The sequence below is a fragment of the Anas acuta genome, chromosome 2, assembly GCF_963932015.1.
Source record: "Anas acuta chromosome 2, bAnaAcu1.1, whole genome shotgun sequence".
In the NCBI taxonomy this organism is placed as follows: Eukaryota; Metazoa; Chordata; class Aves; order Anseriformes; family Anatidae; genus Anas; species Anas acuta.
In genome coordinates, this window is record NC_088980.1 from 43,521,003 (window position 1) to 43,642,499 (window position 121,497).

The 121,497-nt window shown below is 43.6% G+C and overlaps 2 protein-coding genes and 1 long non-coding RNA gene across 10 annotated transcripts; 1 reads left to right on the forward strand and 2 right to left on the reverse strand.

Annotated features, from left to right (window-relative positions):
• Positions 1-1,612: 1,612 nt before the first annotated feature.
• TRIM71 (tripartite motif containing 71) lies at positions 1,613-62,048 on the reverse strand. 3 transcript variants are annotated; one of them, XM_068674469.1, is made up of 5 exons: positions 61,753-62,048; positions 59,251-60,960; positions 20,753-20,920; positions 10,941-11,075; positions 1,613-8,203 (listed from the first exon to the last, which is right to left on the reverse strand). In XM_068674469.1, the coding sequence occupies exons 2-5, from the start codon at positions 60,223-60,225 to the stop codon at positions 6,752-6,754; spliced, it is 2,730 nt and encodes a 909-aa protein (XP_068530570.1). In that variant the 5' UTR covers positions 60,226-60,960; positions 61,753-62,048; the 3' UTR covers positions 1,613-6,751. The 3 variants fall into 3 exon arrangements, with proteins under 3 accessions (XP_068530570.1, XP_068530571.1, XP_068530569.1); XM_068674470.1 differs by having other exon boundaries at positions 59,251-60,965; XM_068674468.1 differs by having other exon boundaries at positions 59,251-61,031.
• Positions 62,049-62,391: 343 nt separating this feature from the next.
• LOC137852594 (uncharacterized) lies at positions 62,392-63,101 on the forward strand. The gene is made up of 2 exons (XR_011093949.1): positions 62,392-62,557; positions 62,793-63,101. It is a non-coding gene; the product is annotated as an uncharacterized lncRNA (long non-coding RNA).
• Positions 63,102-93,824: 30,723 nt separating this feature from the next.
• On the reverse strand, positions 93,825-117,112 carry TCAIM (T cell activation inhibitor, mitochondrial). 6 transcript variants are annotated; one of them, XM_068674475.1, is made up of 13 exons: positions 116,929-117,112; positions 116,504-116,634; positions 115,449-115,527; positions 114,727-114,938; positions 112,144-112,279; positions 111,439-111,592; positions 110,062-110,308; positions 108,753-108,875; positions 107,136-107,233; positions 104,958-105,049; positions 103,302-103,534; positions 100,215-100,346; positions 93,825-97,364 (listed from the first exon to the last, which is right to left on the reverse strand). In XM_068674475.1, the coding sequence occupies exons 4-13, from the start codon at positions 114,753-114,755 to the stop codon at positions 97,139-97,141; spliced, it is 1,470 nt and encodes a 489-aa protein (XP_068530576.1). In that variant the 5' UTR covers positions 114,756-114,938; positions 115,449-115,527; positions 116,504-116,634; positions 116,929-117,112; the 3' UTR covers positions 93,825-97,138. The 6 variants fall into 6 exon arrangements, with proteins under 6 accessions (XP_068530576.1, XP_068530574.1, XP_068530575.1 ...); XM_068674473.1 differs by lacking the exon at positions 114,727-114,938 and having other exon boundaries at positions 115,456-115,527; XM_068674474.1 differs by lacking the exons at positions 114,727-114,938; positions 116,504-116,634 and having other exon boundaries at positions 115,456-115,527.
• Positions 117,113-121,497: the final 4,385 nt, after the last annotated feature.

The window sequence follows — 121,497 nt, forward strand, 5'->3', positions numbered from 1 at the left end:
TTTCTCTGCCACTGGTCATTTTCAAACTCTCAAACTCACCTGTCAGCCTTTTCCTCCTCTGCCAGCTTGCTGTGATCTTTGTGCCCATCATGGTGCCAGCTGCAGAGGGAGGGCCTGGTCAGAGCAAGAGGCTGGAGCCCAAGGCACTGCTGAGCAGTCCTAGAGATGTATGCAGCTCTGAGCAGAAAGCATTTCAGCTCGAAGGTATTTTCAAGTCAGTACTTTAGGAGACTAGGATCTACCTCCGCTTCTTTCCACACTGGGAAGTCAGGCAGTGACCTTAATTCTGGAACCTTTCCTTCTGTCGAGACTGGTCTTTAATAGACCAGACAAATAAGAAGCTGGCAACACATCAGAACCTTTCAGGAACACAAACAAAAAGCCCACCCTGTCCCCTTAGCACCTAATTTCTCCTCCCCTTTCCACTCAGGCACCTGTAAGTTTAAGTAAGTTTCCAGAATTTGAACCTGGCTGTCTCCAGTTGATAGCAGCACTTTTTACAGCCTGGGAGAAGAGAAGACTGTGGTTGATTAATGCAGAATAAAACACAGACAAGTTTGCCATGAAAAAACTCATCACATTTATTTGATTAAACAAAAATAAAATAAACTGCATAGGAACATTTTAAAGTCCAGAGAGACACTGACTTTGTTTTAAGGCTGCCAGTAGCTGATACATCATCTCCTTGCTACATCCTTCAGCCTTCCCTATGGACCACAGAGATACATTCAGAAGCCTCCATTAACACAAAAAGAGTTCTAACATTTTGCTCGCTTACTCTACATAGAAGTTTGCACATAACCTGTCGTGCTTGCCTCGCCGCAGTACTCAACATCCCCCAGCCAGGAATGTTGCTTTTTGTCCAAGTAGAAATGTGATGCCCTTCCCGGAGCATGGCAGCTCTTGTCACAGCCTGTTTCATTATCAATTAGATACAGAAGCTCTGAGCAGCTCATTAAAAGCAAAGCACTGTCTGTCCTGCTGAGACATTTTTATTATTATTAGGAGAGCAGCATGATTAATCGCTTAAGAGAAACAACTGCAGCAGAACGGGAAACCACAAACCCAATTGTCTCAGGATGCCCAACATCCACGGGCTGACAAAATCATTCTGGATCCTGATGTGAGCCTGCATCGAGGCAATACCAGTTATACACTAGTAATGAATTAAATGAGGGCAGAAAATGCAAGTTTGTCGCACCGGTTTCAAGTGCACGACCTCCATTTTGTCACAGGCTTCCAATTTCTACTTGAGCAAGGCCAGAGCTCCTCACACTGCAGGCACGCGTTTGACACCCTCGCTGCGCCAACCCAGCAGCACTTGACAGGTAATGCACAGCACGAACAAGAGTCACGTACAGTAAGATACCCCCACCAACTTCGGTGACTAACCACACCTTACAACCTAGTTAAAAGCTTCAGTCGTTTTAGAAAAGAAACTAAAAACAAAACCCAGAAACAGACATCTCTCCCTCTGAAGGAAAAAACTACTACATCGTCTGAAAAGTTCTCTACAAACCTATAAAAGGACTTTTTTTTTTTTTAAACTAGTCTGGTAGCTCAAAAGGAAGTTACTTAACTACGTCACTACACAGACACTTAACATTCAGTCAGTAAGGCTCCATGAAAAGAGCTTAAAAAATTATCTACCTGAGTTTGTAAGTTGATACAATCATTTAATAGAAGGTCTAAGACCATGCAGGTACACAAAGCATTTTTAGAACCATTATTGGTTAAACAATGATGGAAAAAAGATGCCACTCTGGCTTGTTAACCCGTAAGATCACTTAGAGACATCAATGTACATTTTCCACCATAACATTTACCAAACCCAACACAGCCTATCGTTATTAGGGAGTCTCTGTACCCGCTTCTGTCACCCCCGAACGTGAGCAGGGGAGGAACAAAGATCTTTCAATACAGTGATCTGAAAATGTGCTTCTGCAACTTTACTCCACAGGTAAAACAAGGGGCACGTTGTGTGTCGCCATTAGAGTTGTGTAAAAACCCAACACACTGGTTTTAAATTGCCTCTCCTGAGAATATCTGAACTTAAACCGCCCTCCAGGAATAGGAACTTGGTTGCTTTGTCATGGTGGAAAAAATCCCATTGTGTCAAGAAAGCTACTAATACAATCACCAAGTCAAGAAAATCAGTATCTTATTCCCTTCAAGCATTTGGTACAGCATTGTGTTTACAGCAATCATAACGTTAGTCTTTCCACACAGGAACAGGACATACTCGTAGGCATGCATAAAAGTTTCTCTTGTAGAGAGAAGACCTTTAGGTCTCATCGACATAAGAACACTGCAAATAAATGAAGTATGTCGCCTAGTAGTGTCATAATACTGAAAGGAGGTTACATTTCCATACTTCGTAGTGAAAACGGATCAAACTCAAGTGTTTCAGGTATCTCAGTCCTGTTTGCCAAAGTATACGAACATTTGGTTTTATTTACAGATTCTCTAGCAAGGGCAGCTTAGTATTTCCATGGGCAGGCAGAAAAAAAAAACAAAAACAAAAAACAAAAGCAAGCCACCGTATTGTACACATTTAATATCTGTTTCAGTTAAATGCTTGTCCAAAAAGCAGGATGAATCCTTCCCCCAGGCAGATTCTCAATTATTTCTCAAACCTGTCTGATGCTAAATTGAGGTAGATGATTAACTTCTGCAAAGTGAGGTAGAACTTTGAGAAAAGATAGATAGTGGCATCTTTAGTTGTGCATTTTGTACCACAAACTGGGTTTCAAACTCCCAAGGACAAAAGACCAAAGGTACAATATTTGTCTAACGCAAGTACCAGTGTTCATTTTTTATACAGCTCCAAACTGTGTCTAAATATCTCTATTTTTAAATACCCTCTTACCTTTTGGCACCATTTGGCTTACACTCCTTTAAAAAAAATAAACAAAACACTTTGGCACAATTTCTTTTAAACCAGAACTGAACAGAAATCTTATGATCAAAGACATGGCCAGATAAGCCGATAAACCTGCTCTCTTCCAAAATTAATTTTGGTGTAACTGTAACAAAACAGACCGGGCCCATTTTCCTGCAATTACAAGGGAAGGCCACATCCAAGTACCTTGCTCTTCTTTCTCCCAACTTGGTTATGTCTGGCCCCAATACGCATTAGTTTTCAGGTGTTGTCATCATTCACTAAATCTTTGTAGTTTGGGTTTATGGGCTTCAAGTTATTTAAAGGTACTAAATAAAAGGAGTGAGTTATCTGAAGGACCTGCATTATCAAGTACTGTGTCTGCTGTGGTTTGGGGCTGAAGTTCCTGCTTAACTGAGAAGGGACAAGATTGTTTCATAGGCTAAGCCTGGAACAGCCAAACTGACCGCTGATAACATTGTCAAGCAAAAAGTTTGCCGGAGAGCCACTGTTTTAACCTGGCGTGGTGAGATTCCTTTGGGATTTCTAGCAGACAGGTCTGTTACCCACATCTCATCTGCCAACGCTAGAGCTAAGAGAAAGAGGCACAAGCTCACCTTACCCTTCTCCAGGCCATCATCTCCACCGGTTCAGAAGATTACTCCGAACACTTAGGCTTGTTTGGTTTGCAATCAAGCTTCAAAGCCTTGCTTTTTTTCCCTTTGTACACTTTTACCACATATTATACCAGGCCATTAACCTTAGAAAGTTCATAGCATGAGAACATGTATGGAAAAAACAGGACAAGGTTTGAATCTTGTTCATTAGCTACATCTTACCCTATGAGGAACTTTTAGAAAGTGTCTGATGTTGGCATTGAACTTGTATATTATCGATACTCATCTTCATTGCATATAAAACTCCATTTTATAAGCTACACTACTGCTTTTTCACTGAGACCAAGTGTGCTTAGCACTACCTGTGACAAAGTTAAGGAATTAGTTTGGGTAGCTAAATAGTAGTGTTTTTAAAACAAAAAAGCTCCCCAACACATGAGGTGAAACGCTTGAGGCCTAATGGTTTGTGAGCAAGTCCACTGAATTAGGCGGACAGCAAGTTAAAAGTTAGTTATTCTCCCTGACAGAGCTGGACTGGCGGTTTGTGCAATGGCTCCACACCAAACAGCAGAGGGCAACTTGTCTGTCACCTTCTACACAGTGCGGGCTGGAAAAAGGCAAGAATATTTCTGTTCAATAATGCTGAACACATGCTTAGCCTTTTCTTTTTCAAAGGCCTGGATAACAACTCCCTTCTCCCAGCCCCAGAGAAGGAACCCAGTAAGCATCAAAGCGAAAGAGCGTTTCTAGCACACTAACATCGACAGCCACTCAGGTCAAGATATTGATAGACCTGGCATTTTCATTAAGACATGATAGGTTAAATGCAAGGACACAGCAAACTAAATATTAAAGCTTTTAAAACCAATTTTCTTTGGTATCTAGATCCTGCAGGTATTACTTTTCACAGCCCAAAATTGCAATTAATTCTTGGGCTGAATAATACAAAGCAAACACGGATATCTGCCATAAATGTTGGCCACCCCCAAGATGGGAGGCATGCACACAAGTAGAACTTGAAGCTGAAGGTAAACTAGGTTTCTCTCATACCCACGTGTTGAGTGGCCACACAAGTTTAATGACAGACATCTGTATAAAAGATTATCCTTTTGAAGACTGTTTTTAAAACATGCTATCCTAAGATTAAGCCCAGCTGAAACATACTGCCTTGAAGAGTTTGCTTCCTTGAGGCTTTGGCTGAAAGGCAGCACAGTTATTTAATTTAGGTGGTTTTCCTCACCCTTCTTTTAAAAGGTTTTGCCATCTCATTGAATTTGTCTGTTTCTTTCTGGTCCTTTAAGTTTAAGCCTCCTCTAAGTGGAGGAAGTCTATATGCAACACATCAGGATTTCTACAAAACCCAGAAAGTTAACACTCCTTGGAGGGGAAAAGCAGCAAGAAGGAAAGTGCACCTTGTGATTTCTCACAAATTTATGAAGAGCCTTTCAATCTCAGGTTACTTTTGTGCATGATAGTTGGCAAAGGGATGAACCCTTTCCGCAGAGGATGGTAAAGGCCCTTCAGACATTGACCATGTTTATGTTTCAGAGATCTTCTCTTGCAAACAGTAATATAAATCCCATAGCATTTCCAAGGCAAAGACTACTGATACACGAATCCTTCCGTCACTGAGTGACAGAAAAGCCCTCTGCTCCCTAATTTTAACCATTGCCACTAAGTGCCTCATCCAGAGGATAAAGCAACAACTCCAGAGACCATACCTGCACTAACAGCTAAATGTGAATTGAAAATTTTGAATAGAACTAGAACTTCCAGGGCCTCAAAGTCCCTCGTTTATTAGAAAGATATCTATTGTCCCAGAAAGTTTCTGCTTCTCAAAAGAGCATTTTTTTATATCCCTGAAAGGGCTAATTTCGCCCTGCCTCCAAGCTTTTAAGGATCATTAGTTTATTTTTTACACAGAATTCTTTGGTACTGCCCTGGAAAAAAAAAAAGTTTCATCTTGATATAATTTGCCTTAGGCTGGAACTAGTAACTTTTCATTTGGATCTGTAGCAAGAGCTACATGGAGCCACAGGCTCACCCCACCTGAAATACTGAATTAGAGCTTCTGGACTACTCCAGTCCAGCTCCCTGGGAAAGCCAGAGGATGAAAAAAAAGTTTCACCACTGATAGTTATTGCAATCCTCTAAACACAAGAGACTTGATTTTTCCAAAACTCACCCTGAATCTCCAAAGCTGTGCTTATTTCTTACTTTTGGAAATAGGTACCACTTCTAACAAATCCATTGAACTTTTTTTCCCCCTTAAAGTCTCCCTATGGGGAGGGCCAAAAAAAAAAAAAAAAGAAAAAGCTAGTCATTTCACAAAAAAAAAATTAAATCAAGGGCTTGATTTTCCCTGTTTCAATGCTCCTCATAACTTCTTATCCAGATTAGGCATACATACTGATAACAGAAAAGACTTTAATACTAAACTTTCAGATGAAAAGATATAAAAAGAAATAACTCAAGGACAGGTTACACTACAGGAAGCCTTGCTTTGTCTAAGCTTTTTGACAACTGAACTAAGCCACTAGAAGGAACAATTTGGTTTCAACTCAAAAGAATTTTTGTGCATTTTCATCAGCTTCTCTTTGTGCTGTTGGATTACTGTGTTTCAGAAAAAGTACACAGAAATGCCAAAAAGATGCAAACTTGCTCTTCCTGGCAAGTAAATCCCACTCACTTCCACAAAACGTTCAAAGTCTCTGGGAACAAGACACTGTGCTCACCAGTAAATCAAACACACTGAGGTATAAAAAGGAGAACAGGAAAAAGTTCTCTGCTGCAGCAGCAATTCAAAAAAAAAAATCCCCCTCCCGTGTCCCCACCCACAGAACTGCAGTATGGTCAAGAACACAAATTCTCTACGAATACCTACTACCATTTTCTCCATTAAAAAAACAAAAACTTATAGCGCCTTTTTGGCTTAAGCCTACAGAATATACCACACAAACCACCTAATGTGCACAGCAACACATGTTTGTGCATGAAACCCCATGGGGGGAGAGGTAAAAATTTTCTGAACTGTGAGTGTGTTGGGGCGGGGAGGAGGAGAGAAACTGGGGATGGAAGGGAGGACAATGAGGTAGATAGAATTTAACTTTACAGGCTCACTCCCTGCAGAAAAGATAAGTACATTCATCTGTAAAAAAATTAAAGATGAGGTAGGTTTGAATCAACGTTGTATTTTTTCATTTTCTCTTAGAAGAATTTCCCTGAGACAGTTTCTTCCTAATTCAAACACAGATTAGAAGACGAGAATTCGATTGTTTCCAAAGTCGACCACAACAATCATGCCATCAGGGGTGACGGCTATACCTGAAGGACGGTCCATCTGACCAAAGCCGCTTCCCTGAGTGCCAAACTTGCATAAAAAGCTACCATTGGACTCAAATATCTGCACCCGGTGGTTCCTGGAATCGGCCACAATGATGCGCCCCTCTTGATCCACCGCCACTCCCTGCGGGCGCAGGAACTGCCCGTTGCCGCTGCCCTCCGAGCCCAGGAAGCGTGCTGACTGGCAATCGGCGTGGATGACCAGCAGGCGATGGTTGTTGAAGTCTGTCACGACCAAGTGGCCCTCGTGATTGAAAGTCACACCTCTGGGGGAATCAAAGTGCTTCCAGAGTGCCCCTTCAAAGCCATACTTGTTAAGAAACGCACCATCGGGCCCGAACAGCTGAACGCGGTGGTTCCTCGTGTCAGAGACCAGGATTTTGCCCTCTGCGTTGACGGCCACATCCCACGGGTAATTGAATTGCCCATTCTTCGTTCCTTTCTCCCCAAACTTCAGGATGAACTGCCCTTCGAAGGTGAAGATCTGGATGCGATGATTGTCCTTGTCAGCCACGACGATCCTACGTGAGATGTCACAGGCCACACCAGCGGGACGATCGAACTGGCCGGGCCGGGAGCCCAGCGTGCCGAACTTGTGGTGGAAAGTCCCGCATGGCTTGAACACCTGGATGCGGTTATTGCTGCGGTCAGCCACAATGATGTAGCCTTCTTTGTCTACGCTAACCCCCCAGGGGCGGCAGAGCTTGCCGTCGCTATCTCCCTCGCTGCCAAACGAGAGCCCAGGCAGCCCGATACCGATGTAGCTGCGCCCAGATTTCACCATGACCTTGAAGGGACTGTTCTCAATGTGTTGGTTGCACATCATCACGGACACCAGGTGCTCTCCCTCTAGCTGTGGACGGTAGCTGACCAGGTAGGTCCCGTTCTGTTGATCGCTGACGTCTGCCCCAAAAAGGTTTCCATCTGGACCCATCACCACTGCAGAGATCATGTCGCCTCCTGAAAGGCGAGGCTCACCATCGTGGTCATAGCCTATCACTGTGAAAGAGGCCACCTTGCCCTGCAGCGCGCGCTTGAGGCCTTCCCCAGTGGCTTTGGTCAGAGGAGCAAAAGCCCCACTGCTAACAAAACCCATTGATTTAATGGCCATATACAAGGCCTGGTCAGGGGGCGTGAACATGATCCTGTCATCCTCCTGGGGCTGGAGAAGGCCCCTCACATTCTTCAGCTCCTGCACCTGAGCCAGCATACGGTCCCGGGCCAGAAGAATATCCATGGTACGACCTTCCTCCAGGACCTGCTGAACAGCACTAATGGTGTTGTCCAGCTTATTTAGGTTCTGACGTAACTTTTCAACTTGCAGGTAGAGTGACTTAGCCTTGACTTGACGAATCTTTTCCACCTTGGGGGAGAGGAAGGGGGAAGAAAAGCACACTTATCAGGGAAAGACAACCCGTGACACCCAAACACTTCCTAATGTTCCTTCTACATAAACAGTTACGTAGTTATTGCAGGATGCTGACACAGGACGTGATAAGATAAACTGTAAAACAAGCCTTTAGAAACTATGGCATAGAGAACACAAGTGAGGAAAAGCAACTATTTATCCAAATTCAGATTTTCTCCAGTCCTCCAGTTAAAACAAAAAAATCACACATTCTTGCTCTGTGGAACTGCCGCATCAGTATTTTATTTGTTCTACTTGAAAGATTCACTTGTTTAGTAGCTAATAATGACTTGCTTCCTTAAAAGCTACTCTACCCCCTACCTGCAAGGTACTTGACAGATCATCAGAAGGCACATCTTATTTAGACTCTAAAGACTAAAGTTACTGCAGCTCTCAAAGAGCAGAGTCCAAAGCATCTCTAAGAGGAGAATAGAGAAGAATTTCAGAGGGTGGGCTGTTAGCACACAAGGCTGATGCTGAGTTGGCATCAGCCAATGGATATGGGCTCTCCTCGTTCCCTTGCCTGCCCAAACTGTTTTCGTGGGACTGGATACTACCAGACACCTATCTCCAGGACCTTTTAGGATCCAGTTATTTTGATATTTTCTTACAAATACTGGCAGTCATGCTGAGCTACTATTTTACAACAGGATGCCATAATGTCACTTCAAAGGACAGACAGTTGCTGCCAGCCCCTTCTAGGGCTGGAAGCTCAACCAACAATAGTTCTGTTTTGTTTTTAAAAATATACCCATGTTTGTCTTTACTTGTCAAAATCACTTTTGACAACTGGAAAAATACACCTGCTTTGTAAATTTAATTAATCGCTTTGTTGTTGTTAAAATGCATTTCTTTATGCCTGATACTTGTGTGGCTGCAGAACAATACCGATGTATTTTGGTGAGGGACAAGTCACAGTTTATAACCGAGTCTTCAGACTTCACAAAGTGAGCAGTTAACAGATGTACAAACACGCCATTTCATTTAAAATTAAGGGATATTTTTACACAACTGCTTCCAAACAAGTATCAAACATGCTTCCTCCAATATCTCATTGAAGTCACCAGTTTCCAAAAGATTACCAGTCATGAGTACTTTGACCTCAGCTTTAGTACCCAAAATTATTCACTAGCACTCCTCACATCAGGCCTAAACATGCATTCTGCTTTTTCTTTTATGCTAGAATCATTTCTCACACCAGTATGCAATCAAGACCCATTTTTTCCTTCATGAAAATGAAACAGTTTTATAACTTGAAGAAAACTTGTTCTCAGTATGGGCTTTTTTTTTTTTTAAATGCACCTATGCTGGGATACAAATTCTTGCTTCTGTACTAGTAATACCTCAGAAGAAAAGGCTGCCAAAGTTTCTTGGGCAAGGCCAACGGTGGAAAGTGAACTTCTCCCTCATTCCAAGTACCTCAAGAAAGCAGCCTTCAAACAGTAACTATCAAGTTTGTTCTTATAAGAATGTCTAAAACCAAGAGAACTATAAAAACACAAACCTCTACTTTAAGAGATTACTCACTGTATCTACAGCAACAGATTAAACCAGAAAATTACTGTTCCATTCCATTTCATGAGAAGAGGCAGGGCAGGAATAATTTAGCAGAATGGTACTGCCTCTTGACATCCAGTGCCTCAACCATGTGTACAGGCCATCCTGGCCTTTAATAAGGGTAGTGGGCACACAACCTTTTTTTTCCCCTCTATACTTCATCCAGTGCACCTGCAGGTTTACAGGAGCACTTGAAATTTACTTGTAAGCTTTCTCACCTTTACCATGCATTTTTGCTCCTTCCCCTATACCAATTTCAGCAATCTTGTGGTCACAGAAGAGTCCATTTGACTGGTTGATCTAAAAGAGCTAAGCCAACAGCAAAAAGAGTGCATTTCTGCTCAGTTCTGCATTAGGTCTCAAAAGACCACTGCTAGACACTAAAAAAACGTGACCATTAAATTACCTTTCTGGATACTTCCCCCATTGTGTTTCCCCACCCTGCACATTTATCACAGCTGAAGCAAATGCAGGAGTTTGAGATTACTGAAAGTACTTGAGTGCAGATACTGCTGCTGGGAAATATTTTCATTCTGCTAGTAAAAACCCAAAACCCTGCCATATTACTTCATTTCACTAATCAGAAAAGGCAACTACACTTTTTATAGAATAAAGCAAGTTCCTGGGTGTGTCGAGAAAGCTAGTCTTGCCAGATTTATACTGATTTGTTTCTAAGGACACAGCATATACAGCTTTACTCCTTTCCTTTGTGTATGAGAAGTGGATCCTTCTATAAGAACACCCGTATACTACATACATAGTTATACGGGAACATTTTAGGTTTTAAAGAGATATTCATTAAACAAAACGTGGACATTCTCTTCATCATTCAGCACTGGAGATGTGATGTATTGCTGCTGAGCCAGCAGGGGGAGCGCCCACCTTACTTGTGATGCTGAGCTTGCCTCAGGATATAGTAGTCCCTACCAAAAACTAGTTTGTGATGCAAAGATACTTCCAAAACAAAATCAACCAGGGCCAGAATCCAGCATCCTGCTTCCTAGAAAACAGTATTTCAATTGAAGTGGTATTTCAATTCAGTGTTCCGAGGAAAGACATTTGAATCTAGCCCTGTGCTGTTAAAGAACACATTTTCAATTTCAAGTGTACGAAGCACGAATGTTTAAGTACTTACCTTCCAGAGCAGCTCGCACTCTCGCTCTTCCAAGGCCTTCTTGTGTCTAGTTGTCACTGCTTTGACTTCAGACTGTACCACCTTAGCTTTCATCTCAACTTGCTCTGCCACCGCCTGGGCCTGTTCAATACTCAACTGGAAAGAAAAAGACACATTTCGGGATCAACCAAACCTGTAAAAACAGACATTTAACTACACCTTCAAGAGAAGGCACGAAGTGACATTTCTAAGGTTTTACCAGGCCTTCACCCATTTTGTACTTCAAAGCCTGAAAACAGACATGATTTTATTCTTTTAATAAGTTTATTAGCCTCCATGTCCTTCTTGTGCTGGGGGCCCCAGAGCTGAACACGGGGCTCCAGGTGGGGTCTCACAGGAACAGAGTGGAGGGGGAGAATCCCCTCCCTTGACCTGCTGGCCATGCTTCTTTTGGTGCAGCCCAGGATATGGTTGGCTTTCCGGGCTGCAAGTACACGTTGCTGGCTCATGTTGAGCTTCTCATCAACCGACACCCCCAAATCCACTCTCCACCCAGCCTGTATTTGTACTTGGGATTGCCCTGACCCTGGTGCGGGACCTTGCACTTGGCCTTGTTGAACCTTATGAAGCTCACACAGGGCCACCCTCTCAAGCCTGTCCAGGTCCTTCTGGATGGGATCCCTTCCCTCCAGGGTGTCAACTGCACCTCAAAGCTTGGTGTCAAAGATGCTGAGGTAGCACTCAACCCCACCATCCATGTTACTGATAAAGATGTTAACATTGACATACACAAAAAATCCAACATCCTACCAACAATACACACCACTGACAGCTTCACAAGGAAAAATTTTACTTGTTGGCAGATGAGAAAATTCAACTTCATTTTCCACACTGCATACTGAAAGCCATGGAAACATCCATGAATATTTGTTTTTGAATACAGAATTTTTCTGGTAGATTTTGATTCCTTTTCCTCACTTTGGTTTGAAAGACTGGTACATCTCAGAACTTCCCTAAGCTATTTCAGACTAGGTGGCAAGGGAAAGCTCTGGAAGAAAAATTTTTAAGTTGAACTTTGTGTGTAGTGTTGCTCAAGATACCTTCTGAAATGCAGTCTTGATGGTTGATAAAGAACAAATGTAATTTAAGGGCTTCACTTCTAGGGTCTTACAGAAAATATCTTCAGTTTGATCAGTCCACAGGCACTTTCAGAATTAAGCAGATATGATAATCCATGAACTACCTGGTTCCAGCTTTGCCTATAAAGTTAGGCAGGGCTTTTTGCTATCCTTTATGTACAGCAGAGTTACTGGTATTTTCAGAGTCTGAACTGGCAAATTAACAGCATCTAATTTACACCAACAATAGGAGTATTACCTGTCAAACAAAAATAAGTGTTTCCTCATTCCAGGTAGTTACTCTAGAGCAAGTTTGAGTTACAGAATTAAGTGTATGTTTCCAGGTCATGTAGGAATACAGAACTGCAAGGAAAATGAAGACTAACTTTATCAAGTCATTAGCCCTTAGAGAAAAGATGAAATAGACAAGCGTAAGAAAAGCAAGAAGACAACGGTTCTGATCTTTAATGAGGAGTCTCTTGCAATCTGGTAGAGGAAGATGTGAATGCTACTCTACAGCTCCTCTGCAGGACAGGGCTCAGGAAGAGAAGCATGCCTCAGCTGTTCTGCCTTCATGCAGCTAGCTCCAGGTTAGAATCCCCAACTTTTTTTTTCCTCCAAATTAGAAGGGACAGCCTGAACATCCCACTCCACCCAGACCCGACATGCCTTCACACAAAGCTAGCAGACAAATTCAATTCACCACTTCAAGTCCACAGAAAGGACGAAAATCTTGTTACAACAATTGCAAAGCAGACATTTCACAACTGCCCCCAGACTAGGACTTCATAAAGAGCCAGTAAGTCTCAGTCCTAGCTGAGAAAGTCCACGTGCAAGAATTACAGTGCCTCCATATCACCTCTGCTTTACCATTTAAATACAGAACCAGCTTTTACTGTCAGGAAACTTATTTCTTCCAAAGCAGACTTAGTCCTGTCAAGAACAGCAGATACCCTCCTCTTGCTAAGAGATGGGGATATATCTTTAAGAATGTAAGCAATAGGAAAATGTTATCCATTCATATTCTAATTCTAGTAAGTATTTCTGATAGCAGATAAGTCTTAGTTGAATTTGAGCTTTTTGTACAGCAGTACCCATTAGGACTGAGCTGTGTGCACATTGCAATTAGCTATAAGGCATGAAGAATCTCAACTATTCTCAGTTCTTTACCAAAACCACTCATGAACTCCATCACAATAGGAGATGCTTATTTTTCATCCATAGGAACCAGTTACAGTTTGGCAAAGCATCCTCACAATGCCTTCTGCAAGAACTGCACTCTATAGCTTTAAATTGTCTACCAACAACTCATGGCACGTGGATTTGTTATTAGCCTGAGCCTAAACAGTTCAAAGCAGCTAAGGATGGCAAAGATGCTACAATGCTACAGCTTTAGCATTGACCGGAACATTAACAAAGCTTTAGAAAATTCACATGATCCCATAACACTCTACCCAAACAGGCTGCAACAGCCTGGGAAGGCTAACCAGCAAGCAGGGCAGCAGGCAGCAGTATGTGGGAGAACAGCAATGGGCAAATTACCTGCCTGAAGCAGGAACTGGAAGCTTTAAGGATAACTTTTGAGAGCCTTCACTACATGGAAATCCCTCACACTAATTACTGTAAGGTATCACAACTCTTCCACAATGAACCTCTTTTGTTTAGCAGGTATTTTTATGCAGAACTCGTCCTTGGACAGGTCAACTTGTTGGGAACAACGTTGAGAAGCAGCATTTCTCGTTCTGGTCAGGCACATGATCTTTTTACAACAAATCCTTTTAAAGAGCACCCTGTATGCCACGCTTCCTAGCATAATTATTCCAGTGCTTGTGAACACAATAGTTAACAAGTTCATGTGCTTCAGAAACTGGAGACAAGGACTGTGTTTAGGAGACCATCCAGTTCAGTTATCCATCACAAATTCTGGAACAACTACTGTGGCTCCTGCTGTTGGTAGATACAGTAAATTGCCTAATTGCAGCTTGCACTTACGTGAGTGCCCAGGGGCCAGAAAATGACCAAGATGTTCCCCATTCTATTATGGATGTCACCAGTGTCTTGTGTTGCTTAAAATAAAATTAAGGAAAGGACTTTGCAATGTATCTTGCAAGCTTCAGACTGAAACTAGTACTTCCAATTTGTCATATTAAAATTCAAGTAATGGTGGAGTGTGTTTAAGAGCCACAACAAATGGAAGCCTTGCAAATCAAGGTTCCAGGGGGCAGGCAATCATGTTTTCATGATGGAATGCAATTCAACCCAGCAAACATCCACCACTGGATGCTGTTACCAGCCCATTTCAGAATTTCTTGTTCTTCTCTATAAACCTACCCAAAAAGCAACACAGAACACACACTTCAGGAGAAGAGGACAATGGCATGCAGTATTACCTGTACTTTCAGATTACGGAGCATTTAATGAGGATTATTAAGTGCACAAGTCTCATGATCTCCAGCTATTTTGTACAAGCTGAAAAAGACAACTCCATTGAACGTTCAAGGTAGCAATACCTATCAATTCATACAGCATTTTGCATCTTATTAGTCCTGGCTCTGCACAAACATGTCAAGTGTCACTGGCAGCCAGGGTGCCAGACCTGCATACAGAATGCCAATTCAACCATTCCTTTTCAGGGCAAGACCACTAGAAACCCAGATGTGCCTGGCTAGTTTCTATATGCTCCAGCCTGTTGTGAATAAGAGGCCAAAAGCAGAGTTGTTTTGAACCCCTGGTGCCCTTTAGGACACCTCTGTGAGCTCCCCTTCAGCTAACATCTAACAACCTGCAAAAAGCTTCCAGTAATGATCTTGCTACTGCAGTTCTGACATTACAACAGTCAGAAGTAGCAAAGTAGTATTAAGAACCTGATAGCATTTCTGGATATCTGGGCTGACTATGGAGGGGCCCAAAGCAGGATTTGCCATTTTCAGTTTTCAACAGTTCTCCAGATTTATCTTCTCTTGGACATCAAGAGCTGGTTCCACCAGAAACCACAGCCTCAAGGTAACGAAAAGCCTTCTGGCATCTCATATTTGCTTAACTTAAGTTTTCCTATAACACATTTGGAAGTATTTTTCTAGAAATCACTGCTTGAGTTTTCAGTAGTGCCACTTCCTTAAAAATACAAGTTATGGCCAGAAGTGTGCAACACTCAGTAAGAACCCTCGCTATGAGTTTCTACAGCTTGCTACCCTAATTATCTGGGTACACTCACAATTCGGTTCACACAGTACACAATTAATCAAAGAGACCACACAGAAGAGCCTTATAATCCAGATGCTTATAATCCAGATGCACATTGTTGCATCCGATCAGTTCAGAAAGTTCTCTATTTGAGCACTGCTGTACAACACTGCGCTGTGTAGAACACGACTGTGGCAACACCATGCAACATGTAAAGGCGGTTTATGGTGATTGAATTGCCAACCATCAACGCTAAGCTTGCATGAGTGTTTAAAAGGTCCTTTCATAGACAGGGGATAAAGAACCTTAAATACACACTTCCCACCTCAATATGGAGGACTTAAACCTTAAACACTAAGGAACTTAAGAGCAAGTTTATCCTACTTAAGAAGGATGGGGGTGGAGGGGCTTTTTTCTTGGGAAGAAAAGCTTTGAGATATTCTGGCAAACCCTCTCTAGACTTTAAAAGCAACTTAAATAAAAAACTAGGGAAGTCTGTATATCCCAGGGTAGCCCCCTTTTACCACATGCTAAGGGTGTCCCACCCATAAATATTTTGTTACCACAAGGAAGCGAGAACAAGCAGATAGAGGGCTGGTTTTACAGGATTTTTTCCCCCAATTACTTAGGCCATAAGAGCCAGCTTTCTCCATCAAGAACTGGATGTAAACTTCCTACTGTTCCTCTACTGGAGAAATTAACTGGAGATCTTATATAAAATATAGCTACAGTAAGAACACGAAGATAAATAGGCTTTGCAGTTGCTTTGAAGTAATATTGGCATGGCCACAGCACAAATCAGTCATTGGGCCAATTTAAAAGATTTCCATAAAAAGTGTGAACAAACTAAGATGTTCTCACTTACACTGGTTATAGAATCTCAAAGAGCTTTGACACAGGGAGGGCTCCAGCCTCACGTTGCTGAGGTTAGCTCATGGCAGACAAATTAAACCGCTTTGGTTTGTACTGCAGGAACGTGATTTTTGCCTAAACTTTAAAGGTAGAGCAGTAGCACGGACTTACAGTGTAAAGTACCATGGACTTGAAGTGTGAAAATCTGCTGTCTTCCTAGGTAATTATCTACTTGTATATAAAACTAAGAAATTCACTAAAATAGGGCATGATCTAATTAGAAGTACCTATAGAAATTCAGGCTCTTGATAGAAAGGCTAGATTTACGTTAAGGACTTAACTGACCATTTGTGAAACTGTATTCTGCTTTATATTTCCTTTCATCTGGGCTGTTGGAAAGAGTCAATTGTGCTTTTCTGTTTTGTTTGCTAGGCTTCATTTTTAGATTCTCCATCCGGCAAGCCTGACTTCAAAGCCATGCACTGGGGCGTTTGAGCTTACTCAGTGTGACAACACCAGAAGGATGCTTTGCAGCACAGCAGTGCCATCCCTCTCAGCTATCGGCCTCCCGGCAGCAGCACAGATTCCATATGGGAACCCACAGGGAAGCTCCAGAGGCTCAGGACAACAGATCAGCTTCCTCCTCTGGAGGACCAAATTTCCTGGTTACCTCTCTCCCCCCTTCTCCAGAGGGAAGGTGCTCAAGGTCCAGCTGATCTACTTCATACCAGTTTATTTCTGCAAGAAGAGGCACTGCCTTACTGGCTGGCCCTCCTTACCAAAGCTTAAACATTTGATGCTGGAAAGCAAGTCACTTCTTTCCATGCTCTGCTAATGACCAGTCCCACGGCAGGCTTCCACATTTAAATGAAGCCATTGCCAAACACCCCAACAAACACAGCTGTAGGCTGAGATAGTTTAAAAAACAAAGCTATTTTTAAGACAGCTGGCATACAGAGATCAAACCGTATTTTACCATGTTCACCTGGAAATTAACCCTAAACAGAAGCAAGCACTCAATGCTTTACTGTTACTCCTCAAGTGCATTAAATTACACACACATACATATACATATATACAGTTACACATGTATAGATGTATTTTAAGAACATGACATTTTGAAGAAGCCATCTATCTATCATCATAACAGATTTACGTTCAGTTTGTGGCCCACTCCTTGGAAAAAATTCTGAAAGAAGACTGCTAAGTGTGCACTCTGATAAGGTAAAAGCAAGTCAGCGGGACAAGCTGACGGGTATCAAAAGGGAACAGTCCCGTGTGACACCCCCACCCCATTAATCTGATGTCAACCGGGGCTTTCGGACCCTTATATGAATCAAGTCACTGAAAATGCTAGAAAATTATCTCCGCAAGGAGGATAGCTTTGTGATGAGATAAGCCTGCTCAGAAAGAGTCCTACAAGCAACAGGGCTGGGGGGGTTCTGCTCTGCTCCTGGCATCATCAGTCCCTGTAGCACTGTAGTGAAGCAGCCTAGGGAGCTGACTCAGCCAAAAGAGTAATCCTACCGAAAGGTTACCCTCTCCGCTGGATCAGCTCACCACTCAGCTACACATGCACAAGTTCTTGTGTTGGGGATGGGCTTAGAAATGTACGCTCCAAGCCAGGAGCGGGGCAGCACCAGGCGAGCAGCTTTCCTTTGCTGCAGAATGAATAAGGGGGGGAAAAAAAAACAAGCCTCGTGTTGCCAGACTTTCTACTTGTTTTGGGGGGAATTTGAATCCTTTGAGGAGTCAGGTTTGTGCTTTTCAGCATCTTGATTCACTGAAGCTTGATCTGGTCAGTCAGTCCTGAAATGTATCCTAACGCACAGCAATTCCCCCCACCCCACCCCCCCAAGTCTGAAAAACAATCTTTCCTCCAAAGCCACAGGAAGAGTTTAAATAAACATTTCTTCCTAAAAGCCTTCAACTTTGGTTAACCAGATACTCTCCAGCCAGTTGACTCCTGGCTTGATTTCCCCTCTCCTGCAAGGCCCTTCGGAGTCCACCTTTTTCCCTTTCCTCCCAGCCACCCCTCTTCATCCATCCCCAACATTGCATGTCCAAGAGGTATCGCTTTCCTAGCCTATTAGGAAAGTTACTAATACAGCATTATGAAACAATCCCGCTAAGAAGTGTTAGTGCACCATATTACTTTTCAACCTCCCTTCGAACACCAGGCTGTTCCTCATATTGCAGCTTATATTGGCATTTAGTTCTACAGACTGCTTCCAAGCTTTAGGAAAAAGCATTCAAGCCAATTTATTTTAATTTAGAGTCTAGTTCATTCAGGGTTTGTCCTAAATTCATGCTGACACGCTGTCTCCTCCCTGGGATAAACACATAGCTTCGCAGTCCTGCTGTCCCAAGAACAAGGAAAGCTCTGCTCTATAAAAATTGCCTTGTGTAGCAGGCTCACTGCACCAACCTTTAAGTCAGACACCTCTGCTTTCAACCGTGTCAGTTCTATTTGCTGCTGCTGTTGCTTAGGTAGCAATACCAGAGTTGTAGTCTTCCCACATTCACTCACAGATTACTACCTCAACTTCATCACAGATCTGCTCACTCACTACCCGTTTCTGTAGAGTGGTCCAGATTAAAAGAACCACTGCATTGATAAGTCAGTTCTTGAAAAACTGAGTTTATTTTACAGAATTTTTCATAAAAATAGACTAGTTAGCACTTCCAAGATGCCTCTTAACCTGCATGGACAGTATCTGGACCACGGCAAAACTAGACAAGCATAATTCAATGGAGCTATTTGCTTGAGTTACATGAGCAGCATCAGTGCCACCCACCCTTTACCCGTGCCATCATAAAGCAGTCAGCTCACCACAATAGCAGAAGCCTCCAGTAGAAAAGCCAGAAGAGAACTAGAAGGAGGAGAGTAAACCCAGTAGGAAGCAAGGAGGCACAACAGCGTGCCCGCAATACTAGCAGAGTGGTACTCAGTGTTATTCTGCTAGTGTGTACTCCAAGAGACAGTCACTACTTAGATGATTTATCCAGACCAGTTAAATGATTAAGAGCCCGGGAGGTCAAAAGCAGTAATTTAATTACTAACAGACAAGCCCTTGTCCAGGACAGCCTGGAGAAATTTAAAACACTGCACTACTGAGGTTCTTTAAACTAGTATAATCCCTTCCTTCTTGCTCATTCTGGGGACATGCTAAATGTTTCAGTATGGATTCTGCTGAAGAGCCCTACAATTCAATTTAAAGCAAGTCTTGGAAGGTAAGGTTTGCAGGATTCTGTGTTGACATGCAGTTTTAAATTAGTCATTCAGTTCCAAAACTTTTGTGTTTGTTGTTCTGGTGTATGCAAGCTGTTAACACCATAAATTGAAGGGAGGTATCAACATTTTAAAAATCGATATATCATCACAATACTTATTTCATTCCACAGGTGCAAATGAGAAAGTTTAGCTGCTCCTGATCCACTAAATGAGTTTACCTAGAAAAGGTTATAGCTATATGTCAGGCTAAAACTTTGGGTTTATTCTCACTTATAAGCAAGGCAGGAAGTTATCACCTCACATCACAGAAAGGGATCCCAACTTCCGAGCAGCCAGCCCTCTAGACACAAGTCCTACACCTGCCCAGAGTACACAGGAATTCTGTAGTACCACAAGAAAAGAGCTAGGAAACACCACTACTAGCAGCAACCACTCCCTTCAGAGGATGAGATTTAACAGATTTCGTAAGAAAATTTAAAAGACCCGCCCAAATACTCATCTACTGGAAATAAGCAGTGATGAATGGAAAGCTTTTTCCTGTACCATGTATTTGCAAGGAAAGCACATCCAGTTGGGAATGCTTGCTTCCTTCTGCTAGTGTTTACTCAAAATGGTTAAGTCTCACATAGAAGTGTTGAGTATCCAGCTCAAATTTAAAGCATTTAAGGCTGACAGAACTAGATGGTAGTAGTGCAGAGGAGCTCTGCACCATGCCTTGCCTGTCCAAAGCCTCTTCATGCAAAGAAAACTACTGGCAGTATTACAAAGTTTAGTACTAGATACTACACTCAGCACAAGTTAATTATCTACATATCCTCAGCAGGTTAATTCCCTGTGTAAATTCCTTCTGTAGATTGAAGCACTGTGCTACTTTCTTTCTGTTCTCACTCAGTATTTGTATTTGCATTGTAGAATAGCCAAGGTAGGATGCAGCATGCACCTGTGTAGTCAGAGCAATCCTTGTATGGAGACAACCAACCCCTTCCCCAGGCAGATTAGAAGTCCCACACTAATCCAAACAGCTGATTTTACATTTGGTGGCAACACTGAACACGCATGACCAGACTTATAGGTGGCTTCAGTACAGATGCTGTACAGACAAGACAGACATGTGAAAATAAGCCTCAACTGTAAAAACAAAAACGTGTTCAGCACTGCTACATAAGATCAGAACTTGGTTCAAAATGCTTCATGCTCAAGTGTGTTTGGACAGATCTTCATATATGTTATGATTTGCATGACAGGATTACGCTGCAAGAATGCAAAATTCATAACAGCACTCTTTTCACCTACACAGCAACTTCTGTCAGTTCTGGGAGAACAGAAGGGGTGAGAAGACTGACAGAAGAAGCAGAGAGCTTTTTGCCTGACACCTTGCCCTGTAAAGAAAAAGCTGTGGGGGAAAAGAAGAGAAAAATTAAGCACTTCAGTTGGGAGTATCTTACCTGAATAGCCTGTCGTCCTTGCTGAGCATCTGCCAGGAGCTGGATGGTAAGAGTCCTGGAGTCCTGAAGAGCATCTTGGAGGTAGATAAAGCTGTGACCCACATGTCGTCCCATGGTACATTCCCGACATATGGGGACAGAGCAAGTATCACAGTAGAAATGCAGTACCTAGAAGAGAAAAACCTGTATCATTGTCTGGTGAAGACTTGAAGGCAAAAAAAAAAGTGACAGGAAAAAACAGATAATTTAAAAAGGGTGGTTGAAGGCAGTAGCAATGGGCAAAGACTTCACAATAGTTTCTCCACAGAGGAAGAGCAATCCCTCCTAGTAAGCTCCAAATTGTACTTTAACAGTTAGATGGAAGTGTCATTGTTTTCTTTGCAATACAATACTAGGAAGAATGTCCACATCAGCTCCTCTTAAGAACGGAAGCCATCTGCCAACACTTACAGATTGGAGATGTCATCTATGGCAAGTTTCAGATGAAGACTTTTCCTGCGTACACAACACTACATTCTCTGAAGTGGGTCACAATAATCACTGTGATGGAGAATAAATAGAGCATCCCCACCTTTCCCCCTCCCAGTGGAAACATTACGCATGCTGAGAACCATCCCGTTTTCTCAAAGCACATAAACCACTTATGCTTATTTAGGGCAACGACAGTATTAGGCAGAATTCAATCCTACCACTCCCAACTGCAAAGCAACAAAACCTTTGCTCTGCCACAGTATTTCTACACTAGTGATACTTGGAGATGCTTGAGTTGGAGGAGAACAAGACAAGACAGTAGCATGCCTAGAGCATTTTTGTGTTATGGGGAACTCAGGGTAAGAACTAAATCCCACTCTACTCACAAAGCACTTGAAAAGTATTTTCACTTCACAATGAAAGCCTTACACAAGGCATCAGCCCAGCCTAATAGTTGGGTCCATTCACTAGCCGTGACAATTTCCATTCCATCCAGTAGAGGGAAGTAGCACACAAAAATAGCATCTTCCATGGAACTGCTTTCTTAGAAGAAAACAGATCAGCTGGTTTGTTTCCAAAGATGCAAGTAAGGGAACACAAAACTTCAACACAAGAAAGTCTCTAAGAAAGTGTACGTAGCTAAGAGCAAGACTTTAAATAATGTTAGAAAAATCTAGGCTACCACAGAGGAGTCAGAAAACCACTGCGGAGCCTTATTTGCAGCTTACAGTACAAATAATATTTCCATCACCAGCTATTTAAGGTCTACCTCAGAAAAGGCAGCAAGAGTAGAACAAAGCCCGGGCAAGTATTCGATATGCCTGTCTCCTCACAGCTGTCATCCAGCCCCTCTGACTGCAGCTAGCAGCCTGCCATACAGCGCATGACATCCCCATTTCCCTTCTCCCACAAAAGAAAGGGGGAAGGGGGACAGGTGATTCCCTCAGATTTCCTGTGTTGCATGAACTGCCATTTTAAGCTCCTGTAAGTGCAACAGCTGAAGTGGTACACGGATTAATTTCTCAAAGGGGTATGTGTGCATTTGTGCACGTGTCAGATTTTACTAAAACCCTTTTCTTGAAGGTTCAGTTTTGCTGTAGGGAAATTGGAGCAGACTTCGTTTTGCTTCTGTTCAAACACTAAACCCTTAAGCACCGTCTCAGATCCTCAGCCTTTTTTAAGGATGTAAAAGCCGCCTCAGTTCTGGAATGCATTTTTCTATATACATCTTCCCCAACGACAGAGTTCCTTGTCTTTACACTGCGGTTGTCTAAATCTGTATACAATGTTCACTTGCTCATGCCGTTCTGTAATTTTGCTGTTGAAATTACAGGGAATGTTTATTACATGTTGCTGAATGACTCCACTTAAGCAACTGAGAAGTTGAGAGAGAATGAAAACCAAGACAGGGTATCAAGTTAAGTCATATGAATCCGATATACTTTAAAAACATACAAGAGGGATTTGGGGCCTCAATCAAGCAGAGCAGCTGAAAGGAAAATGGTGACCATATGAACAGAAGTCCAAAAGCAAGTTAAATCTGTTGCGAGCCCTCCAAAGTAGGCAACACCAGAAGCAAAAGCTAGGGTAAACACCACAGACCTGTCCTGCCAGCCAGGCATTCCTGGAAGGTGACGGTGTCCACTGCAAAGAATCATCCCGCTGTTCAAGCCAAAGAGAAACTCAATTTAACATTCACAGTTGCCTCTTGCCACCCACCATCATGTGGTGGAAAACATCCCTCTTCAATTTAGAATGAGGAGTGACAAGAGCCGTAATTTCATTTCAGAAGTGTGCAGATTATGTAGGATGTGGGTTAAAGTATTTTGGGTAAACACTACAAAGTCATTGACAAAGCCTCCTGTTTGTTCCTTTGTAAATAGAAAATTTGTAAATAGAAAATGGTGAAGTTACTTAGATTTAAATCGGGGAGCAAAGGAATTACCAAGCTTAGGTAAAAAGAAGGGGAAGAAGCAGACTGATGGACTGATCTCCATCAGTATACTGTTATTTAAAACAGTTCTTAAATACACAGGTGAGAAAGAACAATTGCCTAATATCCCTGGGGCACTCAGTGGGGAATGAAGGTGGTCACCAAAAGACTGGAAGAGCCCCTCAACTCCTAGATGAACTAAGATCTGCCCAGAAATTCCTCTCTGGGCACACCAACCCCAAATGAGAAAACAAGAACAGGAGCGCCCAATAGGATGTACATTGGCTCTACCAAGCAGTAGGACTCTCAGCAATCCAGAGTTATACTGGGAAGTACTCAGCTGTGCAGGGCAAAGGGGGATCTGTGCCAGTCAGACCAACAGAGCTTGGAGCACAGCATCCAGTTTGTCTGTGCTCACATCCACAGCCACTCATTTATTGCTACACTCGAGTCTTTCTGCATCCCAGTTCCTAGGTCAGGGAACAGAGGTTGGGTACTGATAGGTAGAGCTTCTATACGTGCTTCTAAGGAGAAGGGGGGAGAAAAGCAAACACATAAACAAGCAGCCTATCTAAAAACCAGTATACTGATTTTGTATTTTCCTGATACAGGTTTTAGGATGATACAGACTCTGTTCTCTTTTCAGCCTCAATGCAGCTGCAGTGTACCTAGGGTGAAAGAAGCTGGTGGAGCCTCCCCCTGTCTCAGCAGCAAGGCCACCCTGAATTTCTCTTGCACTGTTAATACAGCAACATACAGCTCCTTCTGTGCCCAGATCACTGCCCTTAAAACAACAAGAAGAGTCTTGAACTGTGGATGGGTGGGGGTAGTGGAAGGGAAGAGCACTACCAAGTCCTCCAAAACAGGATCTGCTTATGACACACAGCCGGGAAAACAGCACTTAAAGAGCAAAGACAAAAAATCCCCCCCTCCACCTGAAGAAGCAGAGACAATACTAAGCAAGCTAACTAAAGAGATCTAAGCTAATCAACCATCGCCCTGTTAATTTCATCATTTTCCTGAACATACAAAGACATTTTGCAAGTAAAGCCTTCAACCGTATTTTCTTCTCTAACACAGATAGGAAGGAAATAAGCAAGGAGAAAGCAGAAACAGATTGCTTTCAAAGAATTTCTGAATTGTGCTAGTTTGTGTTTTTTTTTTTTCTCTCCTATATAATTACATAAAACCACGATTGTTTTTTAGGGAGAAACTTACCTTATCAACACTCATTTCAGTAAAGCTTTCCAGTAAGAAAAAGATGCGTGAGCAAGTTCAGTATGTTTTAAGAGAGCTGTTTTGTTACATTAAATCGTATTTTAGAGTTCCATCAAAATTAAATGAAGAGATAAAAGTCAGCAGCAAAAGCAGAATAGTTTCAGAGATAGTTACAAGTGATTTATTTTAAAATAAATCAGCTATGGGTTGATTATTTCCCAAACAGGAAATATTTCCTGAATTGGTGGCACACAATTTTAGACACAAAACAATAAAGGGAGCCTACTTCAATTTAAACAGAATCAGTGAACCATATTACAGGGCTATTCATCTTTTACAGCCACAGCAGCCCAAGAAATACAACAGCAAGGCCATAAATGTGATTGCTTCAGGAAAGGCTGTACAGTGCACCGTAAAAACATTTTACAACAGCAGGAATTCCTGGGTGTCGCTCTCCCCATTTTTTGGTCCATCTGCTTTCAAAGGGGGCAGGGGGATGGGCGGAGATGTTGTTAAACGTCCCCTGGGACTGCACAGCAATCAATCATCATCTGATGAATGGCCACTAAAGTTAAACCCTGACCCCACTCCACAATTCCCACACCAGCGCTCCTCTCCTCGCTGCTGACCAGCTTCCAGCGCGCTCCCCCCGCCCCCACCTCCCAGCCCTCGCCAAAATTTCCCAAATACCAAGGGCAGACAAAAGCAGTGGAATGTAGTAGGCACCGGGACAGAAGAAAATGCAGCAAAAACAGCAGTTGAGGAGGCTTATCCTTAACCTGCATTTAAATAAGCGGCCTCTCAGCCATCCTGCTGATGCCGTTCATCCCCCAGCTTGCCAACACTTGATTTCCCTCATTTTAGAGCCCACAAGAGCCATGTATGCACACAACTGGCGGTAAAGCATGTGGAACATAGCTGCACTGCACAAAACACGCCGTCATCACGACATTTCAGAGCCCTGACAAGATTTTTCTTCAAGCCTCCAGTGTTAGGAATTGGCACAAGGCAGCAACACAGGAGGCTATGTTTTAAAACACAAATGAAGTCTGATGCTCTGAAAGCTGGCCTGTAATCTTAAACAAAAAACCCCACAGACAAAACAGTAGTCTCTTGGTTTTACCTTTTGGAAAAAAGTAGCCAGTCTGAAATTTTCCATTAGTAAAGGTGTTTTATTATTTAATTCCCTTGACAATAACTCAAACACCAGTGGCTTTGTTAGGTACTATGCGAGGCTTTGAGCATTATGAATTTAGTATAAACTCATTTTCCAGGGAATTTCAGTCCTTTTCTTCCACTATTTTTTTTTTTCCAGAAGATCTAGAAAAAAATGCTTCCCCACATCATTCATGCAGCTATATATATATATTTAAAATACACACAGGCTTTAACAGCATAAATACATCACTCAGGAGAACTGGATCGGAGCCTGATGTAGACAATTCTTGCAGAGTTTAAGTGGAAAGAGGTAATATTGTTCACACTGCACAAACCTGGTTCTTAGCTCCCATTTTAAATGCAACTTTGGAGAACGGACTTGCAACAATTAGTTTGTTTCACACCAGGATCGGAGTAGCATTTTAGGTACCTTAACTTCTCCACTAATAACCCTTGAAACATGAATACTAAATAGAAATACTGAAGATAAGCATCAAATAACTTACGAATACACAGGTAGCTCTCGAGGCCCAGTACATGAAGGGGAAGACCAACCCCTGCTTAACCAGCAGTCCTCCTGATGTGGAGCCACAGCTCAGGGCTGTTGTTTCACCCTAAAATTAAACCACCCTGCTAGCTGGCAGCTGCTGGAAGAGGAAGCCCTGTACCTCCTGCATTCTCCTTTACCTCCACACCACCCTTCACCACTCATGCCTTCCATCCCAGTTAAGAGATGTGGGGATCTTTACAAGCAGCAGAAAACTCGTTTTAGGAACTGGTTTATTCAATCTGACCTTGTGAACTTGAGATGAGCACTGGCTAACCAGATTTGAGTCTGACAAACTAAAAGAGGTTTTTAAACCAAACATATCATGCCCCTACATTTTGTGATTTTTTTTTTTTAACCTTTTCCAGTCTTGCTATTGTGTCATAAAGCCAGTAAAAGCAGCTGCATATTTTAGAGAGCTGATGTGGCAACGTTGGTAGTCAGATCACTTACATTAAAAGGTTTTTTGGAAGATGCATAGTTCCACTAACCAAAATCAGAAAAATCCAGTGGGTATTAGTCAGCTGCGAGGAAGCAAAGAGCATTTAAGTCATCTTTGTAGCAGAAAGCACCATTTACAAATTCAAAGTGATTTGGGTTAGAAAGGACAACCAAGTTCCACCTTGAAGGGCACATCCTCAGTGGCACAGCAGTCTGCACTAGGAGGCAGGAAGTCACACCCTTGGCAAAGCCAGTTTAAGGCTCCTCTGGCTCCAGCGTGATACAAAATTGAATCCTGTGCTTTGGACTGAAGTCTTACAGCTAGAATTTAGTCACCCACCTGAAGCCCCAGAATCTCAGCATCCAAAGTACCTCAACAGCACCTCTGCCAGCTGCAGGACCCTGGTCATCCACTCCAAACATGGACAGCACTGCACCACTTGCCTGGTGTCTGTCTGGCATTTGGAGACTAACATCTCATCAGCTAGCTTCCTTGAAGCTCTTGGGTGCAGGTTAACTGGGATATCTGATGCAACAACATACTGCCTCTGAGATTCTGGTCATCCATAGACTGGAAAGAGCATTTCACAGCCACCTTGAACTCATTGCTCCAATTCTTCCTAAATAGGCTTAATGTTGTTCTAATATTAATACTGAGTGGCACGGGTACAATTATCACAGTGGGTTATCAGTGTGTAACAGTAAACCTGCATTCCAGAATTTTCTTCTGAAGAAATTGTTTGGGGTAAGAAAACTCCATTTCTTTTGTCTTAAGAAAAAGTCACAGCATCTGCTTTGGCAGCTAAGCAGGTAAAGTAGCCAGTCTGCTGGCAAATGCAATAGTATCAATAGCTAGTAGATTATGCAGCCAGTGATAAGTCAGCTCTTTTAGAGCTTTCAATAGGGGAGACCAGCCTGTGCTTCAGCATGCAACTCATTAGCTGTTTAAATGCAGCTTCTATGCCAAATCTACATGACACGAGTAGCAGCAGGGTGGTCTTGGCACAGGGGACAGTGGGCGGATCTAAATATTCAACAGTTCAAGAAAGCACATTAATAGCCTGCTGTGGATGCAGATATTAGAGCGGGTCAGGACCCAGTTCCACTTCAAGGCCGTTTTGTCCAAGCCACTGTCATGAGTCCCTACAGGTCACTTGCTCAGCATCCCTGACTCCTTAGATCTCTTAAAAGAGAGCCTTCTTCTCTGCCAAAGCTTGCCCACAATTTCATTGATGCTTTAAGTTGCAATGGATTGACAATTGTTTTGCTATCACACGAAGCTTTTTTTTTTTTTTAAAGTGAAAACCAATAAATCTCTACATCCCTATCAACTTCTTCAGCACATTTTCCTCTTTTCACACAGCTCAATATCAGAGCCTTTTAAAGTCTCTTCCATGCCCAGGATGAGCTACAAACAGGAGTTAAGGTATGCTGGAGCTCCCAGTCCCTCACCTGTGGGTACCATCAGTAGAGTCCTCACCCCTTCACATCTGTGTTCCTCAGCTCTGTCCTGCTCCTTGCCTTACAGAGACCACCACCTCCATTCAGGTCCTTGGCTGGCCATTACAGAGGGTTGACAGCAAGGATGCTATAATTTATATGCCTTGCAAACAAATAGGTAGAAGCTTTGTCTCTTAACATACTGGAGAAACACCTAACCCCTTTTAATTTGATGAGGGAAGTGAGAAATCAAACTCCAAAATTTTCAGCTTTCCTTCAAAGGCCAGCTCTTCCTCATGCAAGAGGAGTCAATTGGGGAACATCTTAAGCTGATGGACTGTGCACAGTTTGCCAGAGCGGTTTCCCAGTCCCAGCACAAACAGGTCTTTTGCAGGATTTTCTCACAGAGCCTGTAGTCAAACCACTGCTACCTAGGAAAATTCTTTGGTGAGCTAAGTCTTATTTACACAACAGATTCCCATTAATATTTTTAGTGGGCTGCACTGGGGGGGTGGGCACACAAGGCAGAGAACCTACCAGGCTAGACATCTTAATTTCATAATGCTCAATTGTTAGGGAGCTGAGGGAAAAGAACATTTACCCAGAGAAACTGTGGCTTTGCAGATTTTTACTTTTTAAAATACTGACACAGATCCACATCAGTTTTGTGGTAGTTTTGTTTTTAAACAAGCAGTACTAGGAGTCTTGATTCAGAAAAGTATTTATAATATTTTGCCTTCTCTTTCACAGTGTAACACTTCAACTACAGCATCTAATACTCATAAGAGAGAATACTGTAGTGCATATTTGATAAACTGTTTAAACACCACATGAATTTAACCTTTAACTCAAACTACAGCAGCTAGAGAATACTAGAAAACTACCCCCAACTATGAATTCCCATCTCCAGCTGAATTCTTAGCCTATATTGCAGCTTTATAGTCTAGTAGTTCCCCTCTTTGCTTGTGTAGCAATGATGAGTAAGGGAACCCAGAGTCAAAACTAGAACAGAACAGAGATCAGAAATAACAAGTTTCAGAGATGTTTCCATATGGAAGTGACATTGATATAAAAATATAAGTATCAACAGCTTTAATTTCTATCTTGACATTTCTCTCCCCCAGTCAGAGGGAGATTTGTCTGTTCCCATTTCTTAAAAAATATTTTTAATAATGTTATATCATCTCTAGAGAATTTGAAAAGCATCTCTGTGCCTTTTTAAAAGGAGGATTTGTGCTAGGATGGATGGAAAAACACATCGACTTTTAGGCTAGCTAACCTCAAAGCCGTTTTAACAAAGAACTGCAGATATAAATTTAGCAAAATGAAGCAATTCTGCTATCTAACACCGCCACTACTAAACTCTGCTAAGAGTAACAGCCTCGTAGGCAGTATCAGCCCACATACTTGTGGATGATGCTGTCCCTTCCCCCTTTTCCACTATCAGTTCTCCAACAGATTTACCTAGCATTATGCAAGCTAATATCACTACAGAGATAACAATTACTGAAGGGATTGGGCTGCTTGCAATGACGCCTTGTGGTAAGGCTCAAACACTTTTGCATATACAAGAAAGAAATACCTCCATCAGTTTAAATTCACAAACAGCACTCTGTTGCTACCCTATGACAGTTTAAGCTGTGCTGAGCAAAAAACAAAGAACAGTGCTACCGATTTATGCTTTAGGGCATAAGCTGATCACCTGGATATTAGGAAGGAATTCCTCCTGCCTCTCACATTCTCAGGGAGAAACTGCCTGGTTGGCCAAGTGTGCACATGTTTGAGGTGGACAGGGGAAGGGAAAGTCTCACCCTTCTCCTCTTCCCCCCAGCATTCGGCATTGTCTGCTACTGCAGGTTGGACACCTGATGGGGAACAGCAACTTGGCTGTTCCTCCTGCTCCTGCCTTCCAGCTCGGCTGTCTTTAGAGGAAAGCTGTAACAAGAATGGCCGTGGTACTGAACTCACACACAGCAGGAGCTGTTAATTTTTTTTCTTTAATTGTGAAACAATCCATGCCTATTAAACAAGTCCAGTTACCTCCAAGTGCCATATGCACATCAAACTCAGGTCGAAGCAAATATGACCGACTGTAGCCTTTTATTAGGAAATACAGGCAAGACTTGTCTGGGAAAACTGACATATAAACCCATTCCAAGTGTTTTATACTGCAGTGTTTTTAGTTACTGCTTATGTGGAACAGGTTTTGTGGAAAGCACAAAGGCAGCACTGAATTGGCCCGCTCTTCTGTTCTTTGCCTTCTCTGCTCCTCTTGCCTCACACTGTCCCAATCACTATTTTTATAGCTGTATACCCACATACAAAAACTCCTTATTGGGTGAGGTCTTTGAAAAAACTTACTGTTCGTCGCTGAAACCTAAAAATTGCTAACATGAACATTTGGAAGAAATCTTCTTTAAAAGCATTCAGACTCTCCCTCTCTACCATCATCCTCCCAAATGCTCACACTAAAAATATGCAAGTGTAAAAACTTTACTAGCTTACGTACACATGTTTCAGAGCAGGAAGAAAGATTACAACATGTTGAGGTTTTGGTTGGGATTCCTCATAAATGAGGAAACTTAATTAAGCAAAAACAAATTTGGACTGCATTGAAAGAGTGGTGAGTTGCAGAGCCAGGCAGTAGCTTCTCATAGCATATTATATAGGCACCGTATTGGGGTTCCTTGGCTAATACCATCTAATTGTACCATCCATGTCAAAATAATCATTATCTGCTCCCAGCATATGACTTGGCATGTATGTCTGCGTATATTATTCCCAGAAATGATGTTGAACGTGAGGATCAAAGCTTTGCTGCTAGTAGTAGAAAGCCAAGACCAAATTTATCAGATTAGCATGCTTGTTACAATTCCCCTTAATTTTAGAGAGGATTATACAATCACGTTTTATGAAAGACTCCTCCTGAAAGCGTTATCCTTTGGGTGCTAGTGCACTATTACTTCTAAATGAACTCTAGTATTTAGTGTTTGTTTTGGAAGACCTAGCTGTCTTAACAGCCACAGGGCATTTCAATAATCATATAACAAACATTACTGCAGGTTACTCTTTAATCCCTTGTGAGTGAATGAGTAAATTCTTGTCCATCTATCATATAATGACACGGCTCTGCAGTTGCTGCCAAGAAGGTACTGTAAATCATAAAAGAAAAACAGATCTAAGAATAAGTAGATCTGTTCCTAGAAGGCAGATGTGTTTACTCAGAATAATTTTATCTCCATTACAGAACCGTAAGAACCGAAACCTTTGTTTACAAGCTGTTAACACAGAATTCAACATATTTCTTTCTGAAGGCTTCAGACAAGTCTTGATAGAGAATTCAAGTATGTCTTTATGTTCCTCTGGCTCCTTGTCTCTCCAGTGACAGAGCAGAAGCAAGACCTCAGAAGTTTCAGAGCTCTAAATTATTCACTTACCTGCCCTCCTCTTCTTTCCAAATTGGTGAAATACAGGAACAAACAAGTTCAAATCCTATGGCTTCCCTTCCCCCCTCCAAGTTTTTTTTTTTTTTTAAACTAACAAGATAGTAACTATGACAGGACAGAAAGCAAGTACTGCAATTTTATTTTTATTTGCCCTCATGTAGAGAATTAAGAAAGCTTTCCTTTTGAATTTGGGAGATGAGGGAAGAGAAGCATCCCAGGATGAATACAATTAAACAATGAAAGGAAAGCAGAATAACTCCTTCAAACCACAGTGAAGATTTGAACTGCTTACAAACAGTAAACAAATTGTATTTTGTCATTGTGTCACAGATATGGTTACTGCGTAGTATGTCCAGTCTAGAGAGACCAAAGACAAGCCTCTGTCCCACTCAAGGTTTAAGTTATGATTCACACACTATTTTTAACCCATTCCATGAGGCTCCCATGGGTCAAGTATGTAGTGTAGTATACAGCGTATATGTTCACACTGCTGTCAAGTAAATTGTTATGGAGCATTATAGTTTTGCCCTAAACAAGCTACAATAGGTTTAGGGCCAACCCCAGCATGCTTCAGCAATATACATCAGACTAAGAATTGGAAAGCATTCTGGTTTTCTAAATGCTTAAATACTTTAAAACATTAAGCAAAAGCACCAACCTTCTCAACGGCAACATCAGCTGTTCCACGCAACACTTCCTAGCTTTAGATTGCTTCTGTATTGTGTAGCAAGTTAACCTTATCTAAACTTCAACTGTAGCCTTGTTTGAGCTTTAAATCAGGATGAATGTAAATATAGAAGGTTTGTTCAATAGGCGACAGTAAAAACAAAAGAAAAGCTATCCAGGCAGAACTAGGGAGGAGAACCAGACGTGGCACAAAGGAAGAGGGGAGAAGGGATAACTGACATGGTTAACTCCTTGCTCAAGCCTGGGAAGAGAACAGAGGCAATAGTCTTAACTACAAAAAAAAAGTTGTGTTGTGATTCAAGCGGCACTGTCTTGTTAAATAACATACTCTTAAGGAAGAGCCCTTTCCTATGAAGCAAAGATGTGGAAGTGCAGCATCCACGTTATGTCAAATCTGCTATTGCTGACAAGCACCAGGAGTTCGACTGCATTTGGGGTACACAGTTTCACCAAAAGACAGGGTTTACACAAAGGAGGGTTTTGTCCTGAGGGGGGAACCAGGTAGGCAATGCAAAATATTTTCTTAAAAACTGGGCACAATCAGCAGGAAGTCTTCACAAATGCTCATGTCCACACATCATGCATTACAGCCAGGCATTGCTGGCATTCAGTTACAAAGGTTTTGACAAATGCATCAAATTGTAAAACACGAGTTAAGCAGCAGCCAGGTTTCTTTTCAGTGCATTGCCAAGCTAGCCCTTCACGTCCCCTACCTGCTAAAAAACTTTCAGGGGATAGATCAGTTTTTGTACAGAGATTTTCTGCAATCCTGGCAGAAGAACAAAATGTGTTTAACCACATTCCCAAGCACAGGTAAATTAATTTACTAAATGAAGTCTGCTTGGTTAAAAGACTCTCAAGGAAGCTACCTGCCTTCCTCTGCGTCAGCCTATTCATCTGTTTAATCAAGTCTAGCACAGGAACTCCCAAAGACAACATGCTGATGAAAGAAAGGAGGAAGGGAGAGCTCCAGGGTTTTCTGACAAGGTCCTCACGCAGCTCTTTCACAGCAACTGTGTGCATTAAGCACTCCGCTGTGATTCCTCAAGTCAGCTCGGAGGTTAATTTAAGACAAAAGGCTTATTGGGACAGTGTAATGGGGGTGTGTGATCAAAAGTGCAGGGGAGAATTTAAACTCTGCAAATTAACAGATGCCCACAATAGGGATTTCAGGAAACGCTGCGGCTCTACCTTTGTCCCCTACCAAGAGGTTAACTCGCTGCACCCCGCATACCACCTCCACTGTAATCAAAGTAATGGAGCAACTTTAAGAGCCACACACACAGGCAAGTACCTCTGGTAGCTTAGTACCAAGACAGACCTACTGCATCAGGAACATCGCTTCCTGTAACTCCCCTTTCAAGTAATAACCAGACCACTGATTCACTTAGGATTTAATGAGATTACAGCTTGAGGTGATTTGACTGGAGACCATAAAAGTTTTAGGAGCCCATCTGCTCTGCAAAACTAACCTCTCACACACAAGGCCGGGTACGAACCGACCTCTGAAAGCTGAAAGCTGAGCTGTAATTCAGGCAAGAAGCAAGTCCTGGTACCTGGTGGGCAGCCGGGCCAGGCAAAATGGATTGCTGAGTGCTTGGAGAGATTCCACTCAAGTACTGATGCATATGGAAATTCCTCTTTTCATTGAAAGAATGGTCACTTCAGGGTACTTTCCCCAACATTATCACACCATTAATAGCAAATTCAAGCTGTGCCCGGTGCGGGGGTTGTAAAGAAACAGCGCAATTTTCACCTCGCCCTATACACCAGAAATCCACGACAAAGTACTCAAAGTGTACTGATGCTTGATCAAACATTGCTGTGCTTTGAAAAAAAAAAAAAGAGAAAAAAAGGAAATTCCTAATCAGTAAAAGCAAAGGCATCACTGCCTTCCATCTCACTTCACACTTTCCCTCCATCAAAAAGCAGCACACACGTTTTCATGAGCCAACTGCTCACATTTCTCCTGCTTCCCACAATCAGATCAAACATTGATTTTTCTTCCAATAAATATCATGGGGAAAAAAAAAAAAAGACTGAGAACAGAATGGGAAAGAGCTACTGTTTTTATTAAGTTACCTTTTACAGACCTGTAAAAAGTGGCATTTTAGAGACTGCAGTTAAAATGCTTTAGGTCTAGATGCAAATGCTGGACAAATATTCACATTTTGTTATGATAAACCCAGCTACAGCCAGCAACGTCAAGCCTCGCTGGGCAGCTGTATTTTGTAGTTTAAAAGAACTTAGGTGCTGTTATTTTTCCTTCCCCTTTTAGGCCGAGATGTTTTGTTGTTTTGTTCTCACTTCAGTAACAGGCCTCAATATGCAAGTTACATCTGGAAACAGACAAAAGCCAACTGCCCAGCAGTATTGGAAAATTAAAACATTGGGTCAGGCTCAAACGGACTAGGAAGCCAAAGGTCAAAGCAGCATTAAATCATTAGTTTCCCAGCTGCCACCAAGGCATGGAGTTGACCTTTGATTTTGTAAGAAGTGGTCCAAGCAATTTTCTGGTGGCAATATGGGCAATCTGGCACAGTGGAATATTATCCTTGAGAGGGGTGGGGGTGGAAAGGAGTTTAGGTCTTGCAGGCAAAGATTAAACAAACCCTTCAATCTCTCCAGACAAAATTTGCTCTGCTAGCTGTAAGCGCAATTAGAAAATTATCAAGCTTTAAGGCAAAGACACTCAAGCATTTGAATCATGCCAGTAACTTCTATTCATCTAGTAGGGAGAGCAAGGAGAAATTAAAACCGCAATTAATACGTTTTTGAGAATATCTGAAAATTGCATTTTTCCTGGAATGATTTAAGTTTAGAAGTCACAGTTTAAAGTCTTGGCTATGTATTTTTAAGCAATACATTTGCGACTGATCATGGTTCTTCAGACTAAAGAACTAGAACACTCCGTTTAACACAGCTGAGGTAGCAAAGATAGAAACAAAGGCTATCATCTCTCTCTAGTCTCCAAGACCTTAAATTTTATCTGCTACTGCCCCCTCTGGTAAGAGTTCCCAACCTGGTCCTTACACACAGCCTTGCTGAACACCAAGGCTGTGCATGCTCAGCTCTGGTCCATCAGCTTCCAAGCTCCTAGAATGGAGTTGTGGCTATTGCCGCCTGGCAAAGGGCAGTACAGGTATTTAAAGGGGTTTCTGATGCCTAAGAGTCACAGCAGTGTCTCCAGGCATGGACTGAATCATATCCACAACCCTTCATGGCATGGGAGAAATATTTTTCAGAAAACTGCAAGTAGGCATTGATGACTTCAGTGAAAACATGCCCTGTACTGCCAGCTACCTTGTTCTTTTTGCAATCAGTATTTCCACTGCCCACGGGAAAAGCACACAACCTGAGCAACTAAGGGTGGGCACACCAACCCCTCTGCTCACACCCTTTATTTCCAGGAAATGTTCACTTTCAGGCAGCCAGCATGCATATAACTGGTTCTGAATGCAGATTTGTGTATGCAGGTCACACAGCTCATCGCAAGAAGTGAAACTTCTGTCCAACCCTACTGTTAACTTTAAGTCTGCTTTAGTAACAAATCCTACCAGAACAGAATGCAGGAAGACCGTACCAGCAATTTCTCAAACAACCTCAAAGTTCATCCAGCTGGTAAATTGAAGAGCTACAGATGGGCTGTTTATCCTTCAAACCTTTCTGCAGGTACCCAATTCAGGTAGCAATTAAGGAACAGAATAACACAACAGATGTCCCCTATACAGAGACTTGAGGACACAACTTTGTCAAGACATCTCAGAGAAAGGTCATCTGAGATTCTTACTTGGTCAGCACTCTGGTTTAACCACGTTAGCACATACTCCAACCCACTCCTGAGACAGCATGGTAGGCTGCTTGAAGCAAAGGTAATAAGCACCCACTGTTTGCTAGAGGATAGGTTCTACCACCACTGCTTTCCTTACAAGAGGGGCAGGGCAACATTTGCATCAGGTCTGCACGCTACAGCTTTAGAAAGTTGGCTGTTGCTGCACTGCCTTCCCGTGCCACGGTCCTGAAAAGAGTGCACAGTACTCAAAGCTAGAAAAGGCCTTGCTAAAAGTAGCCATTCCACACTTTTCTAGCTTTCCAACTTGTAGTCCTCTTCTCTCATATAAAGAGCTCAAATGGTGTTACATTAGGACTGGATAATATGGCTGTTTTAGAATTGTAATTCTGAAAGTGGGTACCATCCTCTAATGCAGCTTCTCATCAGCCTGGAGGAAAAGGACCCAGGGGTGTTGGTTGATGAGAAGCTCAACATGAGGCAGCAGTGTGTGCTTGCAGCCCAGAAAGCTAACTGTGTCCCAGACTGCACCAAAAGCAGTGTGGCCAGCAGGACAAGGGAGGGGATTGTCCCCTTCTGCTCGGCCCTCATAAGACCCCACCTGGAGCTCTGCATTCAGCACTGGGGTCTCCAGCACAAGAAGGATGTGGACTTGCTGGAGAGTCCAGGAGGGCCCCAAGGATGCTCAGATGGCTGGAGCACCTCTCCTGTGAGGACAGGCTGAGGGACTTGGGGTTGTTAAGCCTGAAGAGGAAGCACTGGAGAGAATTTAGAGCAGCTTTCCAGTGCCTAAATGGGGCTATAAAAAAGCTAGTGAGAGACTATTTGTTGGGTGTGTAGTGATGGGATAACAGGTAATGATTTTAAGAGGTAAATTTATATTAGATATAAGGAAAATGTTCTTTACTCTGAGGGCTGTGAGGCCCTGGCACAGGCTGCCCAGAGAAGCTGTGGATGCCCCATCCCTGGAGGTGCTCAAGGCCAGGCTGGATGGGGCTTTGGGCAACCTGGGCTGGTGGGAGGTGTCCCTGTCCATGGCAGGGGGGTTGGAACAAGGTGATTTTTAAGGTCCCTTCCAACCCAAGCTATTCTGATTCTATGGTTCTGTCAAAAACCTATGAAAATCCAGCTACTTGATATACTTTCCTGAGAAGGCCCTTCTGTTTGAGCTAGAAGCAAGACAGATCTATGCCCAAGAGCTCTCCAGGGACTCAAGTATACCTTCTGAACCATAAGGAGCAGCCTAATACTACAGACAGCCATTTGCTCTTAAGCAGAAAGAAGAGTGCCATGGGAATGCAATTAGATGGTAGTCATCCAGGTGACCAACTGCCCTGATCTTACCTCAGCCCCATTCTGGCTGCTATGGGGAAGGTAACTTTTCTAGTTCCACTAGAAAGATTTGCTACACCTCCATTCTCATCTCTACAAAGGGATCAGAGCCAGTATTTCCAGTTAGTTTCAAGTTAATATTTCAAGCTTACAGTGGGAGAAAACACCCTAAAACTCAAAACCATCAACAAGGAACTCCCAGAAAACTACTAATATGACTTTCTCAAGCACTCGGTCTGAAGGATGGAAATAATCTACGCATACCCCTACAGCAGTTGCTCTGAAAGAAAAAAAAATTGAAAAGCCAATAGGAAATTCTTAGATCATCTAAGATTGACTGATGATAGCAATGACTGCCAATACAGGCCATCAAGATAACACATGACAAAGGCACAATGTTATGCAGTATCCCCACGTGCTCCTCAGCTGAAGCAGTCCATTATCACCAAATGACAACAAAGGACCTTGGAGCCTTCTACAGGAGAAGCACAAAAGAGAAGACAGACAGGCCTGTGGGAGTTACACCAGGGGTGACCAAAGAGGCCCCCTTTCTGCAACTGCACGTTCCTCTTTACTACTGTGCCTCTTATCACTAGAGCCAGATACCGGGGAGCTGCTGGAGAGAACAACAGGCAGCAGAAGCTGGGGACAATAGCCTGGATGTTTGGGTGTGGTGGCCAACAGCAGCCAAAACCAACTATTTAAAGCAAAGCCTTGGGCATGGCTGAAAGCACCCTCCATTCACACACTCTTAACACCTTCTGCAAGAAGCTGGAAAGGTGCAGCTCCCCCAGAGCTCCTATGCACAGCGATCAGCCTGAACTCTTTCAGGGCAGGTAGCTTGTTTTACTTGGGCTATTACCAAGCAGGCAGCAGGCCCACTTCCTCCTCCACAGAGGTGCTTTTATGAAAGGACCTCTTACCTCTAATTCCTTTGTGAATGCACACAAAGCAACAAAAAATTTCGTTTTTGTAACGTGGTCTTCTTGCTTGGTCCAGACTTGCTGCTTATTTGGAAATGAGGAGACAGTTTTTTGGGTTTTGTTGCCTTTTTTTTTTTACTGGAAGGACAATCCATAACCCTACCTCAGGGCAGGAACCGAAGTGGAATTCAGAGATTCCTCCAAAACAAATGGTTAATAAAAGCTAATAACCCCCACAGTTTTGGGAACACAGGGCTATTGTCTCAGCCTCAGCAGACTCCATGGGCTTAGTGGATGGGCTTTCTAGTCACACTGACCTCTCTTGCTCCATGGGAGTAACAGTTTCACTAGAGACAGAGTTTACAGTCTGTTTTTATTAGAACCACACTGAGTTACTTCCCAGCTCATGATCCACTCCTGGCACTCTCATTTCCAATGTTCAGAAATACAAAGTCTTCGGATATATGCTTTGTCACATTTCTCAGTCTTCTAGAGCCACTCCCCTGAGTGACTCCAACCCTGGAGTGCCAAGACTGATCCCCACACAGTCCGGGCAGCACAAAGTGCTCCTGGGAGTGGCACTGGCATCTAGCACTGCACTGATCTTATCAGGGCCATGAACTTAACAGCTTACCAGCTGGCATCACTATTCACACAAATACAGTAACTTATTTCCAGGAAGCGTTAAATCCTACCTTGCCTTCTTTCCTGCTTGGAGAAAAGCAAAAGCTGAGATGCTTTCACCTCAAGGGTGAAGAGTGGAAGAGTACCTTGGACATTATAGCTGCACAAAGAGATGAGAAGCAGAGCTTTGTTTTGAACCACACCAGCTTTTTTCAGCCTCCTTCTTCCATGAAGCTGCCATTAACACTTCAGACAGTGGGCCAGAACAACTAGCTCAGCCAAGAAGCCTTGAGAGGACTGCTCCTGGGAGCTCAGTTTAGCCACCAGTAACAGGCAGTAGGGGAAGAGAGGGACCCTTGGGTAATATGAACAGAGCAAGTATTCCTTCCTGCTCCTGATGTAATTGGGACTGGCTGGCAGCAGACCTTTGTATCTGAGTCAACAGCTCCCTTGAAGGCCTAACAGATGCCAGCAAAAAACAAACATGGAATTTTCTGTTAGGAGGTACTCTATATGACCTCATTAATACCCTTCTCTGCTGGCATAAATAAAACATAAGAGTCACATGCAGTATTTTCTTGATGCTGGCTTACCTAGGGTAGAAATACTGCAGATAGAGAACATTAACAGTGCTCTAATCTGGTAGATCAGCAGCGGATAGCCTCGGCTAGGTGAAGTTTAACTGTGACCTCTATAAGCAAAACTGATCTTGCAGGAAGTCGCATGCTCAGAAAACATAATTCTAGTGAAACAGAGGCACTCAAGATGCTTGAGATCTGGAGCTAATACAGACCAGGAAGGGATTTCTTTTCTTGGGGGAAGAAGGGAGGAGTCAAGAAAAAAGGAAAAAAGCTTACTAAGAATGTTAACAGCAGACATTATATCTAATTTCTTTGCATTCCTTCCCCCCCTCCTTTTCCTCCCATTTTTAAAAAACAGGAGCAAACTTGCGAGTTAAGGATTCTGATCAATGCAACATGTTAGGAAAAGAGAGCAGGAGGTCAAGAGGAAATGATTAATCCTGTGCAGAAGACTGGCAGGATGGGTCCTGGAATGGCTTACCAGAACAATGCCCCCACTAATAAAGCAGGTCAAAAGACCCTTACAGTGAACAGAAGCCCCAGTTACACTGTACATTAATATTCTTCCCTTAGCCCAAAGTTACATTTGTTCTTTAAAGCCTGTTTCAAAAAAAAAAAAAAATAAAGCAAGTGTTGACTTAGAAGACAGGTGAAAAGCTGTGGTGCCAGACACAAGCAACAAATCTAAAAGATAAAGGACAACAACTTAACAACCAAGCATTAATAGCTACGTTGTAAGACCGTATTTATAGAGAGCCTATGTAAATAGAGGAATGGGGGAAAACCCACCCTTACAGATTGCAGTTGTAACACTTTTCTGGTCATGCACTGGACCAATGCTGCTGCTTGACAAAGACTGAGCTTGTGCTAACTGCATAGCTTAATGTGGAAGAAAAAAGGCCAAGCAAATCCACTGCAGGCAGTGCTTTGGCTATGAAGGTGAATGCGGTTCAAGGTTTACTCTAAGAGATAGTTATTTACTCCTGTGGTTTTGTGGTGTCAAGCAGATCCAAAGCAGCCCTGAGTGATTCTCAGCCCCTGATAGTTACCCCAGTCTCACAGTTTCTTCTGTCTAGTTTCATCAACATTGCAAGTTCCTAGGGCTGCTATGTAGGACCAATCAGGGAAGTCAGCTTTACTTTCAGATTATGAACCTATAAAAACATTCATCTATTTCATGATGAAAGTATGACCTCAGATTTATGCTTGCAAATACTCAGCTGAAGTCTCACAACTGTTTTGAGGTAAGACTCTCCTATTAAAGAGCAGCACCCCCCAGTTCTTAGTGAATTCCCTCCTGCAGGCATTAGCATATTGCAATGCCATCGAAGACCCGATCTGGCTGAAAGCTGCCCCAAATCTAAGAGTTGCTGACAAGCCAGCTCCATTCCCTGATACGGCATGTTGTACCGATTGTTGGAGGCACTGGGAATACTACTGAAGGTACAAAAAGCTGCCAGAGCAAAGGCAAGTTGTGTGAACAGGCAGCTAGGAGCCAGGGGCCAGCCTGCCCTGCCCCTCCTCCCAGCAGCATGCACTTCGCTCTGGCCACTGCAGAACCACAGCCCGAAGGAGCAAAGTGGTGGGGAGGGAACGCCCTCCGGCAGCATTGCTGATTGCCTTTGTATCAGCAAACAGCCTCCATTTTGAGGAGCTGGAGGCTTTGGGGGCAGCCTGCAGAGGCCAAACATCAGCTTTCGGTGGCTAGGAATACAAATGGCAGGTCCGTGTTCATGCTTCCCCTCATGGTCTATCATTAATGCCACTGGGGTTCTCTCCAGCCACATGCTGCCCCTGTGCACAGGAAACATTTACCTTTCGGGTCCTCTTCTCCAGCAACCTGGGTGCCGAGCCCCTCCTCCCACCCCACACCAAGGGAAGAGGGCAGCACACAGGGCTAAGGGACAAGGAGAGCAGGATTCCTGCAGCCAGACCAGCCCTTACAGCATCCTCTTGCTAAGTCAGGACACCCAAAACATCGCTAAATTGAAGATGAAAGCAAGCGCTAATCATTTTAATTTATACACACCATTTTAATCTGCACTCTCTACGCCATCCCACTGTTTCTGCAGGGGAAAGCCACAGATTGTAAAACAGCGCACAAGTCTCAAACTGGGGAGGTCCTGGGGATTAACAGGTCGTTTCAGCTGGGGAAATCCACTCCTCTTAAGAGCGGTCAGGACAAAGCTCCGGTTTATTTACAAGCGTGTTCGACTCTGTGGGCTCCACAGGTCTCTTGGTCACAATAAAAATCCAGGTAGTATACACAGCAGTTTGTGCCAGCACCTGAGTCCTGCCAGTTTGGTGGGCACAGCCTATTATTCTAGCATGTGGCCACCCAGGTCTGCTGAGAATTAATGTTGGGCCACAGATTTGTTTATTAAATCAGTGAATGAAGTTGAAATTTACCCCTTCAAGTCAAAAGGACTCAGTTATTAAATCCTTTTGTGTGTGTGTCAACCTAATTCCCTATTTAATCCACATTTAGGAAAGTGTTTTTTAAAAACAAAAAATATGCCTGAACTACTAGTTCACATTATTCTGCACCATATATTGGGAGAGGCTGCCTTTTTTAAAACACATCCTAGTCACAAATCTCAGAGTCTGTTCACCAACGCAAGAAGCCTCAGAGCAAGTTTAGGGTATGCACCAGCACAGAATCACAAGCTATTTTTCAGCAGCACATGGCAAAAGGTAAAGCACCTGTGAGCTGACAGGGTTATTTTCCCTATGCCCAGAGTGCCAATACGCAGGCAGCCCTGCACTGCTGGTTCAACACGCCAAACACACAGATGTTAAAAAGCCAAATTGTTATCTGAAGCTCGGTGCACGTGCTGAGTTCAGTGCAAACATCCATTTTGCTCTGCCTCCCCACACAAAAGCAGGGAAAGTGGGTTCCAAAGTTCAAGCACTTACTACAGATGAAACCCAGAAGAGTCTCACCCTCGCAATGGCTCGCGCAAAGTTTAAAGAGCCAAGTAACACACCAACCATTTAGGCTGCATCTCCTAACCCTGTGCAATTTGCTCTTACTCCATGAGTAACACACTAACAAGTGACCTCTAACCAAAAACTGGCACCTCAGAAGAGCCAGGCTAACATGCAAGTTGGGAGGTAAATAAATGCTTGAGAGGCTTGTACTAAAGCCTCCTATTTTATATTACAAGATACTGTCACAAGAACAAATCCATTTCAACTATAAATGCATTTCATGAAGATGCATCCTTTCCCTCTCCCAGCCCCAGCTGGTTACCTTTAACAAAACAGACCCACCAGCCCAAGATTTAACACCATTCTTGACTGCCACAGATTGTCACATCTCAGCCTTCATCCTCCACTTCAAAAATCAGAAGACTCCCCCAAAAAAGGAACCACACTGTCCTCCATCAGCCCCTACAGTTATTTTCTTGACAGCCACCATCTTTCTTACAACACAACCCCCACAAAACATCAAGCAGTGTTCAGACCCCAAATCACCTTTTAATCCATCCCTTTTAATGCCCATACAAAAGCCCAGCCTACTGGTAAGTGCAAACATTTTGTGGCTTTCCAGACCTCCCAGTCCCACCCCACTCCACTTTCAAGCTTTCCCCAATGGCTGTCTCAAAGAGAGCCCTTAAAAAGGGTTTATTTCATCCGATTGGAAGTGGTACAAGGGGAAATGGCCTGTGAACACCACCATACTTAACTCGTTAGGATCTAAGCGTTTTGGAGTTTGAGAGAGGGAAGAGAAGGCATTTACCAGCCCTAGCTGTGATTGATTTAAAAACAGTTTAGGCAAACAGGCAGAAGCAAGTGCAGGGATTCCTTTCAGATCTGAAAAGAAACATATCTTGTTGTTGGCCCTCTGGTCATGCTCTGTGCTGTTTTTCCTTAGGACCATCTAAACAAGACAGATGTAGCCAGTATCCGGGCAGCAGCTGAAGCCTAAACACTAGAAAGGCACTCTGGGGTGGGGGGTGGAAGGGAAAAGAGGGAGAAGAGAAGAGGAAGCCATTTGGCTATAAAAAGGATCTTTCTTTCCTGTTGAAATGCAGTGGGGTAAAGAGTGTCAGAATAGCTTAAGGGTGGGGAGGTCAAACGTGTTTTGAGATGTTAAAAAACTCTTAAGCTTTGCCAGAGCACTGCAAAGAAACCTTAAGGTAGGTTTTTGTTCTTCCATTCAGAGGAGTTGCCACCAGAATAGCTGCAAGCAATTCTGAAGTTTCTGCGGTCTGTTTACTTGCACAAACGAACCAGAATTATCCAGTTAAGATTTTATCCTAATGAATTTCTCAGTACAAAATCATTTCCAGAAAACTAGTTTTTAATGCACTTTTTTGCCAATCCTCCATTTCAAAAATCAGTCCGTCCTGCTTATACAGTGTGCCAAACTCAGCAATAAGGATGCTGGTAAATGCACACTGAAGAGCAGATTTTATCAAGGACGTGGCAACAGTACTCTGCATAATGCACTTTTACTCTATGCCATCAGAACTTAACATACTTCTGCTACTGAACACAATACAAATATTTTAGGAACCATTGGGACCTTTGTATGACTTACCATTTAAATCCAAGAATGACATTTCAGAGCTCTCCTACACCTTATGACTCACGAGACAGACAACTAAGTTCTTAATGAAAGTCAAGATGTAAGGGAAGGCTTAGTAGAATGTGTTATCTTTTACCCTTTTCAATTTACTTACTCTAAAATCTGCAAAAAGCATACAGCTTGGGGTGAAAAGAGATTTGCTATGCCATAGCATTTTTTAAATAGCAACTCCTGCTTATTTTCTAGTTTGTACTGTAGTAACATGCTTTTTGCTTAACTCAAGACAAAGAATTTAATGATGTGAAATAAGAGCCATTGGAGCAGAGTGCCATCCTAGACCCGCTCCTTTCCTACTGGAAGGAAAGCCAGGCTCATTCCTTGTTCTCTCTCGGGCCAGTTCCTGAGGTTCTGCTCTACAACACCAAAGACACCCCAACACCATCCCAGAAGTTAGACTTGAAGGTTCATTCACAAAACAGGAAATTTGATTTATGCCCATCCCATCTTTGACAAGTGCATGCAATCAGAGTACAAAAGAGCAAAGCTGCTTCTCCACCATGACCTCCCACCAGCAAGCCCCACACTTGAAGGGGGTGGGAGTATAAGGAGACCTGACTACCTTTGGGAGAGGGATTGAGATGCAACTTCTGAACAGATGCTGGAAACCCATACTTGCTATTCCCCATCCCAGAGCTTAGGTTACACATCAAGAAATTAATTCCATTTGCTAATACAGAAGTCAGGGTGTTGTTAGCAACCTGACAATCCCACTCCACCACTGCTGTCCTCTCATGTTCTGTAAGCACCTTGTCTCTTTCTCAAGTTTCTGCATTCCCCTAAGACTTTCTACATGGGGTGGGGATTGCACTAACTGGTATTATAGCCTTCAAGCCTATCCCCACTGGGACATGGGCATTACTGCTCTCTGCATAGAAGAACTAGCGTAGAGTCCTCAGAAGTGGTATGCCACACTTCTCCCTCACTTGGGCAAGCATTAAGCATGAAGTCTTCCCAGCACCCAGCTGGAAGGGCTTGTCAGGATTAAGAACCAGTGTTGGGTGTTCCTCAAGGCTGGTTTCAGATCTGGTAGACTGACTGGCCTGAAGTCACCCTTTTCTACACATTTTCAGGAAGAAGGCTCACCACAACCAAACACTTGGGTCAGCACAATGCTGGACACGTACAGGAAAAGATGCTGCTGCTCACAGCAAAGGCATTTGGGTAGAAGTGCTGCTTCCCTCTCACTTGGGGAAACTTCAAGAATGAAGAGACAATTAACGTAACCCCACTCAACATACACATTACTAAAATTGTTCCATACTGAACCACTCAAGAGGTTCCAATGAAGCTGGCCATAAGAAACAATTAGAACCTAACACATCTCTCCTTCCCCAACTCTAAAGAATTCAGAATTTAGTATTAGATCAACACTATTTGAATCTGGTCAAAAGAACATCACTGAAAAATATTGTTAATCCCTTTTGTAGGGAATGAAGACCGGATCCCCTTACGCCAGACATCATTACTTTCAGACGCCAGCACTACTGCCAAAATTATTTGGTCATCTAGTTTAGCAAGAACACAGCCCATCCTCACCTAATGTTTTTAAAGAAGATAACAGGTATGTCAGAAGTTGAGTTGCTAGAGGTGACATTCCCTCTTTCCTTTTATTCCAGGGTAAGATAAGTAAAGTAATTAGATTTTCCATACGAAATCTCAAGTTTGTGGAAGGCTTAACATACATGTATACTACAGCCATCCTCATCCAATTACTCAAATCATATCAGAAAACATTGCAAGAAATTAGAAAAATATATTTAAAAGGTCAGAACAAAGAATAGCCAAGAGATGGCAGTGTTTCTATCTGGGAAAGAAGAATACTAATTGTTGTTAGTATTCTAGTAGGTTAGGAAGACCAGCAACATAATGCTGTGAGTCTTAAACTCCTCTTCTCCTACTCCTTTCACCTGCAAACCAGTTAACCAAGAACTGGGTGTAGAGCCTGAAGAGGCTAGTCAGATTAGAGTAATTGTTTTAAGTAGCAGTAGTAGTATATCACTACAAACATCTAGGTTTATAGTAACTGGATGCTTCTAGACATGGCAGTGATATTTTAAGTTTTAGCATGTACCAATAAATTAGAGCTACAAAAGGCCACCAATGTAGTTTTAATATGACAAAATTCTGTTTTATAAGTAATCTGATTTTACTTTCTCATTTTTGACTTGGTTACAAAAAGAGGAACTGTATAAATCAGTACTTAAATTTCACTCGGCATTTAAGCTAGCCTAAGGAAATCCCAAGACTGCCTCACCTCTGAATTTTTAACATGGTTATTGAACACTGGAAGATGAAGTTTCAGTTCACATGTTCAGTGCAAAGGTCACAAGCTCTGCAAGACCATGATCAGAAACATTCCAGGGCAGTGTTGCTTAATTCATGGCAACAGCTTTATTTAACAAAAGCACTCAAGGAATGGTTTCCCTCCGTAACTCCATATGGGATCAAACATGAAACAAGTCAGCTTACTCCAAGAAGTGGCATCTTTCACCACATGAGAGCTGGGTGTTTTGAGAATTTGTTTGGTTGGTTTTGATTATTTTTATTTGTTTAAACTTTGATTTGTAGAGATCTTTCATGCTAAAAGCATTTATACATACCTAATCGTAATAAAAAAGCTATGCCATACATATTTGGCAGGAGCTTTCCCCTGCTTGGTGCTTGGAGAAAAACAGATACATGAAATAGGAAAAAACAACCCACACACCATGATATTCTCTCACCAATTTAGGAGAGTATCTTTCAACAACAGCCATTTGCTCTTAGTGAACTATTGGCAGCAGTTTGCCTGGGTCAGGCAGGGGTCTCTGAAGACAGGAGTTTCCTTTCTTAGATTGCATGTGTAGTACTTTATATCTTTTCACATCATACTGCTCAAGAGGCATGTGCTACTGCACTAGAATACATGCACCCAAACCAAGTAACTAGATCTACAGCTGTGGAAGTCACCTTGGATATTTCCCCTTCTTTAAGAGCAAGGAACTATATAGCTGTCTATCAAACCCAGTCTCTGCCACGGAAGCCAACTGGAAAATTGCCAGCACATTTCTAAAATGAGAATCCACTAATACAGGTGGCAACTATTTCTTTACACACATACTTTCAGTTTTCCTAAGAAAATCATAAGCCACAACATGGAAGGTGATTTTTCTTCAAAGCAAGGAACAAACCAAGTGGTCAGAAGTGACAGGACTGATAATCAGAGTGTATTTTCATTAGAATGAGTAGTTTGGCAGACTTTCATGCCAAAGCCATATCCAAAAGCACATGAATTTCAGGAAGGCAGTAACTGCTCTTTCATATGCTAAGGAATACCTGGAAGAATAAACAATTTCCAAGACAGCACAGCATTTCTGCGAATCTCTCACCTGCTGATAGCATATTTGGATAGCACATAGTCATCTCAGCTGGGAAGCATCTCTCTACTCATTCTTTATTTTGGTGTTTGTTTTTACATACAACACTTCCTCTTTCCAATCTACCCCCTAGCTTATGAGAAATATTTCCATTTATGTTTCCACCTTACATGGCATTAAAAGGTATTTAGATTTCAAAGTAAAAACAGATGAAAATGCTGTCTTCTAGAGAAGATAAACTTTCATTTGTTGTATGGTATTTTCAGGTTGAGACTTTTTGCTATTGCTCAGAGAACTGATACAAACGACATCCCAATAGTAATTTAGGATACAAATAAGTTACAACAGAAGGACACCTTGTAAACTCTTTACTTTAGAACTGTGTACTTCACAACTTCACGTATTTTTTTCCTGAAGCATCTGCATTGAACACTTAAGACAGAAGGGTGGTTCTAACAGGACTCTGGTTCAATACACTACTCTTAGATTGATTAGCTATCAAATTTTATCTTTTCTTCAAGAAAAGCCAGCCTGCCTTACTATGCTAGCCAAATTCTCATAAATACTATATAAAATATTTACATATACTGATAATATACAATCAACAAATTAACAAAAGCATGTTACTAAATAGAAGTGATGTGTTGCATGGTTAGACAGTGCCCAGAACTAACAAATAGTGAGATACTTGATCACAAGAATACTTTATAATAAAAGGCAAGCTACAGCTTTCAACAAAAATCCATGCAAAGCATATTAGTTATTTAATTCCATTTCAGTGTTTGGGTGGCTAAACTTATGGAAGAGCCAGGGAAGAAGAGCAAGTTTGGACAAGGGACACGGAACAACTTCAGTATTTATTTGTCCCGCTTCCATACCGCATTTACAGCTGCAGGGTTTTCCGACCTCTGTTGTCCAGTGAGTTCAGCCAGCCTGGCATTTGCTTCCTTCCTCCTAGTTTTCAGCCAGCTCACCCTGCTGCTTTTTGCCAATGAATGGGTAAAGGGATCAGATACAGGATATACAGACTGAAAGAGGCTGAAGCACAGGAAGTTCAGATTTAGATGACAGGAGATACCTGTGCCAAGTGATGCAACTGGCTGGTTCTGTGTAGGTCTTCTTGCTTTGCCTGCATGTTAAACACCAATTCATTTTTTCCTCCCCAGAAAAATATGCAGCTTCCTCTTCCCACACTCTGCTTAGAGTCCACTCACCAAGTGGTTTCATCAGTTTGAATGCCTCAGCAGTCCTGTTCTTTGCTGAATGTGTACACCAGTACCAAGATTAGGTTTCAAAATTGTTGGCATTTATAGAATTAAGATATCCTCATTGTCTTTACCAATAAAATGAAGCTATTAAGTTATTTAACTTAGTGACTTCTTAAACTAAGGTCCTTTCTGCCAATTCTGACATTCAATTACTGTGCAGCATTTACAAACTGAGGTACAAAAGTGAAGCTATTAACCGAAACAGTGGTTCAAGGTGAATTTGCATTCTAGTGACAAAAAAAGCATACTTTTGCAACACCTGTACTTATAAAACTAAGGTTGTCCCCTTTTTGCTCTCAGTGTCACAAGTTTTTTTTGGCATCATTGCCAGGAGACCAAGCTATGAGGAACACCAATAAGTAATTGAAGTACTCTGTGATTACAGACTTTGCTAGCTCAGAGACGGAGAAGCCATAATGAAAGAACAGACATGGAAGTAAGTGATCAGGTAGAAGAGCAGCCTTTGGATCTGATCCAGACCTGAGCATATAGTATACCACTAGAAGCTCCAGTGGCCACAGAACCCAACTACTCAAGTCTTCACAAAGACAAGCCCACCTTACCTATATCCAGTCAATGCCAAAGGCTCTTGAAAGGGAAAATGAATGTGTGCACTGTTAATTCAGTGCTGTACAGCTTCCAGCAGATTCTCTAACACTCCTTTGAAGGCTTATCTTAGATCGTACAGGAATTATTATAACAGCACCACACTCAGTTAAAACCTACAATTACTCCCTGAAAAATATTTTACACCAAAGTGACTCCATCTCCAACTCCCTCACATCTATTTAGTCTGTTTTAATGACAGTGATGTAAGATGCCAACACTTAATTCTCAAGCTGCTAAGTGTTTTAGTGGTGACTGGTTACCCTCAACCTAAGTAAGGACAAAAAAAAAAGATAAATAAGGAGAAGAGTAGGTACCTAGCCACAGTTACACATACTTTGCAAAGCAAACCCCAAGGATTCAGTCACTTTGTTTCACTGTAAGACTGCAGCAACCCCTGCCACAAGCAGCTCTTCCCTCCCTTCAAACCCACACGGAGGAGAGGTTTCCTACCCTTGGTACAAAGACATAACTTACTAGAGCATGTCTGATCCCTTCAGCTGGCTTCACTCAACTGCTTCAGTTAGCAGCTCAAATTCAGAGGTGCTTACTGAACTTTACTGAACTACTTTTTGACAAGATACAAAGATAACATCACATTTACTAGGAAGGCAACAACATGAAGATAAATTATGTTTTCTTTTTGACAAGTGACAGTTCTCCAAAATCTATCCCATCAAGTATATCAAATTCATAAGCATCTGTATGTAGTTTCTCCCTGGCAAAAGTAAACCTTAAGAGTGGCCTGAAGTTTGGAGCAGGTAGCCTTCCAACAGCATGCCAGATATGCAGAAAGAATCAGTTCAAGACCCTCCAGGCTTGTTTCCTTTCACAGCAGCCTGCCAACCTCTGTATTAGCCCTTTCACCTACAGCCATACAGCATACCTCAAGTAAAGGAGCCATGCCTCACACCAGAGAGCTCTAGGATCATACATATCAGTTATTTCTGCTCTGGTAAGAGACCCACAGTCCTTGAGAAAACAGGTGATGCTAGAAGAACCACCATGAAACAGTATTGTCAGGTAAAATAGACAGTCTGCAATGTAGAAAGCAGCAGACACCTCAACTTTAAGAAAGAGCACAGTTACCTTTCTGGACATCACCAACAGCCCCTGCTTTAACCTTGACCTCATGCCTAACCCTCAGTACCTCCACAATACTCCAAAGGGAGAAAGAAGGGAAGCAAGAAAGTATGACAGTCCCTCCCAACCATCCTCAGTTGCCATTTTATTAAGTAAAAGCAGCACTAGAAAAATAGGGACCTCACTGTTTCAGTAGTTTTCTGATTTTGTTTTCTGCAATTTTAAGGCTGTCTGTTAGTTTGGTTATTTCTTCCAGAGAAATTCATCTACTCCTGACCACTGCCAGCTCTCTAGTTCGGCTTTAGAGTTTGTTTTTTTAAATAACAGTCCCTCCCTTCTCTTCCAAAAATATTTGCCCATCCACTTAAACCCCTGTAGCAGAAGTTGACACCAAAGGCATTGTGTTGGGACACCTTTGTCATGTTGCAGCTGCTTCTACAGTAACTGGGAATGCAATTTGTTATTTCTTTCATCTTTTACTCAGTTGATTCAATATAACTCAAGAATTTATCCATGCAACAGTTTCTGTAACTTGCAAACATCTCAGCAGCAGAAGCAGGGTTTTTATTACCCCTGCAAATAGTGACTTCTCTGCAAAGATGGTTCTCACCAGAATTTGGACTGCCCTTCCTATTTATGGCCAGCCACAGAAAGCCTGGCTGCCAAGCTGCCCACGTAGCCAGAGGAGCTGCGTCTGACCCACTGGGGCAGCTCCTTTGGCAACCCGTTTCTCGCCGAGAAGTGCCTTTCTCAAGTAACATCCTTGTATGGATCAAGTATTCCTGAAATCTGAGTGACTTTGTCTAGCAGGCTGCAGACCCCCTTCACGCTCCGACTTCAATGTATTAAATCCCCAGCGCCTTTGGGCACACCATATATAGCGGTGGGGGCGGGGGCGCTGCTGGGGGAGCTTAACCCTTTACCAGCAGGCCCTGGGAAGGGAAGGGGAGGCTTAGAGGCGTGAGGAGTCCTTTTGTTCTGAGGTTCTTCCTCAAGGGAAGAGATGCACTCTGCTCCACATGTCTGTGCACTTACCAAGGCATTTGAGAACCCGGTAGTTCTGTAGTTGACTTCCAAATGACAAAGACGCAGCAAAACACTGGAAGCAACCTGATTTTTATCTTGCACCCCCCATCACCTGATGTGACATTACTCAATGTTAGGGAAGATCAGGAATGGTTACCTGCTCAGGTGACAGGGACTGGTGCCAGCTAGTTCCCAGTAGGAGGGCAGCATCCTCTCACTCCTTGGTGCGACACTGGCTTGGGTTCCAAAGCTTAAAGGCATCTACGGAGCAGACAGCTTTCAAGCTTTGCTTACACCAAACATTTAGGGAATTTTATATTGTACACTTTACTGACAGTATGGATGGCACAAGTAATAAGCAGCAATTAAATGAAGAAAAAGGAGGTGTTTTGAAGTTGATATTTAGGGGAAAATGCCAGCTAAGTTTGTCTTTTGTTCACCAAGATCAGCTGAAGAAAAAGTTGCATAAAGTTAGTCTTCTAGCATATGCCTGCCACTCTCTATGCTTAGGTACTTGCTGTCCAAACAGAACCCAGGACAGCACAGGACAAGGGGAAGGTGACAGCTACAAGGTAGAATTACTGCTATCTGATAATGCCACCAGTTTAATTTCTGAATGAGATGTCCCTCACAGCCCTTTAACTCAGCTGAACACATCCTTTAGTAGTTAGGTATGTTGACAACACCTTACCCAAGGAAAGGAAATATTTACAGTAATTGGCAGTTTATAGCAACATTGCCTACCCACAAAATGCATGGGATGAACATGTAAGACCAACAGAAAAACAGAAAAAGATAAGGTTCAGCAAACTTAAAATACCTTTAAACATTTTGGCTATGCACGCAGGCCAACATTAAAGGGAAGATGATGCAACATGAGCTTAGCTATTACCTCTAGCTCAGAGCTAGGTAATCACCAGAGAGCATACATGTTTTTCCTCCCAGAGCACCAAGACCCTTGCAAGGGCTGGCAGTTGCTACTCAGCAGTCCTGGAAAGCATTGGGACCAGCCTTGGTGGTGATAGTGTGAGCTTGGTGAGGATCATGCCACAGAGTAACTGACAGGAGGAAGATAACTACTCAGGTAGCCACAGGAAGGCAGCAGCCTTTGACTATTTGTCTACTGCTTATTTAAGACAAGATTTTTCCACATTTCTTTGGTTAGAAGAGACTATTTTCACAACAGATATCATCAAATTTTAGAAATGCATGCTATACACAAGTGAAACGGAGGGCTGGACCTCTTATTTCCTGCAGCTGAACATGTAACTATGAATTAATTGTTCTGAAGTGTCTGTATTGTCCACATAGCCAAAATGTAGCACAGCAATACAACACAGAACATACATTCATAAGCCTCATCTGTGGGTACCAAGTTTTTCACTCCTTTTCATGCTGAAGAACTAGAGCATTCAGAACCGTTCAGCATTTTTCATTCACAAATGAAGTGATTAGCTATAGATGCCATAGTTGACAAATTATTTGAAGGTTGGTAAAAGGAAAGAAAAAGGGAGAAGTAGCTTAGACGCAGAATTTTAGCAAAAGGACTACTGTACTAACTACATACAGTTTTTCTTTAAATTGGGAAAAGGAAGAAAGAAGAACAAAAGATAGAGTTGTCCAATATCAAATTGCACTGTAAAGAAGCTTTTGAACTCCAGTTAGTAGTCAGATAGGATCACTGATTCTTTATTAATCTTTTTTTCTATTTCTATGAATTGCAAAGTTGATTTGGATACACAAACAATTCATTAGACAAGAGGACAATACCATCCCATCCCCACAGCCCTTCAACAAGCACAGGAATGGAAATTAGAGAGTAGGTCAATGGATTTGTACATGCACTTGGCTGCAGCTCCTTCCATGTACAACACAACCACACTCTTGATGTTTAGAATCAGGGATGTCCATTCATTAAATTTAAAGAGTTTTTGCATTACCAAGCAGTATTTCCATTCCCATCCAGTATTTCTACACTTTAAAACTTAGTGACAGGGTAAGAGCATTTCTAAGAATTATGTACTATGTATTTAAGATCCAAGATTATATTTTTAATTGCTCTATTGAAAGCGGATTACAGGTAAAGACAATAAACTTGTGAAATCTTGTATTTGGTAACACCAGTCTTGTGTTCAGCACATCATTCATACAAATTAAGATCTTTGCTCTCAACACATCAAGATCCTTTGTCTGATGGAAAGACAGACAGCTTTATTGGAAAGAAGGGAGTATGGCAGGAGAACTAGGATGAAACAGGGCCAAGACAGTACCAAAAGAAGAGTGATACCTTCTTAACTTTAAAAAGGATAACTAGGTAGTTTTCCTCTAAGGAAGCATGGTCTGGCACTCACGTTTACACACTGAAAATTTAGCTGAAAGGATACTCCTAAACACACAAGATTTGTTTGCCAAATTGATACAAAACTCAGACAGGCCCTCTCTTGAAGGTAAAGATACTGTAACCATGATGTCTCCAAGTGTGAAAGTGGAATTACAACAGGAATTTTCATTTCTCCTCAGTACAGAGGAGATTAGTTTCATGCCTTTCTGTATGCACACATCCAGCCGTATTTTATAAAGTTATTATAACATCATAGGTCTATGCTGTGGTCTGTATGCAAGCTTCTACTGTACTGATACTGTTGGATTCTAAGAAGTTTTCCAAGTAAAAAGAGCTCATGAAAGTCCCTCAAACAGGCAAGGCATTTATATTTCTTCCAGTTAACTCACTGGAAACCATCTGAAGTCATGCTTAATTAGGCCAGGAACATAATGGTATCAAATTATCACCAGGAAAAGCTTCACTGTATTTTCCCTAAATGTTGTGAGCATTTGAATGTCAGTCGTACCAAAGGAGAGGAGAAGAGGGTAGGTTTTTGTTCTGTCCCATATGGTATTGCTAACTGATTTTTATTCTATCCAGTATGATATTGCTAACTTTAACCGCTATGAAATAGGACTTGCATTCTCTTACGAAATAAAACAATTGAAGAAAATATCTTTTCATACACATAAGAGCCAGAAGTTAAACACCTACTGGAGGAAAGCAAGGCAATTTAAGAGGTGAGCTGCTTAGCACCAGGTATCTGAACACTGTCTGGAAGTAAGAAACTAAATACATGTCAAATTAGAGGTTTATAAAGCCCTTCAACATCCAGAAGCTATGTCCCCATTCCATGGGCCATGTATGAACAAAGTAACTCAGTGTTCTGCTTTCTTTACCAGGTTAAAAGAAAAAAAAAAAACAGGAAAACAAATGTCACAACTTGAATCCAAAGTACTGTCTTTAGAATGGACACTTGCACATGCATTTGATATACAAAAAGATGCAGCAGATATGAAGCAACAATATTTAAAGAAGTCTGTGCACAATTTATATACTGGAAATACACATTTCTCTAGATCATGTAGAAGTTGTCCTATAAAGCTAAAGGTATATAGGAGGCACTACTATGAAGTACATACGAAAACAGATGCCTCCAGAGTGCAGTCCTAAGAGTTTAGTTATTTGTTTGGAGGTAAAAAAAAATCCCAATGATCAGAAAAAAAAAAGATAGGAAAACCCTGCATTTGAATCACGTACTGCAGTTTCATACAAATAGCCTTTAAGATAGAACTAAGGGGACAGGCATATTTCCCCTTATGCCAGCTGTTTTGGTGAGACATTAGGGTTGACAACATAAAGAGTGCCATAGAGCAAAGCTCAACGTTGGCAGCAGTGGCAAACCATTACAAAAGGGGACCATATCTAACCTACGCTTCCTTCCCAGGAACACTCTTACTCCTTTTCCCTTGTAAAGTTTCAGTTTTAACCAGGTTCTTCTGTGACTCAAATTTGCAGTAATGCTAGGAGGAAGACAAGTTTCCTACCACATTAATCAGCTGAACAAGCTCAGACTCATCTGCTGAGCACATACAACCAAGCCTGGTGGGAAGAGATGAGATTCTCCTCTTTGAAGAACCATGAGATGTCACCACACAGCTTGCTCTTGCTGTGGAACCAGAGAAGCACACTAATAAGAGCAGCTTAGGTATGAATTCAGTCAGCAATTTTAGCCAAGGTACCGGACTTTCAGCTGAGATGGCAGATGTTTGTATTCCTTCTCCTAGGGACACACAAATTTTCAAAGTTTTCTGTTACAACCTGCAGAACAATAAATGCGATTTGTTGTCTAAAGAGACAAATAGGGAATATATGCCACTCTAGGATTCAAAATAGCTGCTAATTTCAGCCAGTCTTGCCCAAGTGCACTGATATCCCCATGAATCCATTTTAACTCACTGACCCAATAAGAAACTGCTAAGGAGTTTGTGAAATAATCTAAATCATTGAAGAACCTGACCATAATCAAACCATAATTGATACAAGAAAAAAAGGAAAAAAAATGAAATCCTTTCTTGCAGCAGGGGTAAGCCATGGTACTATAGGATTTTGCCTATGGTCTCTGAACCACTTTAGAGATGGAACCTGTAAAGCAGTATGAGAACTATGGGGTCACAGACCATTAAGCTGACTGAGCTTAGCCACTCTGCACTTTCCCTAGAAAGTGTTAGAAGTCTGCTATTGTAGTCTTTTGACCAAGTACCAAATGATACTAACTAAACCATGTAGCACAGCTGAGGGCTGGCATAAAGGAAACTCCACATCATTTAACTTGATACTTGCTGTGTTTTCCACTCCTTGCAATAGTGAAGTCATTTGAATCCAGTTACTTTCTTTCATCTCAACAAGCCAAACATCCTACAGCAATTCCAGCATTTTCTAAGCACCTACTTCGGTTTGCAGTCTCTTTGATAATTCTACAAAAAGAAAAATAGATCTTTCATGCCAAGATATGAGACAATCAGGTACGCTGAAAAACAATCAGCTCATTTGATTTGATTATGGATTGCAGTAGAACCTTTTCCATGGTGAAGTCCTATTCTACTGGCTTTTATCACAGCATCATCCAGTTACTACTGCAACAGTTTTATCCATACAAACATGGTCACACAGACGAAAACTTCAGGGCTGCAACAGAAGTATTGGTACCTTTGTAGAATGCTTTGAAATATCTGGCTGAAATTAAGTATTCCCCTTGCTGTCCAAAAAACATTTTATACCAGGCAATGAAGCTCCAAGTGTTAACTAGCCCAACTGGACCAGGTATCAACAGAAGCTCTGTTAACAAACACAGAAAGATTGGCCTTTACTTTTTCCCCAGGAACACAGTTCACTTTCCTTTCATGCATCTCTAGTATTTACAGGCACTATCCACCTTGAAAGCAGTGCCTGAAGTTTTGTTTTCCCTAAAGAAAACAAATATTTGCCTCCAAACAATATGTTGTTATTGTTATTATTGTGAGTGAAGTTGAGCTGTTAAATTGTATTCTGTGCGTGCCTGCAGTCACTTACTAATTACCATCAGTGAGAGCTGATATCTTCATTTTTCTGCACTGAAAGGATGAGCAGCTATGTTGATTTCATCCAGCAAACATGTTTCAGTAGCCTTGTTCTGAGACTTGGAACACACCCAGCAAGCAGCCATCGGCAGTGCTGTTTCCCCCCTTTCATTTGAGGGGGTCTCAAAATGGGGATGTGGGAAGGGGGGAGGATTGGAACTACACAGAACTTCCCAGGAGGAGGGGAGGAAAAAAAACACTGAAAACTAGAACCAAAAGGTGACAAGTGATATACTGATGGTGGAAGGACAGAGGAATATCACGTTAAGAGAGGAAGAAGATAAGGAAGCCAGCTGCTTTGGCCCAGAGAAGCTGCAGGAACAGGGTCAAACTCTTTGCAACTTATCTCAAATAGGATGAGGAGGATATATCCTAGGGAAGCAGCACTCTACATCTGAGAACTACTGTTCTAGCAGCTTACAGATTAGATTGCCTGTGCCTGAACTTACCTGCGGGACACACGCCTGTGAGGGAATATCCTGCACCAGCTTTTTCTACTTGCATACCAAGTAGAACCACATTTTACAACTGTGCAGACTAACATTTCGAGCTACCATTCCAGCATTGCATTTTAGGTTTGCTTTTACTTTGTTTGGCTGTCTAATAATGCGTTTAGTGCATCACTTAAGCACTCTCTTGGAAGGCTGCCTTTCTATTTATCATACCTTTTATGAGGCTGTAAATAGCATTCTTTGAATTAAACAAGCAATAACCCTCACTGTTTTGCAGCCACCCTCTCTCAAAAGTTGTACATCTTGCATCCCATGTGTTGGTTTTTTTTTAAATTGAGAAAGATTTACAGTATAAACTGTTCTCATAGTCTCTCCCAAATGTTTCCCCTTGAGTTAATAAATACTTGCAAATACTAATCAGGCACACCCACACTAAGAAACCACCAAAACTCACCAATCAAGAACAGCCGTAGATCATTAATTTGCAGAATAAAAGCTTCTCAACAGGAGCTGAAGGCTTGAAAACACTCACTTGTTTTAAAACAATTTCTCGGTCTACAGGACACAAGGACACCCAAGACTGATCTTGATGCATACACCCTTTTCCAAGCACACTTTTGAAAATAAAGTTACATAGATTAAGTTAACATGCCTCTTTAGAGGTCACTTCTAGTTAAGCTGTACCTTTGGAGCCAGCCTAGGATGTCTTCCCTTTGGTGTTTATACTTAACAAGTCTACAAAATAACTTGAAGCTCCTGCCCCTGCCACTTTTTTTTGTTGGGTGGTAAGGACTATTCAACATCTACTCTAGGAGCTGCGCACTTGTGATACAGCCACAGCTCATGCTCCAACATGTCACTTAACACACTCCAACAAGAAGTTTTGGGTTCTGCAAACACGAGAAGTTTTTAGCCCAAAGGTGTAGTCCAAAATGAGGGTAAACCACAATTTTTTAGCATATTAAGAATCCCGCATCCCTGCACTCCAGTATTCCCTGTTACGTATAGCAAGAAAACCACAAGCAGAAAGATACCATAAAAAGCTGTAAAAACAGCCCAATGGCCAGTAAGATGGGTTTTGAAAACAAAACCTAAAAAGTTTCCTCGCCCTTCGAGCACACCCTCTGACCCCCAGTGCTATTTTAAGTTTTTTTCCCCTTTCTCCACTGAACTCCTACTCTCCCTCCTCAGTCACTGGGAGCTTTAACAAACAAGAAGAGGTCTTCCAGAGCTTTCTAGAAAGTTCAAGACACAGGAGAGTTAGAGGAGGTAGAAGTGCCTCTGCTTTCAGTTTGCCCTTAAGGACATCACCATGTTTCATAACATTAAATGCTTTCAAGTATTTATTAAACAGGCATCCCACAGAAAACTCTTACACCCCTCACACTACCCTGTCTTCAGCCAGTCTTTCCCTCTGAAGCAGCTTATGCAGATCCCATACGGGGAGGAAACTACTTCTAGCACTGAGGCGACTGGAAAATTCGAGCAAAGCCCCCCATCCTGACCCCCCAGAAGGGGGAGGACAGCAAGCCACCATTTCCCACTTGGAGAAGAAAAATCAAGTTTTGAGTTATCACAGCGAGGAGCCGCATCCCAAGAGGACTGAACACACTTCCAGCACATTTTGAAGAAGGAGCGGTCTCTTTGAGCGCGCTTGAAATCATTTGGAGGGCAGCTTTCAGGCAAAAAGAGACCACATAGAGCAAAATTTTTTTTCCCCCCACAAGAAACTCTGTCAGCCACCGGCGGGAGACGGAGGTGGGATGCACAGGGGTGGACAACTTTGGGTCAAAAATATGATCAATTTTACCAACTTCACAAGGAAAACATGTATTTTATTTATTTATTTTTGAGTCAAAGGGTTAAAAAAACCCTTCACCCTCTCGGTTTCGGGTCTGCTCCGTGCCCACCACCCCCCCGAGGGGCTCGGGGAGGCTCCGCGGCCATTTTCCCCCACCCCTCCCTTCCTCCCTCCCTCCCTCCCTCCTCGCCCCCCGCACCCCTCGGGGGGGCCCCATACCGACCCTTAACGGCTCTCAGCACCCCGGGAGGGGCCCCAGAGCCCTACACCCGGCCTCACCTCATCGTCGTGGTGCTGGCAGTAGCTGGCCCGGTCGGGGAAGACGGAGAGGATGTTGTAGGGCGAGGCGGGGTAGGGCGGGCTGAGGGCGAGCGGCGCAGCCGGCCCGGCGGCAGCAGCAGCAGCGGAGGGGGGCGGCCCGGCGGCGAAGCGCTCGATGAAGTGGTCCTTGGTGAGGCGGACCCGCTGGTGAGCCCGCACGCAGTTGTCGCACAGGTGCTCCTGGCAGTCGAGGCAGCGGGAGCTGGCGGCGTTGCCCTCGTCGCAGGAGCTGCAGCGGGGCTCGCCCTGCCGGCTGTGCGGCCGCCGCAGCAGCAGCGCGGCCGTGGAGGAGCCGCCGCCGCCCCCCGACGACGAGGAGGAGGACGAGGACGTCGAGGAAGGCGCCGCGGACGACGAGGAGGAGGAGGACGACGACGAGGAGACGGCGGCGGCGGGCGAGGAGCCCGGCGGAGCCGAGCGGTGCGGCGGGGGGCGGCCGTGGTGCCGGTTGTTGCCGCCGCCCACCCCCGGGGCCGAGCCGGCGGCGGAGGGGCCGGGGGCGACGGGGCGGCCGTTCTTGTGCTCGTCGGCGGCCGCCGCCACCACCACGACGTCCAGCAGGTTGCTGAGGAGGAAGTTGGAGGAGGGCAGCGCGTCCATGCCCGACGGCTCCGAGATCACCACCTTCTGGTCGCAGATGGGGCAGCGCAGCTTGAGCGCGTCCCCCGCGCCGGGGTGCCGCTGCGCCTCCAGGCACTGGCGGCAGAAGGCGTGCAGGCAGGGCAGGACGTGCAGCCGCCTCGGAGGGCCCCCCCCGCAGGACGAGGAGCCGCCGCCGCCTCCTCCTCCTCCTCCTCCACCCCCCCCGGAGGAGCTGGAGGTCTGCGAGGAAGACGACGAGGTGGAGGAGTTGGAGGAGAGGGGAGCCGGCGAGCCGCACATCTCCTTGCAGAGCGGGCAGATCTGGAAGTCGGCCTCCGGGAACGAAGCCATTTGCGAGGGGCCTGATCCGGGTGGAATTGAAGGGGGGGGGGGGAGAAGAAAAAAAAAAAGCCGATCTCCCCCTCAACACGCAAAAAAAGAAATCAAAGAAAAGGAAAAGTGAGGCGAGGAGGGGTGTGGGGGGGGCGTGCCGAAGGTAGTTTTGCAAAGGGCTTTACGAGCACGCTGGCATCGATCAGTCGTTTTGCCAAGTGGGATCGATTGGCCGGGTTTGCAAATAGGGTGTCATCGATCCGGCCGTCCGCAGGGAGCTGCTGGATCCTCGCCTCGTACCTCGCCGCCGTGGGGATGAGGGGGGTAACGGGGGGGGTATTTTTGGTATCAAGGTGTAGCCGACCCGCTCTCCCTCAGCAAATGGATCCTCTCTTCCCTTCCATGTACTTAACCCCCGATCCCCCGCTGCATTAGCCGAATTGTATCGATCCCCGCAGCAGTCAATACCTCACGCAGTCCTCTCATTTCCCCCCTCGGGTCAGCAGTTTGACAAGGCGCTTTGGTTACCCGTCTTCTCCCTCGACGGAAAGTGCATGGGCGCCGGGCGCCAGGTCCCCCCCCGTGGCCGCCGGGGCCCGGGCTCAGCTCTGCTTTGCTTTGCTCTGTCCTGGCTCTTTTGCTTTGCTCTCCTCCGGCCGCTGCGGCTCCCTCCGGGCTGGGGGCAGCGGGGCTTAGCGCGACTTTCGCTCTTTCTTCTTGGGGCGTTGGGTTTTGTCCTCTTTTCCTTTAAACCTGTGCTTGGCGGGGGGGAAGGGGAAATTTCGTTTCAGTTCCCCCCTCCACTTTTGCAATCCAGAGCAGCTCTAGGAGAGAGAGAGGCACTGAAACACAGCGGCCGGGCAGACTTCTCCGGCTCCAGTCCTCCCCCGCCGACGCCTGCTCCGCCACCGCATGACTGGGGGTGGGGATGGAGGGCGGCCTCGGTGCCCACCCCACCGGCGGGACCCAGGGGAGGAGGAGATGGATGGGGCAGGGAGGGAAGAAAAAAATTACAGAAAAGGCTGCGGGGACGGCGAGGGAACGGGATCCGGAGGCTGCTCGGAGCAGAGCAGCCCCCCTGGGCTGGGCTCGCACACGCCGCGGCCGGGCAGAGGAGCAGCGGCAGGTCCCCGCCGGCCGCCCTGAATTATTCATGGGGGGTGGATTAGATTCGCTCGCACAAATTGGAGCCGCTGTGCAATGCTATCCGAGAGCGCTCCGCTCGCCCCCTCCTCCTCCTCCTCCTCCTCCTCTCCTCGGTTCTCGCTCGCTCGGAGCCCCTGCAGCGCCTGGGATCACGTTTCCTTTGTCATCGCGCCTCTTCGCGTGGGGTTTTATTGAGAAAACAAAAATAATAGAAAACCCGGGCGGAGGGAGCGAAGAGGAGGAGGGGGAGGAGAAAAAAAAAAAAAAAAAAAAAAAGCAGCCAACCCCCCCACACACACACACACACACTCCCCCCCCCTTTTAAAACCCACCTCCCCCTGCAAAACGCCTGGCCGGAGCCCGGCGGCCCCGGGGGGCGAATTAGCAGCAATTACTCACTGATGCGGCGGCACCGTCCCGGCAGCCGGGGAGAGCCATCGCGCCGGGCGCCTTCCCCGGCCCGGCGGGGGTGCGGCGGGGCCGAGCCCGGCCCCGGCGGCGCGGCTGGGAGGTGGGGAAGGGTCCGGGGAAGGGGGGCTCAGGGCGGGGGGCAGCGCATGGCCCGGCCTCGGCAGGGCTGGCGGCGCTGCCTCTGGCCCCGCTGCGGCCGCCGGCACTGGGGCTGGGCGGCGTGCGGGAGCCTTTTAAGCTCCGACGGCGCGGGCTGACTTCCGCCCGGCTCCGGGGGGCGGCCGGGGGGCGGCGGCGGCGGGCAGGAAACATTCGCCCTCCTCCTCCTCCTCCTCCATCTCCTCCTCCTCCTCCTTCTCCTCTTGCTGCCCGACCTGCCCCCATCCGCCCTGCCGGACCCCCCGCCCTTTGCCGTGGCTCCTTTCGGAGCCGGGAACCCCCAGCCGCCTTCACCCCCCCACCACCTCCTTTATTTTTATTTTTTTTCCCTTTTAATTTATTTATTCCTTTTCGTTTGGGGGCTTTGCGAAAGCGCCGGGGCGCTAAGGTGGCTTCAAACCTGCCGCATCCTTGCGCCCAGCCCGTTTTGCGCCGCTGCGGCCGGCCCCGGCTCTCCTGCTCCTTCCCCTCCCGACCACGAAGCCAGCAAAAAATCGGCGTCCACCCCCCTCGCACCGCCGCGAAATCCCGGCTGTGACAGCAGCAGGGCGAGGGGGGCTTGCATCCATCCCAACTGGCGTCGCGCCCCTCGCAGGGGGAGATGTTGGAGAGCAAAGAGCTGAGATTGGGAAGGGTACCTGCAGGGCTGTGCATGGAAGAGGTTAAACAAACAAACAAAAAAAGCCAAATGAACTCAAAACAAATGCGCATCAAGCAGTGATAATAAATAAGGGAAAAAAGAGTGAAAAGGAAAACAGGCTATCAAACGACACGGTATGATGTTCCTCCTCTCTTTAGGCCCTAGACATACAAAACTAGGCACTGACTGAAACTGTCTACTTAGAAATAAAAACACCTTTTGCTGACAGGTACTAAACCCAGCAATGAGCCATGCTTGCAAGCATCTCCAAAAGCTCTTCAGAGACCCAAGAAACTCAAGAGCACAGCGTCCTTATGCCAGACCGCGCACTGGGAATCACTGAAGAAGTCCACAGGGCAGCTCCCGTGCATTAGGTTATAAACAAGCATGAATATTTATCGTGCCCCTCAGTAGTGTATGCAGCTGGGAACTTGCGTTATTTATCAGTAAAGGATTCGGCTCCGGGGCTCTGTTCTTTGTATCCCGCATCCATATGTTCACAGCGGAGCGTGCAGGTGAAACCCACCACGGCTTTGACTAGCAGAGGTTAAAAAATCATTGAGCCTTGACTCGACTCTGTTTATTTGTACTGTGGTTGACGCACAGGATTATGATGCTGTGGAGCTTGTCCTTTTCCAGATGAAGCCAGTTAGTTGCGCAGAGCGGTAACTCCCCGAACAACAAACGCCCAGCCGGGCTGTTTGGGTTTCCCAGATAACGCCTTCCGCTAGCCCCCTTGCTTGAAATCCTTGCCTTTTGCATTCAGAAATATTTTAATTGGGCAGAAATCCCCCGGTGCGTGTCTCCAGGCATATCTGACACCCCTGCCTTCCTCGGTGACAGCTGTTTGCTTTTCAGCTAGCCGGCTGAGGGGGGAAATGCTGCGCCTCCATGCTTCAAATGGCTCCTGCGGGTTCACGAGGCTACCTGCCTGTGGAAGGTCCTTTTTTGCTGACAGGATCCACTGTGCTTGTGCCAAAGCTCCTGCACCTCCTGTACCACTTAAACCCTCCCCGAGCTTGTAAAAACCTATAAGCATTCCCTGTCCCCAGACAGTGGGTCCTTATTCCCTGACTGTCATCCTCGTGTTTGGGCACCTCTGTCTTTCTAGATCTAAGTCCCTCTTTTCTCCTCCTTCCACCGCCCCGAAGGAATGCAGCGTTTTGAGGCTTTCAGGTATGGATGCCTTTCTGTTTTCATTATGAAAAGCACTGAAATAAAGCTAAAGGGAATACACCGATCTCACGCTCGCTTCTGAAACATCAGCTGCTGGAGCACTCGTGTGCTCGGCGACACAGCAGACAGCGCTGAGCATTTTTCCGCTTAGTGCATTGACTCGATGCTTTTCGATCCAATTAACTTCTTCTGCTATAAAAAAACCCTCAGCTCTCCTCAGACAGAGCAAGGCCTCGATATATTTCATTTGTTTCCTAAGCCGACAAACACAGGGGTGAGTAACAGCGCAAGGGCGATAGGTGAAGTACGGGGGTCCGCTGGTTCCTGGGTAGACAGCAGGATGAGAACTTATTTTTATGATTTTTCCCTGGGAAGCTCATGCTTCGCATCTACCCTTTTTGTTTCCTAAAAACAAAAGAACAATAGCTATCCTGGTTAGCAGGGCTATTGTCCCTCTGTGCCAAATAAATGAAATCTTACTGCTTACGTGAGCGTCCGAGGCATTTCTCGGCATTCTCCTTTGTGTCACTCTGCTGAGGTTTCTCGCATTTCTTCCCTTCTCTCCTGTATTTTTCACTCCCGTTTCTCCCATCTTTCTTTTGTCCCCCATTCATACGCTGTTGCCATCTGAATTTGAAACGGCGTAGCTTGTTCTCGAGGCGAGTCCCTCACTTAGACTGCGGCAAAATCACAACTCTGCTGCGATCGCATCGGAGCTGTGTTAAGATATGAAATGTTAAAACGTTCTGACAATGTGAAAATCTGGGCACAACTGGCCAGATCTTCGGAGACACCTACCTAGCCTCAAAATAGCTCCGAGGATTTGGGCCAGCTCCTGCCTAATTGGAAAATCTCTATTTGGCAACGTTTGCCTGCCCTTGACTAACCGCCCAGCCACTGCAGCTGACCTGTGCATTAAAAATACATTATTATTTTTTTCCTTTTCCCCTTTTATTTCAGAAAAAATAAGACTTTAGGATGGAAGACTGCACCTGAATCATTCCCTAGCATCTGCTTCAAATGTCGGGATGTGCTTTCCACACTGTCCGTGCTTGGAAACTTTGTCTGCTTGAAGGAAAGCATCTGCTTTCTGCCAGCAGCACGACAGGACAAACAGAACAGTGTTCCTGCCAAAAGCAATACAGCTGGAAAAGCCAGGGGTCTGAAGGTTAAAAGCTTTGTTAAATAGAACCAGGTACAGTAATTGTGGGTTTGGGGATATTTTACTGTAATTTTAGAGGCAAACACTCACATAAGGAGCTCTCCCCTATACCACCTGCGTGAAACGGTCCAGCAGCCGGGCGGTTTTTGCCCTGCTGTGTTGAGCATTACGGCAGCACGCAAGCTCAAAGCTCATTATGGTGTGTGAACAGAAGAGGATGAGTAGCTGGTAAAAGTCCCTGAACACACACACACATAAGAATAATAAACATATAGGAACAAACTTCTCTGTCATTGTGGCTTTTTTTTTTTTTTTGGCTCCTAAGGACCTGGAAAACATTTCGATCCCTGATATTGCTATACCAAAGGAGTCCACATATATAAAAAAAAATAAAAAACAAGCCAGTAGTTCATCATTTTAAGTGTTGTGTAACATTTTCTAGGGATTATAAAAGCCTAAAACTCTCCCCGTCCTGGTGCACCTGAGAATCCCCTTCCTTCTCCATTTGTTATCAGTGAGGAAGAGGCAAGAGACGCAGCGCTGCATCCTCCTTGGATCTTTGCCTCCCCCGCTCAATCCGTGTGTGAGGGGGTCACTTCCAGCAGATCTATCCCAGTAAAGGCTTCAGCAAGGCTTTGATGCTGCCTCCATCTTTGGGGATTTCACATTTGTCGAATAGCCCGAAATAAGTGAAAGAGGAAGGGTTTGCTGTTGTTCCTTAGCTCGCTGTTGGCAGCTTTTTCACTACACTCAGAGGAATATCCATCTTTTTTTTTGGCTTTCACCATGACGGTACTCCATGGACAACTGTGCCACTTAAGTCCAGCCACTTTAGCGCTGATTTGTGCTTTTTTCCCCCCCTTTCCTCATTTTTCCTCTCGCAAGCACAAACTTCTAAATTTGCCTCAGATTCCAAATTTGCCATGCCTGCTCTTGCGCACTGACTCTCGCTCAACCATATATCTGTCATTGGATCCATTAGTAAGTACAGTAGTAAGTTCAACTTTCTGCATGTGTTGCTGAGCTTCCCGTATGGTATGCTGGGTCTCGAGCAGGGTGGAGGGCTGGGGAGTAAAGGAGCAGTGAAGTGTTGTCCCCACGGTATAAATCACAGGGAACTGGCTTGCGCAGCAATTTAATTCAAGCTCTTGATGCCCCCTCCTCCACCCATCCATCTCCCCTCCAGCAGGGTCACCTTGAGTTTAAGGATGTGCTTGTTGGGATGTGGTAGGATCCAGAGGGGAAGAGAGAGCCTCCCTGGTACACATGTGCAAGTGAAATCTCTAGATCGTGTTGGCGTGCATGCAACTTTGCATCTTTGCACCCTTCAAGGGCTGTTGGCAAGCAGGGATATTGTGTTCGAGCAGCTGACAATGCTTTTAACCCCAGACACAACCAGGTTAGGGGATCGATGCTCTTCTCTCCGTTCCCAAGAGCAGTAAGCCCCAGCTGTCATGCCTGACAGCACAGAGCCGATGCAAAGGTGTCAATTTTTGGATGTGCTAAAGTAAGTTTTTTTCACTTATGTTGATAGTCTCACCTTTTACACCTAAGCCTCTCTCTAGCTCTCCTGCTACTTGGTATGCTCCTGAGAACTATTTTTTTCCCTGTGCATTCTGATTCCTTTCTTCTTTCTTTCAGAAATTCTGGCTGAAAATCATATATTTCTAACCACTGAGAGGGATTTACATCTCAAGGACTTTTAGCACCTTTTTCTCCCAGTAACTGCATCTCAAAAAGTAGTTTCCAGACCTCTCAAATCTCTCCGTATTCACCATCTGTTCAATCAGATCCCTTGCTCCACTAAGTACCTGCGTTGGCTTTAATCTCATGCTGACTGCACAACTATTGCCCTCCAGGATGGGCTCAAGGCCAGAAGATGAAAATGTCTGTTCTCCTCACCCTAGCCCTGCCCTAATCCTGTCATGGTTTTCAGAAGTGATGCTTGCCTTTAAGAACAGTCTAAATCCAGGTTTGGGAGCACAGGGAAGTGACTGGATGTTGGGCTATATAAAACACGCGCAAAAACTGATGCTGGAGTGGTGTTAAAAAGGGTTCTCGACTCACCTTCAAAGAAAAGTCCCATCGGGTCCCCTTTCCCTTCAGGAAAAGCTTGGCAGAGTAGACACATCTTGTAAACACGCTCTGCAGGTCAAGGAACACAAGCTCAGCGCAGCTGGGGGCAGCAAGCAGGTGCCAACATTACGGGCTAATAATTGCAAACGTTTCGTTATTAGTCTCCTGTTTCATGACAGCGCCGCTGCCCCGATACCTCCCTCAGCGTTTATCCTCTCTGCGTGCTTAACTCGGCTGTAACTCCCGAGTCAGCCCCACCTTTACTGTCCTCCACCCCCCCAGGACCTTTTTACAGGGCTGGGGGAGCGCATTTAGCTGCAGGAGGTGGTACACGCTGCCGCTCGGGGGAGAAAGGCTTGCCAGCTGCTAACGCTTCCACGCAGCTGTGTAAACTCAGGGTGCAAGCAGCTGCTCCCTCCAGACCTGCTGGAGGGAGCCGAAATGCTTGGGCACCTCGGTTCTTTGCTAGCAGCCCCCAGTTTGGCCCCAAACACCCCGCAGCACCGCCACGGCCAGCCCTGTGAGGGGCAGGATATGGCCCTTGTGCATGTCTTCAGGATAGCTGGGACAGAGTGCTGCCCTTACACCTCCTCCTCATTCCCCAGGGACCACAATTCCTGGAGCATGGGTGGACCATGACCCATGCAAGCACTTGTGGCACCGATCCTAACCCTGCTCTCTAGCACAGGAGCAGCTCTGACCAAGGCAGGTCTGTTCCAGAGGTGTGAATTGGATGCTGAGAGAGAAAAGCGGAGGTGTTTTTGCAGCATCCTTAGCAGAAAAATAGTCTTAGAGCTAACCTGGAGCTCGAATGTTTAGGGTTTTATGTGTTGAAACCGACTGGTCAGTGAGAGTACAGCAATGGTAACACGCTCCTTTACCAGAGGGAATACACAAGCCAGTAGCCCTGCAGAGTGATAATCGAAGTTTCGGGTTCACTCGAGTACTGTAATTGGCTATAATTGCATTTCCTGCAGGGAAAGCCATAAGGTGGGCTCAGAGGAAGCTTTTGCTACCTCGCTACCTCCAGACTCAGGTTACAGGATGAGGCTCTTGTGCACCCGCGGGACATGAGAGAGGTTCAAGTCTCAGATCCCAACTCCACTTGGCTCCACAAGGCAGCCAAGGAGGGAGCAGCTCTTGCTCAGGCAGCTCTCCCTGGCCATGAGAAGCTCTTGGGGTGGCTCCTCTCCTACACGGGACCCTGACAGCACTTGTATGGTCCTTTGTAAACGCCCTTCTTGCATGCTGATGGCATAATACTCATCTTTTTGCTACAGCCTCCTTCCCAAAAATGCACCCTGAGGACCCTCTGGTTTCTTGGAGGCTCTCCGGTGTCCCTTTGCAGTGCGCCTCGTGTCCGCACGCAGAAGGGCACATTGGTGTAAATCCCTCCCAGTATACCTCCACCCCGGGAGCCACAAATAGGCCGGGGGATAAGACAAAGGGAAGCTTTCTTCAAGCAGAGGATGCCACAGAAACTGTTTGCAAGAGCGGGAACTTTAAAGGGAAGGCGGCGACTCGGGGAAATTTTAGAGCCGTTGAGCCAGGACTTGGCTGATGCTGAAGGTCTCACACAGGGGAACCCCACAGCTCCGAGTATCTTTCCCCTTTTTCTGCTCTGCTGAAGCAGGGCGTTGTCTCTCCTTCCAAATAAAACCCACGTACGTTAGGATGATGGATGGCAGCTGGGAAGAGAAGTTTGTGTGTCTTCTGTTTGCTCGTTGCGGAGCGCCGGAGTTGTGTTGAGGCTGACAGCCCCTTTTGTGAGCCACGGCCTCGCCGTACAGATGCTCATTTGTTTCAATAAAAGCAGCCAAGGGGCTTGTGTGGTCTCTGCGGTGCGGACCCTTCCCTTCCTCAGCATTTCAGAGCTACCAGCCTCTGGATGCTACCGCGAGGCGGAGAGGTAAAAATAAGGAAGGAGGGAGCGAGCCTCAGGAAGCCAACTCAAACGGTGGAGGCGGCATCTCAGGAAGCTCTCCCAAGACGCTGGGGTGCAGGGCAGGTGAAGAAGATCAGAAGCGTAGGAAATCAGGGAAACAGATGTGGCCGTGCCAGGCTTAGGGGAGGGAGCTCCCGAGATGCGGGGACGGCATTCCCATGCCTTCCCATCTGGCGGCGAAGGAAATTATGTAAAGTGGAGGGGCGAGGGGCCCCCTTTCTTTTTTTTTTTCTTTTTTTTCTCCCAATTCTTTTCTCCCCTCACTTCCCATGATGCAATTAAGCATCCATTGCTGACATCACCATGCATGCACGCTGAATGCAGCCATTGTGTCTCGGCCGCGGTGCTGTACTATATATAGATTAGTTGCCAATCTCTGCTCTCTATCAGCAGGGAAGACACCCAAGGAATTAAGCGAGTGGTTGCGCTGGAGGGCTCCTGGCTTCTGTCCCGTGCCCTCAAGACACGACGGACTGCACGGTGGAACTAGAAATAATCAAAGATAAGTGATTTGGGGGCTGCGCCAGGAAACTTTTTCGAAGGATTGATTTGCAGCAGCTCTTCTGTGGCAGTAGGAAGGCAGCCTTCGAGGTGGCGGTGCAGGAAGCAGAGAGACAGCTTGACCTGCAGGTAAAAGTAAATGGCTAGTCAGTAATCTCCCCTGGCCAGTCGCTGTGCCAGGTATCAACGTGTAGTTGCAGATCCTGCTTCTTCAGTGCCAGGTGGATGGAGGAAAACCAGCTCCCTGGGGATTCGCAGGAGGTGATAGGAGGTGGAGGGCTGAGGTCCCGGGCTGGGGTCCCCGAGCCACGCAGCCCCTCCCTGCTCAGCAGCGAGCTGTTAGATTGACACACGTTGGCGGCAGACAACTCCAAGGTGTAAATTGACCCCGAGAGGAAAGCTTTGATGTTGGAGGTTTTACTCCTTCTTTCTTGTTGACTTCACTCCAGGCCAAATTCCAGCTATGCCGTGGCCACTAGCAGCTTTCTCCATCGTTTCGTAAAGTCCCATTCCAAGGCGATGAGACCGAGTGTTGTCTCAGCCCTAGGCACTCACCTTCCTGCCCTCGTGCCACCCTTGGGCCAGCCACAGCTTCTCCATTCCCCAGAGGTGTTCAGCTCATCACTCGGCACTTTTTGTTGCTCTGCTCTGGCTAAGCATTTAAGAATAAGCTGGGTAAAAATGTTTGAATATCGTAGTCCTTGGAAGAGTGATGTTATATAGGTAGCAGGCAGAGAAAAAGCTATGAGGGCGGTTTTGAAAATCTCCATGACAGAAATCCCCAGCCTCTCTGCCCCCTGCTGCCTCCCCTCCACCAACAAAGAATTTTTCCTTATGTCCAGGCATGATTTCCTTCCCTGCAGCTCATGATTGCTGCTTCTCATCCTTTCAGTCTTTTCAGGTGATGCAAACGCAGCTCCCTTACCCTTTCTTCACACATCACACTCCAGTCCTCTAACCACCTCGAGATCCTTTGCTCCAGTAAGTCCACATCCTTTTTTGTACTGGGAGCCCCAAACTGGACATGGTACCCCACCTGCAGTTTCACTAATGCTGAAAACAGGGAAAGGATCCCTCCCTGGAAAGAGTCCCTCAGGGCTTGCTTCATAATTTTCCTTGGCACAAGGATGAGGCTTGTCGGCTGCTCCTTCCCCACATTCTCCTTTCCGCCTTTCTTTTGAAGGCAGGCGTCTTTCTCTGGTCATCAGGGACCTTTCCTGGTTGCCACGACCTTCCAGATATAAGAGAGTGGTCTCACAGTAACATGGACCAACGTCCCCAGCATCCTCAGGTCCCATGGACTTGCCTCCATCCAGCTTACTTCTCTGGTGCTTAGCTTGACCATCCTCCAGCGTGGGGAGGGCTCCTCTCCCCTGTCTGTGGCACTGAGCTCAGACTTTGCCAGTAAAAGTGAGGCAAAGAAAGGATTGAATGAGTTTTTTCCAAGTCCATTGTCAGATGGCAATGGAAGGTAGGAAACCATGTGCCTGGGCAGATCACAGCTTGGTGGGGTTGGTGCTCGCCCCATATAAAAGCCAGAAAATTAGATATCATTTAAATACAGAGCAACTCCTTGCAGTTCTTGTTGACCAGGTGAACTCTGCCTTTCTCTTAGGTGGTAGTTAAAGCTGCTGCTGTGGAATAAAAACATCTCATACATGGGCCGAGGGCATTCAGTCTGGCACCAGGGGATTCATTACTTGGGTCTCACCCTGGCACCCATCCCCTCTCGCTGTGTGCTCAGATGCTGGGGCACAGCAGAGCAGTCCCCAGCTTTGCTCCAAGCTGTGGTGACAGCTAATGACCACAATTAAAATGGCAGAAGATGGAAAAGTTTTAACTTTTAAACTTCCTGGATTGTTAGGCACCTCTCAAAGATACTTTAAATATTGGTCAAAGGCCTGGCTGGGGGAAGGCTGACTACGTGACTGTCAAAACAAAACTCCCAGTGCCCCTGGGAACCTGTGAAACTCAAAAAAAACAACAACAAAAAATAAAACTTCCAAGCCCTCCAGCAGTAGCTGAGAGTCCTGGCAGTTTCTGCCCTGTCCTGACTGCCCTTGGGCATCTTGCCATGGGGGCCCTGGCATGGAGAGGCTCTGAACTGAACTCGTGTATTTGTCTTTTATGATGAAGTTTTGTTGGATTTCTATTGCTGCGTGGATCCAAACGGCAGCAGAAACCCCAGTACCAGTGGTGGTTCCTCCGTGGCTAAAGAGAAAAGCCCTTTTAGCAAAGCCTGAAGTGCTGATTCTCTCCTGACACGACAGACTGAGGCTGTCTCAAGAAAAGGTAGATAATTATCTGATCCCAGCACTAGTGATCTGCAAGGCTCTGAAGCCATCTCTGCTTTGCAGGTTTCTGATAAAAGCCCGTTGTGTAATACCCTTGGCTCGCAGGTATAGGAACCGTGGCCAGCCCGTGAGGCCGAATGCATATCTTATCCACCTTGAGGCCAAAATAGCCTGACCTTTAGATGATCTTCGGAAGATGATGAATAATGTATTGCATCTCCCAGAAGGCCGGTTCCTGCCCATGCACTAACTGACGGTTTTCCTGACATCAACCAAGCATGCCAGCTCATATCTTGTCAAAAAGGGTTCTGAGATTACTGAGGGGAAAAACCTGCACGGAGGGGGAGGACCGCTGCGAAAAGAAGTCAAAAACTACTGCAGTTATAAAACAGGAGTGAGTCCTGGGGCAGCCTTGCCGTTATGCAGCGTCTGCAGAGCTGGGATTCTCCCGAGCACAGTAAAATCTATCAAAGAACCATCAGCAGGAACGGAGGGCTATGAGAGCACTTTGGAGAAGTTAATTAGTCTTCTGCTCGTGACTGTGGCTGAGCAGACCTGTGAGTAAGGGTACTGATGAGATCAAGTAGAAACTCCTGTTGGCAAATGACAGCACTGAGCCACTGCTGACAAACCTACTCGCTGCTACAAAGGGTAATTTAGATGTCACCCGTGAGGGAGAAGACAACTTTACGAGGCAAAGTCCAAGTCCCGTGGTTCAAGGCGATCTCCAGAGCTGCTTCATCCTCCCATCCCCAGCCATTTCCTGCAGGGGCCAGGGCTGTGCCCAGGAGCCCTGGTGTGCCTGGAACAAGAGAAATGTGTCCGTGTGAGGGAACATCCCTGTGGGTGGAGGGTGAGCAGTCTCCTGAGCCAGGCAAGGCTCCTTCCCTGGGCTGCCGCTAGCAGGGTCCAGGAACAGAGGCTTCCTGTCACGAGGCAAATTCTCAAAAACACCAAAGTGACTTTTAAGCCTAGAGGGAATTTTCAAAGTGATTTAATGCTTAGAAGTTTACACCTGTTCAGGGGACGGGTAAAGCTCCTAAGCCTTGCTTTGGTGCTTTTGAAAGCGCAGTGCCATGCCAATTAGCCCCAGACGTGTTTGCAGGGTAAGAAGGACTCTGCTGGAGTTTCACCTGCTTCTCCGGGCTGGACAACTTCCTGCAAAATGCCTGAGCTCTCGCCCTCAAAGCATGGGCGGATGTCGTGGTGGCAACAATGGGCACAGTTTTGGGGCACTGCAGCCCTTTGATGCTCTGCCCTGCTCCCCTTGCCATCCCTCATGGTGCTCATCTCTGCTCCTCACGCCTCCACCACCAGCTCTTCCTAAAAAATTCTCCTAAAAAATTCTCCTAAAAAATTCTGCTAAAAAAGCCTGTGTGCAGGGGCTTGTATCCATCAGCAGGACTGGAACTACTTGGAAGTGATAGCAGTCTTCTTTCAAAGCGTAATAAAAAGAGTGCTTCTCTGTGCCTTATTACATATTCTTTTTCCTAAGCTGACACCACTCATAATCCTTACATGCTCTGCTCAATTACCGTCTTAAGCACTTGCATGATTTTAAGCACCTGGAGAGCTTGGCTGGCTTCACGGGGTGGTGTTTGTGTTTAACGCAACGCCTGGGTTATGCTGCTGACATGCTACAGTGCAACCAAGGCAAACTGCTGGTTTTGACTCCAGCGTAGGTGGTCTCTTACTTCTCTTGGGGCTTTATCTTCCAGCGAGGCTCTCTGAACTGAGCATCGCTCCGAGGACTTCTCCACGCCTCTGGAAGATAACATCCATCCTGCTGGGACTTGCTGCTCGGGCTGTGTGGGAACGAAGGGCCATCTGCCCCAGGGCTGCTGCCGTCCCTCTGCACAGCAGCTGGGGTGACAAACCAAGAGCTCCTGGGGCATCCCGTGTCTGTGCTGCTCTGCTGAGAAGCAAAATGTGTAACTGGAGCAAAGTGGGCACCAGGGAGCTGGGAGAGCAAAGTCTCACCACCAAGGCTGGTGGGCAGGAGAACAGCCCCAGAAAAAAGGCTCTGAGTACGATGAGTGGTGATGGCAGAAGGTCACTGAATGGGATGGGGTAAAGCACACTTTTGGGGAGGGGGCAAGGTGGACACGAACCTGCTCGCAGCCACTCTTCAGCCAGCATCTCCCATCACAAGGAAAGCTGACAAATTGTTTGTTAAATTATTTAAGATGTTGCTGACTGGTTATGAATTATTAAAGTGTTTAGTACTTACCATTGGGATGGCAACTCGGCCCAGAAAATTGCACGCCTTTCAAGAAACCTGAGGCTGGCCGTGGCTTGCCAGGCCTCGCGGGGGTGGCCCGAGGTGGTCGGCACAGCAGTTTCAGCACGAGGAAAGGCACGGCTGATGCCTGGAGCATGTTGCAGCCTGCGCTGCTGCAGCCAGCTCTGCTGCAGCCTCACAACCTCCCACCACTCCTCCCAGTGCTATTTTTATTTAATATTCACATGCTGGCAGTGCTAGGAGCCAAGAGCCCATGGCACCATGTGCCATATACCACAGAGACGATCCTTGTTCAGTAGTTAGCTTCTACTACTGTGATTTGCTTCCAAAATTATCTTGAGGGAAGAGAGGCGCTAAAGCAAGAATATGCTGATTCCCACCCTTAAATGCATGTTTGCCTTACATTTCTGCTCCATTGAAGATATTTGAAGTTTTTTATACTGGCCCTTTTTCCTCCCTTTCCACCCTCCCCCATGTTTGGGGCTCTTCCTTTCTCTTTTAGTTTTCCCATTCCTTGAAACCGTAATCATGTGCTGGCCATCACAACTTCTGTTCAATGCATACTTATCCTTTGTGGTCACCCTTCAAGAGACGGAGATTACTGATCAAAGAAAGAGTGTACCTTATCTTCCAATGTTATTTTGAGAAAGACAAAGCAAGGAGATAAATGCAGCCCATTTTGACTCGCAGCTCTGCTTAACAATACCCTCCATCAGTGTTGAGACAGAAAGGATTGGGCATGCGGTTAAAATATAACTCTTTGGAACAAAAATTCTGCTAATGAGTTCTGACTACACAACACGGCTGTTAAATAACGAGAAGAGGTTCACAATTACACTTGTGAATGAGCAACACGAGTTTGATTTGCAGGCATACGTACTATCATGGCATCCAGCATCCACAATCTAGTCGGCGATGGCTGGAAATCTCTGAAAGTGTTTGTGACTACAGTCAGCTTAATATGTTTGTCCTTGAAACGCACTGTTTCTTATTTAGTATCCTGGGTTCGTTTTTCCTCCCTTGCAAACATTTCAGTCATGCAGCCCAGGAACTGATTAAACCTCCCAATAAACACAGTACAGATGTCAAAGTGAAAAATTCACAAGCTATTCATAACAAGCCATCTGCTGAAAATAATTTGTCTAAACTATTTGGTGAAAATTGACAAAGTAATGAAAATGCTCAGAGATATTTGGGAAAATTCTAATTACCAAAAATCGATAGAAGGTCTAATTACATGTTTTGGATAAGACTGAAATCTTCACAGCTTTTTGCAGGATTTTGGATAATTATTACTCCTCGGCCTGCCTTGCTAGTTTTGCAGTTTTGAAGCAGATAAGTGCATTTCAAGTTCATGCTTACCCTATGGGAACGAGCAGTTTAGGTGTAGCCAGACCATGGTCTGATTTATTGTCCCAGGGCAATAAAAGGCAGAACTCCCACTCATGCTCTATTTGGACTATTTGGTAACTACAGCCTTCAGAAATTCAGACAACCCAAACAATAGCATTCACTTTTCCTCAGGAAAAGGAATATCTAATCTTCAATATACTTTATTCTTATTATTATCATTATTCAGGTAAACATTTTTTTTTTCTGTGGTCTTTCAAACTGCTCTTGGTGGCGCTTTCACTAGTGCCATGTCCTGGCTTTCAGAGCTCCTTGCTGAGCCCCAGAGGTGGGCTTTTTCATCTGCCTTAGCTCCAGGAGCACATTTTTTCAGTTCTCTGTATTTCTTCTTTTACCTGGTTTACATACTGAGATAGCTAAAGCATTTTTTTTGTGGGTGAGGTGCAGATTCTGGCCACTGTGAGATGTATTTGTTGGTAGATCTGAGATCTCACCTTAAAATCACAAGCTATTTCCTGAAGAAGGCTTAAAGCAAAACATGGCAATAAAAAAGAAAGGAGAAAGATCAGTGTCTTCAGGAGGCAAAATTTTCTAGCACATTGCTTAAACCCTCCTCTCCCCCACAGGGGCTGAGTAGAGATTAATTTCACAGCATATGAAATCCCATACAATCCACATTCCCTCAATATTCACATTTCCAGGAGGGATTCATCTGACTGACCATAGCCCGCAGACACGCAGAAAGGTGTCTCGGAGTTTTATGGCTAGAAGTCAGTGGAGACCTAGGTCCATCCATCTCCAGCGGTCATAAAAGCAACACGGGGACATTGCTGCGGGCTATGGGGACACTGCTGCTGTGCACATGTGGGATGGGGGCTTCCTTTGCGGGGGACCATGCAGCACAAGGAGAAAGCCTGCTCTGAAAGCCTACATGGAGATGTAGTTGTCAGGGCTTTCACTCTGGGATTAATAGTCTTAGGGTCAAACAGAGAGGTAGGTAGGTACCATTAAATTTTTCAGTAGAGGTTAAATCTGAAATCTGTACTTACAGAGTCATTCCCATGTCTTGTTTCTTTTTTTCTTTTCAACCATCAGTGTAAATGTCCTAAATAACCTGAAATTTCTGTGTATACTGCTGGGTAGGCATAAAACTTAACAATAATTACCACAAGACATTTGATTTGACGGTTGCAGTAAGCACTTGCTTCCCATTTTTTTTAATGTGAATTCTGATATTGTGGTCTCAGTTACATACTTTCAGTAGGAACTGTGGGTGCTGCATGAAAAACACAAGGTGCAAACCTGGCGGTGCTCTCAGCTTAAGGAGACAATGTCCACCCCACACAGCAAGGCAGACAGCGGGTGCATCGCAGACCGCAGTCTGTGCATCCTTGTGAGGAGACAACGTGCTTTTTTACCCATTTGTGCAGATTTATAAGCTACAGCAGGGTGGGTAGCTTCTCCCTGGTCACACCAGACACTGCAACACTGATCACACGAGAGCCCTTTGGGATGGTGGTCGCAGGAATCTCCTCAAGGGAAGCATCTCCTGGCGGCATATGCCTCAGCACCTCACCTCCCTCATGGGCAGGCCCACCGCCTGCTCCCTGCCATCCCGAGGAGAAGAAGGTGCCTCCATCCACGCCTTGCCACCCCATAGCCTGTGGGCATGGCGGCCCCACAGGCTACTTTTGGGGTTTTCCTCCTCCTCGGCAGCTGTTCCGGCGGGGTTTGGTAGGACAAGAGTGGCACCCAGTGGCTGGTTCCTCCATCACACTGATCTTCCCCTCACTGCCTCTCCAGGCGGTGGGCGAGGGGGGACCATCGTTGCAAACACCAGAAAGAGAGGTTTTCCCAGCCCTGGGTTTTGCTCTGAGGGAGCCCACATTAGACGAGGATGCGGGATTGCAAGAGACAAAGTGAAATTTTGTCTGGCAAGACTGAGAAGTGGAAGAGGAGGTAGTTGCAAAGAACCTCTGTCAGACTTAACCCCAACTCCTGATCCAGATGTTTGGCAAAAACCATGTAACCCGTTGCCTTAGAGTAACAAAGACCACATTAATCATGCCTAGCAAGCGATGGCCTGCAAGTCCGCGTGAACCAGCCCCAAAGCCCGCAGCAAACACTGGTGGTATCTGCTGGAGGTGTGGAAAACAACCAGAGCAACGCAGCCGTGGGAGCCCATGGGCCACTGAGCCCAGGCAGGAGGGAGAGCTGGAGCTGGCCCATCACTCGTCTTCCTCTGTGGATCTGATCCACAAGACAGCTCCAACAGAAATGCTACCAAATTCTGCCTTTTTTAATTCCTGCTGAACCCATAGGGTGAGCAGACCTCAGCCCTACCCCTATTTAGAGCACGGGATGTTGCTGTCTTTGTAAGGACAGACTCTTGATAAGGATGATCCGGCTGTGTTGTTAGAAGTGTGATAAATAAATGGTGCTCAAATGGCTACGTTTCAATACAAGTGGGGTTTGGTGGAAAAAATGTTTTAAGAAAAGCTATATTTATTATTGGTTTTAATCTTTTTAGTGTGATTACAGAGCAGCAGACAATCTACTTTTCTTGTGGTGTAAGAGAATCCTCCTAAATGAATAAAATATGGGGTATGTTAGAACTCAGCTTAAAAACTAGAGAACAGAGAAAAGGAAAAAGGAGAGAGAACACAGTCAGGTCCCTGTCTCAGTTCTCATTGCCATCTGAGAACTCATGGCTGGAATCCTCTGAAAGAACAACCCCTGGTGGGACAAGAATTAAAATTAGAAGAAGAAGAAAAAAAAATAATACAAAGTGACCCATGAAACCTAGCAGAGAAACAAGGAGGGCCACCAGAGGAAATGAAGTTAAGGATATGTTTGGAGGGAGTTTGTTTTCTCAAAGCCTTCCGTTTCACTGCAGCTGATTTAAAGCGAGGGTTGTGTTTCAGCAGAACCACTGGTAGAAGGGCAAGAGGGGAGCCTGCCACCTCAGCCTCCGCCAGCACGCGTTGCACGTAGCTCTTTCTGGGACTAGGCTCAGAAGATGTTCCTGGGACCAGACCCAGAGCAAAAGCTGCTCCAGCGGGTTTCATTGCCTGCAGACATGTCCCTGAGCACAGCGATTTGAGCTGCACAGAAACCCAAGCAGATTTCATGTGCCTGAGGAGCTGGTGCCAGCCATTGAAACCTCTCACATGATAATCATCATCATCTCAGCTTTGTCCCTCCCAAATTAATGGTCTCACACATGTGCCCATGTGCTTATTTAATGAAGGTACTGGGTGAGGGCATGGTGGTGCCTGCTGCCCCATCATGATGCAGGGACCTTTGTTTGCTTGTCCATGGCTCTGCTGCTGCCCCAGGCTTCAGCCCTTCTCGGGGGCATGATGGGGGTCCTAGTGCTGGAGGTTGCTGACACCACTAAGGAAACACATTTCAAGGGATGGTTTAAATCATAGATAAATTATGGAAAACTTTCTGCTTAACAAGGATCTTTACACTTGAAATACCGGCACTAACTGGGTCTGAAAATAGCAGCGCGGATGGGGAAAAGTAAATTACGCTGTCAGAAGCTGAGCTGAGTAAATGCTGCAGTGGGGATGTTTCAAGTTCATTAGCTCTTTACAAAACCATACTTATACTGAACAGAGTAGAAAAATATCTCCAGCGAAGGGCACAATCCTGTCAGCGTCGTCTAGGGACCCGAGAACCTGGTTGTCCCTCTCCACAGCACAGGTGTCTGGGTGCTGAGCGTTCGCTCTGCCTCCGGAGCACAACATCTTACTGCATGTCATGGCTGAGGACACTTTATTGCTTTCTGTCAACACCCTAGCACCGAGCTAGGAAGTAATATGTGCTTCTAGTGATGCGATCCCTCAGATGACATTTTAAATCAAGCTCCTGTCTGCAGGGAGGCATGAGAGATCCCATGGCACCATTTTTATTTCAAGAAGAATAAAGGCATTCATCTCTGCAACATTGGCGAGATTCACTGTGTTATCCCAATAGGGCATCTTCACATAAACTCTTGAATTAAACTTCAGTCTGGAATAGCAGTCAGGGGTAGGAAGCGGGCTGTATCAGGCCAGAAACTCATGAACTAATTTTACTTCTTCACTAAAACTATCTGTGTTTTATTACTCTGAAGGAGGGCAACCGGCAGTTTTTGGTACAGCTTCCAAATAATGGTTGCATTTTTCCTCGGACTCCAGAGTCGTTTTTATTTGTATGTGGATGGCTGGTATTTATGTTTTCAAACCCAGCTGTGGCCAGGAGTGTGAGAAGAAAATCAAATGCAAGCTCCAAGCCTTGTTTTCAAGGAATCTGGCCAAGTTGTGAAGGTCAAATTGCAGTTTAGAGCTTTAAAATGCAGTTTTAGTTCTAAAAGGAGAAAGATTACACCCAGACAGCTTAAAGATGTGATAACGATTCTAATACCAGTGGAGACAGCTGATTTTACTTAAGCCTTTTCTCTCAAGGGAGAGACAGCAGCCCTTATAAGGCCCACATCTCCCAGCGGTGGAGCTTCTCGTGACCATTAATAGTCACTATCCTCCCAATAGCCATGCAAGCTTTGAAAGTGTTACCCCCATTTTACAGCTCTGGAACAGTGGCCCAGAACCTCCCCAGAACACTCAGCAGTTCTGCAGCTGAGCCAGTGCTGAAACTCAGGGGAGTTGCTCCCATGTCCTTGCCCTCCATGAGCATCTTCTGAACCTCACACCCTGCCCCTCGGACTGCTCAGAGCCACCAGCTCTTCTTCTCTCCAGAAGACTGCTTTGTGCCAGGGCAGAAGAGCCAGAAAGCTTACTTGGCCCAGCCGATTTCAGTCTCCAAATAGCAGAAATCAAAAATAATGAGGAAGAAGAAATCAGTGCAAAAGTTAGAAAGCAAAGTTGTTGAAGGATGTAGATATGTATGCTAACCACAGACTATGGAGTACTTAAATAATGCAGCAAGGATTTAAAAAAACACAATCTTGATTCTATTATTTTGAAAGTAAGCATCACTTGTGAACATATGGCTGGACGAGTTAATCATTTTGTGTTATTTTTAGTTCTTTGAGTTGTTTATACGTTTTTAAAGATGTTTCAGCCTCAGTGGGTCTAAACAACTCAAGAGGACAGGGAAATGCAAAGCACATTATTCTTATTTCTTTTCTCCTTTCAAATTCTGCATTGGTTTGACTGATTTTTTGTTTCAGGTCAGTTGATATTGCTGTTAGTTCAGATCTGCATGTATGCATCCCCACATTATAAAGATCCGAAGCAATGATCCACTACTCTACAAGCCTACATTTAAGAACCATTTTGAGTTTTTTCATCTTGCCTTTTCACAGACTCATCAATTTCCCTAGCTGTTGGCAGCAAATGGGGGAACAACATCTCCAGATGAACTGCACGCAGCATGGCCTGCCCTGTTCCCTGCATGGGATAGGGCTTCCCTGCCTTCCTCCCTGTGCTGGGTGCTCAGGACATCGTGTTCCTCCTGGATCCTAGGAGGTCCAATATTTGGGGTACAGGAGACCTCTCCTTTGTGCAACCACTTTTCCCCTTTCCCAAGCAGTGCTGCTGGAGGGAAACAGAGGTTTAGCATCCCCCACCTGGCACCAAGGAGAGATGCTTACATGAAATATTCCTTCTCCATTCTTCCAGAAAGCCATATCCCTCCCTCCCCAAGGTCTGGGGTGGCCCCCAGGAGCAGAACCCAACCCTGGGGTGCCAGTCCCATAGAAACCGTACCTTGCCAGAGACGAGCGCTGCAGATCGCAGCTGTCGGAGCCAACTGGGAAGCAGCCGCCGGCCCCCACGCGCCAGCCCCGCGTCTCAGGTGTCCTCAGGAAGGAGAGAATTAGCCAGGACTTTAATGCTGGATTAGGCTGCCCCAAGTCTTCCCCGCCTCTCCTACCGCCGGCTCAGGCCGGGAAAGCGAGCAGGCGGTCTCCGGTGTGGGTTACAGCCTGGGGCTGCCCCTCAGGCTGGCCACGTCCTCTCCTTGACCTGCCTCGCTGGCATTTTCAGGCATTTCCTTTGCCTACAAAAAAAATTAGGGATGCTTAACCCGGCTGCAACGATCCCTGCAGCCATTACTGGTCCTTCAGCCCCTGAGGATGGAGCAACACGAGGCTGCGGCCTTGCTCTCACACCGCAGAGGAACACGCGCCGTTCAGCCTGTGGTCACTGTCGCAACCATTAATGTAACCACTAGGAAGCTGGAGTTAGCGTGACTTGTTGAGTGGTGTTTCGTGGGCTTCCTGGCTGGATTTGGGTAGCCTGGCAGGCTGCCCTCTCACAGCAGTCATGTGGCAAGCCGCACAGAAGATCTGGCTATTGCGATAATGCCGTCTTTCTGAAAAGCCTGCTCGGTGGCTGAATGAGCTCATGTGGATTCGGGACAAAAATCCCACATTCATGCATCAGAAAGAAGAATTAGAGAAGATCTCATATATATATTTTCCCCTGGCACTCACAACTTTGCCAAAAGCACTGTGTGCTGAAAGCTGGGAGGACGTATAAGGAGAAGATCACTTTGCATTTACCCTGCTTCTCATCTTTCCTTAAACATCTGCTACTCGTTGTTGCTGGAGAGAGGGTTGGGGTGAGGAGACACATCAGATCAGTCCTACAGTCACCACTCTTTTGCTTTCTGCTATGTATTCTTCGTGTTTTACCCCATTTCACTTTCTGAGAACAGCCAGATGAGATGTTTTCTCCCAGGTAATTCATCAGCATTCCTAAAAGGTAATTAAAAAGCTTTTGTTAAATTATGCCAGGTCTGTCTTGCTGGACTGAACAAACATTAGAGGTATCAATTTATTGCACTGTGGTTTGCAAAACATATCCATGTCAAACAAATGGAGCATGATGACCTTGCTTTTGCAGAGTTACCCATCCGAAGTGGATATTTTCCCCAGTCCCTCTCCTAAACACCCTTCACTACTGGATCTTTTTCTGCCCAGTTCCTCCAATCAGGTCCAACATGAGGAACAAAGTACACCAAATCCCATTTTAATTTGCTGAGCAAGGGTCTCTGCCCATGGTTAAAGCCAAGTTGCCTGCAGGAAGGTATGGAAACTAAGGCAAACCACCCATACGGACATGGGCCATACTCTGTGCCACACCACACAGCTGCTGAAGGGTGAAGTTTCTCAAGAGCAACCAGCGCAAGACACATAGCTTGGCAAGCTGGTGAAGCTTAAGGAGCTCACACCAAAATGCCACGAGGAATCAGTGTTGTTCACAGCAAAAAAAACGTTTCCAAGTGCACCCAATTCCCCTTTAGCTGGTGTGGTTTATCTCTGATCCCACACCACGACCATTCCCAATCTTGTCTAAACCAGGCTCCTCTTGGGAGGATTTTATTTTCAGCACTCGCTCTCTTCTTAGGAAGAATGAGAAGAGGTAGGGAAGCCTCACACTACAAGCCCTGGGCTGAGCTGCAGGATACAGGAATCAACTGGTAGCTCAGGCTGTCTGTCTGTCCCTGTCTGTACAACTGTGCCACTTGGAGCAGAAATTCACACACAAATGAAGCCAGCCAGCCCTGTGGAAAAAGCCCTGAGAAAAGCATCCTGAGCTCAGTTCCCCTCATGGCTCCTCATCGGCCTGCAGAGGTCACACCACGTATCATGAGGTTTGGCTCTGGCCTCCTCACGTAGGCTCAGCGTCCATGTCTGAGCTGCCCAAGGTGCTCAGCTGGGGCAGACATGGAGGGATTTTTCCTTGTGTGAACAAGTCAGAGTCAGGAGGAAATTTTCCTCAGCTTTCAGGAAATGTTGCAGTCTGTGCTTGTATAAATCCACATTTTTTTTTTTGAGGGGCTGAACACATGATAACCCTGTGACTGCCACAGCACCGTGCACTTCAGCCGTCGCATGGCCAATACAGTGCAGTTTTGTGGGTGCCTGCTGACACCAGCTGGAAAGGAGAGCCTATGGCAGCCCCACCAGCTTGCTGAAAGCAGGATTTCAACCCAAAATGGCATTTCCTGCTAACCTGCACTACACCAGGACATGGTAATCCAACACACAGGAGGGCTTGAGGGCATCAAGGCAGCAGCCAAAGTCTTCCTGCAGGCAGCCCGGGGCACTGCTGTCCTTGGGGACCTGGGAAACCTGCAGGGTCTGGTTTTGGGTGTCCCTACATGGCTGAGGGAGAGAACTTTGGTCCCTCAAAGGCTTTGAGGGAATACTTTGGTGCAATAAGCCTCAGAAAGGGCCCTCACTCACTCAAGATGCCCAGCAGTTCCCCACGGGGTTTCACCAGGCCCAGGTGGTGGCAAGGCCACATGTGAACCCCTGGCAAGGGCAGGGATTTTGCAGCCCCACAGAGCTCACCATGAGCCTGGGTTTGAGGATGCCCATGGCCTCATGTCACGCTTAACCACAGCACCAAAAGCTTGTGCCACATGCCTGGTCTCCAGGCTGTCACTCTCCAGGTGTCAGCTGAAGTGACACGGCCTCCTACAGAGATTTTTGTTACCAGGTTGCACGGCAGATCCCATCAGGGCCAGCAAAGCTTCCTATTCGAAGAGCTTGGACTTTTTTTTTTATTTTTTAAAGCAGCTCTTTGCTTTATTTGCAGAGCTGAAGTCTTTTCAGGACCCTAAGGCAAATCGCGCCTCAGATGGTGGATCCTGGTTTTGCAGAGGAAGCAAATAAACATCAAAATGACACGCACCAAGTTTTCCACACTTCATTACAGATACAGGCACGTGCGCGGAATAGATTTAAAACGTACAGAAGCAGAAAAATGCAGAAGTGCAGCTTTCAGCCGATGAATGTTTTACGCAGGGAATGTGCCCGCTAAGTAGATACTTCCTCTTGTGTGAATAAAAAGGGATGTTACTCTAAATATAGTATTTTAGAGTGATTTTGCAGTATTAACATTGTGAATATTAAATAAGTATTGACTATCTAGTTGATATATGTACTATGTATGTTGACCTACTGTACCCACACAATCGGAATGTAGCTGAAGAGCACATGGTTCCACACTGCTCCTGGAAAGTTTTTTCTTCTGTAGGCCGGCCACCACCTCCCTGTGTGGCCCGGTTATTTTGGGAGAGGATGGGTGGACTGGCATGGAGACGCCTGTCTTTGAAATCCTCCGCCGTGTTTTACAGGAAAGGATCGCAGGTATGCAGGATGCGGGAGGAGGCTGGACACAGGCAAGCGAGAGCGGAGCGCCGGGAATGTGGCGGCCGGAGCTTTTAGGACAAAGCAAGGGACAAGGACAAAGCGAGGGGACAGCAAACACTGACGGCAATGGTTAAGATAACCATTCAGACCTCAGAAATACTGCTGCAGTAAAATCAAACCATGGAGTGAAATGCTAGCAGACAGATCTGCAAATGAAAAAAACAACACGTCCTGTTTTGTTACTTTGCCAGGCCGCCGTGCACCTCCCTGCACTGCTGCAGAAGGAAACATAAAGCAAAGCACGTTAAAAACAATCACCCCAACATTTTAGAAGTTATTCGAGCAGGGGAAAAGCCAAGGAAGGTGAAGTTATTTCTCACCAGCTGGGAAAAACAAGGCCGCAATTGCCAAGACACTGCCCTCTGCATTCCTCATGCCGGGTCCTGAGTTCCCAACGCTGCTTCAGTATTTTATGACTTTTATGGCTGATTTTGTTTTGATTTTATGGCTGCACAGGCATGCTCAACCATCTGACCCTACAAATGGACGGGCTGGCTTTAGGAACCCGCTGCTTGTGTGCTTGCAAAGGGAAAAACCCTGCACGGTGTGGGGCACCAGCGCCCCAAAACCCAACCGGCTCCGGCAGGGCTGGGTCGCAGCTGCGGGCAAGGAAGGAGCGGCTGCAGGCGGCAGGAAAGCGGATGGGGAGCTGGGGAAAGGGGGATAAAAAGGAGGAAACCCCTGACCAGAGGTCACTGCTGACGGCCGTGCCCAGGGCACGCAGCTCGGCCACTTCTGGTCCGGAAACGGCGCCGGGAGGCCCAGCGGAGGAGAGCCAGGGCGGGAGAAAAGCAGCCTCGGAGCATGCCTGAGGTCACGACACTTGACCCGTTCGCTTCGCTTCCTCTTTGAAACCTGATTATGTCTATTTTTAGGCCCGTGCTCTGGGAAGGAGGGGGCCGGGGTGGCTGGACCCTGCTCGGCCGTGCGGCTGGCCTGGCGTCCATCCCCTGCGGGTGCCCCCCGTTGCATGCTGAGCATCTCCGGGCCCGGGGGCACTTCTGGACCGGCGGCCATCTCATGCTGGTTCGTTGGGCTTCAGTCCTTGTGACCATCACAGGTTTTCAGGGAAATGCAAAATCACATCCTAAAGGGACCCTTCAAACCCAAGAAAGTGCTGTTTGCCCTCCCTGACATGACAGAGTCTCTCTCTGGCTCTTTCTCTCCATCCTTATTTTTCTTTTAAAGCACGGGTTATTCTGTCTGCCCGGGACCTGGCATCACCCATGCAGTAGCACCTCCCAAACACATTCATCAAAAAAAAAAAAACCCTCACAAATCACAGTTCTGCAATCTAACACAACATTTACATGTTATTTAACATGCTCCTAACACATGCACATGGACACACAAACACACACAAAGCTTTCTGCTTTTTCTTTTCTTTTTTTTTTTTAAAAAAAAAAAAGGACAAGGGTATGGTCAACCAATTCTCTTGGCTGCTTAGCAACAGGCAATTGAGACTGCCTATCAATTCTCAGTTTATAATAACCTGAGGCAGACCTAGATTTTTGTTTTCCCTTGAGCTTTTGTCTTCCCGTCCCTCCGTAATAAATACCAGAAATCTACGGGCAGCGTGTGTCAGAGACGCCCCGGTGGAATATCTTTCATCGCACTCGCTGGGCTGCTGCTCCAGCAGGACACAGCTCTGGTCTCAAGTGCCATTCCCTTTGTTAAAGCATTTGAAAGGTTCATTCTGCACTGGACCTCTAAGTAGATTTATGTTCAACATAGATAAATAAATGTTAAAAATAAGCATTTTCTGCTTTGTATTAAAAAAAAAATAAAAAAAATAGACTCAAAGAGTTTATCCATAGAGGCAGACTGAACACAATCCTCAATCACCAGGATATACAGATAATCCAGGTATTTCTCTTTTTGATTGCACCATAAAAAGAGTCAGAATATAACTCATTTTACCAGCTAATGAAGCCTTGCTGGTCCCTAGGCAGTGTCCCCACAGCTGGAGCTGGTGGGGCTGGTCTGGGTGTGCTCCTGGGCAATGCAGCGGTGGTGGCAGGCAAAGGCAGGAGGAGCAACAAGGAACACTTTGCCGCCTGTGTTGGCCCCAAACTGAGCTGAATTTGGTCCGCACTCTCTGCTAGCAGGTAGAAAATAAAAGCTTAAATCATAAAAGACCCCCAGTTCAACCCTCCTGGTGAGCCAGGTGCTCGTGGGGATGGTGAGAAGCTCTGTCCTGCAGATGGATGCTGATCATTGCCTGCTCTCTGCTGTACCCTGTAGGGCCAAGGGCTGCTACTCCTCAGAGCTCACAGCCCGAATGATGGCCAGAAACCCAATGGCTTTGCTTCCTTGATCGTTGTGTACAGATCAATGGGTACTTCAAACGCTGGGTCATGCTCTCCCCAGAGGCGACAGAGGTGAAAGATGAGGGAGACTCGGAAATCCAATAATATGCATGAATCTCCTCCCACAAGGACCAGACTGAAGGATCATCAAAACCTTCCCCTCGCAGCAAGAACAGAGGGGAGGACCAAGGTTTTTGAGCCATTTGCAAAGCTGAAAGGGACTAAGTGTGGTCAGGAATATTGAAAACTCCCTCCCAATTTGAAAAGATACACATGGGAAGTGGGAGGACTGTGTGGGCAGCAGGTCATCATGAACCATGCTGACTTCTAACATGAATCTGGAAAGTATGGGGTCTACAAACTCAGAGCTTTTTCCAGAAATACAGTGGGGGCAGGCGCCCTGGCACTAGAAAGCAACAAACATCATGTTTGCTGAGGAGAAAAAAACACAGAGGTCATCTAAGGTGTATGCAGAAGTTACCCTGTGCACGTGTTCCTCTGGGTCACAAACTCAAGCAAGGCATGGTCACTGCAGCCAGGCTGCCTCCAATCTTAACCTCTTTAATGAGTTCATCTGCACCAGGCCCAGTAGCATTTGTCCTCAGGTTGGTTTGTCCTGGAAGTTATCCTCAATGCATCCTAGGAGTTTCCTGGATTGCGTACAGCTTGCTGTGTAGCTTTTCCAGCAGATGCCTGGGTGGTTGAAGATGAGGATGAAGGCACACGAGTGCAATGCTTCTTGTAGCTGAAGCAAGAAGGCCTCAAGAAGCTCTGAGCTCCCAGCTCCTCCAGCTTAAAAGCTGGGAGCTTGCCAGGAGGCGATGCTCTGGGGGAAGCACAGCACAGCCCCTGCCACCTCCTGCTTCTCTTTACGTCCCCTTGGGCTGCACAGCCTGTGCATTATCACCTTGCCGCTATTGATCTGCAGATGCTGTGGTGAAGGAGGTGGATAAAAGCAAATCCACAGGAGAAATGAAACGCCAGCTGTGCCAGCCTCCACATCTGCCTCCAGTGGCCTGAGGCTCACCCCGGCAGCACCCTGCATCGACCCAGCCCTCCTGCCTCCTTCCTGATGGAGACCCCACTGATCCGTGCTCCCCCAGGCCAGCACTAAGATGTCACCAGGCTGTCACCTCGTGGCACCGGGAGAGGAGCAGGCCAGCAGCAGCAGGGCTGCAGTTCAGCTGGGTTTGGACGCATCAGCTTTCAGCTGAACACCGAGCAAATAGCCAGAGGAGATGTAAAGGGAGGGGGCTCTGCAGGCTGAACTCTGCTCTCGTGGCAGCAGCTATGGCAATGTGAACAGCAAGGCCCTTTTCCAGCAGCCCTGCAGGAAAGCTGCACTGAAGCACTAAGGGCCAGGGTCAAGTGACAGTGGAGTTTCCTAATGACGATACTTGCCTGCGCAGGGGGAGCTCACTGGTGTGAAGTTCAGGGCACAACGCTCTCCTCTGAACCTTGTTGTAGTTGGGAGGGAAAGGTCACTTTTGGAGAAAGTCCAGTAATAAGTGTGCTGAGAATTGCACAGATCTGTGCACCCCCTCCATTAGGGCAGTAAAATCACAGGGAAAAGAGAAAGCGCTGCCCTACAAAATAAGAGGTTAAAAAAATAGATATATTTCAGAAAACTTGTGCATCAGATCTGCTTGTAGCAGGAGTTACAGATCTTTTAGATTAAAAATGAAATCTTCAAAGAGAAATCCAGGATATTTGGTGTTGTACTGTTTGAGCAGAGATTGCTGAATGCGAAGCATCCAGCGGGGATCGCAGCAGCACTGCACTCTAATGCCACGCTCGAGGAATGGGGAAGTATTTTAAAACACATCGGCTGTGGTGTAAATCAAACACCTTCACTGAAGCCACATAAGGGCTCATCTATGCAAAAAATACAGCATTTTAAGCGTACATGTAACTTCTGATAACTCTGGTGCAGTTCTGGCTGGGAACAGTATTAGAGCAGTTAACGCTTTTTCAGCTTAGTTATGACAAAACGTATATGTTTAAGGAAATACAGCAACAAAAAAGAAATACTAGAGTGAGTATCCAAACAAAGTTTCACTGGTTTGGCTATCCTGAATTCAACCCTGGCTCTCAAAACCTTTTTTTGCCAGATAAACTCTTCCTATAGAGCCCTTTACACCTGTACCTCCGGCAAACCAGGTGGAACGAGGCCCTTACCCAGGGTGAAGAAGCAGCTCCGTAATTAAAGTTTCCTTGAGGAAAACAGGTTTTCTTTTTAAAGCAGTCTCAACAACAACAGGATCTAAACCAGAACAACACCGAAGATAGAAGAAACGCAATTAGCAGTGCAGAGAGACAAGGAAATGGCTCTAGTGCGCAAGAAAATGATTCATAACGCTGCTGGGTAATTTGTGCTGGGCTATTTATTATGCTCACACACATGGTGATATATTAAAATTCTTGTTGGCAAAACGTCCTTTCAAAATTAAATGATGCTTTAGCCTCACCACCAGGATTTTTCTCGTCCCAAGTCATGTTTGTAATAAACTTTATTAAATGTGATAAAATATTACACAGTTCAAACAGAGAAACCCAATGGGGAAATCATGTCCATTTCTGTGAAACTAAGTAGTGGAGCTTTGTTGCTGGCATTAGGAGAACAGCTTTGTGCTTTGCTAGAGATATGTTCTAGAAAATCCCCATAGTTCTCCATGAATAATTGAAGACAATATATAACCGAGATGCTTGTTTGCTACCTCCAGAGTTGGATCCTCAAGGACCATTAAATTAATTTTTAATAACATAGGCTACGGCTAAAGTTACGGGACACGAAATTTCACTCTAAATATGTTCATCGTAAAAAATAAAATTAAATTAAATCTCAAGGTTGCAACCTGTGTAGCAGGAGGTTTACAATGACTAATAAAGCAGAAAGGGAGACATTAGGAGAGCTTACTGTTACTCCAATTTGTTTCTCACATCTCATTTGTTATGCCTTAGGTAAGAGGGACGCCTCTACAGACTTTACTCCACAACTTTAACAGTATGCAGCACGATTGTAACGCTCACATTTTCCAGTCCTCTTCACTTACACAGTCCCTTTTTAATTTTTTTCCCCCCCCAGAAGCAAGGAATCGTGCAGACCTTTCAAGTGTGCCGGGCACCTGCCCGATCCCATCCGTGTTGGTTATTTGTCATACACGGGCAGCGACAAGGCAATTTCTGCCAGCGCCTCGGGGCGATGCTGCAAACGTTTCAGAAATTCATTAACCGAGAAGAACTCGCTGTAATAAATTGTCTGCAGAATAAATTTGCACAGAACAAAATAATCATTAGGAAACCCGGCCCACTTGAAGTAGTCGCTAACTGCACCTAGGCTGCCATTAATCGCTGCATAATAGCATTTCACCTAGTATTAACTCTACCCTCAAGAAAGGCTGGTTTATCTTTGGAAAGAAAGGTAATAAAGCAAAGTAACAAGGAAAAATGTATCTTCAGAACAAAAAGAGAACTTTTCAAACATCCTGTGTCACGGAGAAATCACCATTTCTACAGATTCTCTCTAGAGATGTATTTAAACGCAAGCACATTTTGTAAAGCTGTGGTGGAGTTTTCTGACGTTATTTGGGCATGAGGTTTTAAGGCTCAGGATGACAGCCTGTACCCAGAGCTGCTTTTATTTCACCAGAAGCAGAAAGCAGCTCTGGAAGCTGTAATTTTTCAATGATCTTTGTTCCAGGCGATGGTCCCTGTTCACTCAAGACAGAGAAGCCTTTGCCCAGGAGCACCGGTGCTGAAGGAGGCAAATGGAGGGGAGAGGAAGGAGCAAGACAGAGACGTGCTCAGCACCGAATCCCTTCCACTCTATTCTTAAACACTGTTCTGTTTGGACACGGATATTTAGAGTAATCTCGTCCATTATCAATACCTCCCAAGAATAATCTTCTGAGGGAGAAAATCAGCAGCCACTCACCTGGTCAGAGCTGTGCTGCTTTTCTCCAGAAGGAATTTCTAGAACCCATACAGCGAGTTTGTTATATGCTCTTAGTGCTTTACTTGATAAGAGAGGAGCTTTTCAGAAGTGACCTTTGAAATTAAGACATATTTAAGTTTTAAGGCTTCTGAGAGAGATCTGTGAGGACTTGTTCGAGACATTTGAAGATACCTCCAAAGGCAGTAAGGTCTCCATGGCTGCTAGAGGGCTGGTCACTCAGGTAGCATCACCAAGAACAACCACGTTTCTTTGGAAAGCCCTACCTATAGCACATGGTCCCATGGCCAACCAGTGACCAGATGAATGGAGATTACTAGGCAAGAGGAGGGAAATGTATATATGGCAACACACAGATAAAAGCTTGATTCAATTATCACTAGATATAATCTGGGATGAATTCATCTATTAGTGATTTTATTGATGTTTCTTAAAACGTTTGTAGTTTCTATCTATTTTCATGCCATGTCTTTCTCAACTTATTATGTACCTATATCTTTAATTTAAATAATGCCTCATACCAACACTTTGAGTAGAAGCTTTAAGTAGTTTTTAGAAGTCTCTCGTCCAGATGTGTATTAGGCTGATGAATTTACAGAATGTAAATAATTTGTTGGAGATGGATCTGGTCTCAGCCAAAAATCTGGTGTCCGCAGGGCCTTTTGGTCCACCCCCTTTTCACCATTCCAAAATTGATATAGGGGATTTCTGGCCAAAACCAGAAGGCATGTACATCCCGATTTACAGCACAGATTATTTTTACTCCAAAGTCTGTCATATCAGGACAGCAGAGATCTGGACAGTAATAACACATTTGCAAACATACAGGCTTTTAAAGTTTGATTCATTCATTTGATTTTTGATTAAATAATTTGATTTTTCTGGTAACACAGGGTGTAAGAGCTCTTAGACTGTTCCAGGCATCAGACGAATACAATCCAAGACAAGATTCCCTCTTGCTAAAAGCTTTGTAAACTGGTTAGTCATATTTAAATTAAAGCTTCGTGACCTTTACAGAAAGGTCTCACCAGCTCAAAGATTAAACGGAGAAGGATATGCACGTGATCATGCAATGCACCAACTGCCCTGTCTTTAAATACCACCTGTTGGAGGGATTGTCCGTTTTGATAACATCACCCAGGAATTTTCCCTTGTGTGAAACTGTGAAATTTATGGATCTGCATTTACTCTTACAAAATGTTGAATTTTTTTTTTTTTTGAGCATTCTTTGTGTAGAAGTCACAGCTCTGGCTCGATGGACTGCTTGAAATGAACGTGGGTGGAAAACTGAAGTCATCTACGCCCTTAGATTACAAAACAAGCACAATTCAAAACCAGCCTAGAACTATGACCCACTGACTTAATGAACTAGAAACATGACATTAAAAAACCAGCCCCGAATGAGAGGTTCCCAGGAGCATGACAAACTGATGGGTAAAATAACGTGCGGGTTGGACAAAGCGCTATCAAGGAAATGCCTTGATCTTGAACTGTGGCTGTCAGATCACAGGGCGGTCTTGAGGGAGGACATCAGGTTCTCATCCGATCGCTGCTTTTAGTAAATGGTCCCAGAATATCCAGTTACAGGCGGAGGGTGTGCACAGCCACTGCAGGCATGAGCTGACTGCTCAGCTATGGCCCTACAACAACCCAACAGCAAATCGGATGATTAAAGAGAATTAATCAAAAAAATTAAAGCGGACTGTGATCTTAAACTACATCAAATTGCCTTTTGTTCTCCACAATTGCTTTTGTTCTCCAACATCCCCACCGCAGCTAGGTGGGGATGTTGGAAACGAATTAACAAGAAAATTATAACCCTGCTCTTTTATCTAACCTCTACGTTAAACATCATTTCATGCTGTTGTTGCAGCCAGCACACCTTTGGCCTCTACCATGGTTCCAAAACCTTTTTACTTCTGCTGTTGAAATCCAAGGGAAGTTTGCAAAGAGGTTAACAGCACAGTCTAGGGGGAGTGGGGCTACAGTTAGCAAAACTCACAGCATAGACAGAGCCAATCTAAGCCTCTTCTCTTTTGATAAACACATGAGGAAAAGCAAAAGTGTTCAAAAAATATTTAAGTTTATCAACAGATGGAGACACACAATATCCAAAAGCTGGAAACAAGATTGTAAGGAGACTTTCAGAATGTAAAAGCTAGCAAGAAAATACTAAATTTCATCTCTACTAAATAAAATATCATCAAAAGCCTTTTTTCTTCTTTTTTTTTTTTTTTTTTTTAAGACATTACCGAGATCGCAATCAATCAGTCTGGCTACTTAGACATACAGCGCCCCATCAGAGGATTTAGCAAAAATGAAGTACTAAATTATTCAGTATTTAAGCAATCGTGTAAGGAATACGTAGCTGTAAAGGACAAACTGCAAAAGAAGAATATTTTCCCGTTACTTCAATATATACTGTAGTTTTAACAGGGCAAGGTAAAAATCTGAACATTTTTTCCATGCACAGAATTGAGATCCCAATTTAGCCTCATATCTCAGTCAAATTCTTCCTGTATTTATATGCAACAGAAGAGCACAATCTGTATCTCTGAATTTAACTTAGTATTTTTACTGCATTTACAGCCATGCTCTCTCACAGCTGTGTTGCATTTGATTTTTATTTATTTATTTTAAGCCTCCTCTGTTACAAATTCCCACACTGTTATGCTTATAAAGAAATGCTAGGGAAGTCCCGTCTTTGGATCCACGTACTACAGACATACAGTATGTGTGTAAGCCCAAGGAATCACAAAAATAACCCTGTTCAGATGCACGCTGTATTCTCAGAATGACAATTTTAAATGAATGAGCTTTAAAATTTCACCATTTTCCCAATAAAAAAGCTTTTTAGCTATAAATGTACACAATCTCGATCAGAACCATTCAAATTCTCCAAGAAAAGCTCTGATGCGTTTTGAAACATGCTTAAATACATCAGCTCTAACCTTCTGCGATATTATACCATTTTAAAGTCTTTTTCAAGATTCATAATCAACATTTTGAGTGTCTTGCAGAACGTGAATACAAGCCAATTGGTCCCTGAAAGCGTATCACAGCAATTAATAGCCAGAAGAACAGTGACCAGATGGGTATTATTTCACTTATTTCATACAGTTTTTATATTTAGCTCAGAGAATCAAAATTGCATGTTAAGCTGTTAAAACACATGTAGGAAACTGTAACACTGGAATCCATACAGAACTGATGCCATAAAATGTTAAGCATACACCTGACAAAATGGAAATTGTTGTTTGCCACTGCATGCATCTCCAGATCAAAGTATTAAACAGCATCAAAATAACGCATTAAAGGTGATTTTAATTTATTTTTCTTAAGTCCCCGTGTCTTTTATTCTAGCACTGAATCTTTGAATTTCCTTCTGGCAACTGCACTAAAACAATAAACCTTCCGGAGAGGTTGAATGACACGATCTGGGCACCGTGGTTTATTAACCCACGACGGATGACCAGCACACGTTTCAAGTCTTTGATCACTGGGAAAGATTTTTACTTATCTTTCAAACATTTATTGCAGATTTCTAAACAGGAGGAGGAAAACTCCAATTAAGCCAAACATTAATGACCAAAACAGCAAGACACCAACTCCACCTAATTTAATATTAGAATTTGTTTTCAAAACAAACACTTCTTGAAACTTCATACTGAGCGTGTTTTCACTTGTTGGTCACAGAGCAAGCAGGAATTCTGTACCAAAAAACACCACGGTAGATGTTAATACTCATTTAAAACTATCAGCACGACGAGCCGACAGCATACAGTCTGTTGAGCAGAAGGCGAGGTGTTCTGCCCCATTTAAAAGCAGGTCACAGTTTCAAATTCCCATTTCCACTCTGCCATTGTGATGAAAGGCTTTCAGAACTCTAGCCCCATTTCTCTCCCTCCCCACCCCCCATTAAAATACTGTAACATAAAATATAATTCTGACAGATTTAAACCATACACACAGCTACCTAAACGGACAGTTCTGTTACTTTCAGGACAGTGTTTAAAATAAATCAAACCTGTTGAAATAAAATAATACCTATGACATGCACATTAAGTTCAGTTTTTTTCCCCGCTGCTTTCCTACATATATTTAATAAAAAGAAGGTTGTGAGGACAGCATGTTTGTAAACTCAACCGTTCTCCAGTAAAATTGAACCACAGAAAGTGCGCTATAATTCAGCAAAGATACAGACCTTACAATGTTGAATTACTGAACTAGAAAGAATCTTAATTTTTGCTGCTGCTCAATTTTTGAGCAGTTTTTAAGAGATTGTAGCACGCAGCCCCTTTCTCTGGGAAGACAGCAGCAGAACCGTGACTGGCTTATTGCACAAACCCAAGAACTCAGCCAGGCAGCGAGCATCCAAGGAGCAGGCTGCCAGCCTTTTGGGGGCTGACACGTTTTGTCAGAGGATTTTAGCTACTTCCCTGCTAAACGGAATGGCGAGACTCATGAGATGTATTCCAGACTGGAAGCATCTAATTGCAATTATTTTCATTACTTCCATATTTAAACTCCATCATCCGATTCCCTCTCACCCGTCCTTGCCTACTCCTATCAGGCCGGGGTCCTGACAGACCCTTTACACTTGCTGAAAGATCCCAAATCATTTCATAAGGGCTCTTTACAGCTTACTTCTCCTTCCCCAGCCACTTCTAGCTGCCTTCTTTAAGACTCAGAGAAGGTCCATAAGTCTTATCACTGTTTTTTTATGACATTAATGTCAGCCACACTCAATCCCTAGCGGGATTCCTGTCACAATCACATCTAGACCCTCGATCGAGTCTACTAACCTTCCCTCATCAAACATTTTCTCTCTTCTACAGAGAAATTGGAGAGCTGCTTCTTGCCTGAATGCCTCTAAAGGGGCATTCAATTCAAGGAAGAAGAAGAAAATTGCTACGCAGCTTTTATTACAGGAGCTGCCCTACTTTCAAAGAGCTACAGGTGACAGGACTGGCTCAGTTGCTTAGTTCAAATGGGACACAAACATTATTGTCAATACTAAGTGGAGGGAGGGGAAGTAACAGGCAATAGAAATAAATTGTTTAGTCAGAAGAAACTATCAACTTAACTTTATAACCTATGCAGGAATTGCTAAAACCTTGGTTGAACTAAGGGCCGAGGAATCTCCAGTTCTGCCTCTCCATTAAGAGACGTTTGAGATCACAGTGTTGCAACCTTAACAACAACGATGACAAAAAACATCATAATTTGAAATTGAACCTTTCAACTGAAAAACTAGAGAACCCCAACAATTTCCTTCCTCGATACAGATGTAAATATAAGGCAGGTAACCATCAGAAAAATCCTTTTTTTTCTTTTTGCCAGTTGCTATAGGTGAAGTCCATAAATATTAAGCTGTTGGATTTTCCTCAAAGGATATTTTGCAAAGTAGTAACCCAGATACAAAACACATCTTGGCACGTATTACAATGAAAAAGCGTTGACAAACTCACACACTTTCATTTTGTTTAAGCAATAAAGTACCAGTATAGACACGTTTGCTCTACAGAGCCTTACTGCAAGCTCCTTGCTCTCACTGAGAAGTACTTAACACTTGCAGACAACCCCACTCAAATCAATGCTTCCTTCCCTCAGATGTCACGTTAAACTACTCAGGCACCAAGTGCCATGAATGGGATTTGCAATCTGGTAGTAGTGTACATAAAGATAAGTCTTCACAAAATTTGAATTGTATTTGCTTCACAAATACAGGAAAACAAAAATAGAATGACATCTCCTCTACAGTAAGTGCAGACAGTACAACTGGCATGTTTTGAAATTCTAAGGCAACAATATGGGACCAGCATATGAAACTGTACTATAGAGACCAAGTTAATGTACTGCTTTCTTCTGCAGAGTAGAAGTAAATTTATTTATTTTTTTTTTAAATTCATTAAGAGGTAGCAATATGAAATGCCAATATCGCCACCAGATAACTTATATACTCAATTTCTGCATTGAAAAAAATCCATTAAGGTGATATGTAGTGTCTGGTTTGAGTACTATACTCTATATTCATGGAAGTCTGTCTGGCAATATTCGTGTGTATTAAAAACATACATGCACATTTTTGCAGACTTGCAATTTAATATCTTTTCACCGTTAACTACAAAAATGCAGTTTGGCAACTGCTTTCATACACTGGGACTCCTACAGCAGTACAGAGAACGTACAGATGCTTTACCTAGAAGTTGCAATACTGTGCATTGTGCAAATTGCCTAGGACCCCAATCCTTTCTGAGCAGCAGTTAGAAGAAAATTTGAGGGTTGAGTACAGATATCAAAATACAGATTTAAATAATTTACTCTTAAAAACACTCATATTTATAGCCTCTTACAGAAAATAAACAATTCATCTGATTATCAGATAGGTCCTCAGCTTTTCCAGTTCCAAGGTATACACAGGTCTCCATCCTGCAGCACGGAGTAGAAGTGTGAAATGCAAAGGTGCATGCCTTGTAGGTACGGTAACGACTCTTCCAGCAGCCGCTTACAGCAATCTATCATCTGTGCACTGGAAACGCTGGGTTCCTTATACAGCCGATCCAAAGAAAACTTCTCAGTGGAAGTACCAATGAGCTCTTTTTCTGTAATCATCATCCTAGCAAATGAAGACAACATACGAGGACAAAATTAGAGCTTTCAAAAACCATTAACTTGAACCAAACTTTAAATAAGTACATTTACAGATTACACGCATGTAAACAGCTGTAATTTTGGTGCAGGACAATACCCACATCTGCCTCAGAAGCTAAACTGCATATTCTTCCACGACCATGGGCAACACCATGCCTACACACTTGAAAGCCTGCATCTTTTTTTTTTTTTTTTTTTTTTTTTGCTAACAAGGTAATAAGAAAAATACCAAAAGAAAAATCCTGTGAGGTCTATTTTTAATATAAGGCATTGAAGTACTCAACCTTGGAAGTATGAAGTTTAAGAGTAAAACTGTGTAGCTACTCTGTCTTCTTAAGAACAGTACTCTGCATGCCATCAAATCTAAAGGATGACAGGCACCAGGTACAATCACTTGATGTGTATTAAATGCGTTAGTAACTTACTAATTGTAGGAAATATACAGAATATAAAATTCATAGCTTGCAGATGATTATTTCCATTCACTCCAAACAAAGAGTATTAGGACAGGTCACACAGCAAATTCAAGCTCCTCAGAAGTAAAGTTAATTTGCAGAATTAATTAAGATCACTGAAACTGTGGATTGTATGATGCAGATTCAGATCGGATTCAGCACGCTTACACCTCTACCACAATACAAAACAGCTACTTTCTGAGAGTGAGGAAGTGGATTCATACTAGAAGACTGACATTATCCGCACAAATAACACAATTTTGTGTAACAGCAATGTCCAAACTCTCCAGCACATCAGGTCATACAGAATTCCAACTATGCTATGCTATTTACCACACATAAAACATTCACCTGCATGTTCAAAGTGTATCTAGTACATCTCAAAATATTTTCCTTTATCTCAGATCCCCTTTACAGCCACAAGATGCTAAAGAAAATCAGAAGTACAGAAAGGGCTCTTTTCAAGGAACCATTCAAAGGAAAAAGGGGTTTTCAGCTTCAATAAAGAGACACTAACAGAGAAATATGACATACCCACACACAAAAAGAAGAGGTGGTAAATACAGAGTGACTGTTTTGTATTACCTACAGCATAAGAACAAGAACGCCAAATGAAATCATCAGGCCATGGTCTATAAAATAAAGAATACCTCTTCCCTCCTTCAATATACACGTGGTAAACCTAATTCAACTCTGCAATTTGCTGCCACAGGATATTTTGAAGCCACAAAGTGTAAGCTGGCTCAAAAAAATAATTAGACAATTAAGAAGGGAATAAAGATCTAGTGAATGCTTTTAACATGAGATAACACTTCCAGCTTCAAGTACTTAGTCAAGTACAGACTGTCAGAAACTGGAGAGGAGTACGGAGTAAAAAGAACACCATAATTTTGCCCCATTCACATAGCCTTTCCATAAGCTAACAGATGATGGGGTTTCAACAGACCTTTGATATGACCGAGTATAGCTGTTCTCAACTGTTTCATACAAACCAGCAATCATGCAACACACAGAAGAGCTGAGATATTTAGCTTGCCTCTTACATTGTTACAACACAGCTGCTTATACTCTGAGGGGAGCCCCACAGTTCTTTCACTGTTAACCTAAAGATGTCATTATTCCTGGATGAGTGTCTTTACGATGTGGGGTAACGTGAGGGTTTTGGGGGGGGAGTGAGTTACCAGATGCAAATGCATACATTTGCTACAACATCCCTCCCAACCTCTATAGACAACACTTTTCCAGCTGTCACATACTGAAAGCTGGATAGAGAGCTATTCAACAGTTATCACTGGCAAAAATAACCAACCCTTCATAGCTGTGCTTGGATCATGGAAAAACTCCAAAGAACCTCCATGCTGCACCAAAGTCCTCCCAGATGAGTCCTCCCAAGGAGTGAGATCTTAACAGAGCTAAAACCATAAAAGCTTTCAGTAAGGCTTATGCCTAAAATAACCTTCATAAAACTAGCTGGATCTTACAGATCATAGATATGCTCATGACAAAGTGTGAGGTTTCAGCAATTCATTAACAGCTTTTGAAAGTAGAAAGATAAACTTGCAGTAACGACCTGTAAAAGGATAGTAACACTCAGCTATCCATCACAGTGTTTTATTTGAAATAAAATTGGTATCTCTACTTCACACTCTTCTTAATCCTCAAAGACACATAGAACATACAAGGTCAACAACAAAATTCACAAGAGTGCTGGATATTACATACTACGGACTTAATGTTAAGTGCTGGTACTGAGACTCACTGTAGTCACTCTCATCTCACAAGCATCTGTGAAAAAGTACCAAGGATGTATTTTTTTCCATCATTCTATCCCTAGTTTTTCTCTTCCCCTTATTATGTGCTACCTAATCTTTTCCTCATCTAACTGACAAACAACCAGAAATAACAATTCTCTAGTCAGTCTCAACTGTTTTTAGTTTTATTTTGTCATTTTCTTGTTGCAATTTAAGTAGCATAAGTAGAAGTATGTTGCTTTCCTTACTCCATAGAAGAGCAAGAGTTTTCCTCTGTTAACAAAAAAAGAAAAACTCTTCTTTTGGGATGTCATTAAAAAAAATGTCTTGTAGGCAAGGATCTGAATTTCTGAATAAAATTTCTGAATAAAGTACAATTTCTGAATAAAGTACAACTATTTCTATCAGCTGAAGGCTGGGTATTTTCTGACAACTGTTCACAGAACACTTGAATTTTTAGCTTAGTAAAGCTGGTAAGTACAGTTTTACTTTAGAAACAGAAGTTATTTCCACCAGAAGAGCACAAATACTTTCTTCAAAGTTCTATAACAGCTACAAGTATACAAAGATTTTCGAAAGCTAAGCATACTGAGTCATATAAACACTTACTCTTCCTTTCTTTTCAGGTTCTCTCTTGCTTCCTGTGCTTTGGCAACAATAAACCATTGAAGGGTTGCTGGATCACAGACTGTTGGGATAGTAAAATGTCCAAATTCATGTAAGCTTGGTGTATATCTATCACTGTAATGAAACATGATGGAAATAAAAACCAAGGTATTTTTTTTCATATAAGCATTGACATGAATTACTTTCAGAATGAATTTTAACTATGAGTAAGAATATCACTAAATCATATTCAGAATAGCTGGTAAAAATTAATCAGTTTTGGCTTGTAAGAACATAGAAGCATCATACATAAATCTTTTCATTACTTTTCATAAGCAACTCAGTCAAAAAGCATCAAAAAAATACACCAACACCTTTATACTTAACTGTGTTGTTCTAATGGTGAAGTTACTCTTTATGTGAGAGAACAACTGGAACGTATGGAGCTCTACCTCAGGGTGGATTATGAGCGAGTTGAGAGCTTGAAGCTAAGGATAAAAGGGCAGGGTAACATGGGTGACACCACTGTGGGTGTTTACTACAGGCCACCTGATCAGGAAGTCACCAAGACTTCTACAGACAGCTGGAGGTAGCCTCACAATCACAGGCCCTGGTTCTCCTGGGAGACTTCAACCACCCTGACATCTGCTGGAAAGACAACACAGGTAGGCACAAACAGTCCAGGAGGTTCCCTCAGAGCACTGATGACAACTGATTTACAGGTGGTGGATGGGCCAACGAGGAGAGGTGTGCTGCTGGACCTTGTGCTAACAAGACAAGTTGGAGATGTAGAGGTTGGTAGCAGCCTTGCTGTAGTGGCCATGAGATGGTGGAGTTCAGGATCCTATGTGGAGGAAGCAGGGCAAGAAGTAGGATTGCAGCCCTGGACTTCAGGAGAGCAAACTTTGGCCTCTTCAGGAACCTACTACTTGGAGGGATCCCACTGGTTAGGGCCCTAGAAGGAAGGTGGGTCTGAGAACTGGTTAATATTCAAGTGTAACTTCCTTCAAGCTCAAGATTGGTGCACCCTACAAGTAAGAAGCCAAGCAAAGGGGGCAGGAGACCTGCACAGATGAGCAATGAGCAACTGGAAAAACTCAAAACAGAAAAAGGAAGTAAAGAGCACGTGGAAGAAGGGACAGGCCACTTGGGAGGAACATAGGAATGCTGTCAGGGTGTGCAGAGATGCAATGAGGAAGGCTACGGCCCATTTCATTTGGAATTAAATCTGACAAGGGATGTCAAGAACAAGAAGAAGGGCTTCTTCAAGTACATCAGTAGCAAGAGGAAGACTAGGGAACCCTACAGACAAGAGAGAGTGTAGAAAGAAAGATTTTCCCTTAGTTGAGGAGGACAGGGTCAGAGATAATTTAAGCAAGCCTAATACCCACAAATCTATGGGCCTGGATGGGATGCACCCATGAGTGCTGAGGGAGCTGGATGATGTTATTGCCAGGCCACTCTTCATCATGTTTGAAAAGTTACAGAGAACAGGAGGTGCTTGGGGACGGGAAAAAAAGCCCGTATCACTCCGGTCTTCAAAATGTGCAAGGAGGATGACCCAGGAAACTACAGGCCAGTCAGCTTCACCTCCATCCCTGGAAAAGCAATGGAACAGCTCATCCTGATGCGTGGGGAAGAAAAGTGATCAGCAGAAGTCAGCGTGGATTTAAGAAGGGGAAAATTATGCTTAACTGACTTGACAGACTTCTATGATGGAATGACTGATTGGATAGACGAGGGGAAAGCAGCTGGGTAGATGCTGTTTACCTTGAATTCAGAAAGGCTTTTGACACTGTCTTCCACAACATCCTCATAGGTAACCTCAGGAAGTGTGGGTTAGATGAGTGGACAGTGAGGTGGACTGAGAACTCACTGGATGGCAGAGCTTAGAGGGTTATGACTAATGGCATGAAGTCCAGTGAGAGGCCAGTAGCTAACGGTGTCCCCCAGGAGTTAGTACTGGGTCCTGTTTTGTTCAACTTATCAGTGACCTGGATGAAGTGACAGAATGCGGTCCCAGCAAGTTTGCTGGTCATACAGAACTGGGAGAGTGGCTCATACTTGAGAGGGCTGTGCTGCCATTCAGAAGGACCTGGACAGGCTGGAGAGCTGGCTGGAGAGCAACCTCACGAAGTTCAACAAAGGCTGAGTTGAACCTGCTGGAAAGCAGCTCTGCGGAGAAGGACATGGGAGTCCTGGTGGGCGACGAGTTAACTGTGAGCCAGCAGTGTGCTCTTATGGGCAGGAAGGCCAATGGTATCCCTGGGTACATTAGGAAGAGTGTTGCCAGCAGGTTGAGAGGTGATCCTCCACTCTACTCAGCCCTTGGTGAGGTCACACCTGGAGTACTGTGTCCAGTTCTGGTCTCCCCAGAACAAGAGACACAGAGCTCCTGGAGACAGAATAGCATAGGGCTACAAAGATGATCAAAGGACTGGAGCATCTGTGATATGAGAGAAAAGGGCCTGTTCATCCTGGAGAAGTCCGATGAGATCTTATCAATGTGTATAAATATCCTAAAGAAGGGTGTCAAGACAATGGGGCCATACTCTTTGCACTGGTGACCAGTGACAAGACAAGAAGCAACAAGCACAAACTGAAACACGGGAAGTTCCAACTGAACATAAAAAAAAACTTCTTTACTGTGAGGGTGACAGACACTGGAACAGCTGCTTAGAGAGATTGTGGAGTCTCCTCCTCTGGAGATATTTAAAACCCATCTGGATGTGAATCTGGTGCTGTGTGCTCTAGATGAACCTGCTTGAGCAGGGGGGTTGGACTAGATCTCCAGTGATCACTTCCAACCTCAACCATTCTGTGATTTAAACCAGCACAACACTGTAAGATAAAAACTCTAATTTTGACTCTGAAGTTGATTAAAACATGCAGAATGTCTTTCAGTCCGACTCCTTCTGAACCCACAAAAAGGCATACAAAACCTTGAGAACTAAAAGACTGACATGAAAATCTGAAATTTAGTTTTCTGTTTAGTGAAAGCAATAATCAGTGTAACAAAAAATACAAAGAAAAACCACCACACAACAGTAAAAGCTCTAGAAGGAAGAAATCTTCCCTGTAAATACCTACCTTTCTAGAATCATTTGCAAGCCTCGCAGACTGTGAGGATGAAAACGTAGCCTACTGTCAAGTAATTTATTACAGAAAGAGTCCAGCGTCTCGTAGTACTCTTCTAGAGTCAACAGCGGTTGCAGCTCTTCTATGTATATAACTTGTATGCCTCCCAGAAGTTGGCTTATCCGATCTTCCAAAAACAGCAGCCTTTTCTGAAGTTTATAGTAATTTGGCAGTCTTTCAAAAATCTGTGCAGGCACACATACAAACAAACATTTCCTATGTTTCACAGAACATTGTAATTGTAAGAAATTCAAAAAAAAAAAATAAAAAAGGAGACACTGAGCAGTGCAAACACGTGATCCAAGGGAAAAAATTAATCAAACCATATAAAAAAAATGAGAAACATTATATATACACATTTTGATGCTAGATATAACGGAAAATGTTTGTAAGTATTTTCAGTATTTACACTATAAAGGCACCAAAAGGCCATAACAAGATAGATGGATGTCCTTTATCTCTCAATCTATGAAAATTAATACTCCCAGATCCCTAAACAATTCTAATTTAAGGCCTACGTAAAATGTTTATCATCACAGTTACAGTGGTAGAGGTATTCTACACACTGTTAACATGAGTGGTTTTGACAGACTAATTTACATCAACTCTTAAAAAAAAAAAAGGCAGAGTCTCTGTTGCTGGAACAAGCTCTTTCTAAGGATTTGGTTCGTAATATTTTGTCTGGAGTCTGAAGGGAGGGGAGGGAAGGATGAGGCTCCTGATTTACAAATCTACACCAGAAAAGATTAAGAAACGTTCAGACTTGTGAGTCAAGACACAGAAGGTAGGTGACAGGGAGAAGGCTGGAACAGGGAAGAAAGTGAAAAAGGAAAGTCCATAGTAGTCACTTCCTACCACCTACCCAATTATTACTAGAATGCATCTTTTCATATAAAAAAAATCCTGCCACTGTTCTGAAATTGTTACAATCTCTCTAGAAATGACAGAGCAGTGGAATCCAGGCATCTTTTGACATAACTTCCATTGGTTCAGCATTTGCATTTCTTGTATGGAAAATCTGTAAAAATCCTCTAGGTACCATTATGATAAACCATTTTACAGACCAATGTGGACATTATTTTATTACTTCCTTTTCGTTTTGGTTTTTGTAATTCCTAAATAAAGCACTAGAACATAGGAACGCTTCCTAAAATGGGTTAGAATGTGACAGAAGTTTCTACTCTCTAAAAAACAAGTAGCTAACCAGTCTCATGAAGATCTTCATCAACTTTTTCTGTTTATTTTTTAATCTTTGGTGCACTTTTAAATAAAAAGCCCTTGTTTTCAGGTTTGAATACAGACCTCTTTGACTTCCAAAGCAAATACCATCACCACGCTTGCTTTGCATAACAAATTAGTTTGATTTACATCTAATCAGGAATACAACTTTGTTTGTTAGCAGGAGCAGCAGTAAAGATCTGACAGAGATTGTTAGTAAAAATACATCACAGGATTAAATTTGGGATGCAATATACACAGTTATGCTAAACATAGCAGCTGCATTATTTCCTTTAAATTACTCATCAGTGATCTGCAACAATTAATATTTTGGTTACAGTTTAAGAAAGGATGTCATAGCAAACAGCATCACTTGCTTTGAAATCTTACTTTGGTCCAGTGATGGTGAACATCCATGGTCCCCAGCATTATGTGGCCTGCTGCACTCATACCTGAACGGTCTGTGAACACCACTGTGCGCCCTGAAGATTGAAGAAAGCTCTTTACTAAGTTTGGTTATTGTAATTATTCCCTAAGGTCTAGCCACGTATGTCATAAGCAACACATTTTCACTGAACAAAAATAAACAGGTGCTTTCCTTCTGTTCAGAATCTGAAAAAGTGATTCTTGAAAACTCTGGTTCCAGAATTTTTCCATGCCAGCCTCAACTAGCTTTTATTTTCTCTGTTTGAACAGATAGACTTGATAGATTTTTAGTTAACCTGACTTTTTCTTACAAAGACAGTTCTTAAAAAAAGAAAATTGCAGCAGACTGCATCTTCAAAGAATACGTACAAATAATACATACCCAAAGAAATATATGCTGTGTGCTTAAAGTATGTGGAAAAGGTTGGTCAAAGAACTATTAGCACAATCATCCAACGCTATTTCCACAAAGATATCTGCAGCATTCAAGCCATCAGGAATGCCTTCGTATTAGGTTTTTTATTGGCTTGCTTTTAAGAAAGAATAAAAGCAACATAGAAGTCTAATGCTATTTTTAAGTGTAGCACAAAGATTCTCAAGTGTTCTTGAGGGAAATAGCAGAGGCAACTATTTATCAAAATAAACTTCCAACAGATGTCTTCAGCGTGATACATTAGTCTGCAAGACAAGGCTTAAATAGAAGATCTGGAAAGTACCAGACACCAAACCTAGAGAATGTAAAAAACAAAAGCAAATAAAACAACTTAATTTCACTGCTGTAAAACAATAGATGACAATTTCTATATTATGCAGCATTAACATTACATGGCTGGAACTGTCTAAAATCACTAAATATAATGCTGCGTGCTGAACCAGCTGTAAGTTAAAGTAATGCTACTAGTAACTCCACAGTAACTCATTTTTGAGATCAAAAGGGCAGGTGTTGTCTTTGTAACGAATCATACTGGACAACTGTAAAAAGGGAGCGTCATTCCATCTTTGATGTTAAGCTCCGCAAGAACTACAAGGATGAGATTGAAATAATTAGGGATCTCTAACCAGGAAAAAATAGACAAAAGAATAGAACATAATGGCTTCCAATTATGAGACCAGTTATTACTCTTCAAGAGTCTAGATGGAAAAGGCAGCTAATTATGTTGAAAACGTACCTAGGGGAAGAAAAAAAGCTTCTCCTGAACCCATCTCTCTACCTCAGCATACAGACACTTCAACCTGCTCTCAGCAATCGTGTTTCCAAAATTCTGAAGAGTGAGCAACACTGACTTCAAGACATCTAGTCCATCCTCTTACCCCAAGGCAAGACCAACTGTACTTTTAGGTACTCACAATTATTTGTCCAGTATTTTATTAAAAACGTTTGAAAAAGGAAACTACAACAGGGTCACAGGACAGACATCTCTAGCACTTTACATCCTTACCATGCTTAGGTAAAGAAACTAACTTGAAATCTGACACAGTTTATACCTATTATTTTACTCACTCTGTCTTTTGACAAAGGATTAAGTGAACCCTCAAATGAAAGCCACCCAAAACTGAGTATCTGGAAACAGGCAAAAAATGCGGAGCTACAATTACAGCAAACAGCTACTGCCAAGGCCAAACAGCTATATCAAAAAAAATAGTATGTCAGATTTACAGAATATTTTTTTTCCTGAGAAGGGACTTCATTGAGAGTATTTTATTGAACACACATGATAATACGATTTTAAAGGGATTCTACGAAGTCCTCCTTATATTGAATGTTTAGAGAACCACTAGCATTTTTTTCTTGAATCTACCATGAGTAACAACCTGTCGCTCCCCACTATCCTTTCAAAGACCGTCTGAATTTTTTGCATTTATTTGTAGTACGTAGTCTTGTGCCTTCACCTCACTCCTCTTGCATTTATCAAAAAGTAAAAAGCAGAGTGTAGAGAATGCACTGTAAGGAAGGGTCACTAAAAACAACCAGTAGCTTAAGATGTAAATTCTCATCAGCTTTTTAGTAAGCCTACAAGTTTTTTTTGCTGTTATCAAAAGCACTCATGAAAAAATACTACAGCTCCCTTGTCAGAGAAGAGTCATGCTAACCTCTGAATCAATACTTTATTAGGATATATGGAACAAGTAATGGAAATATACCTTTAACATTCTTTACTACTTCAGGTCTCTGTTGGACTAAGCGACCTAGACTATGCAGTTGGCTACAGCGATGAGCAATACCCCAGCTTCTTTGCCACCTGGATAAAAATACAAACGAACATTTTCAGCTTTATAAAAACAAACAAACAAACACAAAACAACAACACACAGGCAGAGATACAGACAAGAACCTTACAACTCAAATGACTCAAAGTAACACTTCTTCGACAGTGATAAAAGCAAAGACCTATCAAACAGCTGTCCATGTCATGCTATTTGAAGAGATAAAAGTCTAAATAAAATTTCACAATCTCCCTTGAAATAAGTGCCAAGAACAATACGGGATAAAAACAGATAAGAGTAAACTCGTCTAAGAAAAATAAATATAAAAGCTGGTGGATGGAACAGAATTTGAAAATTAAACCTCTTGCCTAATAAGAAGGGGGTTAGTTAGCAAATAGCAACATACGAGCCAGGATTCAGTCCACTCATGTGGCATGCAGCTTCTGTTTGCACACTGTGTAATGTTTGTCTAGAGCAGCAAATATTGTATATAAAGGAAGTTGTCTTTTAAGTTCCTAGCTCAAAATATCATGATTCTAGCAGTAAGTTGCCCTTTTCTTTTTTTTAAACCACATTTGGAGTGGAATAAGTTTTGCTTCTATAATATCATCTTTGTTAAACCACTCAGTAGCCAGGTGTTTTATTGGTGACTTTAATAAACATAGTTTTGACATCTCTTTCCATCATACAGAAGAGACAAGCTATTAATTAATAATTTCAAAAAGTGTTTAAATTAAAAAGTTGCCAGCATACCAAAAAACAGGTGTTTTTCATATTTGGAAAAACTGCTGGCTGATATTGAACTATCTCAAAATGGGAAATTGGCATTCCAGGATTGTGCTGTGCCTGGCTGGGATGGATTTCCTTATCTTCATAGCAGCCCTGCGCTTCGGATTTTTGACTAAGACCAAGGACAACACGCTGATGTTTTGGCTATTGCTGTGCAGCACTGGCACAGCACTGAGGTTCTTTTTCTTCTGCTCTGCCCCCATCAGGGAGCAGACTGGGGGTGGGCAAGGTGGGAGGACTCCAGATGACCAGAGGGACACGGCCATTCCTGGTTATGGCATTTGTCTTCCCAAGCAACCATTATGAGTGCTGAGGTCTAAACACCTGCCTCTCAATAGAAAGTACTGAATTAACATTCAATGAACAAAGCTAACATTCTCATTCAACCTTTAAACACCAGAGCATTAGGCTAGAGTATCACAAATAGTAGCTTCCTATTAATATATTTATTTTTCAGACCCCTGATACTTGAATTCTTTCCCAAATGATGGAAGGTTAATGTAACTCCTGGAAGGCTCCTAACTCCTCAAAACTTAGCAAACCTATGTATTTAGTTACACATGTTAGGTCTTTCAGAGCAGATTGTAACAGTGAACTTTTGTCCCGCTACAGTTCTTCCAGAGAAATCTTGTTCAATGCAATAACAGTATCATACATGAAATACAGCTGCTTTGCCAGAACAGGCCTTTAAAACTCATGGCACCATATTACACAATGCCTCACTTTGGCTGTTTTAATGCAAATCCGACTAAGGTAATTTATTACCTGATATCCGAGAGCTGGAGTTGATGAGAAAGTTCAAATTTTAAACGTTCAAGTTCTTTTCTAAGTGGCAAACTCTTCTTTAGCTTTTTAACTGCACTTGCTTCATTATCATCTAGCCATGATCTAAAAAAAAAAAAAAATCCAAAAAAAAAAAAGGAAAAAAGTAGAAAGTTGAATTTTCTCTCTCATACAAACAGTACATCTTACTGCTAACATTGATGTTTTATTTCAAGTTACAAGGTAAAGAGATTTTTTCTTTCTAAAGTAGAGGTCAAAAACTCAAAGCACTAACTGCTTGCCATTAAATTATTTACAAAGGTAAACCCGCTGCTCTGTATCTTCAGGGGGACTAGGCAATCAGATTGAACGGAAAGACTTTGACAACGTTGCAACTATAAAACTTTGAGAGGTGTGAAAGGCGTAGAGCAGCAGATTAGTGCTATTTATTTAGGTGAGCTGCTTCAGACATCAGTGCTTTAATGAAAGAAGTTCCCAATCATCTGTCTTTAATAAATAAATTATCCTAAGAGACTGTCAAATAAAGGAGGTGGTACTAAAGTTACACAACTCTCAGAGAGCTGGAATGAGCACGGATTATGCAGGTCAAAGTTTTACCGTTCTTTTGTCAGTAATCACAACCCTGGAAACACGACTTACAGAGCACATCTAAGGCCTTGGATAAACAGTTCATTCTATTTTTAGGGGAAAGCTACTCTTTAAGAGATTTAGCCTTGGCTGATAGCATGAGCTTATTCCCACACACTCATTTTTACAAACAAATACTTCAATTCTTATAAAGTATTCTAAGGGAATAAAGCAAAGAAAAAAAGGAGCCCAGCGCCAAATGGCTAGGTATTAAAACCAGACTGTTAATAGATAACTGCAATGTGTCATTTCTTGTCAATGTGTAAAAACAAGTAAAAATGTTATACACTTGCTAAATCTCAGTTAATAAATGTTTTACAGTAGTGCGTAGTATAGTGATTTTCGTTGTGGCATGCTAGGTAGGATAACAGGTATTTTTTATTTTCCAATGACAGAAGTTTCATCGTTATAAAAAAAGTTTTTGATATGCTGATTTTAACCCTGCCCCCAAAAGTAGCACATACAGCTTATAAACAACCAGCTTCTAAATTATAACATGCTGCATATAACACAAGTTTAGTATTTGTAACTGATGGTAGACCCTTAGAAGCACAATGCTATGCCATCTGGCAACTTGAAACACTCTAACCTTAATTTTCGTGTATTACCTCCTTTCATGTATTATTAGGTTACAAAAATATAATCAAATACAAGCCTTACATACGTTAAAGTAGTTTCCACTCTTTGGGCTTGTTCTAGGTCTTCCTCAGGATCCTTGAATCCAGTAAACGAATAGTAAGTTTTATCCCATTTGATCGGTCTGTTCAGTGTGCTTTTTGCTTCCTTGTGGGGCTGAGAGTTCACATTCAAACTCTGAACATGCTCCGTAGACAAACTGCAGGAGTTGAGAATATCTAATACTGTGCTCAGGAGATCTCTAGTATGTAGTGTAAAACTGACGGCTCGAAACCCTAAAAAATTCAAGTCATAAAAATTAGCATTATTTAACTGATTTACTTTAACTGCATTCACATTTCTCTCATCTTAAAAAAGTAAAAACAAGGGTGTGAATATGCAGAAATTATTATGGCTTTGTTTTTTCAATATTCACTGCAAAATTCAAAGCAGTTTAACCTTTACAGTCATCTATCTCCAGAACTATAAACATTTTTAAGTATCTGAATCATTGGTCAAATCAGAAATCTAGCCGCAGATGCAATAAAATCCAAGAAAATATTATTTTGCTTTAGCAGTGGCAGTGCAACAAAGAATTCGTATTATTACTGATCATCAATTTGCATGGAATTTGCGCTTACACAGTGGCTAAAATTAAGGTCCAGTAGTTAAATGATTGGACTAACTGCCCAATAAGAAAGCAAGCCAGTTCTGGAGTCAGAAGCAGAATGCTGCTGACAGTTCAACTGGCATAAATAGACTGGACATACTGCTACTATTTTCTTGAAACACAGTTACGATTTTGTTTTCTGGCACTAGGGTCCCTCACAATTTGCTCAAGTTTTTGACTAGCAGAATACAGAACATAAAACTCATCTGTTAGATAAGGCATTTTGGTTCACGAGAGACAAATACATAAAACAAAAATAATCAAAACCTCTATTCTGAGCTTGGCAATATTGACTGTAGTCTCAAAGCTAAGAGAACATGTGGTGAATTAAAGCTTCAGATACTACATACAGCATCTGCTTTCAGAAGAAATTCCTGCTGATCCTATAGGCACCCTGATATTGAGTACCACACATTGTCTGCAAAACAAGGACCCTCTTGTTGTTCAAGTTAAACATAAATAACATATTTAAAGCACAACAATTATGACTTACATCAAACTGTGGTTTTTTTTTTTTACTTCATTATACTGCAATTTAACCTCAACCTTAAATTCTCATTCTTTCAGTACTTTTAAAAGTTCAAGATGTTTAATTAAGATGGTCTTAGCTGGCCTGATCTAATACACGTTTTCATGGTTTGACAGTATTTTATTCAGTTGAAAAGTCATCATGACTGCACAAGGCATCAAAGACTGCACAAAATTCTTTCAAGATTTTTAATACAGTAAGATACATTCTGCATGATATAAAAGCACCTGAAGTACTGAAGGATTCTTGAACATTAGAAGAGTTTGGTTCTCTTTCTCTTACATAAAAAGTAAGCTGAGTTGGTTTAAAAGAGCGAAATCCTGGTTTCTGCAGATTCTCCAAGTAGCCATTTAACCTCTTCAGAGAGTTTTCATTTACTTCCTGTTAAAAAAAAAAAAACAAAAAACAAAAAACAAAACACAAATAGGCCAATTCTCATCTAAACCTTTTTAATCTCAAATGCAAAATTAGCATTTTTATTTTTTTTTAACAATCTGTCACCTGCCTCTGAACGACACAGTTCATATTCTCAGCATAAATGAATAATTACCTTGCATGAATACACTGTATGATGTACATACTTGTACATTCCTGTGACAGATTCCCCAAGCCCATTTTTATGGCTTTCAAAAAAGGGCTTAAGAAAAGAATCCATTGATTTCAAATATGATGCACAGCATTTCAAGCAATATTATAAGTTAAATTGAAAAGATTCCATATGTTCATTACAAAAATTAAACAGAAAATATGACTAATAAAAAAACGTTTAAGGATCTATCCTTGCTAAAAATAAATCAAGCAGTGCATCTTTTTGTTCTTTTGTAACTGTATTCAGCTGTAGTGCTACCCCACCCCAAAAGCAAGGAGAACAGCACACTTCCATCCTTGATGCATGCCACATTTACAAAGAAATCCCACTGTAAGATTTTTACCCTTTCTTTGGGATGCTGGCCAAAGAAATCTGGATGCACAGCAAAATAGAAAGGTCTGAGAGCATTGATGGCATCAGCTCCTGACAACGTTCTTGACTGAATAATGCATTGTAGCAATATCTTCTCCAGACATAACCTAACAAAATAATAAAATGTTTATGTATGATGCAACCAATCAAGTGACAAACTGGTATAAATTACATTAGAATGTGACAGAATGGAGTAAACATTCTCAATTGCAAGTGTAATCATTTAAAAGTGTTATTAGAAGTCTGAGTGCTGTTTTTTTTTTCCCCTTGGGACTCACAAAACTGCATTTATACAGAGCAAACCTAACAGGTTCCAGACACGGTGGATGCTAATGGCTGATTAAAGACATTTAAGTACAATAACATTTTCCTCTAAAGTAGGCTCAAATGATAATTTCCCAGTCAAGCAGTTAGAATGATAAAGACTGGCTTTAGTGGTATTTTTTTGCAGCTGTTTCTAAAAACCAGCCCTTACGTACTTTTGAACCTCCAAGTTAAAAACCCAGCCCCCCATTTTTTCTTCAAGCAGTGCCAAGGAGTATTAAATTTTTCCCAGAAATAATAACCGCAATTCAACCAAAAAGTTCTGCATTTGTTTGGGAGTCACATAGTCATGTCAATTTTGAAACAGATTCAATCTAATTTCCCAAACATTTACTCCTTTATAGGAGATGTCTAGTAAGATGACAGCACTTTTTTGTCCTTTGATCTTCACTGAAAGACAACAAAACCGAATTTCAGTGGTAGGAAAAGAAGAGCGTTTCAAGTAAGACCACAAAGAAAAGTCAAATTAAAGTTCTAGGAAGTAGAGAAAATGCAAAAGATTGACTACCTCCAATTACGCATAAATTAAACAACAGTTCTGCAAACTGCACATTTGTGCAACAGAAGACTGAAATTGAAGAAAAAGCAAGTTCTGAATTAAAGACCACCACCATTTCCTGCCACAGCTTAAAGCTGATATTCAAGTCAGCATACACTACAGTGTACTTAAAAATGGCAAGAAGAGGCAAAGTGTGAATACTGAATGATATATTTCCCCTTTACCTGATTTCACAGGGTAACAAATTCAACAGGCTAATCATTTCCTCTGTGACTAACGTTAACTTTGTTTTGCAACTCAGAAGGGTAGGGATTATGCTCTGTTAAGCAATACAATACTGTTTCACTCCTCACAGTAACATTCATTCCAACTGCAAGCCCCAGTAAGAAATATACAGAAGATAAGAAATAAAGCTGCTTCAATTCACATAAAAAAAAAAAACACAACAAAACTATGTTAGTAATATTAAGCAAGACTGTTTGTTCAGAGAGCTATTTGCTCAGCATCCTATACCAAAAAGCCAACCTTGGACACAGAAACACGTGAGACTCTTTCTGACTGCTCTCATTAATTAAAACCCACCCCCAAAAAGCCCTAAGTCTGTGCTCAGACAGTATTTCTCATACTGGCAAATGAAACAGCTGAGTTGCTAAGCTGATGCTATGACCCTTGCTTTACCTTTCTTCTGTCAACCTTTTGAGCTCTTCAATTAGAAACATAAAAGCAGTTAAAGCTAATGGTTTCTGCCTCTAAGAGGAAGGCAAATATTGAATTAGCAGGTCTTAAAAGTCAGCTTGCTGAAAACAGGAGAAGTTTGTGTAGAGAAGTGGGAAGGAAAACCTGTAACGTAAGAAGAGTGATGAAATTTCCAACTGCTAATGACTAAAGATAATTTTTGTGAGTGTGATTTAAACAGAAGACAGAAGTCTGTCATTTATTACTGGCAAACATTTCTACCTCCTTGCTGGACACGTCTGAGGAAGGCTCTGAGATTAGTCATCACTATAGCTCACAATCCTACTCGAAACAGCAGGAGATGGCAATATCATGCTTTTATGGAGAACAAAAGCTCTCAAAAAGAATGTGACAGAGATGCTCGGTGACACAGGAAAAAAAACCTCTGCCTGTCCTGGCAAAAAGAAAACAAAGCACACCAGATGGGAAGTCCACTTGGTCATAGGCTTTATTATTTTGAACACGGAAAGCCAAATGCAACTGTTTTGCTGAGAAAAAAAAAAAATCTTTCATATTTGTCTTTTGTAGCAAGTGGACACGAGAGTGAAAAAAATTATTTCCAGCAACAACAACAAAAAAAGTGAATCCAACCAGTTACCTATCTGATGGCAGCTTTTGATTAACAGCCACATAAGAAACCCACATCCTTCTAGGCCTGGCTGCTGGGAAGAAAGAAGTAAAGGGTTTGGTTCTTGTTTCACCTTGTTTGTACACTGTATCCCACATTTACCCTCCAGCTACATTGCACGCTGCTTCCAGTAGTTTGGGGAAAAGTTCCAACGCACCTGGAAATTATTAATCATTTCCATCTGCTATTCTACAAGAAAAATGTCCAAGTATGGACAACTTCAGTGCACTTGTTTTGTATCTAAACAACTCTGTCATGCTAGTAGGAAGGCTCAGGATGCCAGCCAAAAGTCTATTTTGAACTTGCTTTAAAGAGAAACGCTCAAAGGCCAAAATTAGTCTGCGTGACAGGAGGAAGAATTCATTCACCGAAAATGAAAGACAGAACTCTGAGGCATCCTTCAAGTGAAGTGACAAAATATATGAATCAAAATGAATTTAGGGAGAGAAAATGCAAGGAAGATGCTTATGGCTTCTTGCAGAAGGGGCAACAGATTGTTCCCAGAGCTTCATGCTGATTTGAAGAGCAGAGAAAGGCTTCATGTTAAAATCAAGGTCATAACCACTTCGAGGGCAGCCGTCTCCGCTCCGTGAAAGACGTGAAACACAATCTCTCTTAGAATACATTATGCAATCGTACGCTAGGGCAGATTTAATTTATTGATTAATTCCCTTCAGCTTTCTTTCTACTTTTTCTTCACATTTCCCTGAAGTTTAACTTTTTGCACTGAAAAGCTTTGTTAAATTAAGCTCTCTACTACAGATGTATTCACTCATTTTTAAGCACTGAGCTTTAATAACTCAGTAATACAGTAACATATTGGATACTGTATTCAGGTTTAGAATACCACTTTCTCATAATTAAGCTATTTTCAAGGCCTTGCTTTGTTTAGAGCCTTTTTAGCATCTTGCTTGAGGACAAGCACATAGCTTTTGGGGATTCTCAGCTCTGGATGCTCTGTTGATAGCTTCAGGCTGTACAGATGAAAAAGCCAAAGAAGTAAGGATTAAACAAAAAACACCTCATCAATTTTACATGCATGCAAGTCATAAGCAAACTTTTAAACACACGCTAATTAAGTCAGCAACACGCCTTACCTTCTCACGACTCTCAAGCAGCAAAACATTTCAACGACTCAATGCTCAAGAAAGCTTTTGGCCATCCATTCACTTAAAAAAAAAAAAATAAAAGAAACTGTTTAGTAGCGAACATGAGCACAGACCAGCATTTCTCTAAATCTTGGGTGATAACTTTTAAAGTGAGAACAGCAGTACAAAACTGAGAAATTGCACAAAAAAAAGTTTCACAAAGAACAGTTTCCTGTTTGCTCTGCAAACAGACTGCAAGGAGTCTAACAAACATCAAGAGTTTCTACTGTGTTTTGATTAGAAGATGAATAAAGATGTTCTACTTAGGGAAAAAAAAATTGCATTGCAAGTGTTTCCCATTTCTCCTGATGTTCATTTTTTGTCTTAAGTAATGAAAAGAAAAAAAATAAACCTTTTCAAGCATTAGCCTGTCCAATTAATGGAATTCCAGGTTATTTTTCACTCCACTAAGTCCAAAACTTTCAAACAAGTGATGGTATTTTAAAACTTACTTGCCAAGTACTTTATTGGACCGAGACATAGAAGCAAAGGGAAGGACTGTTATGCAATAACGCCTGTTAGCCTTCTGAAAAGTTTGCTGGCACTCACAAAAGTTAATCAGCATTTTCTACCAGAATCCGTATTTCTGGATTATCCATCCGTAAACTGAGCGTTTTCAAACAGGAGATAAAACACTCAGCACAGCAGACTGCTGCCATGCACCTGATTATTGGGGATTGAGAGGGAAGATCCACACGGGCAATGTTTCCTTGTAGGTTTTCGGTGCACTTTTAAGAATACTTTATTGAAAAAACTTGGCTTTTATATCTTTTAAAATAGTGAGCACCCCAAGTGTGTTATTTCACCTGGGGTGAGGCATTACCTGAGGGACACCGGCCTGGCTTCCAACGGAGCATCAAAGTTACTTTGTTTAGCAAAACAGCTGAAGTTTGAGAAGTGCATCTTGCTGAGATTAATATAGTTTATTAAGATTATGTTATTACGTGCAGGTAGAGGCGAGATATGCTGAGATAAATTTCTCCAGCTTTTAAGTTACCTTCTGATTATCATCCAGGAGTGCGGGACAATGGTCCCTCCGCTTCTCAGTGCCTGTGGCAATGGTATTAAGTGAGGATTTTCCCCAGGAGCAGCAGCAGCAGGCTCCCCGGTGCTGGGACAGCTCTCCCCCTGCCAGTTTACCTCCGGTTATTTGGACAGGGGATGGAAAAAAAACACCAAAATCTCCCTAATCTGCGGCGACGCTTTACATAACCAGACAAAAGCATCATTGTTCCTGCTCCAAACGCTCCGCTAACCGCTCGGAAGCCGTCCCAAATTAAAGCCTCAGGCTCCAGGAGGGGGGGGGAGCTTCCCTCCTCTTCCCCCCTAAGGGCACCTCAGGAGCAGGGCGCCCCCCGCAGCCCCCCGAGCAGGACGCGGGGGTCGCCGCCGCCGCTTCCACCGCCTTGTGTCGGGGCTTACCTGCGCCTGGCTCCTCGGGCAGCCCTCGGAGAGCCGGCAACGAGCACGGGGCGAGGCGGCCCGGCTGCTGCAGCCCGAGCAGCCCCGGCCCTGCCCGGCCCGACCGCACGGCGCCCCCCGCTCCTGCCCCTGCCCGCCCAGCCGCCCGCCGGGGCCCGGCCCCCATCGCCCGGCGCAGCCCCGGCCCCGGAAACGGCGCCAGGGGGCGGGGCCCGGCGGCCGCTCAGGGGGGTTCCCGCTGCGGGCGGGGGCAGCGCATGCGCGGCGCGGAGGCGCTGAGGGGAGGCGATGGCTGCCCCGCCTCATGGGGGGGGGAAGGGGGTTGAGGTGTGGGGGGGTAGCAGCACATTTCAGGTGTTGGTTTTGAGTAAAATGCATCGGAAACAGCCAAAACAAGCAGTTTTTCCACCACAAAAGTAGAATAGTGTGGAATTTGGTGGTGGCGTTGAGCGCTTTTTGACAATAAGTTATAGCCAGGTGAAATGCACGCAAGGGGTATGGCTACCGCGCTCCACCTGGCACCGTGCCTTGGTCACAAACTGCATCCCACCCTGTAACCTCCATGATAACACTCCGTCCATTCCGCCCTGTAACACACAACTCAAAGATGCTGTCCCTTCCCATGTGCAGCGTGTCCCCAGCTCTTCCCTTTCCCGTTGCAGGAATAGCCCTGAAACAAGAAACGTGCTCTTTCCCAAAGCGAACGTAGGAGTTATCAAAGTACTCACATGCACCTCCAATTTCCTTCATTCTGCAGAAAGACAATACCAAGTGAGCAGCAAAATCAGCCACGAGCTGTGCAGTCACCAGAGGAAAAGCAAAAAGCTGTTCTCCTGCAACTCCCAACAGCAAACACATTTATACACCTATTTCGCTTCCAAGGTACTTCATGCTGCTACAGAGACATTCAACCCCAAAGCAAAAACATCTACGGCTGATGAGTATAAGAACAAAAAGAGATTAACTATTAGGGACTGTCACTATTCGCATACACTCTATTGCATTTCTGGGCAGAAAAGGCTAAAAAAGAGGGCTGACAAGGTTTAGGAACTACGTGTAGTTCAGTGAAGCTTTAAATCAAGTTAACACTCGCACAACCCTTGGGGGATTTGCATAATTTTCATAATGCACGGCATGTTTTTGCCTCCTGATAGAAGCCATCCGTTATGTAAGCAAATTGGTTGCATAATTATGCAGATGGGAAAATAATTTTAATTGATTCAACAGAAAAGTGTGCTGTTCATTTGTTCTTTTCACCTGGGATTTCTTTTTACTCTGTGAGGAAAAAAATAAATTGGGAGAGATAACCAGGAGGTGATGCTGCCAGATACCAGCTCCATTGTACAGGGTACCTGTTTTCTAACAGATCCAGGACAACAATCTCCTCCCACCCTTCTGAGCACAGGAAGGAAATTCCTCCTTCTTGGCCAAAAGCTCTCACCATTTATTGTTTATAAATATTGTCACAGTAGTCCGTGGGAGTAGTACTGTGGCTTTATCTGGTCTCATTCTCCTTTATAGGTTGGGCTTACCTGTCATTATGCACGGTTCCTCCCACTGGCTCAGCAGGAATGGACTTCAGGTGTGAATGTATTTCAGCAGAAAGGCCAGAAGTCCATAAAAACAAATGGGTACTCTACACCTTCAAATAATTTCTATTATATGGCACACACATTTCCGAATGGAAAGATTACTTTACAACAAAGTGTAAACATCTAAACATCTGAAAGAATAGGCATTTTGACTACTTCTTGACCCCTAACAGAAGGAAACATAAGAAGGAAACATCACAATGTGAGAATTGTGAGAATTTATGTTTTTGTAGTGGAAAATTCCACTGACCTTGCATATTCCAAAGTGATTGTGGAGGCGTAACAGTGGGGAGAGAGTATGTTAAGCAGATAAGGGGACAGTAGAAGGTCCCACTGTCCCCAGATTAAGGAAAATAGCTAAGAAAAACAAGATGAGCAGTGCAAAATCAGTAAAAACAAAAAATCACAAGTCCTCTAGTCACAAGAGAAGAAAGAGAAAAAAAAAAGGAAAAGGAGAAATAAAAGGTTGGTCAAATAAAATTGTACATATACTGCATAGTAATAAGTGTTGAGTAGCTTGTGAACCTGTAGTATTCAGCCAGTAAGAAAATGGGAGGAATTAAGCATGAGGTAATAAGGCATATAAGGTTATGATACACTTTTTGCTGTGCTCTGCTGCTTGCAGGACACCTGCCACTGCAATCGTGAGTAAAAATGTTAGTTCACGGAGATCCTCGCCTGAACCTGTATTATTGGCTGGAGATTGTTTCTCACAACAATAAAGTTGCTAGGAACAGCTACAGAGCCCTTTTCTCATTGCTCCGTTATTTCTTTCCTCATCCTCAGTCTGCAGGGAAGTCAAAAAGTGGTATCAGTTTCTCCATCTCATTACACCCAAAAGCACGGAAGCTCTGAGGCCAACAATGTCACTAGTAGCTTTTGATACTAGATGTGATACCGGTCATTTTAGAGGAGATGCAGAAGGGTTACGACTGAAAAACGTAGACCTGAGATTTGCCACAAGATAAAGATACAAGATATATCCAGAGAATGTTGAAAAGACAGAAACATGAACCAGCAATCGCTCTTAATGTGGCCATATTTTCCTAAGCTGAGGAGTATGGCACGAAGATTTTGGTAATTAAATGCTTGATTGCTACACCAGAGACGTTTCATTTTACTCTCTCCCCCCATGTGCGAAGTCTCACTAGCATCCCATTAGGATTCCTCAGCGAGCTGAGCGCAGCACACAGGCCGTTCCCCCAGATCCGCCACTCGAGCCTGCAGTTAAAACTGGAAGCTGGCCATGTCCACAGCTGGGAGCTTCAGCCCAATTTATTCATGAGCATTTGCTACATTATGTGCTATGGCATGGTGAAAAAATGCATAATCGGACTGATTTCACACGTTCTTAACCTCCTCACACAGTATATCGTACTTGAGATCCTTGTAGTAGTTCCTAGATATTAAAGTCTCTACGTCACTGGCCTATGCTTTTGCATACCTATGAATATTAATTATAGAGATCTGAATGGAACTAAATATTTTAATGACTGATTCACAGGTGTTTTGGGTATTTCACATAAAGAATAAAACCCAACATTTATTAACATCTTAAAAAATCTTCCAGAATGATACCTCCCTTTACTACATTATAAAACATCATAAAACTATCAAGCTTCTATCTCCAGCTTCTCACCTCCATCCAAGAGGTGGGTTAAAAAACTCTCAAAACTATCAATGCTTCGAAATAAAATTGTTGCAAGTCTTCCAAACTACATTATTCTGTTTTAGTTACAAGAAACTGTCCATACCTAACAAACGTCATCTTTCCAAGAGCATACCTTGTAATCAGTGAAAATTGAAGATTTCCATAAAGAGAAAGGGCATTTCTCATACGTCATTAACTAACAGTATACTGAATTAGAATAGCTTTGTCTAGATTTAGCTACTGAGTGCAGCACAGGATTATTATTAATAGCGATATGGTTTAGTGGGGATTGTTAGCGTTAGGTCAGAGGTTGGACTCGATGATCTTGAGGTCTCTTCCAACCTAGACAATTTTGTGATTCTGTGATTTTTTTTTTGAAGCACTGTCTCTGTCTGCAAACACCTAACTGTACCTTTTGTCTCCTATATGAGAAAAAAAAGCTATCAAATGAGTTGCTAGTCTCTAACGGAGAAATTCTTTCAGCTATTAAGAAACGGGAACTTGTATAAGGGGAAAAGCAAAAAGAGAAATATTTTCTGTGGTGGCTAACTGCAAAAATGCATCTTCTCTGTTGTCCTTAACTTTAATCTTTGAAATATTTCTCCATCTTTTCAGGAGCATTTCCATTCCACAATGAAGTTTTCCTCACTTGCTACATCCTTTTAGCACGTGGAATTTCTGTCACCAAAAGGGTACTAAGAACGCTGATCAAGAAACCTTTCTGAAATTTTGATACACAACAAAATAACCAGATTTATGCAGTCTTTCAAAGACCCAAAAAGTATGAAAGTGTGAGATATAAGACTTAACAGTAACTACTTAAATTGCCTACTGGTTTATCATGGTGATAGGGAGAAACAGCTGGATCCTGATGCACCCACCTGTTTTAATAGAACTTCTTAGCAGTGATGTGGGGAGGCTGCTTTGCCTGTTAATATAAAATATGACTGAGATTGCATCACATCAGCTGAAGATGGTACTCAGGGGATGGAGCCAAAACATTGCACAAACTTTCCACAGTTCCAAGCTAACCTGGAAAGTCGATGGCTAATCTCTGAAGAATAAATCAACATTAGGATATTTTTTTCTGGGGCTGATCTAAGCAAAAATTCAAGGTTACTTATAATGGAAAAATAATGCTGTCCCTAGAACATCCCAAACTTTGAAGCCGTAAGGATTACTGAGAGAATTTTGTCTTCCTGCATCTCTCAAACACAGTATTAGCCACATCTGGTACTGCTTACAGAAATGTGGGATTTAGCTGAAGTTCAGATAGCTTCTGACTAATTCCAAGGAAGATTAAGCTACAAAGGATCTTACAAGAAG

Excerpts from the sequence above, each read along its gene's own strand:
- TCAIM (XM_068674472.1), bottom strand. The coding sequence starts at position 114,375 with ATGTGGGTTTCTTATGTGGCTGTTAATCAAAAGCTGCCATCAGATAG. Across the intron at positions 108,876-110,061 it reads AGAGTGGAAACTACTTTAAC|ATCATGGCTAGATGATAATG; the intron begins GTATGTAAGGCT and ends TTTTTTTTTTAG. Across the intron at positions 103,535-104,957 it reads TTCACCATCACTGGACCAAA|ATTTTTGAAAGACTGCCAAA; the intron begins GTAAGATTTCAA and ends GTGCCTGCACAG.
- TRIM71 (XM_068674469.1), bottom strand. The coding sequence starts at position 60,225 with ATGGCTTCGTTCCCGGAGGCCGACTTCCAGATCTGCCCGCTCTGCAAG. Across the intron at positions 20,921-59,250 it reads GCCAGCACCACGACGATGAG|GTACTGCATTTCTACTGTGA; the intron begins GTGAGGCCGGGT and ends TTTCTCTTCTAG. Across the intron at positions 11,076-20,752 it reads AAGGACGACAGGCTATTCAG|TTGAGTATTGAACAGGCCCA; the intron begins GTAAGATACTCC and ends TTTTCTTTCCAG.